We start from the raw sequence: 144,179 nt of genomic DNA, 5'->3' as shown, positions 1-144,179 counted from the left end.
GTCTTTGTACTTTTTGAAGTTTGCATTCAAATTGCATCTGATTGAATGCAGAAATAAAAGCAAACAAACAAACAAACAAGTCTATTATATTGAGTACGAACAGAGTGTTTCCAAGTTTTGTTGTAGTTACGGAATGTTGTATCATAATGATGATAGAACGTCATGAAATTGACCTTATGAAAATATTGTCATGTGGCTAGGAGACTGAGTGACTCCTACAAATCCGTGAGTGCTTAATATTTATATGGTATGCTACTTTACAACATATTCAGTATTAGTGCCCAGCCATGCATTGCTCAGCAACTGTGGATATCATAATTATGTACAAGATAATGATAAGCATATTTCAAGGTCCAAAAGGCTGTCGAAAGCGGTTTATGGATGCAACAACATTTTCCTCGGGACATTGGACGCAAAATATAAATGATTAACTTAGGACAGGCGGGCTGCTCCCTGTATTGTTGTTTTTCTTAGTTTTTGTCATGCTCAAAGCAGACTATACCCTACTGCAAAAAGTTCAGTGTTAAATATGAAACACTGAGCTGATGTTAAATTTCCCGTGCTCAATTATGATGTTAGATTAACACCTCCAGGTGTCATTTCAAAATACAAAATATTTTTGAATAGCTTCTTAGTTACTGTTCTACTTGTTGATTTTGAACTTCGACAAGACGATCAAGAATTTTCAGATAAAGTTCTTAATTTTTGAAAGAAAATGGTGTGGACACATTTACACCGCATCAGTAGCACCAGCTCGTGTGGTCTCCTATTGAAGCTGGACGGGTGCTATACCATTGACATTAACACCCATATCAAATCAACACCATTCGGTGTCCCTGTTGAATTAACACCAGCGCACTGTCAAAAATATCACCAGCTACAGTACACAACAGTATAAAATTAACATCACGAAGTGCCAGGTGAACACTTTTCAACACCATCACAACATACTTTCTACACCTGTGAGTGTGGTCCTTTATTTCCACTTGATCGGTGTTAGATTTAATACCCATGGTGTTAATCTAACACCGATGTTTTGCGGTGTACTGGTAGCTAAGTGAGCAATACTTGGTCCTGTATTCTATTTGTCCTGTCAGACGATTAGTGTATATCTCTCTCTTAAAGACCTAATAAAATGGTTTAGGCATTTTTTTCTCAATGATGTAATAATATTAAATGTTAAATTCTAAGTAATTCTATGGTTGTGCGAGGTTTTTTACTGTTCTGAATTTTGTTCTATATTTGTTAGCATAATGGATGCGATTTCCTCGGTTTTGGAAAACTTTCTATACTTTCGCCGCATGCGGCGCACTATCACTTCTAAATTGTGATGACGTCTAAGAACGGAGTCGTCGATATTGATTGTCCGACCAGTCTAGCCGTAGCCAGCGAGCTGGCAAGGCTATGCTAGCGCAGCGCAGCGTTAACGACAGCCGGCCGGCGGCTGCACTGGCTAGCGCTGGCGGGGGAGCGAGCTAGCGAGCGCATAGCAGGTGCTGCGCTGCACTATTGTCATTGGCTAAGCCTTTAGACAAAAAAATATTTAATGAATTGTATCGGATTTAATACTGCCAATAATACAGATTACAACTGTGGTACGCTTGGATATCCATTATTTTCGGCAAACTCGTGAAATAGGCCCCACCACTGCGTGTCTGTACTTATTATAGTAATACTACGGCGACTCGCCTGTTTAAATACTCATGAATTCAGCCCCACCGTGTGGCGTTCATCGGTAGGTATGCACGGCGGTGGGGCTGCCTTCCACAGTCAATACTCGTGAATGCGGCGAAAATGACTTCATAATATGGCCCTCGACTAATTTAACGGCCAATTTAACCATAAATACAACCCTACCTAACCCTAAACCCTAGGAGGACCTACCCTTGCTTGCTATAAACGCACGGGTACGGTGCACGCGCACTGCGGTGGGGCCTATTTCACGATAGCCGGCCCCACCACCACTGCGTGTCTGTACTAATAATACTGCGGCGACTCGCCTGCTTTATAGGCCTAGACCTACTCGTGAATCCAGCCCCACCGTGGCGTTCATTCGTAGATAAACACGGCGTTTGGGCTCCCTTCCACAGTATGATTTTTACCACAAAACAAAAACTACTCGACCAAAATTGACGATCATTCTTGGTATCGTTTTTCTTAGAAAATGGCGCATCTAGATTACTGATAACAAATATTGCAGAAACTGACTATGGGAAACTGGTTAGGCCTTTTTTTTTTTTTTTGAGCCACGACCCACCATGTAACAACATATCAACCTAACCGTCAGGCGTTAGAGTGTAGCCTCTGTACTACTAGGCCTACCAAAGATTCTGCTATTACTACTTACTAGTCTACTAGACCTAGTGCCGTAGTGGTAATAGTACTACTACTAGTAGACTACTATAACTACTAGTAGACTGCTACTAGATCTACTACTAGACTACTACTAGTAGTTTAACTTGTAAGCGCCGGCCGACGGGCCAGCTAGGCCACGGCCGGGACGCTCCCGCTTGCTTGCTGCGGCCAGAGTAGCCTCTCACTTTTGTGAGCGAGCTGGGTCTGTTCTTCTAATCTCGGTACTTACTAGACAAACAGTTACAACTTACAATGTCAATCATGTAGAATACAGTATATTTCTAACGTTAAACTATATGGGGGCATACCAGACATACCACTCTGTATTTCCCAGGCGATCGTTTCCGTGAGGTCTATTCTCGGGCTTGGTGCCATGTTCATACGCTCTTGCATTGGCAGCGGGGGAGATGCAGCTGGTTCATATCGGTAAGGTGCAACCCTGCGATAACGTTCTGGTTCATCCATCGGCTGCCTCTCCCTCCCCATCTTCCCCTTCAACTTCATGTGCCTCCTCTTCTTCTCCGCTATCGTCAGAGCTGCAGTCTTCATCATCATCATCAATGTCGAAGTTTACCCATATAGGGGAAGACATTATGCTCGAGGTACCAGGTATCTGAGCAAGCTAACTTAGTGATAATGTACGTGGTAAATGCGTACATGTCGACAGTCAGTGGGTCGACCGGGAGCGCACATCCCGCGGGGCCCGGGCCTGGCCGGGCTAGCTATCGTGTACGCGCGTGTACCAAGCTAGTAATCTGAGTGCTTGTGCTGAGCGGCGTCTGCTAACTGAGCACAACTCCTTGCTTATACGTCATCAATCGGTTCAGGGGTGTTGGTCACGTGACTATCTTTTTCGCAAAAGCTGCAACGGGGTCCTCCAAAAATGTGATATTTGGGGGAGTTTCTAGAAGCGATAAAAACCGGAACGACACTGACAACATATTTACACTGATAATCATGACATATACTTCACATTTCTTTTGTATATCAAAACATTTTGCAAGCATTTTATTAGGTCTTTAAAGAATATATAGATATATATATATATTTCGCTGCCAAGAAGTGTATAATTTGCAGGAATTGTGGCACTCACTGGCAAGTGGTCGACTCACTTAACTTAAAAGTATAGACTAAATGGCACGTACTTCGAAAAGAAGCCATCATTGGTAGAGAACAGTCAGTATGGACAAACAGACGTTGAATTACGTTCATGAGGAATATGTAAATCCAAAAGTCTAAAAGGTTATCGCGGTACGCGGGTACAGTCATAAGTGGCGGCACGTAAGTGATTAGATATTTATAATGATGTGCGCATGCTGAAAAAAAATATTAACTCTGCTCTGAAACAATACCCCCCCCCCCCCCCCCCCCCGTCTCCGGTTGTTAGCGTATCATAGCGAAAAATCTCCTCCTACCACATCAGTTCTTGTTGAGGTCTGAACAGTCCACTTCCAGTTCTGGAGAGTACTGAAAGAAGCTAACATCAAAATGGCGAGGATTTTCAGAGCCTTCCTAGTCTTGATCGTCGTAGGAGCAGTGCAGGCCGAACTAGGTGAGTCAGACAATTTTGTTAGTCTTCTTTTGTAGGCCACTGAACATATCGGGCATTTCCTTGCTTTTCGCAAGCAGGACAGTTTTGACAGGCTTTCGTGTCCATATGGGAGAGTGACTTTTTAGATGAAGTAGATCAAGCACATGTACAGACAAACATCATATACAAGGGAAATCAGTAGAAGACTCTTTCACTCTGTGATGTTTCGTTCCCTTATCCCTAATTACTATTACTTTTTTTTTGTGCAGAGAGAATAGTATTTTATATTTCATGCATAATATGCACAAACAAATATATAGAGATAGATATTAAAGATATACAATGCTCGACAATAGCTTCGAACCGGGACCACCATTATTTAAAAGATTATGTTTTGATGTCCGATCGAATCACCAATATGTATCGAGTATATATACGTTATTTTCATTTGTGTGTGTGTGTGTGTGTGTGTGTGTGTGTGTGTGTTTTCTCGTCATGCATGTCATGTAAAGGGAAGAAATGCTTTCCGTTCAGAAGAGCATTAAGCAGGATGCCGCAAGAGGGTTTAAAAGCCGTCATCATGGCCAAACTCTGTCTATTTTGCAGCCAGATTCGGCAAACGCTTTTTTTTTCTAACGGCAAATTCGTAAATCTATCTAATCATAAAATATAAGAAGCCAAAGTCATAGAAATTGTTCGTAGCATGATAGCTGAATTCAATGTTTGACATGTTTAACTTCATGAAAATGCATTGCATATCAAAAAAGGTAATCCAACTTTGGAGCGCTACCATTTCTTAATTGTCAGATATGAAGAGAACATTATTGGTTGTGAGGAAAGAAGAACTCTTCCTCTTTCTCTTTCCATTGGTACCTGATTATATTGACAAATGTAACGCATGACTGAGCACATAAACTGTAAAGACAACAATGACAAAAGCTTTGTTTTCAAGTCTGAGTGTTACATGAAGGACCAATCAATGTCTCATTGAACTGCTGAATGGATGAGATTTGTCGATGAAAGTGTCCAAATAAACAGGCCAGCCTGTACGAATGCACGTTTGTGTTTAGGTTTGTATTCAGGGTTTGTTCTAACATTATATGGTTCAAGTTAAAACTGTAACATGGCGACCTGTCCGATAACTTGCCACTCCCACAAGGCAACCCACACAGCCCATTTTCTCTATTCATATTCAACACATATAACTCGTAGCGACAAACCATGTTTTGAATAAGAAGGGAGAAAGCGGATAATGGGTTAGCCTTTGTGGGAGTGACCAAGTTATCGACAACATGGCCACGTTGGAGATTATGGACCTTGAGAGGTTAGAGGAAACCCTAAACACAAACATGCAGTCCTTTATGGTGTGATTCCACGGAGCACGCGAACGATTTGCGATGGACGCGAATGACAAAATCGAAGTTCTCACGACGTATGTGTGATTATGATATTATCGTAATTATCATCACAGACATATGGAAATTGGAACTGCTGCTAATCATAAAGAATTAATTGGCGTGAATGGGAGTGTGTGATCAACACCCACACAATGGTCCTGAACAATGGCTATAGGGTTTGAATGCTCAATTACGTATACATGACAAATTCCAGTAACAAAACTAGTCTTTTGCTCATCCTGAAATGTAGTGTAGGCAAGCACGTGAAAACATGTGCTTACTTTTTTTATGTGCATGCATTTTTACCCTTTACCATGGATTCAGACTAGCAGTGTCCAGGGCAATCCATCATGAATTATAAATAAAGCATCCATGTGCCCTGGAGCAAGACCACAGAAGCCTATTCAGCAGAGCTCTGAAAAGGTCTATTGTTCAGGGTCATTGTGAGCACACATTCACATACACATCATTGGTTCCTGTGTAAAGTTCAATTTTGTACAGAGGGTTCAAATTTGACCGAAATCTGGAACTTACTTAAAATTGATCATGGATTTAATGAGACTGATTCATATGCATTCATATTCAAATCACCCCCAACAACATTGTACACTATTCAGCTTTTGCTCATATTAATGTCAGTGATATCTGATATGTATAATTTTCGAACTATTAGTGATTAGAAGTGGAAAATGTTGTGTGTTTTTTTTTTGGTAACACCAGGTATAATCAATGATGATAATATCGCAATTGTTAGCAGAGACAGGTTATGGAAACTGTAATAGTGATGAATGCTGTAATATTGTCGCCATCGTATCATCGATGATTTTTTTTATGTCCTTTATATGACAGAGGGCAGTATTCGTCTAGTGGATGGTAGTAAGGACAACGAAGGAAGGGTCGAGATTTTTCACAATTCCGTGTGGGGCACCGTCTGTGACGACGAATGGGGTATGAATGACGCGCTGGTGGTTTGTCGGCAGCTAGGCTATGAAGAGGCTGAAGCAGCCACCACTTATGCGAGTTTCGGCGGCGGAGAGGACGACCAGCCCATCTTCATGGACGACGTGGGCTGTAGCGGTAGCGAAATAGAACTGGCCGACTGCGATTTCGAGGGGTGGGGCGATCATAACTGCGATCATTCTGAAGATGCGGGAGTAAGATGTTCAGATCCTGGTGAGTACTCTGCAACTTGGTTTGGGCTCATTTCCAGTGGCGGACCCAGAGGGGCGCACCGGGGGCGCGTCCCCTCTTTATCTGTGGTAAAAAAAGAAAAGAAAAAAAGAAAAATGAGATGAAACCCCGAACTAGCACCAGAAATATTGTTTGCGCCCCCCTTCCTTTCTGGAAGTCCTGGATCCGCCCCTGATTTCTATTTTTCACTTTATTTCAATGAAATAAAATGTTATGTATTGCATAACACACACACACATACGCATACACACACATAAACACACACACATTATATACATGCATATATATATATATATATATATACATATATATATATATATATATATATATATATATGTATATGTATATAATATGCATATACATGCGAATACACACGAACGATAAATACATGGGTGCCTGGTATGACACATGAAGAGAGATAATTCGTTGATAATGAAAATTATAGAAATTTCACTTTTGTTTTGCATTCTAATGTTTACGAGGTCTTTTTAGCATTTGTCAAGTTCAAAAAATTCCCAAATACAGTAATGATTATCACAATAATTAACGAAAACGCAGTGCAACGTGAAACACAAGAAATACGTGAAACATTATTTTGTCAATCATTTGCAATGAAAACATCTCGACGGAAGAATTTCATGAATTTGAATAATTACGCAGTACCCGCTGCATGCTATAAGGATTAGAACCAAGACCTGCTGTCGGGCTAAAGCTCGGTAATCTGGTGGAGATGACGCCTGTCCGGTGATGAGGAGGTCGTAGGTTCGAATCCTGTTCGAGTATATACTCCCATGATTTTTTATCATGGCTAATACCAAAACACCGATCAATTCAATGCTTATTTACGTCGATGTAGGGCAATTTGTCAATCAGTTGCAATGAAAACATCTCGCCTGAAGAATCTCATGAATTTGAATGAATAATCTTTCTTGAAGCGTATTGCAGGATTGTTTTTATGATGCCGTCCATTTCCGGTATTAAGACACTGTATAACGGAAAGGGTTCTCTTGGAAAACCAGCAACGATTTACTAAAAGAATGGATTTTAACGATTGAAAAAGAATTTGATGCAAATTCCGTATGTGAATTTTCCCGTACATGTGAGTGTGTGTGTGTGTGTGTGTGTGTGCGTGACTGGGGCGTGTGTGTGTGTGTTCGTGTTTTTATTATCAACTTTGTATGTCTCAGGTTCGGCCGATTACTCTTTATCTGGCTGCTGTACTTTCTTATTTCTCGGCCTCCATCTCTCTCATCCTCCCCCTCCCTCCTCTCATTCACCCGCTTTATCCGCATATACCCCAGAGGAGGGGCGAGTGCGTTTGGTAAACGGCAAGGGCAACCACCAGGGGCGGGTCGAGATCTTCCATGATGGCGTGTGGGGGTCGTGTGCGACGACTTCTGGAGTATTTGGGACGCCCAGGTTGTTTGCAGACAACTTGGATACCAAGATGCCGTCAGCGCTGAGTCAAGTGCCTACTTCGGACAAGCGTCCGAGGCTACGCCCATTCTTCTCGATGAGGTTCACTGTATGGGAGACGAGGACAGACTGACCGACTGCGATAGCAACTCGTGGGGGTCCCACGACTGCAGCTACAGCGAAGACGCAGGAGTCATATGCACTCACGATGGTAATAGAAAGTAAACGTTCAAAGGCTTGGTTGTAAGCCAATCTTTCCCATACAACTTTAATACTGAGATCTGAGCGACTTTGATTCCTCGCTTAGAGAGGAGGGGAGAGACCAAAAAAAAAAAAAAAACCCTCCACGAAATATAATTGTACACATGTCTATGTTTTGTGTTATGCGTTATTCAAGATCAAGAAAAGTCAGCAAAAAATAAATAATAATAATAACAATACACATCAAATACTGCGTAGCTCTGTCACTTCTTTTGGCCGTAACGTTTATCCATATGCTCTATCGCGCCATCAGGGCCAATATTCTAGTGGACGTTATTTGCTCGGGTAAATTGAATTTTTAACATTTTCTCAAACTGTTGCTAAGCCAAAGTAAGCTCAATCATGTCAGTGGCGGAATTGTGAAATCCTCTGAAAATAAGATGTGAAATGGCACTGAAATATCGACATATCTGTGATGTACAGCCTCTGAAGGGGAGATTCGTCTGGCAGACGGATGGAAGGCTAACTTGGGAAGAGTTGAAATCTACCATGGCTCTCAGTGGGGCACCATCTGCAACTATGGATGGGACAGCACAGAGGAGGAAGTCACTTGCCGCCAGCTCGGCTATCAGGGCGTCTTCAAGAGCTACGCCAACGTCCAAGATGGAGATGGGCCTATTCACCTGTCCTACCTAGGCTGCTGGGGGTCCGAGGAGGAGCTCACAGACTGCCCTAGCACTGGGTGGGGCAACATTTACGATTGCACACACAACCAGGATGCCGATATCACGTGCGAGGAATACGTTATTCCAACTCCCGACTTGTTCGGTACGTTTCTAACCAATCACTTTCGGTGTGATAACACTTCATAGAATAGCCGACTTCTTTAACCTACGTCAGTTTGTCATATCCCCCCCTTGCGAATCCCCCTCCATAACCTCTACATAAACAAACAATGTATAGAATAGGAGCAGCATTAACCCTGTGCATATGCATTGGAGCCGCATATAATCACCTTATTTCTTAGTCAAAGAGGTGACAAAGTGCATACCTAGTGGGATGTAGGAAAGATGGCGAACAAATAAGGGATATGGAGAATATTGATACAATACAACTGATTCATCAGCTTCATTTACAATAATTTTTACAATTTCTACTCTCATGCTCGATGACAACCATACCTGGGTATAACAGTAACGGAATTTTGGTTTGAATACAGATAATTTAGTTTAGCATTGAAAAAAAAAAATGTTATATGATATTTTCTGCATGTTACTGTTCTTGTGGGATGGAATTGTAGAACACGCGTAACATGTACGCATGGGTTAGAAACAACGTAAAGATAAGCAACTCTCAGCGGATCAATAACTACTACACCCATTACAGCATACGTTACCGGTATATTGCTAATCGCGTAACGTCGGTTTGCCGTCGCTTTGTATTACGTCTGATCAGCTAGCGAAGGAGACGTGCGTCTGGTTGACGGCGCAGCGTCGGGATCGGGTCGAGTCGAAATCTACCACAGATACCAATGGGGCACCGTTTGCGACGAGTCTTGGGGCTACAACGATGCGCAAGTCGTCTGCCGGCAGCTTGGGTATTACTCCGTCAGCTCTTATAAGGTGACAACTTCGCCAGGTTTCGGACCCATCCACTTGAGCGACGTCGGTTGCTATGGGTACGAGTCGCAGCTGTCATCCTGTGTGAGTGACTCCGAGTGGAATATCAATGCGTGCGATCATAGTCAGGACGTTGGAGTGGAGTGCAGTTATGAAGGTACGGAGCTTGGCCTTCTTTGTCATTCTCCGATCTGACTGTACGTAATATAATACAGGGCAACATAATAAAAAATGTAAAAATTCGGTAACAGCAAAGAAGAGATTTTAACGATGAAACAACCTATAATAATTATTATTTTAAAAAATACACCTTTGCCTTTTCACACGTAACAGATTATTAGATGAGGACGGTTCAAACTTAACCCATATCCGCCTACTACGTTTAATACTTTGTAAACGCCATTTGTACCGAGCCACTACATACAAATATTTGCACTTAAAGCATTTTCAGCTTCACATCTCTTTCAAAGGCACTAAAAGATAAAGGAGAGTTGACAAATTATGCATCAAAAGAAAGAGCATAAAATTTCCTTTATTATGATATAAATTTTCATGCATTTTGACCGATCAGAAGAATTTACCACCTGACAGAAGTCAGACATGATTTATAAAAGTATGAATAATAAATATTATATTTCATATTTATTCATAAATCAAACAAAAATTCTTCCTTTTCATGTAAATTTGAATATCATTTTCAGAATATTCAAGGCAAGAGCTTTACAGTGATATATGATACATGCATATTGTGATCTTTTAAGTAGGAATAATTGGAGAAGTAAAAACGTAATGCAATCGCTCTGTTTACATGACAAATGGGTATTTTCCATGTAAAACTATCATTGACTGATGTAAAGAGACTGTTCTTTACAACCTTCTCTGAAATGAGGTACCACATCCATCCCAATCAATGCAAATCACTTCAGGAGAAATAATATCATTTTGTGACCAAAATATCACACAAATACATGTAAACAAATGACATAATTACAAATGCAAAATGACGTCGAAATGACGTTAAAAATGACGTTAAAAATGACGTCATTTCAGCGGCAAGCCCGACTACCGAATTTTCCGTACTTCGGTGATTGCAGCGTTCGCGGCTTCTACGGGATATCCCGTAGATCGACAGATATGGGTTAAGTAAAAATGAGCAGAACTCCTTTGGCAATGTACGAAATACATTTTACACCGTTTGTCAAACACATGAGAGACTACATCTACTGGCCTTTGTTCTTGCACGTGACCTGTGCGATAGTATACGAATAATTTATGAGTTGTGAGTGCATAGGGCACGAATATCGCACGAGGCGCGAGATGAACCACTGGTCTATTCAACAAGGCGCGTAGCGCCGCGTTGAATAGACCAGTGGCGAATCTCGCGCCGAGTGCGGTATTACGTGCCCCAATGCACGAACAAAATCATAAATTATTCGTTTTATACAACACCTTGTCCACAATCACAATACAAAATTAGTGACCGCCAACTCAGGAAGGCCCAAAAATAAATGTAACAATTAGGCAGAGAATTGTAAACCACCTTGCGTGTACTGCTTTCAAACACTCGTCATGATTCGACCACACAGTCACAGGAATCACGAACTCCGCAGGGTCTATACCCATTCTACGCTAACGTTAGATCGAGTTAGGCCTGACTGTTAGGTCGATCTGAGATGTCGGTAGATCTAGTAGTAGGTCTAGACTTTGTCTATTTCCGAAAATGATTTTGTATAAAAACACAGAAAAATAATCAAATTACGGTTTCTCAACTTGAAATGAAATCTTGATGTTGGGATCACTGTGGTCCACGTAGCAGATCAGAGTCAAAAGTAAAAACACAGCAGTACCGCTAGGTGTAAAGGCCGCGATACATGCAACTAGCTATTAGGTAAAGTAACTGCGCGTACACGTTAACGTTGCAGTACTCCGCCGGCGCCGCGCCTGGTCTGTGAGACTTACCGGCAGCGCAGCGCAGCCGGCCAGCACGTACACTGTACAATGTAGTTTGCTGGCGCTTTGCTACGGGTGTGAGCCACAGAACTCTGTGAGCGGCCATGCATTAGTAGCCCCCCGCGAAGCCGTGCTATAGTACCTTCGAGCCGTGCTATAGGCCCATGCCAGGGGCCTATTGTATGGCTGTCACTCTCAATGAGTTTGATAGGTATTTTCTATTGAATGTCATGTGACATGTTCTTGGCCAATCACAATTCGACATCATTCTGAGGTGTTGTATAAAACACAATGGCAGAGTGTATAGACCGATTCTGTGATGCGCTATGTGTATTTTTGGCATGGGCAGCGCCATTAACGAGGTGTCTTAGCCGACCCCCCTCCTCTCTCCCCCACCCCCTTCCGCGCGCGGAATGAAAAAACTGATGCATGGTTGCTTCAGCCAATGGGCGTCTCGTACTGAGTGCGCGAATGCTTGCTTTACAGTGCGCGAACCTTTGTTACATGTGCGCGATAAACATGTTGCCCGGGGTGGGGGGAGAGCAGGGGGGGGGGGGGGGGGGGGGTTGGTCGGCTAAGACACCCACTATGGCTGCGCCCAGTGCCATGAAATGTCTGCTGCCTCAACGAACCCGAATCGGTCTATATTCATGACTGAAAGTGTTACAGTTGGAAAAGAATATCAAGGAGCAGAATCATTGAAGCACTGGAAGACCACGATCTGCCATGTTTATGAGTTATTTTTTTTTCTTTTTGCTGCTAGATTCAGGGTTTTGCTCTTTCAATTTGCCTTTTATTATGAAAACGATTTTATTTTATATTTCCAGAAGGTATGCAGGGATGGTTGATTGCTATCATCGTGGTGAGCTCGCTCGTTGCCTTTAGTTTCATCCTGATCCTAATATCAGCTGTCTGCTCTTCGAAGAAGAGGAAAGTGAGGAGGACAGGCCGCCAAACTGTTGCCGCCATTAGCGGAAATGTGAACACCACCACTACCACTTCCACGTCAGCCACCCAGCAGGGTGCAGGGGGCTACCCGACTCAGCCCACTGCTACCAACATGGCGCCACCACCCAGCTACACCGCCGTCGTCTACGCTGCAGGCAGCAGTGGGGTTCAGGTTCCTCACATGACCCAGTATGCCCCCTATCCATCGGCAGTACAACAGAATACCATGGTGGCGCCACAGGCATCTGCCACCACCGTCCCTACCGTTGTTGACGCAAACTCGAAGGGGGCGGTGCCGATTCAGTAAACTTCTCTGATGGCAAATCACTGGCAAATGTGTTTCATGAGAAACATTACCCATAATGACGTGTCGATTGCCCTGCTACAGACAAACTGATGAAACATGAACTATGGACTAAAGACGATACACTCACTTAACGGAGCTTCTTGTTTACTTTGTAACATATACGTACCGAACTCGTGTGGTTAATTGTTTATGAGGTATAGTTGTCAAGGAGTGAAAATCAAACAAACACCAAAGCTGGAAAATTTGACATTTTGTTTTGACACGTTTACCATTTACGGGCTTTTTACACTTGTGTTTCTTAACCCCGGACTTTCTCTGACCCAGGACTATCGTTAGTCCCGTACCAATTTTTTCAGTTTTTTACACTCGCCAATTAGTCCCGTACTATCTCTTGTCCGGGGCTAAGGAGAAAACTAACCTTTTTACACTCATATTTCTTAGCCCCGGACTTTCCAAACCACATGAATATTCATAATTACGCTGTGTACTGTATGCGTACACGCACGCACCGGCAGCACTTGATAACCTCGTTTCTGATTGGTCAGTGAGGGTCGCACTTCGTCTCCGTCGCTTAGCCCAGGATTATTTTTTCGTTCTGTTTACACTCACTTGCTTGGCACCGCAATTGCGGTGCTAACCCCTGCTATTTTGCAGGGCCAGATAGTACCGTACTATCGGTGGGGCTAGCCCACTTTGGCAAAAACGAGTGTAAACAGAAAGTGGGCTAAGGATAGTCCCGTACCAACGGTGGGGCTAAGGCCCCCCCTTAGCCCCACCGTTGGTCCGGGGCTAAGCAAAAATTTACAAGTGTAAAAAGCCCTTTAGTGAAGTTTGAAATAACATTTATATCATCTGTACCATCGGCGTATGGTATGTCGCAGGTACCATGGATGAGGTGAAGTAATCGAGAAATAGAAAGAGAAAAAAGAAAGAAAGAAAGAGAGTGACAGTAAAAGAGACTAATAAATTGATGGTAGATAGATAGATGAGAAAGATAGATAGGGAGAGAGAGAGAGAGAGAGAGAGGGGGGGGGGGGGAGAAGGAGGGGGAAAGATAATGATGGAATCAGTAGGAGTTGTTTCGAGCGAATAGGCGGAGAGGTTGAAGCCAGAATAGGCGGAGACAAGCAACGCTTCAGATTGCTGAAGAGGTCGTTTGCAGACCTGATCATTGCAGCATATTGTGCGTCTTTCAGCAGACCAGCGTTTCGTTAATAGCAATAACCATTTTGCGCGGCAATAACATCCACTGTATACCTATAATTATTATAATATACATATATATTATAAATATATATATGTATATACATATGCACACTGTATATATATATATATAATAATAATAGTGTATGTGTGTGTGTGTGTGTGTGTGTGTGTGTATTTGGTTTCTTAATCTTTATTTCACTAGGAAATTTACACTTCCAATAATTAATAACTATTGGAAGTGTACTATTGGAAGTGTATTACAATTAACTTCCAATAATAAAATATTATCATAGAAGTAGTATAATAAGTTATAGACCTCCAAATGCAAACATTAAATCATTTTTAGATTAGCCTATCTTTCGGATTTGGTGAAGAACCCAATTCTTATTCACAAAAAAGGTTTCATAATGGGAGATTTTTATATATATTTATTAAAACAAAATAATATGTCACAAGATTTTTTGGAAATGTTTTTATCTGCTTCTTTTTTGCCTTTGATATCTACGCCTACACGAATAGTTAATGAATCCGCCTCCCTTATTAATAATATTTTTTGTAATATTCTTCCTCCTCCCGATTCCCTTATACTACTTTCAGATATTACAGACCATTTCCCCATCTCTACTAGTTTCTCTTTAAATGATGCTATTGATAATAAATGTGGTTGTTTATTAAGACGAAGAATCACACATGAAAATATAGCCAGTCTAGGTGCTAGTTTAGACATGACAGACTGGTCTTGTGTCTTTGATACAAATGATGTTAATTTGTCTTTTGAATACTTTATGCAGATTTTTCTTCGACTCTTGGATATCCATATTCCAAAACGTAGACAAAAACCATCTGATTATAAAAAAAAATACCCAGACTCCCATGGATCTGTAAATCACTCATGCGTTCAATAAACAGAAAGAATAATATATATCATGAATTCAAAATGAAACCTACTGAGCAATCAAAACTTACATAATACTAGTTATATAAATACGTTGACGAAAATTATACGTGTAGAAAAGACAAATATTATACCGAGCACTTTTTATAGGCATGATATGAAAAACACATGGAAAGTTTTAAAGCAAGCAATGAATATACCAAAATTAGGTTTGAAGATGAAATCATTGGAGATTCTCATCAAATTTGTAACATTTTGAATAATTATTTTTCTTCAATCGGGGAAAATCTTGCAAGCAATATTCTTCCTTCAACGAAACATTTTTCTGAATTTTTGGGTCCACCAAATTTTAGTTCAATGTTCCTTAGTCCAACATATAAGCAGGAGATAATTGATATCGTTTCTGATTTTAGTTCTAAAAAAAGTGCTGGACACGATGACATCAGTAATTTTCTTTTGACGGGGGTAATATCTTCAATTGTGGATCCTTTGAAGTTTAGCTATACATATTCAATTTATCTCTTTCTAATGGTATTGTCCCCGAAAGTATGAAAATAGCAAAACTCATCCCCTTGTTTAAAAAAGGCCACAAATTAGAGGTCAATAATTACCGACCGATTTCTTTGTTATGTACATTGTCCAAAATTCTTGAAAAAATTGTTTATAAAAGAACTATTACTTTTTTAAAATTCAAAACATTCTTAGATAAATTTCTTTTATTACAAAAGAAATCACTCCGTATTATATGTCATACTGCATTTCTGTCTCATACTGACCCGTTATTTTTTGAAAACAAAATATTGAAAATTAAGGATTTGTATTTGTATAATCTAGGACAATTTATGTTTAACTATGACACAAAAAAATCTTCCAAATATACTTGAAACAATGTTTCAAAGAAATCAGACCGTTCACAATTACCCGACAAGGCGTTCGAATGAGTTTCATTTGCCCTTTTTCAGAACTCTGCTGGCTCAGAACACCTTTATTTACGATGGGCCAAAGTATTGAAACTCACTTCCTAATGATATTGTAACAACACGAACTTTGAATTCTTTCAAGAAATCTTATAACATACTGCCGGATTAGGTTTGTTTCATTAACTCAATTAAGTTATCATTTTTCTTTCTTTTATATATACATTAATCATTACATATCAACTATTTTCTATTAAAGTAAAATAATCTGTTGAATATAAGTCCTCCTCATATGTTACAGTTACTGAACAAGGTATCATTGTGTCTATTCTTTCCTTTTAATATGTCCGCTCTTTTGTATTTTTTCTGGTATGATATACCCAATTCTTATATTCCCAATATCATTCAAGGGTGGGTCTTATTACTCCTACATCCTGCAATTCAGTTTGCTTGTGTCCACGATGGCGTGTGTTGCAGTTTCTTTTTCTTTTTCTTTCTTTTTTCGTTCTTTCCTGTTATTTCATTTCATGTCAGTTGACATTGGTTTCTTTGATTTTGTTTCATATAATTATTTGTCTGTAGTTTCATGAAATCATTATTCGTCTTTTATGTATTTCTGAGGGTTCCATATCGTACAAGCTTGGCTTTTTAGTGGGACCCTCCATTTCCATTCCCATCCGTGTAAAATGCTTTATATACCTTATAAATGCAATGACGTTGTTACTCATCATCACATGTATTTTGTTAACGTACGTTTTTTGAAATTACTACAAATTTGTTTTATTTATGCATCATAATATAATTTCTCCTGTTTATTTAATGGAAATGAAAAATAAAGTTGAAAGTTGAAAGTTGAAATAATGACTTCCCTTTTCAGCTGTGGAAAACAGGAGAAATCAACATGTGGAATATTACAGGAATGACGACAAACTATCAGATAGGATGTTGCTTTACAAAAAAAAAGAGAGAAAAGGGACAACCTAAGCATGATAAAAACTTTCCACATTGTCAGTGTATATGTGTAATCACTGAAAACTAGATTGAAGCTCAGACTGAGATTTATTGTTTACATGACCATTACATGGAAAATTTTCCATTGACTGAAGAAGATCACAATATTCGAGTAAGCGTGGATAGAATACGATTGTCATCCTTACATACAATACATATACAGTTGCACGAACGACCAGGCGATACAATGCTTGTAGTAACTGATATCTATATATATACGCTTGTTACTTTTGTACCTACAGTAGAATGAATTACGCTATTGAGTGAAGTTAAAGTTGTAGGGCCTACCTTATATAGGGCCTTACCTTGTTGTTGTTGTTTTTTTGTAATGCGGCAAGTAGTAACAGCAATTGAACATGATGTGTATTGTACATATAAGATACACACACAAACACAGATACATGTATACATATATATACATATACATATATAATACACCTGGTATTTTTCCCGTTTTTTGCACACACTAAGAAAAAAAGGTTCAATAAGGGAGCTAGAAGGGTTCGAAGTCGCGAAAATGGGTGCAAACTACACGATTTGAGAAAATGGTGGAACTTTGCTTCTTATATGGTTCATTTTGGGTTCGATCTTGCCACGGTCATTGACGGTGCAATATTACGCCCCAAACTAGTCTCAAAACAAAGGCCATCCTATGGTGTTGCTCGGTACTAAAATGCAATATTACATATCCTTGTGCTGATATTATGAACATATATTTTTTGATATCAGGAAACTTAAATTTCTTTCATATTCTTTAATCATTCATCGAGAGTATATTTTCAAATTAAGTTGACTCCATGATGAAAGGGGTCTACTAAAAAAACAAAAGTAGAATACCTGATTGCTTGTCTGGTATTGACCAATCACATTGTACACATAACCTAGGAGGTTTAACAGATGAAGTTCCAACTGGATGTAATTATTCAAATAGTCGTCAGATTTCTATTGCTGTACAAAACAATTCCACAGGTGCATTTGTGCCTTCGCTGATCGGGATTCGATGCCGCCGTCTCACTGAGCAATCTGAAGATTCATTTTGGATGTTTACATAATTTTGGCTATATTTTGCTTCAAATGAAATCCTATACTTTAAGATAAAAGCATTTAAAACAAAAGTCAATTCTGAACAGAAATATTATTGTGCAAAAGTGTTAATCAGAGCTGTTTCATGTGAAAGTGTTTAAACTGTACCCTGGATAGCCGGTTTATTTTATCACTTTTCCTCATGATTCTGACAAAGCAAACTGATATGAATCTTCAAATAGAATTCTCTATCAATAGAAACATCAGATTATTGCCCAGGCATGCCTATTAGAATAATGTTCGTTTTATTTCATTTTTTTTGGAGCAATTTCTATTCGTGTATCCCCGTGTCTTTAACATTCACCTAACCTATCTATTATTGGTTGGGATGTCGAAACGTAATTACCATTACAAAGACATATCTTCCTGTTTGTGGTTCATTCTTGCTAAGGTGCAATATTGAGCCCATAAAAAGTCTCAAAGAAAGACCCATATGGTGTTGATTGACACTTGAATACAATATTGCATACCGTCGTGGTGCTACTATGTACATGATTTTTTAAAGACATCATAAAACTTGATGTTCTCCCATAATTTTATAATCATTCATCGGAGCATTTTTAAATGAAGTTGAGTCTTTGATGAAAGGGTCTGCGAACAAGCTAACGAAAAATACTTGACTGCTCGTCTGGTATTGACCAATGGAAATGGAATATGTCACAGCATTCCCTGCATGCTTACTGTGCGATGATGGAATCAAACCCTACTACACACTAAAGGTTTTCGTTGCGACTCGATCTCGGGACAGCAAAAAAAAGTCAATATTTTTTCAAGGCCCTCAAATCTGGAATTCCATCCACTCTGATGTGAAATGTAAAAAAACGGTACAAAGTTTTAAGGAAGCTTTCAAACGTATTTTACTTGAAAGGTTTTCTGGAAGCTACCAATATCATTTTACGAATTTATAAGAGACTAGCAAGATAGGGTGTGTTTGTGAAAATGAAAGCTTGTGTATTGCTAATATGCGCTGGTCCATGTTTTTGTCTGTGTATGCATGTGTGTGTATGTGTGAGTGTGTGTGTGTTTGTGTGTGTGTGTGTGTGCCAATGTTTTTCTCTGTATATACAATGTATTTACTTTTACGGGATTAGTTTTAAATAAGGCCAATTGCCTTCTCACTCACCCCTTCACTTGATATTTTTTGCTGTTTGTTTGCTTTGTTTGTTTGTTTGTCACATTGTCATTTTATTCATACCATTGTCACATTTTATATATGCATATTTCATTAAGTGAACGTAAAGGAAATGATAAACTAAAATCATTTGGAGAGCAAACTCGCGGATTATAAGGGTGCAAACTACACGATTTATTTGTAAGGGTTGATTTTTCCCCCTTTTTTTTCATGGATTCATGCACGGTAAAGCCTAAGGGTAAAATGCATTCACATGAAAAATGTAAGCACATGTTTCCGTGTCCTTGCAAACACCACATTTTAGAATGAATAAAGACTAGCTGTGATAGTGGAATTTCTCATGAATAAATAATAAAGCATTAAAACCCTGACTATTGTTCAACACCATTGTCAGGGTGTTAACCACATACTCCCATACACACCTATTGACCCCTGTGCAAAGTGAAAATTTTGTACAGAGGGTTGGAAATAGAGCAAAATCTGTAACCTAACTGTGAAATTGATCATGGATTTCATGAAACTGATTTGTGTTTTAAACCACCTCCAACGAAATTGTACACTATACAACTATCTCCCATATCAATGATAGTGTTATCTGATATATAGTTACTGAATTATTAAGAATCAAAAGTGGATTTTTTTTTAAACGCCTATTAATCCATAGAATACATTCGATGCAAAATAATGACATGGATGTTTCCTAGAGTGTCAATTCACGGACCCAGTAGTTTGGTCACCTGGTGTGGGCATGTTCATTCTTTTCTTGAACATGATTTATGAATTCAATGAATTGTTGAGTCGTGCGAACTTATGTGCACATAAGTTGATTCCCAGATGGCTCATTGTACAGCTCGTTCATGCGTGTTTGAGCTGAGCATCTAGCGCAAATTCCATTTCCATAGCAGATCAGCTCTTCTGAGGCTTTTCGTAGCGGCTTACTGCAACTCTGACTTCAAAATTATTTTGTCCACTTCATAATATCAAGACCCCGCAGATTCCTACCACGTGGAAAATGGTGAGTTAAAACATCATCGTAAAGCATGATTTGAAATATCCACAATGTTCTCGACCAAGGCCTTACTCTCGATATTACCCTTCATTAAATTTCTTGTATCTGCTTTGTTTTTGGTTGTATAGCCATGTCTTATAATGTAGGTTTGCAGGCAGTAATTTTAAAATGTTCATTTTAGAGTTCTGTTAAAACTGGCTAGTTTTATGCGTGCTGTTTTCTGTTCTATTTTGTTTTGTTTCGTAACCATTCTGTGGAATTAGAGCAGCTTTAGCGATAAAATGTCTTGCTAAAGACGTCATGGCATTCCGATTTCAGATTTCAGATTCATTTATTGTTCATTTAGGAAATTCTTTTTGTTGGTACATGGGCGTGCACATAGGAATATCTACATACATGCATAAACTCACATATATTCATGTACATGTACACATTATAAATGTTACAATTTTCACTACATACACAATTATACAAGCATAATTTATACTCACAATACAGTGAACACATACATAATCACAAATTTCAAGTAATTCTTTATATTCACCGATCAACAACAAAACAAAATAGTTAAGAAAACGTGGAATCGGATATTCCTATAGGAAGTGTATCCTTAACATAACCTTTACGCCACCTCCCCCCCCCCACACACACAAACACACATCCCCAAGGATAATACATCGCGTCGTGCCATACCACATTTGATTAATAACGAATAAAAGGAACGGAACTGAAGTTGATGAATAATTGTTGATAAACTTATGGATAAATAGACTAGTGTACTAACTAAACTTATAATGGCAAACATTGCACGCTCATTTTTATGCTGGGATAATTCTCTGTAGTCAGGTAGTGTTAGTGGTGGACTTGGGTATACCCTGTATGCAGCAAGGCAGCGCATAAGAATTGAACTATACATTAAGCTGCCATGGAGAGAGTTATGTAGTCACATTTACATAAGTTAGCTCTTCTGCAAAATTATTACACACGCATGAACAGTGGCCTTGAACTCATGACACTTGATTTTCCTTTTCAGGTATTCAAGCAAGATACAATAATTTGCGCGCATTGTCCTGATCACGTAAACTGATATGCAATTCTGAAGGACAGAGTGATTCCTCAACAGAATATGTAAGTTTCATCAATGGATTAATCCGTAATACATGTACACTTGTATATGTATTTTCAGGTTATTGATTCATCTAGATTTTCAGCATGTGATATCCGTGAAGTATATTATATTAAATCGTATTATTACACATGAACGCAGTTTTATCAGTTACTATAACGTAGCCACCGTTTAGTGGGTTGCGGAAAATTTGATAAGACTATAGTGCAATTTTTGATACCATCTATAATCGAGAGATATGTTACTCAAGTGGACCACTGCGATCATTCATTCTTGCCTTTTCCGTTCTACGTCTTCTCAGTTTTTTTGGACTTTTTCCTGAAAACTCCATGATGGATTGTAACTCATACAGGCAGCATCTCTACCCCGCAAGAATCTTCATTTTTTTTTCATTTTTTATTTATTTATTTATTTATATATTATTCATTTTATTTTAATCTATTTATCATTATTATTATTTATTTATTTATTTATTATTATTATTATTATTATTATTTTTTTTTTTGGGGGGGGGGTAATCTTCTTTTCTGTAACCAGTATTATCAAAGTAGATCAAATCAATGTTATGAATAAGTAGAGGGGGCTATATTTTCACTTTTGTGTGTGTGTGTGGTAGCAGGATTAGAGGTGTCAACCATAATGGGCATCATTACACCCATTGCCATGGCCAGCACCCGGACCATCATCTGTGGCAAGCTCAGCAACGGCTGAATGGCTGAGGTCTATAAGTCTTACTCCTTTCCTAACTGTGTAAAATATACAGCAAACTGATGTTAAATTGGCATGTAATTTGATGTTGTCTTACTTTGTTATTTTATGTTATGAAGACTTTGAGTTGGTCAGGAAAAATGTGGGAATATTATGAATATGCCCTATGTCATAAATGTATGCAGGCCTACATAAAAGGTGTGTATTTTCATCTCAGTCCAAATTCGCCACATTTTTCTTTTCAACATGACTTTACTCAGGCTATTCCACATTTATTCTTTTTTTTTCAGCTCTAACTTAGTGATGTCGGCATGCTGTCCCCCGTCTGCCTGGAGAGGACATGCTGTATGTCTGTGACAAAGTAAGTGCTGCACTTTTATTTTTTTATGGGAGACGGGAATTCCATCTGCTTTGTGACTAGAAATATAAGAGGAATATTTCTTTGCAACATTATCATGTTTTACTTATATGACAAAGAGCTGAAATAAATCTATCCGACCGGATTTGTTTAGAAACCAATATCAAAGCTTAAAGGGATGGTATAGTATTGGTGGAGGTGAGGATTTGGGCTTTTAACTTTTTGTGATATACCAAGAACCTACTTATGAAATAATAGAGAGTATGCCATTCTAAGAGGAATTCTAAAGATTATTTGATGAAAATTGGTTTTGAAATGGATGAACCATCCAAAAACAAAATAAAACGCAGCGATCGTGATAAAAAGTGAGTCCTATATTATATTTTTATTGCTCTGTTTTGGATATCGCAGCTATTTCAAAACCATTTCTCATTATTTCAGCAAAAGACGTTAGAAACCTGAAGTAGATCTATGCAATCAATTTAATTTTCCATTTTCTGGTCAATGGTAATAGTTGCAACCTGTTAGTTTATGTAAGCAACAAAACCGCCTATAGTGTAAACGACCTATTTCCTTCGAAATTTTATTCAGTCAGTATTTATTCATGCCAAAATCTCTTTCAGAACCTGGCAGGACTAAATCCCACAATCTTCACTGTGAATGCTGCGCACTATTTGGCTGGATGGTTGTGAAATCTGCCCGAATTCCTGTATACAATCGTGTCTTCCTTCGCTACAATGTTTCCGGCCTTCTGTTCTCTGTGGCTTTCAGTATCCCAGACAAGGCAGAAACACCCGATGCATACTTCAGCAGTACATTGCAAGCCTTGATCTGAACAGGCAACTATCACGAAGAAAAATCTACGGCATTTCATTAACAATATTGTTCAATAATTGGCTTGATATAGTTTACCAGCCTAAAGTTTTCATGGTGTATACTTTTACAAGGAATTGTCACCAGAGAAATGATGTTGTTCAGCTTGTCCCTCCGTTCGTACATTAGTCTGTTATCGATTATGGCAACGTTGTATCACGAAGGGAAATGAAACGAAAAGTACAAGTGGACAAGTTAATGCAGGGAGATTACTTTAGCAGTTGAACACATCGTCACAAATTGAGGAATATCGGAAAATCCGTTGAAGAGCTATATATACACATATATTTAGAGTTTCAGTGCCGCCATTACGAGATGAGAAAGCTACATCTTTGACGTCAACCATGGAAAATTATATAAAGAAATGTAAAGAAAATAGGCATAGTTTCACGTTTCTAGCATTACAAACGGAGCACTTGATTTACTTCTTCCAGAAGGGGGTGGGGGTAATATTACCCTTAACATTATGGCAACGACAAATAAGTGGAGGCAATTTGTACTTTTCATTTAGAATCAGATTTTATGGAATTCCCTTGATATTTTCTTCATATACGTTTCCATACATGAAAGTGACACTGAAACTTAAAAAAATGCATAACTTCCACTGGATCATACGATTTTCCATGTTCACTTATGTGTTCTTATGATATTGCTCCAAACCACCGGTACATTTGGGTTTCATTCCCCTTTAAGTACTGTTTGAGGTATCCAAATGAAACTTTGCATATGTATGTACGATTGGATGAAGTTACTTCTACCACCTTGTGGGTGCCAGCGTTCAAGGTCAAATATTGTAGGTCATTGCCAAATTCTACAATGTCATTTCGTGCTCTTTCTTTGTATATCACCTTGTAAGCACTGTCGACATAGTATTGTGGTGTTCTTTTAATAACTTTCCACACTTTTGAGCTATATGACCACCAAATTCACTCCCCAGAACATCTAAAGATGGCTGTCAAGTGTTGATATTGGTGAAGTCCGACTCCGTCAACAGTCAAAAAGTCAATGAGCTTACATTTGAAAATCAGTGTAATCACAAATTCGATATGTGGGCAAGACATCACTTCGCTTTTACCTTGTTAGATGGTGAATATTTGTGAAGCTTCCGTTTCTAATTCATACAGCATCAGCATACCTTATGTCTGAGAATAGTGGTAAAGAAGATTAGATACTTTGGCAACAGCGTGTAAAATTCGCAAAATTTTATTTTGTGCCTTATTTGCTGAACAAACGTCGTAGGAGGACTACAACCTGCCTGGCAGTATGGCGGAACAATTACTCTATTATTAGCGTCATAGAATAAATGACAATGATGTAGTTCTGAAGCATGCTATTCATTAGATACTTTTGCAATGACTCCATGTATACTTTTAATCGAACTAGGTATATAATCATCAATGTCTTGTACTTGAATAACGACAGAATGATTTCGGTGAGGAAAGTTTTCTGTCACGTCATTTAGGAATAAGGGAACGTGTCAATATTATGCTATTTGTTCCATAGTTATTTCTGAAGTGGTTAAATGTATTTTCCTTTAAAAAAAAAATCATTTTATATATACCTACGTTGCATCCAGATGCCTATTCGTTGAAAAATATGGGCAATGTATTCAAAGGACAAAGATCATACACTAATGGGCCTAGGGTATACAACATTTCACTCGTTGTTGTTGTTTTGCTTTGTTTTGTTTTGTGTGTTTGTTTGTTTGTTTGTTTTTTTTTTTTGGGGGGGGGGGGGGGGACACGGTTCAAAGTGTCCTGACACCTTGTATAATACACGCATTTAGTCATGTATGATGCCAAACTGTTCCCGCTCATACAAATGCAGCCGTTTCAAGGAAATAACATAAGATTATTCTTATACTCCATGATGTGGTAATGCTTAAGTGGTTCATAAGAGTCCAGTGAAACTGTGCACAGAACAAAATGTGGATTTGACAATGGTATACGATATCCGCAATTTACTCTCTGACGGGGTCTATCATCCGATTAATATGTATAAGCACGGTAGTCTCCTATTCGGAAACTACAAGTTAAATAAGCTGCAATCATTTTGCACGCGACCATGGCGTTATAGCCAAAGGTGATCTGCAAATCCCTGTGTGCCTACAGAGGATTAGAAAACGTAACAACATTCTATGTATAGAACAACGAAACAGAAACTGGTGCATGTATTATTCTCAGTCACTTTGTTAGTCATTATGATGATTTGCTCATTGCAGTTCCGGAATCTCAGCTCGAGGGACTCGAATTGATCACCCAAAACAAAATCTGAATACATAACCATGATAACTTCGATTCTACCTAGTCTCCATTGGTAGCCCATAAGGGCTGGTATCAAGTTCGATTTTCATATTATAATTATACCTTGTATTTAGATGTTTTCATCGAAATGCCCGTATACCTGAATATAGTATGCGTATGTCAGTTAAGTATCTAAACCATAATAAATTGTAGTCGTAATCTAAGTGCCAAGAATCTCATGATTTGAATAAGTGTGAACACCAAGACATGTCGTGATAAGGACTTTAAGACAATTGGCATCGTCATTATAAAACAAACTCCTAACTGTAAGACATGTTTTAAATTTTAGATAAATTCATGTCTATGCTGGAAACATATCTTTTTGATGATTCATGATGACGTCACTGTTACATTAATATTGTACGCATGGAAATATGTAGGCCTATTCGTTTAAAAGCATACAAACAACTTGTTAAATCCTCTTACATTTTTTTTTAAGATATGGTGCATACTTTAGAAATGTACGTAGCATGCTTTTGTTTTTTTGAGGCTTTGTGTACTGGCAAAAAACATATCTTATTCTTATAGAATATGTAATTAGTATGTATTCAAGTACGTTTTGAATAAAACGTATCCAGACAAATGTATATCATATTTTTACCTCTTCCTTCATGCAGATGTATGCTCTTGCCTAGAGGGTTTGTTTGATAGATAGTGATAGTGCTCACCTCACTGGAAAGGTAATTGGGTAAATATTTGGTTTTAGTATGTCATTCAAACACAACTATAAGTTAACTTCTACATTAACATTTCAAAACTCACAAATTCCACGCACACATTTCATGATTCACAGGATCCAAATTACACCAATCTTATTTACTTTGCAGAGTGCAACAGCAGCATAAGTTTGATATACTGAGAAAACAGGCTTGCATTAGTTCGCACTATTCAAGGTTTAAAGTAGTTAAGTAACCAAATTGTACCTTGTTATGTGATGCTAAGTATATTTACCTTATAGGTATAATGTTGCAAATATGTGGTGCTTATTTCATCCATAACTGCTGCAAAATTGCTTCTTTAAAGGAGCCAATCAGTGTCACTGCCTGTTCCTCTAGAGACGCAATATTGCCCAGTAATCTCAAGGTTCACTTGAGGTTATACTGGGCAACATTGCGCCTCTAAAGGCGTAGACAGTGACACTGACTGGCTCCTTTAAAGAAGCAATTTTGCTGCAGTCATGGATCAAATAAGCACCACATAGGTGCAACATTATACCTATATATATGGCACAAAATCGCACCCTCAAAAGAGGCTACAATCTTGGAACTTAGGGTGCTTCTTTGCACCCTCACGAAAGGTGTAAAGTTGCACCAAAAGTAGAGGCAAGAGAGGGTGCAAAATTGCGCCGAAAATTAAAGGGAGAAAGATCGCACCCTCAAGAAAGGTGCATCTCAGCACCAATTAGTGTGGGTGGAAAGATGCACCCTCAAGAAAAGGGTGCAACTTAGCACCACTTAGTGTGGGTGGAAATATGCACCCAAGGGAACCACTTCGCACCCTCAATAAAGGGTGCAATGTTGCACCTTCTTTGGCGGTGCAAAGGTGCACCCACAGGTTGCAAAGTTATACCCTTGCGCAAGGTACCACTTTTGCACCCATTTCTCGAGGGTGCAAGATAACACCCATAGGGAGCCACCAGTGTGACATCACTTTGCACCCTTAAAAGGTGCAAGAATGAATCGTTTTTTCTTAGTGTGCACTTCCTTCTGTGTCGCTTATAAATTATGAATATTCTGAGAAATTTAGGCTTTATAAAAGTTTTATCGTCATTTATCGGCAACTTTCTAAATGCGATAAGAGTATTTCTTTCCTATATACCTTTTTGTTCTTTCCTCTGCATGGTATTTTTCCCGATTTTTTTTTTTTACTTCCTTCTGTGTCGTATGTGAATTATTAATTTTCTGAGAAGTGCAGGCTTTATAAAAAGTTTTATCGTCTTTTTTCGGCATTTGCCTGAATGCAAGAAAAGTATTTCTTTCCTATATACCTTTCTGTTCTGGCCTCTCGTATTTTTCCCAGCTTTTTTTACTTCCTACTGTGTCATTTGTAAACTATCAATGTTCTGACAAGTGCAGGCTTTATACTAGTTTTATTGTCTGTGTTGTAATATCAATTAAAGAAAAGCTATTACTGCTCTGGCAATTGCATACTTTGTACTGTATTTTGCTGGCAGTGGAAATAGAAATTTAAAATGAACTAAAGTGGACTGAATGCAATCTTCATAAACTTTTTTCATGTACACGATTGATTTTCTGCTCTAGAAATCATAATTTATATCAAGTGTTTTCTAACATTACATGCTCATGATGACTTTAAAAACAAAGTCAAACTGAAGAAACAGAATATGGAGATATAAAACTATACATTGGTCCACTATGAAAACCATGCATCATTAGTTTCTTTTTAAAGGAAATGTAGATTAGATGAGATGCGATCTCCTATTGTCATATTCTCAATCAATAATCAATCAATTAATCAATATTTAGTAGCAATCTTTTTTTAGCAACTACAACCTTATCCCATTGAACGTTGTCATTTTCAAGTTGTGCATGCAGCAACCCTTCAGATTGTGATGTGAAGATCAATAGTATTTATGCCTTTAAATTATCTATGGAGGAAATCTATAACCAATCTATGTTCAAGTCAATCTAAAACATGAGGCGAATACGTCATCAACTCCTTGTGACCGACATTGTTTCCTGAAAACAAGTAAAGCTTGTATAATGCCAACTGTCGAAAAGGAAAATTGGCCAATAAAATGACAGACAATTATTCCAATATAAGTGCACATCCACACAGAACCATACACACACACACACACACACATACAAACACACTCATATATATGTATATATATGTATTTACATATATATGTATATACATATATTAACATATACATACAACAAAATAACAATGTATAAACCACTGATAAGGCTGCCCTGTGTAAAGAATACTGAATGACGTTCTATATTAAGAGACGATGGAATTCATTAGATCGTCGGGTGGGATATTTGTCGGCTTATGTATTTCCATGAAATGAATCAGAAGAATATAAAAGCTAGAAATGATTCTGAGCGCCATCTTTTGCAATAAAAGGAAGTTCATCTAAACATATTGCCAAAAGCAAGGATTCCATAATTCACATACGATAACATCAAGTTTTAATAAACTGTTATTAATGCAGAATCAGTAAGACGATATTTTAAACTATTCATTTCACCTATATTAGGCGAAATAATTTTTGTAGTTTTTGTGGATTAATGGTACATTAGTAATCTGACCAATGCATAGTAAATGTGCACAGATAACTCAAACATACCAAAAAATATGAAATTCATTCATGAAGTTTTGCAATCATTGCTTTGCACGGGTATACAGATATATAATAATAGTTGTGTTCTTAGAGTGAGGAACTAGATTGTCATTTTAGATTGTTAGGATATACGGACTCTCATTCATTTATCATAAACTGCTTATACTAGTACTTCCAAATCCGAGTATGTTACATCTATGTATACCTCTCTCTCTCTCTCTCTCTGTATATATATATATATATATATATATATATATATGTGTGTGTGTGTGTGTGTGTGTGTGTGTGTGTGTGTGTGTGTGTATGTTGTCCGCGTGTTGGTTCCAAAATAGAAGATTATGAAAAAGTAATGCATTTTCAATTCCAACAGTGATTATCAATACCAAATTTTGATGCAGGCTTGCGTTTTCTTCAGGGTTTACAAGACTTGTAATTTTCCAGATGTATTTGATTTGGTGGCCAACATAAATAAAGCCATGTCCGGGATATCTGTGCTTTAACGTCGAAACAAAACAAGGCTATTTCAAAACATGTATCTGAGGTTTATCAGTATTGTCTGGAAACTAAGTAATATAATACTTCCCATCTGGGTGGATCCGAATTCAAAGTAAAAACGTATGAGTGTGTTCCTCACTGCCGCCATTGTGTACGTCTTAATACTCTGTACTTGTATGACTAAGATCATTGTGTCATACACGTGTATGAGATAATCCATAACGGCGACATTTTTTCCCACGTTCCCAATGAGTCTTCGTACGAAGATTCGAAATAACGCAATATACATATTGAATCAACGAGCTTTTTTTTTTTTTTCATTTTTGGAGTACCGAATATAATACATACGTATACAAAGTTTGTGTGTTTCAGAAAAACGAACTTCCGGAATAACGAATCTATATCTTTTCTATACCTTTTCCTTAAACCCATTCCTTGCCAGGTTTTTTTTTTCTTTCTTTCTTTCTTTCTTTCTTTCTTTCTCTCTTTCTCTCTCTCTCTCTCTCTCTCTCTCTCTCGAAATCTCTGTCTTGTTAGTCGATCTTATTTATATTTTTACTCGCTCAAATGAAATCATTTTCCACATTCTGCTATGAAATTTAGTGACAGACTTTTATTCATTTGAGATACAGGCCTTTCCATAAGAAATATGTTGCCCTGTTGCCAATTTGACGAAGTATCACTGATAAACTTATTAGGCTATGAATAATTCTGGTCCTTAAAAGGTTAAGAATGTAGCAAACTGCCCCCAGAAAAAACAAAAAACAAACAAACAACAACCTTGAAGTAGAGGAGAACAAGACGGAAGTGTTGGATATCGATTCTGTGTCTGCCTGAATTATAAAGTTGCAACATGCCCACTTTACCTTGGGACTTTTAATGCGATCATATAGGCCTTATGCATGGTTGTATATCATACTTTAATCACAATGTTACATTTGCAGTGAGGTGTGTTAAAGTATGGTGAACGAGACATTAAAATCAAGAAAATCATATAAAAGAAGGTGTCAAAGCAGAGGGAAATGTCTCATAAAACAGATTTTTAATATGACTTATTAAAAGATATTCGCGCCACTGAGAAATCGCGAGTTAAAACTGACTGATTTGCCTCACCAATATTCGCTCCGGAACAGTCGTCTTTGTCGAGCCCTAAAATATGACGTCACGAAATGAACAAAACCCTTTACGAGTGCAGCGGGACATCGAGGCTGCCATTCATAAAGCACGTATTTCTTGGTGAGCGGATGCAATATCTGGCCTGTCTTAAGTCGCCTCTGCTTTCTCGGCTGAGACATTAAAACGTCCAATTATCACCTTATATTGTGCGGAAAGACTTTGAGTTTGACATCGAGAGTGAATTGAGTGATTACAGTGACAATGACACTGATAGTGACAGTGGCAAAGTCGGAGTGGTAGAAGAAGCGAGGGAGAGGCGACGGATATGGAAGGCCGCTGCGGACACAACTCTTTTGGGGCATATTTGGAAACGGGTACACTGCCTCTCCATACACGTATGCCCAAAACGAACCACATCCGCAATGGCCCTTCATAGACGGAGCCCACTGTGGCGATGGAGTGGTAGCACAACGCACATTGGTTTTTTCGTGACATTAAAATTTTGGTCACCAAAATTTCGCCGTCATATCGGGTTCTGGTGGTCTAAAAAGGGTCTCAAAGCACCACCTCTCCATCGTTCTGGAGACGTTTTTACCTTCTGAAAGTTAATTATTCATATTACTTGAGACTTTAGCTTTCCAGAAATGTATAAATCACTTTGTTTATGAATATCGTCCTTTTTTCTCGTTCATCATACTTACACGTTTTGCTCGAAAATCCCAACATGACATGTACATAATCATGATTGCATTCATCAAAATCCCAATTGCTCAACAACAGCATATATATGATGTCGATTGCATACATTATTAAGAAGTTGAAGGGAGGCAGACCTGAGGATTTTCATTGTATGATGATTAAGAAGAGTAAAAAATACAACCTTTCACCAATTTATACACGTGGAAAGCAAACACTGTCTCTGTACGTGATTTAAAAAAAAAACAATTCCTGCAAGCGGAGGCATAAGAACCTGCAAAAAGGTGCAACGTCATTGATGCTCAACTCACTAAGTTGACCGCCGTGCCTCAGAAAACCAATTTAAGTGTTCAAAATGATCATATCTGATTTTGTCATAAAATGTGAAAATATGTGGTTTTATATACTACCTTGTACAGACATACCGGCAGAGGTTTCCGCATTTGTTTCTTTTCCACAGCTGTCATAGATAGTGTTTTGAAAGTCTAGCATATTGAGTAAGAACAGAACGTTTCTAAGTTTTGTCGTAGTTATGGAATATTGTATCATAATGAATATTTTATATAAGGTCATGACATTGACCTTATGAAAATATTGTCATGTGGCTGCGAGACTGAGTGCCAAACCGTGAGTTTAGTATAATGTATATGGCATGCTACTTAACGACATATTCAGTATTAGTGCCCAGCCATGCGTTGCTCAGCAACTTTGGATATTAAGATTATGACAAACATATTCCAAGGTCCAAAAGGTTGTCGATAGTGGTTTATGGATGCAGCGGCATTTTCATCGGGACATTGGACGCGAAATATAAATGATTAACTTGGGACAGGCGGGCTGCTCCATATTCTGTTGTTTTTATTCTTTTCTTTTCTTTTTTTTGTGTGTGTGTCACGCACAAAGCAGACTATTGGTACCTAAGCGAGCAATATTTGGTCATGTATATTGCATTTGTTTTGCTAGATTATTAGTATATATATATATATATATATATATATATATATATATCTTTAAAAAAACTTTATTTCGATGCCAAGCAGTCTATAATTTGCAGAAAGTGTGGCACTCACTGGCAAGCAGGTTTTACTCACTGTAACTTGCAAGTATAAGCGAAATGGTATGAAAATCGAAAAAAAAAGCCATTATTGCTGGAGGCCAATCAGTATAGACAAACAGACGTTGAATTACGTTCATGAGGAGTACGTAAATCCAAAAGTCTAAAAGGTTATCGCGGTAAGCAGGTACAATCACAGGGAGCGGCACGTAAGTGATTAGATATTTATAGTGATGTGCGCATACTGAAAAAAAAAAATTATCAACTCTGTTCTAAATCATTACCCCCCCCCCCCCATCTCGGGTTGATAGCGTATCATAGCGAAACATCTCCTCCTATACCACATCAGTTCTTGCTGAGGTCTGAACAGTTAGTCCACTGCCAGTTCTGGAGAGTACTGAAAGAAGCTAACATCAAAATGGCGAGGATTTTCAGAGCCTTTCTAGTCTTGATCGTCGTAGGAGCAGTGCAGGCCGAACTAGGTGAGCTCGATACTCTTGTTGGTGTAATTGTAGGCTTCCAAACTTATCGGGCATTTTCTTGCATTTCGCGAGCAGGACAGGCTTTCGCAACCATATGCGAGAGTGACTTTTAGATGAAGTGGATATGGTACATGTACTATTAAACAGACAAGCATCATATACGAGGAAAATCATCAGGAGACTCTCTCACTCGGGGACGTTTCTTTCATTTATCTCTAATTATTATTATTCTATGTGCAGAGAGTAGAGTATTTTATATTTGTTACATAACAATCACCAAAAAAAAAAAATAAAGAATGTGGAGATAGATGGTAAAAATATACAATGCTCGACAATTTTTTTTTGGAAATATTTTTGTTAATTTCAGTTTTTATTTTGAGCGTATATTATGTTATGAAAACACCCGATGAGTTCATTTTGTGCCTCTGTGTTTAAGTTTAAAAAACAAAAATGGTTTTTATGATATCTGAAATGAAGTATTAACACAAATATATATTTTTTATTTGTTATGGAAATATCCTGTGATCCCTCACAGTATATCGGAAAAAACATAGTTGATTCATAATGATGTAAATGTGTATATGGATTTCTTTTTTTTCTTTTTTTGTATGTTAATGTGCAATAGTTGTTTGATTGTGCACATCAAGCATGTCAAGGCATCACTGAAAGGAAGCAGATTTTAGCTGTGTGCATGGGGATGGGGGGGGGGGAGTATATAATATGTGCAATATGTGTTACAATTTATGGATTATGATGTTGGGATGGATTGTATAAAGTAAAGCGTTTTAGAACTTGTGGTTATATATACCTCTTGCAGCAACTGACTCTTCCATAGTTTTCTGTGTATGTACTAGTAAACAAATATATTTATTTTTCCCCTCTTTGCACGTTCAACACATTACGCTATTCAGTCTCTGTCGTGATGTATGTTTTAATAGTTCCCTGAATCTTTTGAGTATTCATTTGATGTTTCATATGTAATGTAATTTGTTATTTATCTGTTGTCAATATGTGTTATGAATGTGTGACAAAATCAAATTTCCATGTCATGTTTTTATACATAATTTGGACAATAAAGAAATGAAATGAAATGAAATGATATAGCTTCGACCCGGGAACACCATTTCTATATTTAAAAGATATTATGTTTTGGTGCCCGATAGAATCACAAATATGAATCGAGTAAGTACATTATTTTTGTATGTGCGATTGTGTGTTCTTTTCGTCCTGAAGGAGAAAATACAATGCTTTCCCCGCAGAATAGCATTGATTATATCTAAGCAAGATACCATATAAGACGGTGTAAAAGTCGTCATCACTGCCAACCTCTGCCTATTTTGCACTCAAATTTGGCAAGCGCTTTTATTTTTTCCAACGGTCAAATTCGTGAATCTATCTAATAATAAGATATAAATGGCCAGAGTCATAGAAAACAATGTTGTCCTTAGCTGAATGCAATGTTTAATACGTTAAAGGGATCGTATAGTTTTTTAATTTCAGGTTTTTATCATTTTTTGGTGAGATAGTGAGAAACCTCTTATGAAATATGAAAGAGCATGTAATTCCAAGAGGGATTCAATGTTTATTTGATGAAAATTGGTTTTGAAATGGCCGAGATATCCAAAACAGAGCGATCCTACATAAGTGTGGGACCCACATTTTATTACGATCATTTTGTTTTACTTTGTTTTTTTATGTTTCAGCTATTCCAAATCCGATTTTTATCAAATAAACTTTGAATTCCTCTTAAAATGGTATGATATGTACTATTTCATGAGTGTTTTCATGGTATCTCGCAAAAAAGTAAAAGCCCAATTTTCATCTCCACCAATACTGTACCATCCCTTTAAACTTAATTAACATAGTCGCAGTTTACATGGTATTTGAAGAATTTTAGTTTCTAGGTTTACTAGTATATTTTGAATAAAATGGTCGCTAAACGTAGAGATCCTTGTTTATACGCAAAATCATAATCACTAATGATAATCACAAAGAAAAGATCAATGATCAATGATGATTTTGATGGTTATGAACTGATTATAACAGCAATGGATAAAGTCGATGATGATTAACATCGTAATCATTATCACAGACGGAATATGGAAATTAAAATTGCCGCTAATCGTAAAGATCCTCCGCACACATAATCATCATTTCTAGTACACATAAACTAATAATAATCACCACGAAAAAATCAGAATCAATGATATGGCTACGTAATGGTTACGATTACGATAAATAAAAAAATCCTACTTTTGACCCGTAATAGTTCAAAAACTATATATTTGATTACACTGACATTGATTTGAGCAATAGCTGAGTAGTTTACAATTTGATAGGAGGTAATTTGTAAATGAAAGAAAATCAGTTTCATTTAATCATGATTAGCTTTTTTTAAGTAAGGGTTCAAAATTTGCTCTATTTTCAACCCTCTGTACAAGACTTTAAATTTGCACAGGGGTTCATTGGCGTGCATAGGAGTGTGGTTTACACCCGTGACAATGGTCCTGAGCAGTGGTCATAGGGTTTGAATACTCTATTACAATTTCATAAGAAATTCCAGTGACAAAACTAGTCTTTATTCATCCTGAAATGTAGTGTATGCAAGCACATGAAAACATATGCTTACTTTTTCATGTGCATGCATCTTACCCTTTACCATGAATTCAGACAAGTATTGCCCAGAGCAATCCATCATGAGTTATTGATATTAGACAAGTGGGAATTCATATGCCATGGAGCAAGAGACCAGAAGCCTAGTCAGCAGAGCTCTGAAAAGTGGTGTTCATGTCTATTGTTTAGAGTCAATGTAATACAAAGCACACATTCGCATACATATGATGATATGATGACAGTTTAATGTTATTTTGTGCAGAGGGTTCGAATTTGACCGAAATCTGGTACTTACTTAAAATTGATCATAGATTTAATAGGCATTCATTTTCAAATTACCTCTGATTCATATGCCTTCATATTCAAACCACCCCTGATTTATATGCTTTTATATTCAAATCACCCCAACTACATTGTACACTATAGGAAGCTACTGCTCATAATATTGTCAGTGTTATCTGATATATAGTTTTCGAACTATTAGGTATCAAAAGTGGGAAATGTATTTCAATCAATTATGATAATATCTTCGCAAATGTTAGCAAAGACAGGTTATGGACACTGTAATAAGGGGGTTCATGGTTGTGATTTGCACATGTGCAAAACAAAGGTCAAGTGAGAATGTCTGTGTATTTGCCACCGACTTTAAAACGAAAAGAATCCTCGGGCAACCAAGAGAATCTGAATTATGTCAGTACAATGTATGTGTTTAACATTAATTTAGAACATTCAGGTGTAAGCCACTCATCTACACTGTTTCGCAAAATCTCTCCATGCATTTTATCAACTTTGATTTAAAACAAGATGCCATGCTTCAACAAGGAATTCTTGATCACAACACATGTCCATGTTATTTGAAATTCTGTGGTGTAGGGGTCAAATGAGACATGCGCTAACCATGAACTCCCTTTTCGTGATGAATGCTGTAATATTTTCGTCATCGTGTCACCGATGATTATGTTATATACTTTATATGACAGAGGGCAGTATTCGTCTAGTGGACGGTAGTAAGGCCAACGAAGGAAGGGTCGAGATTTTTCACAATTCCGTGTGGGGCACGGTCTGCGACGACGCATGGGGTATAAGTGACGCGCGGGTGGTTTGTCGGCAGCTAGGCTATGAAGAGGCCGAAGCAGCCACCACTTATGCGCATTTCGGCGGCGGAGAAAACGACCAGCCCATCTTCATGGACGAAGTGGGCTGTAGCGGTAGCGAAGTAGAACTGGTCGACTGCGATTTCGAGGGGTGGGGCGATCATAACTGCTATCATTCTGAAGATGCGGGAGTGAGGTGTTCAGATCCTGGTGAGTACTCTGCAAATTGGTTTGAGCTCATTTCTGTCCTTTACTTTCATTTCAATTAAATATGATTTTATGTATTGCACGAACACACGCACACACACACATACACACACGCACACACACACACACACACACACACACACACATATATATATATATATATATATATAGATATAGATAGATATTTTATTTATCTATTTATTTATTGCAATTCTTTATCCAGAGTAGCCTGATCAGCATGAGATATATAAACAGGATAAAATATTACATTTCAAAACAGTATAAAGTAATCACACACATCAAGTATATAAATAAAATAATATCATACAATCATACAGATTTGAATAGACTAACTGCCGGTCTTCCTCAGGGCTCTGTTTTCGTAAAAATCCATGAAACATGAACAACAACATCCACAACGGTAACAACACCAACAATAAGAAAACAATTTGTTTAAAAATAGATAATTGTGGCAGATCAGCACGGGACACGTAATACAGTCAAATATAAAAATGAAGTGAACGCACATGTACAAACACCTGGAAATACGATAAAACAAAATAACATCTAGAAAAAGGAAAGGAAATGATTCAGTATTTCCTATTAGGCGGCTGCAACTCATCCCGCTGTTCTACCGCGAGGTAATGTGTGTTATAAACAGGGGTCCCATTGATTATCAGTACAAGGTTTTTAATTGCCCTCAACACACTTTAAAATCAGTTCATTCAATCATGCAACATCTGCTCCTCACAGGGATAAAATATTTGCTTCCTTTCAATATTGTGGCCGAAGCGCATGTACGTTATAGAAAAGATGGGAGAAGAGAGGTGATGAGATGCTCCAAGAATGGGTGCTCAACAATTGATCGGGGACAGGGATTAGGCACCCCTTTTATGTGTGTTTAAGGTGGTATTTAAATGATGCTATGCTATTTGTGAAGCGGGCAGGTTCGGGGAGTCTATTCCAATTTTCTGAGCCTGCATAAACAAAAGATTTTTGATAAAAGGCTATACGACATTTTGGGAGTCTTAAAAGGAGTTTATCTGTACTACGGGTTACTCTTGACGACACATCGTCGACAAATGAGAATTTCTCATACAGTATAGCAGGAGATAGTTTCTATACACATTTGTACATCAAACAGCAGGAGGACCTATGAAAAATTTGATGTAACTGGGGCCAATTCAGTTTTCTGAAGACCTCCTCAGAGCGGGTTTCCCATGAACAATTCGCTATCATGTATGCTGCTCTCTTATGCAGCCTGTTTAAAATACCATAATTAGATTCTGATCTGCCAGACCATACATTGCAGCAATATAATATGTGGGGTATTATGTAACCCCAGTATAATTTCATCAATTGAGAATCATTAAGGCAGTGTTTGATTCTCCCGATAAGCCCTAATTTTTGTTTCATTGTTGCTGCTACAAACTCAATATGTTTCTTAAAATCTAAATAATGATCAATTATTACACCGAGACATTTTACTTCATTCAGGCATTCCAATACATGCCCATTCATATCAATTGATAGATATTGATCAGGGATAGAATTCAATCTTTGTCTGACCCAAGTAACATTACTTTCGTTTTCTTTAAATTCAAAATTAGCCTGTTTCTTCTTATCCATACTTGGGTTTCATTTAATGCCTGGGTGAGTTTACTCTCTACTTCTTCTTTAGATTTTCCTGGTACTGACACGGTTGTGTCAGTACAGATATATAATGTGAGAGATAGTTCCCTGGGTCCCGAACGTGCGCGGTGCCGCATTGTTGGTTGCATATATTATATTGAAAGAAATTGGACTGAGGCGGGACGTTGCTCTCGATCTTAGTCTCCCTTTTATTTGTCAAGATTTCGGCCCGTCATTAGGCCTTCGTCAGAACCTACCAACAGAGTAATTATTATATGAATAACCTGATGTGCCATATAATACATAATGCAATTTCATATATTACCAATCTTCTATATCATTTCCTTTATATACACAAATCAATCATTCAATTCAATACAAATATCCAATCTAACCTCAAATCATCATCAGAATAACATCATATGTCCAAAAAATATATAAATAGATTCTTATATCATAATGCTGCCATATAATAATCATATTGTCTTATAATTCTTAGCGTGACGATCACAAACAGAATCATATACATATATATCATATTCATATGTCTCTTTGCATTGCTAATATGAACATACATCCACAGACGCACACACACACCCAAATACATACGCACATATACATATTCACATACACACACACACGCATACACAACTCCGGTTGATATAATTCTATCTAAATGAACATAATATCCTATATATTTCTTATATTACCGAAATACAATAACCTTAACCCTGCTAAAAATATATCAACTCTTAGATCAGATGTATAAACAACAACAGTTTCTATAAATTACGTGCGTGGGACTCGTATCGTTATCGTGCATCCCAGCACCGTGTGCTCATCTTCTGTTCAAAAAATACAATAATTAACATTCAATCATTCATAATACCTCTTATTTTGCAGATATAATCAAACATAATCATATTAAAACATCATAAGATCATATTCACAAATCCATCATACACTATTTTCCATATCATTTATATCCAATCAGATCAACTCGTGACGCTCAACAGTAATCATGAATCGTGTGATCATACAATAAATATCAACAGAATTTCACAATCATAATATTCAATCATAAAATCTATTATGTTACATATAAATATACAGTCAGAAATAATCATATCAGAAATCGCAAATTCATACATTTTCCCAAATTCATCATTATACACCATTATACATTTCATTCATATCAAATCACATAAACTTATTATACTCAACTTTATTCCTACATCTTGTGATCATACATTATATTAGTACATACAAATGAAATCTCAATAATCACGATATATCTAACCTGAAATCTATTAGGGTGTTTTACCTTTATGTTGGGCTATAGTTGGGATCCCGCGTTGGTTGCATACCGACGCCCCCGCACCCTCCGCGACGTACTAACATACTCTGGCGACCCCAAAAATGACCAGCTGAATGAGAACAACACAAACGGCTTTACCAAATGCGAAGCCAAACGGTGCATGCTTCACAACTTTGTTAAAGAAGGCAAAAAGTTCAAAAGCAATGTCACGAGGGAAGAATTCCCAATCACATCCAAAATACAATGCCAGTCAGACTGGCTCATTCATTTGATATCGTGTACGAAATGTAACAAACAATACGTGGGAAAGACAGAAACATCCTTGTACATCAGATTCAGCAACACTAAATCGGAATTACTGAACTACAATACACCCAACAAGCGAAAAACCCTTCCCTACACAACACACTTTAACCAGCCCGACTACTCAGTTGACAATGTAAAGATCACAGGCATCGAAAGAATCAGAACAAAATCCAAGTAATCCTCCATAGAGAATCCTTCTGGATAAAGAAATTGAAAACACTGACCCCCGATGGCAGTAACGTTGACCAATGAAGCCTACATAGCTCTTATCCCGAACCCCCTCACTCTAACTTCAGACTCACAGTAAAACACCCATAGCAGAAAACTCGGCCATGACCATGCGAAGACATTATTTTTCACGCAGTCAAACATACATATATTGTGAACGATCAAAACATGGGAGACGGGTATGGCAATAAGACATGAATTAAGAGAGATAATTTTTTGATAAAGAAAATGATAGAAATTTCAGTTTTATTTTGCTTTTATTATTTACGGGGTCTTTTTAGCATTTGTCAAGTTCAAAAAATTCCCTAATACAGTATACAAATATTGACTGCTCATGAGGATAATTTCCTCCACCATCCGAATACAGAGCAGTTAATATTTGTTTTATATACCTCATCGTTTAAGACTTAACCAAGATCTAGGGCTAGACAAATACGAAGTAGTTGTAAATTAGGCCTAAACGTTAGCCCTAAAATCAGGCCACAGCCTGCGCTTGCTTGCATGGTTTTCGTGCATTTCGTAGACTACCCAGTACGCACGGTACATTGTACTCACTCACACGGCCTTCGGCGAGCTCCTGCATAAAATCGTGGCAGTAGATTATAGTATACAATACATCCAGTTTCCCGTCGCTCGTGTTTCAATTTGATATTTCCAACATGCTGAGATTTGTCTCTGCTTCGGGATCCTAAGAAATCTTAATTGCAAAGTGTACGATCTTTGATCCAGCTCACTTCAAATCACGGAGGAGCGCTCGATCACCATGCCAAGTTGAAACATGCCTGCTGTGCGATGATTTTGCATGTGTTTACAGTATACGATGCGCGTAGTGAACGTCTTTGGGTGGAGGGGTTGCGGACACCGCGCGCGAAGTCTAGTGTACTTAATTATGTGTACAAAAGTCGCGGAGGGTTTACAAATTCTATCACGAGGGTTTTGCCTTTCTATCACGAGGGTTTTGCCTTTCTATCACTTACATGAAAACCCTAAGGCAAGATAGACGGGACTACACCTTGTCACGTGATATACTTTTGACCAATCAGAGATACGAATCTCACTTATGAGGTATATAATAATGATTATCACAATAATTAACGAAAACGCATTGCAACGTGAACGACGAGAAATACGTGATGGAACATGACGAATCTTTGTTTAGTGCGTTGCAGGGATTGTTATTATGATACCGTCAATTTCTGGTATTCAGACACTGTATAATGAAAAGGGTTCTCTAGGAAAACCAGTAAAGGGGGTATCTCACTGAGCGGCGAACATTTGCGAACGTAGCGAATTTGGGATTTCGCCAGGGTTCGTAAAGGGTTGCAAAAGGGTTGCAAAAGTAATAGCAACATGGTTTTGTATATTCTGCCAGTATTTTACTCTTTTCTTTTTTCCCTCTTCATCCTGCTTTGATTGTGCACCATTTATGTTCTATATATTGTAAGTTGAGAAAGTCTTGTATTTACTTTGGGGCCTATTCCCAACAAGCCTTAAAGGCTTTAATTGGTCCCCCACAATGAATATGTCTATACTATGACTTGAAATGTAATGATTGTTGTTTTTAATGTGGAAATAAATGAAATGAAATGAAAGGTTCGTTAACAGTTGCAAGAGAGTTCGCAAACGGTTTTAATTTTCGCAAACAGTTTTTCTCGTCGCAAAGAACTTTAGAACTTTGCAACTGATTGACAAATTGCCCTACATCGACGTAAATAAGCACTGAATTGATCAGTGTTTTAGTAGTAGGCCTAGCCATGATAAAAAAATCATGGGCGTACATACATTGCATCAGTTGCAATGAAACATCACGACGGAAGAACTTCATAAATTTGAATAAAAAAAGCAGTACCCGCTGCATGCTATAAGGATTAGAACCAACACTTGCTGTCGGGCGAAAGCTCGGTGGTCTAGTGGAGATGACGCCTGTCCGGTGATCAGGAGGTCGTGGGTTCGAATCCTGCTCGAGTATGTACGCCCATGATTTTTTTATCATGGCTACTACTAAAACACTGATCAATTCAGTGCTTATTTACGTCGATGTAGGGCAATTTGTCAATCAGTTGCAATGAAACATCACGACGGAAGAACTTCATAAATTTGAATAAAAAAAAAGCAGTACCCGCTGCATGCTATAAGGATTAGAACCAACACTTGCTGTCGGGCGAAAGCTCGGTGGTCTAGTGGAGATGACGCCTGTCCGGTGATCAGGAGGTCGTGGGTTCGAATCCTGCTCGAGTATGTACGCCCATGATTTTTTTATCATGGCTACTACTAAAACACTGATCAATTCAGTGCTTATTTACGTCGATGTAGGGCAATTTGTCAATCAGTTGCAATGAAACATCACGACGGAAGAACTTCATAAATTTGAATAAAAAACTTTAGAACTTGTTCAAAATTTCTTTGCGAACCTTTGCGAATTTGTATTTTCGCTAACAGTTGCAAATATTCGCAAAACACTCGTAAGAATTCGCAAACGGTCGTAATACGGTGTCGCTAACATTTTTATTTGATTCGCCACTGCTAGCGAATATGTAAACATATTATGGTCTCTACTAGTATATAAAAGCTCCTGAAACAGGCAAGGTTCCACTCTAAGAAAGTTCTTGAAGCTCTTGACACCTCCATCATATTGCTGCAAAAACTTTTCATATTGACCAAAGTCTGTCCTCAACAACCACTCTTTGACCCAAACAGTCTTTCTTTTCTTCTTCCTTTCTTGTTTTTCTTTATCTTCTTTCTCTTATGCTGCACGATAGCTGTAGCAGCAGCCTGACAAAGCAGCTCTTCAAGGATAGCAGCACGTTGAGGCTCTTCTTGGCAGAAATCTATTTCCATAATACTGGAAATCCATCTTGAACGGTTGTCACAATAGATTCTGAATTTAGTGGAAGGTTGTACGTTCGTTTTATGAGTCTGACTACACATGATCGTCTAGTACTTTTCTAGGTCCCAGAACATTCGCAAATTGTCGCAAAGGATTTGTAAACAGTTGCTAACATTTGCAAAATTGTCGCTAACGTTTGCTAACAGTCGCTAATAGTCGCCACCTGTGTCTCGCAAACAATTTCGCAAGCATTCGCTGAAGTGTTGCTAATTGTCGCTAAACATCGCTAAAAGTCGCTAACTGTCGCTAATGGCAGAAGCGAACCTTGATTTTTCGCAAACATTCGTCAGAAAAGTTGGCAAATCTCAAATTCGCTACGTTCGCAAACGTTCGCCGCTCAGTGAGATACCAGCTTTACACTGAAAGAATGGATTTTAACGATTGACAAAGCATTCTATGCAAATTCCGCATGTGTCTTTTTCTTGTACAATTATGTGTGTGTGTGTGTGTGTGTGTGTGTGTGTGTGTCCGTGTATGTCATTGTCGACTTTGTATGTGTGAAGTGTATTCCTAAAATGCCTTGGAGAGGAAGATGTTCAAATCGGGTTCGGCCGATTTCTATCTATCTGGCTGCTGTACTTTCTTATTTCTCCGCCTCCCTCTCTCTCATCCTCCCCCCTCCCTCTCATTCACCCGCTTTATCCGCATTACCTCAGAGGAGGGGCGAGTGCGTTTGGTAAACAGCAAGGGCAACCACCAGGGGCGGGTCGAGATCTTCCATGATGGCGTGTGGGGGGTCGTGTGCGACGACTTGTGGGATATTGAGGACGCCCAGGTTGCTTGCAGACAGCTAGGATACCAAGATGCCGTCAGCGCTAAGTCAAGTGCTTACTTCGGACCAGCGTCCGGGGCTACGCCCATTCTTCTCGATAACGTTCAGTGTACGGGAGACGAGGACAGACTGACCGACTGCAATAGCAACTCGTGGGGGTCCAACGACTGCAGCCACAGCGAAGACGCAGGAGTCATATGCACTCATGAAGGTAATAGAAAGTAAACGTTCAAAGGCTTGGTCATAACCCATTTTTTCCCATGCAACTTTAATACTGAGATCTGAGCGACTTTGACTTCTCGCGTATATCCCCACCTCACTAGACGGCGATTCCGCTATGATCATCAAAAAACGATAAAGCGCGGCAGATCGTGGCTTAATCGTTTTAAATCTTTTCCATCGTATCTTAAGCGGTTTAGAAGCGCGGAGGGTTGCCACCATCGCCATGGGTGACGTCCCTGGCTGTCAATCAGCTATGGAAGATTTGAACATGTCCAAAACTTCCGTAGCGAGGTCGCCGTTGTTTTAGAGCGTATCACAAGCGCCTCACGAACGCATAAAAAGTGCCACATTCGTAACTCTGACGGGGTAGCAACGCGTTAGGCGTAACTCAAACGCATCGAAAGCGGCCCCCATCGCCCGTGAAAATTACTAATTTTACAGTGCTGTGTAACTGGAACCAACAAAGCGCATACAATTCATCTTCCACGTACACTCAGTACCAATCTACTCTGTTTGTTGAATTGTTTGTTTGTCATATACCATTGCAAGTCAATGAAAATAAATTTAGTTGTAATCTTTTCAAAGATATGTTCTTAAAATTGTCTCATTGTAGGATACAATGTGTAGTTTGCTCGTAAGCCGGTTCTTTGATATTATCTATAATTATTATATCATTAAAACTCGAAATTTCAGACGAATTCAACGAAACTTTCACGATCAGTTACGAATCTCTAATCGTGGCATTAGTAATAGATCGTACGATAGTGGGAACCCCGCTTAAGCGTACGAACATTTGTTAGATTTGTTAAATCGTCACAAATCGCCATGGTCACCATCGTCGCCTTCCTAGTTAGATGGGGTCTTGGGCACCCATCTCACTATGAAGACGACCATGGCGATCATGGCGACCTGTGACGACTAAAAATTAACAAATCGTGGCGAGATCGCCGTCCGTCTCCACTTTTGGCCTCCGAGGCGATTACACTACGGTTTCTCTACGCTCAACCTGCGCTGTAGGCGATAGTGCAACGATAATGCTACGACGCTGTCACGTTTTTGCCGCTTTTCCAAGCCCAAGACGCGTTGCTTCAGCAATCAAAGCGATGGTATTGCGATATTCGTACGCTTGTCAAGACCTCGCTACAACAGTGATACAATCGGAGCGACAGTAATATGTTTACACCGGGCCCATGCTACGATCTCAAGCGATCAGGGTATGAAATGGGATTCATGATTGAATTTCTTCAGTCAGATGTCAGTGTCAAACCAACATTGATATGCAGAATATGGTTTCACCCCTACATCTTAGAATTCTAGAACACATCAGTTAGAACCTAATGTAATATTGCACAATTAGTTAAGTCATCCATTCAATTAAAAGGATAAAATGTATATATAATATTGAATAACCGGCTTACGAGAAAACTACTAATCTAATCATACAATGAGCCAATTTTATGAAGATATATTTGAAAAGATCACAACTTAACTTACTTTTATTGACTTGCAATAGTATACGACAAACAAGCAAATAGTAGATTCGCACTGAGTGTACGTGGAAAAAAAGGAATTTTTACGCTTTTCTCCATGTCCATCTCCCTGGTCTGGTGCATCACTTTTTTTCGTTCCTTGTCAATTCCTCTTACGTAGTGCTGTAAAAGTGGTAATTTTCATAGGCGATGGGAGCCGCTTTCGATGCGCTTGAGTTACACTTTACGCGTTGCTGCCAAGTCAGAGCTACGAATGTGGCGCTTTTAATGCGCTCGTGGGGCGCATTAAGATAACCTCTAAAACCACGGAGACCTCGTTACGGAAGATTTGGACATGTTCAAAACTTCCGGAGCGAGGTTCCGGAGCGAGGTCGCCGGCCATGGCGATGGTGGCGACGGTCTGCGCTTCTGAACCGCTCAAGATACGACGGAGAAGATTTAAAGCGATCAAGCCAAGTTCCGCCGCGCTTTGTCAATTTTTGATGATCATACGGAATCGTCGTCTAGTGAGATGGGGATATTAGAGAAGAGAGGAGAGAGAGAGATAGAAAAAAACCCCTCGAAAACACGAAATATCATTGTACACATGTCTATAATGTTTATTCATATGTGTTATTCAAGATCAAGAAAAGTCAATAGAATAATAATAATACACATCAAATACTGGGTAGCACTATCACTTCTTTTGGCCGTAACGTTTATGCAAATGCCCTATCGCGCTATCTGGGCCAATATTCTAGTGGACGTTATTTGTTCGGGTGAATTAAGTTTTTCAACATTTTCTCGAAATGCTTTTAAGCCAAAGTTAGCTCAATTATGTCAGTGGCGGAATTATGAAATTCTCTGAAAATAAGATATGATATGGCACTGAAATATCGACATATCTGTGACGTACAGCCTCCGAAGGGGAGATTCGTGTGGAAGACGGCTCGAAGGCTTACAAAGGAAGAGTCGAAATCTACCATGGCTCTCAGTGGGGCACCATCTGCAACTATGGATGGGACAGCACAGAGGAGGAAGTCACTTGCCGCCAGCTCGGCTACCAGGGCGTCTCCTATATCTACAACACCGTCCAAGATGGAGATGGGCCAATCCACCTGTCCTACCTAGGCTGCTTAGGGTCCGAGGAGGAGCTCACAGACTGCCCTAGCACTGGGTGGGGCAACGTTTACGATTGCACACACTACCAGGATGTCGATGTCGAGTGCGAGGAATACGTTGTTCCAGCTCCCGACTTATTCGGTACGTTTCTTAGAGTTCGCTTACCAATCACTTTTAGTGTGATATCACTTCATTAAATATCCGACTTCTTAAACATACGTCAGTTTGTCATATTTTTTTTTTCTGGCGATCTACCTCCATAATCTCTACATAAACAAACAATGCATAGAATAGTATCAGCATTAACTCTGTGCTTATGGTAACCGCGTATAATCAGCTTATTTCTTTAATTAGCCAGTTCGGAGATAGCTCATGTGCACATGGGTACAAATGACCTTTCATTTTTCTCAGTTGGTTAGGCACTTCATTCAATTCAAAGTGACATCTAGCAGCAGCTTGCCCAACAAAGCAATTCATGGAACTCGTATTGTAACAAAAAATGAACCTGTGTAGATGAAGTAACCAGAATGGTCCGTTGATCAACACTTTGGGAAACATCTATTTCATTGTCTGTTTTGTCAGGTGGATGTACTGGCAGGCATCATTTATAAGGATTCCATGAATAATCATAGCATTACAGATGCTTATCTCAGTGAAATTAAAAACCAACCTGTTTCTCAGTACAAATGACCTTTTTCTGCTCATGCTCAAACTGGAACCCCGAACTGGCTTATTGTCAAAGAGTTGACAATGTGCAGACGTAGAGGGATTTAGGAAAGATGGCGAACAAGTAAGGGATATGAAAATACTTACGCACTACAGGTGCTTCATCAGCTTCGTTTACAATCGTTTTTTACATTTTCTGCTCGCATGCTCAATGACAACCATACTTGGGCAGAACGGTAACGTAATTTCGGCTTGAATACAAATAATCATGCTAGTTTAGCATTGAAAAAATGCTTCATGATATTTTCTGCATGTTACTGTTTTACTTGTAAAATGGAATTGTAGAACACACGTACCATGCATGCATGGGTTAGAAACAAAGTGTTACCGTTAAGATAAGCAACTACTGATCATTAGCTACTACACCCATTACAGTATACTCTACTGGTATATTGCTAATCGCTTAACGTCTGTTTTCCGTCGCTTTATATTACGTCTGATCAGCTAGCGAAGGAGACGTGCGTCTGGTTGGCGGTGTAACGTCGAGATCGGGTCGAGTTGAAATCTATCACAGATACCAATGGGGCACCGTTTGCGACGAGTCTTGGAGCTACAACGATGCGGAAGTCGTCTGCCGGCAGCTTGGGTATGAATCCGTCAGCTCTTATAAGGTGACAACTTCGCCAGGTTTCGGACCCATCCACTTGAGCGACCCTGGTTGCTATGGGTACGAGTCGCAGTTGTCATCCTGCGTGAGGGACTCCGAGTGGAATATCAACACGTGTGATCATAGTCAGGACGTTGGAGTGGAGTGCAGTTACTATGAAGGTAAGGAGCTTCGCCATCTAGTAAGTAGTCATTATTTGATCCAACTATACTAATGTAGCACAGGGCAACATTTTAATGAATAAAATGTTATAACAACAACGAAGCGGTTTAAACAATGATGTTGACAACTGTTCAGTAACAACTGATAACATCTTACTTCAAAAAGTACCCATTTGCTTTCCAAATGTAGCGAATTGTTAGATGAGGACGGTTCAAATCTACGTAAACGTGAGTAGAGTATAGACCGTTTCGTATCCCAAGACTCGTTCTGAGTATTGACAATGAGAGTGATGAGCGGAAGTCCTTTGACAATGTGTAACGAAAATTTATTTCTCCTGTTTGTCACAAAAAAAGACAATGAGAAACTACAACTATGGTCTTTGTTCTTACACGTGGCCTGTGGAACACCATGATATCGATGGCAGGGTGTGAACATAATATTGATTGAAGTGTAACATTCGGGGAAAATATCATTTAGAAGAATCATGTAAACACTGGAAAACCAACGGCCATAACATGGTTCTTACGGGTTTTTTTTTTTTTTTGGTTAATTGTTGTTTTTTAACTCGAGTTTTGGCTCTTTCCGTTTGCTTCTTATTTCGAGAAAGATTTTATTTATATTTCCAGTGGAAGAAAGTATGGAGGGATGGTTGATTGCTGTCATCGTGGTGAGCTCGCTCGTTGCCTTTAGTTTCATCCTGATCCTAATATCAGCTGTCTGCTCTTCGAAGAAAAGAAAAGTGAGGACAGGCCGCCAAACTGTTGCCGCCATTAGCGGAAATGTCAACACCACCACTTCCACTTCCACGTCAGCCACTCAACAGGGTGCAGGGGGCTACCCGACTCAGCCCACTGCTACCAACATGGCGCCACCACCCAGCTACACCGCCGTCGTCTACGCTACGGGCAGCAGTGGGGTTCAGGTTCCTCACATGACCCAGTATGCCCCCTATCCATCGGCAGTACAGCAGAATACCATGATGGCGCCACAGGCATCTGCCACTACCGTCCCTACCGTTGTTGACGCAAACTCGAAGGGGGCGGTGCCGATTCAGTAAATTTCTCTGATGGCAAATCACTGTCAAATGTGTCTCATGAGGAGCATTACCCACAATGACGTGTCGATTGCCCTGCTACAGACAAACTGATGAAACATGAACAATGAACTATGGACTATATAACGACACTCGGTTAACGGAGCTTCTTGTTTAGTCTTTTAACATACCGAACTCGTGTGGTTAATTGTCTATGAGGTGTAGTAATCAAGGAGTGAAAAACAAACAAACACCAAAGCTGGAAAATTTGACATTTTGTATTGACACGTTTGCCTTTTGGTGCAGTTTGATATAACACGTATATCATCTGTACAATTTTTTTACCCTTATTTAAGGGTATGTCGCAGGTATCATGGATGAGGTAAAGTAAACGAGAAAAAGAAAGAAAAAAGAAAGAGAGAGAAAGTGACAGCTAAAGAGATAGATATGCATAAATAGATAGGTAGATAGATAGATAGATACAGAGAGGGGGTGGGGAAAGATATGATGGAACCAGTAGGAGTTGTAGCGAGCGAATAGGCGGAGAGGTTGAAGCCACAATAGGCGGAGACAAGTTACGTTTCGGATTGCTGAAGAGGTCGTTTACAGACCTTATCATAGCAGCATATTGCGCGTCTTTCAGCAAACCAGCGTTCCGTTAATAGCAATAACCATTTTGCGTGGCATTAACATTCGCTGTATATACCTGTATGATATGATATACTGTATATACGTGGTTTATTAATCTTTACGTACAATATCACTAAGAAATCTACACTTCCCTTTTCAGCCGTAGACAGAAAAAAATCAACTTCTGGAATATCACAGGAATAACGATAAACTATCAGATAGGCTGTTGCCTTAAAAAAAAAAAAAAAAAAAAAAAAAGAAAAGAAGAAGAGAGAGAGAGAGGAAAGGGACAACCGGTGCTGATTTCAATGTTCTATGTTTTGATCCACATAAGCATGATAAAATATTTCCACATTGTCAGTGTATATGTGTAATCACTGAAAACTAGATTGAAACTCAGACTGAGATTTGTTGTTTACATGGCCATTACATGGAACACTTTTCCATTGACTTAACAAGATCACAATATGTTAGCAAGTGTGGATCGGATACGATTGTCATCCTCACATACATAATTATACAGTAGCACGAACGCCCACGCGATACGATGCTAGTAGTAATTGATATCTACGCGTGTTACTTCTGTATCTAAAGTAGAATAAATTACGTTATATTCCACATACTAAGAATGTTGGAATAGGATTGGTCTAGAGCTGATCATGTGATGAAGCGTAGTTTTGCCCATCACATCACCTGAGAAGAAAAGTTCGTTACACTCCATGTTGATAGTCCCTTTTGTTTCGCTGATCTCCACACAGTCAACACAGTCCTAACGCAAGATGAGTACGCGCGAAATAAAAGTGCGTTACACTGTGGACTATCTTGTTACCTAGGTCACATGATAGTACACAGTGCAACGCTGTTTCACTTCGGTGCCGCGCGGTGCGCGCAGCAAATTCATTGTTTTGTCATCTACGCGCACACGTAGCCTAAGCCCCAAGGATACCTAAAGACAGCTAAAACGGTTTCAGATGTGGAATAAAATGGGAATTTCTAGGACCCTAGATGTGGAATATAAAGCAAATAATCAACTTTTAGTTTCAGGCAATGAGACAAACTATCACTTCCTCGGCGATCTGAATGTGTACGCTATCTTTCCGAAGCGCAGCTACATCCAGATCGCCTCGGAAGTGATAGTTTGTCCCATCACCTTCACCAACGTTGAATATTTGCTTATTATATTTTGGATCAAAAAATTGTCTTCCATTGATTGGTTAAAAGAGCTTCACGTGATTATAGGTATTTTGAACTATTTTAGAATGTTGGTGTGTTTGACAGTCCATGAAGTACTATTTGCAAAATGACGTCACTTTTATGACGACATTTTGCAAATAGTATACTATTTGCAAAATTATGTCACAATCACCCTTCTGTACAATCCAGTGTACCCGTCCGGACGGGTCCCGAATTCAGTGTTCAGGTTTGCAGCGGCCATACGATCGCTTGGTTACATGCGACGGGCAACTCTAACGGTGTCACGGCTACTACGTTTTTCAATTTCCGATCTCTCGCACTGTTGCGTATTGAAGGCGCTGCGCTGCCGCCGCAGTGCGGCTAAGCCTATAATAATTTTCACTTTTTATTTAAATTTTTGATCCAAAATATAAAACAAATATACTTTGCCTAGTTTCGAGTTTCTTGTTAAAACTACGGGCCTCGGTGACTCCAGAATAGTACTATTCACTGAGGGGCTGCGCCCCTCAGTGAATAGGACTATTTTGGAGTCACCTCTGCCCATAGTTTTAACAAGAAACTCTCAAGGCCAAGTATATTTGAATACTATTAAGTAAAGTAAAAGTTGCATCTTATTACAAGTTGTTGTTTTTTGTTAATACGGCAAGTAGTAACAGCAATCAGGGAGGTGATCACCTCCCTGCGGCATTTGAACAGCATGTGTATTGTACATCTTAGATACACACACACACACACACACACACACATACATACACCAATAAATAAATAAATATATATACATGTACATATATATACTTCTTCCTGTGTCGTTTGTAAACTATGATTATTTTGAGAATTGTAGACTTTATAAAAGTTTTATTGTCCGTGTTGTAATATCAATTAAAGAAAATCTATTACTGCTCTGGCAATTGCATAATTTGTACTGTATTATGCTGCCAGTGGAAATAGAAATTTAAAATGAACTAAAGTGGACTGAATGCAATCTTCATAAACTTTTTTCATGTACACGATTGATTTTCTGCTCTACAAATCATAATTTATATCAAATGTTTTCTAACATTCTATGCTCATGATTACTTTAATAAACAAAGTCAAACTGAAGTAACAAAATATGGAGATATTAGAATAAAAGCATATATTGGTCCTATATGAAAATCATGCATCATTAGTTGCTTTTTGAAGGCAATGTAGATTAGATGAGATGCGATCTCCTATTTTGTCATATTCCCAATCAATAATCAATCAATTAATCAATATTTAATAGCAATCTTTTTTTTAGCAACTACAACCTTATCCCATTGAACCCTTCAGATTGTGATGCGAAGATCGATAGTATTCATGCCTTTAAATTATTTATGGAGGAAATCTATAACCAATCTATGTTCAAGTCAATCTAAAACATGAGGCGAATACGTCATCAACTCCTTGTGACCGACATTGTTTCCTGAAAACAAGTAAAGCTTGTAATATAATGTCAACTGTCGAAAAAGAAATTTGGCCAATAAAATGTTGACAGACAATTATTCCAATATAAGTGCACAACCACACACAACCACACACACACACACACACACACACACACACACAAACACACTCATATATGTATATGTATGTATATATATATTTATATATATATATGTATATATACACACGTGTATATATATATATATATATATATCCACATATACAACACAATAACTATGTATAAATCACTGATAGGGCTGCCCTGGGTAAATGAATGGTAGTGGTTTATACATAGTTATTCTGTTGTATATGTGGATATATATTGCAATGCAATGTTATGTTCCTACAGAAGTGAATCAGCCTGTTGGCTCATCTTAATTTTTTCCGAAGAATTATGATTACCAATAATATACTCTCACATATTCTCTCGTCCCTGTTGTCCTGAGACTCTTACTGAGTAGATTCAATTCTACTTGTAATACCTCCGCATCTATTTTTCTCTATTTTTCCATATTTATGTATCCCTTCTTCGCATCCCAATATTTTTTCGACATAGTTCTGTCGAGGATCGCTGGATCTGTTTTTTTCCTTTCTGTCCGCTGTATTGTCTTCCTATATGTCAACCTTGTCTCGTTCTGTCTTGCATTGAAGTCCCCTTTCATAAGTTTTGTCGTCTGAGTCTCGTTTAATGTTCATTCGCCTGTGTATGTGTGTCTGTCCGTTACTCTGTCTTCTTATTGGGCTTCCAGACCTTTTTTTTAAATCTGACTTTATTCCCGATCTTTTTTCCCCTTTTTGCCGTCAGTTCGTTTTCTACTGACATTCTGTACCTGAGGGGCCCACATTCTACAAGCATTGCCTTTTTAGTGGGTCCCTCCATTTTTCGATATTTTGTGTAATGTTATATCGTCTATATCACTTCAGTCAATTTTCATTACAACATTATTTGTTACTTCAAGGTTCCACAATCATGTTCTCTTTTCAATTTTACTTTGTTTTGATTATGTAACCTTATTCTCTGTTACCAATGAAAGTGAAATGTTTTTTTTCGAAAAATGAAATAAAGTTTGAATTGAATTGAATTGAATTGAATATACATATGAGATTAATGCCATTTAAGGTTTTAATCTCATATGTATATATATATATATAGATATATATATCCACATATACAACAGAATAACTATGTATAAACCACTGATAGGGCTGTCCTGGGTAAAGAATACTGAATGACATATGTTAAGAGACGATGGAATTCATTAGGTCGTCGCGTGGGATATTTGTCGGCTTATCTATTTCCATGAAATGAATCGTAAGCTATTTTGAGTAGATTATTGCAGTTATATTTGAACACAAAATAGCCAAGCTGGTATATATACAAGTCTTTTATTTTCAACATTTTGTGTTTAGAAAACAAAACACCGTTATGTGCTCTGGTATAGGAGCTGGAAATAATTCTGAGCGCCATCTTTTGCAATAAGGAAGTTCATCTAAACAAATCTGATAATATGAATTGCCAAGAGCAAGGATTTCATAATTCACATACGATAACATCAAGCTTGAATAAACTGCTATTAATGCAGAATAAGTAAGATGATATTTTAGCCAATTCATTTCACCTATATTAGGCGAAATAATTTTTGCAGTTTTTAAAGATTAATGGTACATTAGTAATCTGACCCATGCAAGCAAAATGTGCACAGATAACTCATACATACGGAAATACATGAAATTCTTGAAAATTTGCAGACATTGCTTTGTATACAGAAATAAGATAATACTTGTGTTCTTAGAGTGAGGAACTAGATTATTATTTCAGAGTTTGAGGATAAACGGGCTCTCATTCACTTACAGTATCAATACGTGCATATACTTCCAAATCCGAGTATGTTATATCTATATATATCTATAGCTACATCTATATATATATGTATATATGTATATAAAAATGTATATGTATATATGTATACATATATATGCATACATATATATATATAAATATATATATATATATATATATATATATATATACTCAGCAAAAAAAGTAAGTTCCCCCCTAGCATTTGTGGATATATCTCAAAAAGTATTCAACCGATTTTCATAATTCAAACGGAAATGGATAAAGAATTTTATTACTCATAACATGAGTGGAAAATCATTGCCACCAGATATCATTATTGGTGTGAAAAAAATGCATTTGAAGTTAAATAATATGCATTATTAGTAAACAAAGATTAAATGATTGAGTAGGTTAGTGCTGCAGTCTTCTTAGTTCTATCTTCCTCTTTTCGACGAGTTTCCTGTTTGCTAGGCTAGTTATACGTGGGTAGGTAGGGTAAAGGCGCCCGTCCCCAGGAAAGGCCAAGACTTCACCGGTGTTAACGGGAGGGTTTTCACCCTCTTGTTGACGGGAAAGGCGTAACCCTGTACTGCGGTACAGGAGCAGGCAGGTTAACTCTTCATTCTTCTATTCCTTCCACTCTCTTGTTTGATTTTTTTTTCTTGTCTTTTCTTTCTGTCCGGATTCTTACACGTTTCTGTTCAGTTTTAGGCCTATTGGATAAGTACTTTGAACGTCACGCTCAACGATACTAAGTAGAAAATAAATTAAAATATGCTGAATAGATATGCACACATTTCTACGCAACGAATGCAGTCTATTGTGAAATTTTAACATAGATCTCAACTACAAATAATCGCTGGTTAGCTGCAGCAGGCGCCATGTATTGCTTAATATGCTCACGACGTCACACACATAATAAGTTGCTCCTCATTTGGTACGGTAATGTAGTACAAACTTTGTACTAAGCAATAATTTCAAGTCTGGCTGTGTATAATTGGTAAGTCGACATACGTAATGCTAAAGCCTCTGCCTCCACTGGTATCAGAATAGTCCTTCACTAGAGTGGAGACTTCAGTACCCTCTGTCCTACAGCTGTCTCGCTTCTTTTCTATTCATCATTCTCTATTCAACAAAACTATAAGAAATTCAGGCTGTGAAGTGTAATACAAAATGGAATGTATTATACTGTACAAGTATAAAATCACCGAGTAAAGTTTATACGGTGCCAAATGAAATTGTTTCTCTTTTGACTTTTATCTTCCTCTATATTATTTGTTATCTGTCTCCTTGGTCAATTATCTGCTTGGTTAATTATGGGCGGATGAGCTGCCAGGCAGTCAACGGCCATATATAATGGAAGAGACCAAGTCGGACTCAACGACCAATAGTTGTTAGACTCTTCAGGGCGCGCCACTTCATATTCCGTGGACAGCGGTCGAAGGCTACAGCTATAATTCACATATCAGGGGTTGGCGACAGACAAGAACTTGTTCTTGAATACTGGGATGGCATCCAGCGTCATACCTGTGCCCCTCCCATGAGTGCTGGGGGTCTTCTGGGTCATGTTCGGCTGCCCTAAGGTTATAGTTCGTGTGAATCATGTTCCGGCTGGGGTGAAGATCCCTCAAACTGCTGGAGAACAGAACAACTGAAGGGCTAGGCGGGCTGATTCTTGGTGACTGTCTAGTGCTCAATGGGAATCAATGGAGTGGGGCCCCTTAGGCGGTTGGCTGACATACTTGTTACCTTCCGGCAGCTCCTGCATCCTGTCTCGCCTCCAGCCGTCTCGACTTCGTCTTGCCACTGGACCCGGCGTCTCAGGACGAGAGAGTGAGGCTGATCCTGCGCAAGTCTCCTTCACTTTAATCAAAGTTTAGCGCAAGTCATGACATCGCCAATGTGGCAACCTTCAAGTCCTGTGGCGATAGGGGAGCGGTGAAGCAGCAGGTGCGGATACACTGGGAGCTGTAGTCGTAAACCTACACACAGGCGGCTCAGGACATGTGGTCGCTCTTCACTGGACAGAGGCGGCAGTGAAGTTCGGCCGCCTTCTGAGCGACCGAGCAGCCCTCTTGAGGATTGCTCTGCTTGCCTCCTCAGCAAGAGGACGGGGCTAGAAAAGGTGCCTTAAAATAGTGTGCCTCATCTTACCCTGGCCAGCATACCGCGGCTGGCGAGGATCCCCCTCTAGTGGTCGAAACACAAGAAAAATGAAAACAAAAGCGCTCACCCTAGCATCATGGAATGTGAGAACTCTACTTGATGACACGAAAGCAAACAGGCCAGAGAGACGCACTACGCTGGTCGCCAGAGAACTGGCTCGCTACAATGTTGACATAGCTGCTCTTAGCGAAACACGGTTAGCAGAGAGAGGTCAGCTAACTGAAATTGGTGGTGGCTACACATTCTTCTGGAGTGGACGTAGCAGTAAAGAGAGAAGAGAGGCTGGTGTTGGATTTGCTGTCAAATCCATCCACGTGCAGAAACTAGCAAGCATCCCTTTGGGACTCAATGACCGTCTGATGTCCATGCATCTCCCACTTGGAAAGAAGAGAAGTGCAACCGTCATTAGTGCCTACGCTCCAACCATGACAAATCCTGATGAGGTCAAGGACAAATTTTATGAGGAACTTGATTCTCTCATCGCTTCTTCAAAGTCTGAAAAGCTCATTATCCTTGGTGATTTCAATGCTCGAGTAGGGGCCGACTATCATGCCTGGCACAATGTAGTAGGAAAACATGGCATTGGAAACTGTAACAGCAACGGGCACCTCCTCCTCAGATTTTGCTCCTCTCATAACCTAGTAATCACCAACACCATGTTTCGACTACCGACTCGGAACAAGACCTCATGGATGCACCCTCGTTCGAAGCATTGGCATCTTATTGACTATGTGATCGTCAGGGCGAGGGACAGGCAGGACGTGAGAGTGACTAAGGCCATGTGTGGTGCTGACTGCTGGACGGATCATCGCCTGATCATTTCAAAGATGAAACTCCTTTCAACTTTCAACTTTCAACTTTATTTTCACCTCCATCAAAATTAACAAAGAAATTATGTACATTGCATATACACGGGATATTTGTGATACAGAACAAAATTTGAAAAGGTACATAAGAGAATTATGAAAATGAAAAGTAGATGCGATTACATCTTTGTTAAATACATAAAGCGTATAATACAAGTCAACTAAGGATGAGGATGGAAGTGGAGGGTCCCACTAAGAAGCCCTAATCCTAAGAAGCCCTAAGAAGCCCTAAGAAGCCCTAAGAAGCCCTAATCCAGCCCAAGAGAAGGCCACAGGGCCATAAAGTAAAAAAGAGACTGAATGTCAACAATCTCAAAGACCCCAAGAAGCTGCAAGAACACATGCATAACCACCTAGCAGACCTTCAGCTAAACCAATCTAGCATCGAAGATCAGTGGGCAACCTTTAGGGATGCTGTTCACTCTGTCGCCCTTGAATGCCTTGGTCCAGCCACTAGGCACCATCAAGACTGGTTTGATGAAAACGACGCAGAAATTCAGGAGCTCTTAGATACTAAACACAACCTTCTACGTCTACATCAGAATGATCCCTCCAGCATGGCAAAGAAAGCTGCATTTACCAAGGCCCGCAGCAAGGTCCAAGCAAAACTACGCCACATGAAAGACTCTTGGCTTAGTGCCAAGGCCGATGAGATCCAAAGCTTTACCGACAGAAACGACATGAAGAACTTCTATGATGCCCTGAAAGCAGTCTATGGGCCCAAACCGTCCGGATCATCCCCAATTCTCAGTGCTGATGGTTCTACGCTGCTCACAGAGAAGAAGCTGATTCTAGAAAGATGGGCTGAACACTTCAACAGCGTACTAAATCAACCAGCCCAGATCAACAATGAAGCCATCAATCGCCTCCCCCAGGTGCCCACAAGCTTGATGTGCCCCCTTCAAAGAAGGAAATCGACACAGCCATCACACAGCTGTCTAGTGGGAAAGCCCCAGGCTCTGATTCCATCCCTGCTGAAGTGTACAAAAAGGGTGGCCCAATCACCCTCATTAAAGGGACTGGGGAGGAGTGTTGGAACCCAAAATGCAAAAGTGTTATTTCATGAAGTGAAACAGGCAAAAACAAGGACCAATGCCTAAGAAAGGACTAAGCAATGAAAAAGAATAGGTGAAAAATACGGCATTATGAAGATATCTATGATTTTGTGAAGAGCGTTACATGTAACGCTTGTCAAAATCACGGGGGGTCGGCTTAGAGGCTCTCCGTTCAAGTGTTGTTTTTGCCTCCCTCTTTTGTCCGATTTTGGCACAGCGTTGATGTATTCTTGCGGTCGGCTACACGTCACTTCCGGTTGACTGGAGTGAAAACAAACAGCTTGCATGCGCTCTAAGCCTGCATATAAATGCGCATACTGCATGCTGTGCATGTGCGACGCGACGCGTATAACTTATATGTGCAACTCTACGCAGACATGGGGACTGTTTTTCATTATTCATTTTGTCATTTGTGCCATCATTCATGAGATACACGCATCATGTCTTACCAGCAATATTCTAATAATCTGGATCCTGTCGATCGATCAGTCCCGGTATTTTGCCAAGTTGAAGGCAGTCGGACTGGACCTGTGCCCGTATGAAATCGCGGCAGGACTCTGGATCAACGACCCGACAAAATGGCCAGATGTGCGGTAGAACCTCTTTGAGTAGGCCCTACCCCGATATCTACGCATACTTAGTACCTCATAGAAACTTCAGGTAGGTCTATAGGCCTAACGTTAGTACTGTAGTAGGTTAGGGTAGGACCTAATTTAGGGTAGGCCTAGGGCCTAATCCTGCCGCCCGCACAGCTACAGTAGTACAGCTTGCGCTAGCGCTATGCTCGCGGGGCGCCCCGGCAGAAAACACGTACAGCGTTACCACTCCAGGCTCACGCTACTGTTTGTTTTCACTCCACCGCTATCCATGACCCCGTGACACGCAAAATACCCGGATGTCCGACCATGAGAATTGCCTTCTCCTCCAAGAAAAGCAAGCCCAAGATACATCGCCGCGATCGCGAGGCAAAACGCGTGTGCCTGTTCACTGGCTAGCGAGCGTTATCGGTGCATTTCCCGGGATCCGTCCGGCAGCTAGCCAGCACGGGTCCGCTCGAACTCTCAGCTGGCTGCCTACTAACTGCGACCAGCAGCCCCAACGTACAACGTACAGAGCGGCGGGTCTCCGGGGCTAGCTGCCTACTTACCGTACCACTCCATCCACACAACAATGGAGCCGCAGGAGGAGAGCGAGAGATCTGTCTCCAAGAAGAGGAAGACCATGAAAACCAGTGTGGCAGTGACAGGGTATGGAGATGGCGACAGAAAAATAAAATGAAGTCAGTCCCAATCCCCCTCAAGACACTAGAAGATAAGGGGCTGCACGACAGAGATGTCATTTCACTTCTGCAGCTGGATCGGTAATAAATTTGTGAAGCTCGGAAGACTTCATTCAGTTCAGTGACAGTGTGAGTAGGACCTGCTGTTGGTGTAACATTGCTGATAGAGATGTCACTTAGAGGATCTACACACACTTTACTATTATTAGTAGGCCTAACGTTAGATTAGTAGTTTAGGTGTCCTAGGCTATAGATATGCCACACCCTAACATTTAAATTTTCTATTACGGTAAACTAAAAAGATATATCAAAATTTGCCTGAGATTTTACTCACATGTGAAGAAAGGCTACGACATGCAGATTCACAAAGGTGTACCAGTATTCACAATGCGATTGAGGTATAGACCTACATTTTTATGGTAGGTATCCTAGACCTATGTTCTACCACTCCCAGTCCGAGGCCCTTTTTCTCTGCCAATATTAGATAACTGGAAATTTTTTTGCCTAATGACATCCCAAATTTGGCTCAACATTTCTCCTTTTTGAAATGTGCTTCTGGCAATTGCACATAAATCGCTGTTCACATTAAGATATGGCACGCTAGCCCGACCAGATGCTGTTACTGCGCTGTCGCTACGTATCTACGTACAGCGACTGGGCTGTGTATAGTTAATGGCACGCTAAAGTGTTTTGCATGTAAATACGCGAATTCCTATTTTACCATATTCTGGATTATGTTGCCCTATTCTACCTTCATGTCAAATTATGGGTCTCAAAATGTAGAAATAAGAAAATTACGACACTCATCAGAGCTGATGTTTGTTACAAATCGGCGATACGGGAGAAATCCAATTTTACGAAACGACACTGAATGAGTGAAAGTGTCAGCGAAGAGCTGCGTAGAGTGATCATCTGGGGGGCGTTTCATCAACGAGTTCGTCGGAGTTTTCACCGACAAATTTGCTATCAGCCAATCAGACCAAGGATTTCATTAGCTTTTAACAGTTGTCAGTGTAAATCCTTGCGTCTGATTGGCTGATAGCAAATTCGTCGGTGAAAACTCCGACGAACTCGTTGATGAAACGCCCCCCAGGTCACTCTCGGTTTTTACAAATAGTTTGTGGAGAGTCAGCAGTGTCTATGTTGTCACCGCAGCTACGATTGGACCAAAAACGTGAATGCACATGTTTGGTAAGGTACCTAATTATTGTCTCCGGTACACATGGCATTGCAAAAATGTTGATTGAAGTGTATCTATTGTGCGTATACATAAGTGGCTAATGGCGTATATTATGCATTGTAGCGCAGTTCACTCAGTCCCTAGTGTAGTGGTTAATGGTGTATGCTTTGTAACACAGTACCGGTAGGTGCTATAGTTGTTGAGAAAGGTCTGTCAGATATTATTGTGGGTATCTTTTGTAGGGCAGCAGCCAGCATTACATTCAAGGACCATCCTGACTAGGCAGCTCAGTGAAGCCAGTGACATCCCCTCTCGTCAGTTGAGGTCAGCCCTCCCAGCTACCCAGCTTGATGAAGCCAGTGAAATTCCCTCCCGTCAGTTTCGACCGGATACCCAGCTCGGTGAAGCCAGTGACATCCCCTCTCATCAATTGAGACCAGCCCTCCTAGCTAACCAGCTTGATGAAGCCAGTGACATTCCCTCTCGTCAGTTTCGACCAGCTATACCCAGCTTGGTGAAGCCAGTGATGTCCCCTCTCATCAGTCGAGACCAGCCCTCCCAGCTACCCAGCTTGATGAAGCCAGTGACATCCCCTCTTGCCCATTGAAACCAGCTCTTGCACTGGTACAAAAGGTTTGTACAAACTAACTTTAATTACCTGGTACATTGTACTATATTTGTTTTAATACACCTAGATCCAACAACTGTTTTGAACCTACAAATGAAAATTAATGTTGATATTTAGTACATGTACTGGTAAACAAAACATCAATAAATTGTTCGATTTAACTCTGTGTTCTCAAACGATGCTGTTATTATTCTTGCTGTAATAATTGATAACATTTTTTTTTTTTTAACCTATAGCTGTGGTAGTAGTTAATAAGATTATGGTTGTCTTTATCATTACTTTTAGGGTTACAAGTTACATACATTAGTTTGTACATTGCAGCCACGTATAGGCCTACTGTATGATTGTATGTGGAATTACAGACCCCCAAATCCCATGCATGTGGCTGGATATAAAGACATAGGCCCTATATGAGTTTGTATACACAACATATAAATAGGGCCTACTTTGTATGTAGATGCACAATGAGAGGCATGAGGTCATCCCGACGTCATGTGCAGTGTCAACTCATCAAAAATTTGGCTAGGGTCTGAAGGTCTTATTTTCCTTTTTGCTATTTAACTTCTACAGTAGACAGTCTATTTCTAACATATTTCATGGAGTTTTCTCTGTTGCATATATGTGAGCACTACAAGATATAGCTACCTGGTAGACTCTACACTGAAATAAATGGGATAGCAAGTTCTGTGACTAAATTTACAGATTGGTGAAGAACTAATGGGACTATCCTAATTGTAAGTCAGTGTTAATGCCTTTCATTGTGTCTGATATACAGATGAACTCGGAACAGTCCAGATGCCCCTGTGAAATGGAAAAAGGACAAGTTCGTGAATGCCGTTGCCTTCTCCAATTAGTTGTGGAGGAAAATGCTACTTTGAGCAAAGGACTTGGGTCAGATTGAAGTGGATCAAAACCTGGTGAGAGTGCCGACAGATATTGATTTTATCAGAGCCTGGGCAGATGTTAGAAGATAACGGGTTAGATGATGAAGAAGTCCCTTTGGCATGCATATTTGGGAATTTTTATGTAAATATCATAAATAAAGTGGGCTTTTTTCATTGGACTTTCAGCATCTAACATAATTACTTTCATTAGTACTGAAATTGTCATTGCTTGAATGATAGTCATTAAAGAGAATATTTACTATGTGTAATACTGAATAGTTAATTGAGTCTATATGAGTAGTAAAGTAATTTTTCATTGTAAATGTGTAATAGTTAGTATATTACCAACAGTCAGTCATTAGGTGAGAGATCAATAGAATGTGCTTGTTGGCCTCTATTGCAGTGGAACAGCTAGCATCACATCCAAGTGCCATCCCAGATATTCAGGTTGTTGAAGCCAGTGACACCCCCTCTCGCCAAATAGGCTACGCAGCTCGGTGAGACCTGTGACATCCATCTCGCCAGTGGAGACCAGCCCTCTCTGCCACCAAGCTCAGTGAAACCAGTGACATCCTCTCTCATCAATCAGAACCAGCACTCCCAGCTACTTAGCTCCATGAAGCCAGTGACATCCCCTCTCATGTTCTTCTTTGTGGCTGGCAAATGTTTGAAAACTTAACTTGGATGACTTCAGTATCATAATTATGTTGAGTGCATCCAAGTGATGGCAATGATAATACGTGTAGCTCTGACACCAGCTCTTCCTGTATAGGCCTACTGTCAATTTATGCCTTCATTGTGTATAATAGCAAAAGACATGTTAGTAATGAAAAAGCTGCACCTTTGTACCAGGATTGTTGGGGATTCTGATAAATGCACATTGAACATGAATAACATCAATTCCAATCATAGACTACATTCACGTGATGGCAATGATAACTGATTTGACACTACATTTATATCTCTGAACTCTCTATTTCTGTCTTTTCTGTGAGGTAACAACAAACATGTTAGTACTCAAATGTGTGAATCAGAATGAAACAGTGAATTGATTGCATAGAAAATTTGTTCTTGCCCCATGTGGCAAGTAGGGAATATAAATCCTGTAAACTCCTAAATTGCATGTGCTTAAACTGTTACTGGAAACTGAAAGGGCTGCAATATCCAGGCACAAAGTGTTTTGTCCTTTTTTTATGCCTCCGCCAACGAAGTGGCCGGAGGCGTTATGTTTTCGGGTTGTCCGTCCGTCCATCCGTACGACCGTCCCGTTTTGTTTTTGTCGATATCTCAAGAACCGTGTGGTGGTTTTACATCAAACTTGGTATGAGGGTATATCCTGGGGTGATTATACTTTGTTTGGATTTTAGGGTCACGGGGTTAAAGGTCAAAGGTCACAGGTTATTTTGTGAAAAAATAGGTTGAAATTTCATGTTTTTCTCCATATCTCGAAAATGGTTCAAGGTATCTTCATGGAACTTAGTAGAAATTATATGCATGTACCGATGGGCAGTGATTATCTAGGGAAGTTGGGGATTATGGGTCAAAGGTCAGGGGTGAAAGGTCAAGGTCAACTCCTCAAAATATCACTACTTTCCTTATATTTATGCAGTGCCTGAAGGATTTTTTTTTTTTTAACTTGATGTATGCATGTATTACCCAATATATATTCTGTGGGAAGTTTCTTGCCAAAAGGTCAAAGGTCAAGTGGAAGTGCTAAATTGCACTTTTTCCTCCATATCTCGAAAGTAACTCAAGGTATCATCATGAAACTTACATATTTATGCATGTTCTACCTAACAGTGATTCTCTTTGGAACTGTGAGGTCAAAGGTCAAAGGCCAGGTTTAGATAATACTATTTTACCATTAATTTTGATACTGAAATTATGCTTTTTCTCAATACCTTGAAAATTACTCAATGCATAAACTTATAAAAGGGTCAAAAGTCAAGTAAAAATCATCAGTTCCCCAAATACCTGCACTCTGATGTTTTAATCATTCATCCAATTGAACCTAGTTCTAGGAAAGTGAACATTCAGCACATTTGTGGCAAACCTGTCATTTTAATATTTTGCCAATTGTGTGAAACTGTCATCACACATTGTCCAGACATTGTACTATAGACCTATTAGGAGAACCATGCATTATGGCGGAAGCATACCAGTCGCCGTAGCGACATTTCTAGTTTTTTCATTTGGTCTTTTTTCCCCCTGTGTTTCCCAGGTGTTTCAGTGGTGAAAAGCTACAATTACTCCGTTACGATAGAATATTGCATCAGTGTTTTAAAGTGAAACACAAATGGCACAGCAGTGTACATCACTGGAAGGGCCTTTCACACATTTCATTATTGCTCTAATTGTTATTATTATTATTATTATTATTATTACTATTGTTGTTGCTGATGTTTTTATTACTATCATCATCTTCATAATCATTATTATCCTCATCATCATTTATGTGATCACTGATATCATGCCATGTGTTACATTCAAGTAGCACAGCAGGTCCTACACAGTAGCATTGTCCATCAGCATTTTGGGAGACACTTTTTCAGCACATAATTTTGTGATAACTCTATCGAATCACATTATTATGAGGACAATATTTTTGTGGTAAATGGAGTTTGTGCCCTTGTAATATTCATTGCATCTATATTTCATAGCAAAAAAAAAAAAAGTATGAATTTTGATGTGTTGGAAGTACTTCAAACAAGATGTTCAGTTTTCATTCGCATAGATATAAAAATACATTGTAATATACATTTTGGTAAGTCCCTACACGATTTTCTACTGATATGGCCCGAATTCACGAAGGTGGTACAAATGAAACCATGGTTTAAACCATGGACAAAAACCATGGAGCGCCAAGTGTCGCACGGAATATTTTGTTACGAAATTGGTCATTTCGTCAACAAAATGACCGTTTCGTTAACGAAATTATCATATCTTGGACGAAATGTTCATTTAATTACAAAATGTCATTTCATTACAAAATAATCATTTCATCAACCAAATGACTGATTTCGTAACGAAATATTCCATGCAACACTTGGTGCTCCATGGTTTTTGTTCATGGTTTAAACCATGGTTTCATTTGTACCACCTTCGTGAATTGGGGCCAATGTGTTTTGGCAATGCAATAATATGTAGAAGGTCTCCACACTGAAATATTATAGTGTTCTTTGTACTTGAAGTCATTAACCACGTGACATTGATTCTTGGACTTTCACTTCAATATTTCTTCCCTGCAAATGTGCAAGTTATTTGAAAGTGGTTGCATTTGTTAGGTTTTTTTTTAATTTACATGTTATAGTATTAGTATCATAATTGTTCAATATGATAGGAGTATAATGTGTAGATGCCAAAATTGACTAATGACAGAATGCTGAGCAGTTTCTTATTTTTTTCAAATGATTACCTTACCTGTGTAAATTGGAAATCTTTGCTATACAACTATTTTTATTATGACATTTCATATTTAAAAGATATAGGCCTACATGCAAGTCTTCAGCACAGATTTGTTATCTCTACATTGTATATCACATCACATTACTGTGAGAGCAGTTTCTAAATTCATGTAGCACATTTGCAATTAGAACCTGTGCTCACGATGCAACACCAAATGCAGATATACATGCAAAAATAAAAGAAAATGTAAGGTCAGTGTACCCTGGTACACATAACTTTTAATGTAGGTCCCATGTACACATGCAATTTACATGTACACATGAAATTTGTATGTATGCATGGTAGTATAACGTAAGTGTAGAGATTTATTTTGAACCATTTATTATAAGTGTATCCCCCTTCTGTTATAACAGGTACCACCCCTCTACACATAAATACGTCAACCCACACATACACACATCCACATGCATCCACGCACCCCACCTATCACAGACGCACCACATATCACATGACATTTTCCACTCTTTCACTTCTCACCCATTGTTCCCTATAATATTGAAATCATGCCTAAATCACCAAAGCTTACACATCATTTACATATTATGAATATTTAGTTTTAACCTTTGTTTCCTTATTTGCATGTTTTGTTATGTTGATTTTGTGTATGAATATCAAACCCATGCGAAATTATGTGAAGAATAAATTGGCTACAAGTTAGTTAGCCAGGGGACTCCTTCCAAGTAACACATGTGTGCTGCCCAAGTTTGCTTTTAGTGTGATGAGTGCTAGAGAGCTAAGCGAACCCGAGCCCTACATAAGTAATGTGTTTGATTTTTATTCACTGAAATATCAGAACAAGATATTACCTGTGTAGGCCTAATTGTTAAGCATCAATTTACCACTGAGAAAAAAAAAAATGTGTTCTATTGATAGAAACCTAATCAGGGTTCTAGATAAAACTGAGTGAATGTTGTTGGCCTATGTGGAAATAATTGACTTTAACAGATTATTCCTTGTGTCTTTTCTCCTTGTAGGTGAACAAGACATTGCATCATGCATGGTGCACTGTATATGATAAATAAGAAAATGTATAAGATAGCCTCAGAAATTGTTGGATTATAGTTATTAGACTATTACAGGTGTCACATTATCCAGTCTAGAAGACTGAAAATGATGTGATTCCCAACATTTTGTGTGTATCTGTGAAATAATTCCAATTAACCCTATTCATACAGAAAATAGGTAGGCCTAAGCCATACCAATGAAATGACCAACTTTCTAACCTATTAGTATTCAGTGCATCTGCATGTGTCTGTTGTGAAGAAAATCATCCACAATAAATGTTACAACCAAGTCACATTTGAAATTACGAATGCATGACAAGTCAGTGGCGGATCTACAGGGGGGGGGGGGGGGTTTAGGGGGTTTAAACCCCCCTCTTGGGCTGCCAAGTAAAAAAAAAAAATAAGAACATACAAACAAACAACAACTAATTAGTCAATTATTTGAAGACCAAAATCAACAATAAAGGCACTTTTCTTGCGTAAAAGCTGTCAATTTTAAAACTGAATATGCAAAATTTTCGCCCCTAACGGGGCGAAAATTATAATACACTATCAATATACATTATCATATCTTTATACACTAATATTTACTTTATGAGTAAATTTAGTGTATAGATGGTAACCTCGCGTCCTCGAGTGTGCCCGTGGAACATACCTTTAGTAAAGCCTACTTTTTTTCTTCTCTTCTATGCTTTCTTGTAATACAAGAATAATTTTTATTGCTCAAACAATGCGATTACGTTTTAGCTTTTAATGAATACATTTCAGACGAATGGCAAAGTGAGAGTGGCTCGCTCGCTCTGTCCATACTTATAATAGAATGAATAGTTTGCATAATTTATGATCATAGTCCTTCGCGGGGATTTTTTTAAACTGTGTTTAGTTCCCTAGGAATTTGATTTAAATGCCCTAGAAACGCGACTTTTATACTCTGTTTTTACAAAAAGTCCCTATGCGTGGGACATGGGAAGAGGTATATCCCCCTCCCACACCCTCCCCCGCTCTGTCGCTTCGCTCTCGCCGCGGATCTCACACCGTCTCATGAAATAATGTTATACCCCCGTATAATCATAGTCATTTGCAAATGATTCTATCCACTTTTTAATTTCCTAGAAATTTGCTTTTAAATGCTCTATAAACGCGACTTTTGTACTCCCTCTCCCCCCGCTCGGTCGCTTCGCTCCCTCGCCGAGGATCTCAAACCATCACGTCAATGTGCCCATCCCCGTTGAAATTTTGTCCCCCCCCCCAAACCAGACATGTTCCACCGCGCTTGGGGCGCGGGTGGGGCTGCACCAACCCCCCCTCCCCCCTCCCAAAAAAAAAAATATATATAATATATACATTGTACATTGTATATATGTTTGGCAAAAAGAGAGAGAGAGAGAGAGAAAATAGAGCATGCGAAGTAATTAATATGCTTAAAATTGCAAGCTGGCAATCCTAAAAATTGAAAATCTCCCTACTGCGGGAGGGGGGATACCCCCCTCCCACACCCTCCCCCCCCCCCCCCCCCCCCACTCGCTTTGCTCTCACTCACTTTGCAATACCCAGCTCAACCTTTAAACCCCCTCCTTGGATAAAAGCTAGATCCGCCCCTGCAAGTTGTACCGGTATGGTACCGGGTACTAAAAATGAACTATTGGTTAGATCCAATGCAAGTTTAGATATAACATGGTACTTCTCTATCCAAAGCCTATTTCTTGTGTTTCAAGCTAGTCTTTGAAGACCTTGCTATTTAGTATCAGTATTAAAAAAAAAAAAAAAAAAAAAAAATGGGTTTGCCATGAAGATTGCATTTCTTGACAATGACATGTGCATGAAAAGTTTAAGATATGTAAATAACATGTACATGTAATAACACAACCCGTTTGTGTTTCATGTAATTGTAATCAATAATTGAGATTTTTTTGATTTTTTTTTTTGCTACGTAGCCCGACCAGACGCCATGCGAAGCACGGTACTGTAGCTACTGCGTACTGGGCTGTGTCCTTACCCGGAAAAGTACGTACAATGTACATTGTACACGAACAGCAAAGTCGCTGTATAAATAGCCAGGCGTCTGGTCGGGCTACGTAGTACCGTACCACGCGTTCACCTATCCCGCTTTCGGTACTTCTCAATGAAGAATCTTGTATTCTAAATGGAGTTTGATGGCTTTTAGGATACGTAGCCTACCGAATCTTCCGACGATAGAACTAGCTCTCATAGTATCTTGGAAGAAGGACATGTGAATCAGAATCGGGTGGAGTCCTTTGATTTTAGGTTAGCGCTCTCATCAAATGAAAACACAACGCGAACTCTGTACACTAACGTTGTGTACGTGTACACATGTAGTCACAGCATGCAAGATCGTACATGTAGTTACAGCATGCGAGATATGGCAAGTGAAGTGCGGCCAGCGCTCGCCGCGACCATAGGCACAGCCAGAGCCGTAAAGCTAGCTTGCTCTACTAGTACAGCTGTAGTTTCGCAGCTCACTCGGCATTTTGGCTTGATTTCGCTGTAAGTTCGGCTTGATGTTCGCAGTCAACAAAGCAGTGCTCCGCAATTGAAAATACGTATCGCCATCGTATCGAAGGATCTGTTTCCAGAAAAGTATGTTTTGTTTTTCGCTTTTTAAAACATTTGAGAAGATTCCGATTTCCAAGATATTTTGACACATGTTAAGTTACATATCTACCTTTCATTTTATACCCAAAAACACCTTCTCTTTCGCATGTTTTGCACAACCGAACACTCATCCCCAGTCCCTTTAAGCTCACCAAGCTGTACCAGTCCATGTGGAGCAAAGAACAGTTACCACAAGAATTCAGAGATGCTACAGTTGTTCACATCTACAAACGGAAAGGAAATCGCCAGGCTTGTGACAACCATCGAGGCATCTCCCTCCTGTCTATAGCAGGCAAGATCCTGGCCCGAGTCCTCCTCAATCGCTTACTGGAACATCTGGAGCAGGGTCATCTCCCTGAAAGTCAATGCGGCTTCCGTGCAGGTCGAGGGACCTCTGACAGGATATTTGCTGCCCGCCAGCTTCAGGAGAAGTGCATTGAGCAGCATCGTGACTTATACACAACCTTTGTCGATCTGACCAAGGCCTTCGACACGCTTAGTCGTGAGGGACTCTGGAAAATTATGGGAAAGTTTGGCTGCCCCCCCCCCCCCGAAGTTCATCACAATTGTCCGCCAGTTTCACGATGGGATGACTGCCAAAGTTCTTGATAATGGTGAACCCTCCAATGCCTTTCCAGTGACGAATGGAGTCAAGCAGGGCTGTGTCCTGGCCCCGACACTATTCAGCATGACGTTCTCGGCAATGCTCTCAGACGTCTTCAAAGACTGCGAACCTGATGGCATCAACATTAGGTACAGGTCGGATGGAAAGCTCTTTAATCTTAGGCGCTTGAAGGTCATCACGAAGGTGAAGGAGACCGTCATCAGAGACTTCTCGTTTGCTGACGACTGCGCACTCAATGCCAATGGTGAGGACGAGATGCAGTTGCAGATGGACAGATTCTCCTCAGACTGTGACAACTTCGGCCTCACCATCAGCACCAAGAAGACTGAGGTGATGTTCCAACCAGCTCCAGGGAGTCAGTACCACGAACCACAAATCCAGGTGAACGGACAGACTCTCCAGGCAGCAAAGACCTTCACCTATCTGGGCAGTACCCTCTCCAACTGTGTCACAATTGATGCTGAGCTCAACAACAGGATTTCTAAAGCCAGCAGTGCTTTTGGGAGACTCAGAAAAAAATGTTTGGGAGAGGAGAGGGATCAGCCTTTCAACAAAGCTGAAAGTCTACTGTGCAGTTGTTCTCACCACACTTCTCTATGGCTGCGAAACTTGGACTTTGTACCGGAGACATGAGAGGCAAATCAACCACTTCCATATGCGATGCCTCCGCAACCTCCTTCGCATCCGCTGGGAGGTTAAAGGGAAGCAGTCCTGAGATTTTCACTGTACTGATAATTAAGAAGAGTAAAAAATATAAACTTTCACCAATTTATACGCTTGGACATCAAAAATTGTCTCCGTACGCGATTTTTGAAAAATAATTCCTGCAAGCGATCGTGAAAGAGCCGGCAAAAAGATGCTACGTAGTGCATGCCCTATTCACCAAGTTGACAGCCGTGCCTCTAAAAACCAATTTAAGTGTTCAAATGATTAGTTGCAATTTTATCATATAATGTGAAAGTTTGTGGTTTTATAATTTTAAACAAAATATTTTAAGCTTAGATATATGTAATTTACGAAAAATCAATATTGTAAACATAAATTTATATGTATTTTTAAACCAAATATACCATGAACTTGACATCAAATAGGCACGGTCGTTTTCTAGCTTCCGTCCGTGTTGCATACTTCTTAGCGTAGAACCACTCTCGCGCGCAAATCCTTACCATACCAATGTATACATACACAGTACACTCGACTCCGTCCAGTCGATTTTGGCATTCAAACCGAAGATAACCTGTGCATGAGAGAGTCGAATTCTTCAAAGAAAATATTGTTTGTATCTCAATATTTCTGTAAGTAGTCAGATAATCGCCTTTCCTCGAAAAAAAAAATATGACGTGAGCCGGGAAGGGTAAACACAGGGGTCGTAGGGATATGATTTCGCTCCACTTTGCCGTGCATGTCCAGTCGGCACTGGCAGCAGCTAGCTCAGTGGCACTGTACTGCAGTCCAACGCCGGCTGCAGGCCCACGGTAAATTAAACATAGCTAGCCACTTTCCTTACCTCTCTACGCTTTTTTCCCTCGGTTCTCTTCGAAGTCGATGCTCGAGGTGTTTCTGTTTCATAACTCATGTGAGCAAATGGTCAGGATTGCATCTGGTTTCAGGAGTTTTCTCGGTTTATAACCGAGGGCCACAGCCTGCCGGTCCACGTAAAAACATCGCTTCACAAATTGTCCACGCACAGGTAGGTCACAACACGATTTCGAGATTTTGTAGGCCCTAAGTTTCTTATGTTCGGCATCGTTGTACCGATATTTCCCAGCCATACAGCTCACCTTTCACGATACTTTTGTTGGTCTGGGACGGAAAAAAGGATTTTCCTGGGAAATTTTCTGCACGATTCGAGCAAAACTACTGATGTAAGATAGCCTGACCAGACGACGCTGAATGCGGTCGCCCCTGTAGTGTACTAGCAGGCCTGTGTAGAATCGTTTCTACCTACAAATATGTACACTGTGTACGTACTATAGAACATGCATGAGCGGCGACAGGTAGGGCTGCAGCTGCGCTAGAGACTGGAAAAGTGCGAAGGGCAAACCGCGTACGGGGTGCGTACGCGTATCTACCGTAGATCTATCATCTAGTTGTACCGTCCACACGTGCGAATATAATACACAATACATACACACACACACAAACACACACACACACAACGTAGAAACAATGTCAAATACGAGTCGGAGTAGCCACCGACGGATAACGAGCAGAACACGGCTGGGAAGAGTTGTGCATCGACGACGTATGACTCTCCGCCAAGACTTGCTCATTAGCATATTCACCATGCAGAGTCACACTTTTTCAACCAAAATGTACGAGCTTATTTGGTGATTTTAAAGTTTGTTTTTGGTGAAAGTAGTTCATTGGAGGTACCAACAACAACATATTTTTTTTTTTAAATTTCGTGAGGACTGTGTCCCTTTAAAGTTCCGGACACAGAGGAACTGACGCGGACAGGCATCCCTAGCATCATTACCAAAATCCGCAAGGCCCAGGTGAGATGGGCAGGCCACGTCACCCGCATGTCTGACGACCGCATCCCGAAAAAGCTTTTCTATGGGGAACTCGCTGATGGGAATAAGCGTAAGGTGGGAGGACAAAAGAAGCGCTTCAAAGACAACCTGAAGTTCTACCTAAAAGACTTCTCCATCAACACCGCGTCCTGGGAGACACTTGCCGCAGATCGCCCTTCCTGGCGCCACGCTATTGCTGTAGGGGCCCGTAGAGCAGAGGAGCAGCGCGTCAAGCAGGCAGAGCACAAACGCCAGATGCGAAAAGCAAGAGCAGCCAATCCCAGCAGTGTAGCCCCTACCCACTTCTGCCCTACCTGTGGGAGAGGCTTTCTTGCCCAGATTGGCCTCATCAGCCACCTCCGAACCCATCGAGCCAATTGATGTTATTGGTCATCCTCGAGAACGAGGGACGAACACACACACATACAATACAATTCCCTATCCATTCCCGTTTGAATTATGAAAATCGGTAAAATACTTTTTTAGATATATCCAAAAATGCTAGGGGGTGCTTACTTTTTTGGTTGAGTGTATATATATTTGTCATATATATATATATATATATATATATATATATTTAAACATTTATTATTAGATATATGGTTACTTGTTTGTCATGGGCAAGTTTGGATTATTTTAATACCAACTCCGGTTTAGACCGATGATACATGCCGAATTATAGTAACCATGTACAAGAGATACTGTTAAAACGTATAGTCATTGTACGAATTTTGTAACCACACCAACATTATAAATAATTTAAATGACTACTATGGGTATTACTCGCATCGCTTACGGCCGTGCGGGATTGCCTCCTTTATCTGCGATAGGAGGGGAGGCATATAAAGTGGCCGTTGTGTGACATAGTCCGCAACAAGTAGCCCGTACATGATAAACTCAAATGTGTTGTTCATGTTCACTTCTATGTGTATTAAACTGTACATATGTTCCTGAACTGATGACTCCACTCTGTCTTCTTGAGAGTTCTATCACCAAGCAGCGGTGTGCAGAGTGGTGGTACATGTTCCTGAGTTGGAGCACCGTTCCTGAGAAGACCAACTAGCAAGCCGTTGGATTTCGGGTATATTGGTAATGTGACTTGTCGCATAGTCCGTGCCCAATCCGAGTTCCAGTCGTCGCGTCGCCGTTGGATTTCGGGAATAGTGGTAATGTGACTTGTCGCATATGCCCCGTGCCCAATCCAAGTTCCAGTCGTCGCCTGAGGAAGTTGGTAATGGTGCGATACAGCACTTTACCCCGTGCCATCAACGATACCTGTGCCCACCATATGGTTGTGAAGGTATTCCACGTTAGCGTGACTGAATTGGTAACAAAACTTGGTAGCAGAACTTGGTAGCAAAAGTCGGTAACATGAGTTGGTAGCAGAACTTGGTAGCAAGAGTTGGTAGCAGAACTTGGTAGCAAGAGTTGGTAGCAAAAGTTGGTAACAAAATAAGTATACCAATTTAACATCCTCTACAAGTGACGTTTGGGAGTGACATACTTTAAGTGATGCTGAACTTGGCATGTGTGCCGCTTGTGTTGGTGAGCTGCTTCTGACACAACATAATACATGGTAGCGTACAGACTAAGTTTTGATAATTTAAAGGGATCGTTGTAAACTGCAACAAAACGAACCCCGCCTACTCGGCCATCCTGACACGGCTCGCGGAGACATTTGTACAAACAATATGTATATGTATATATACACCGGTATATATGGGCAATTCCAGTGTTACGGACTTAACAAAGAGACAATTTTTTCAACATGTAAGCCAAGGTATAAGGTATAGATAAGGTATACTGGTACTTGATTCATTGTTATTCAACCATCAGTGAAATACATGCTAATTTTCATGACAACCCTCTGGATATTTATTGTCATGACAATGGGTCCTGGGTTATTGCTGAGAAAATTGATGCTTTGTCTTACACTACACATACGTGTAATGTCCGTAATGAAAACAAAGCGTCAATTTTCTCAGCAATAACCCAGGACCCATTGTCATGACAATAAATGTGTGTTTCAATGATGGTCAAATGACAATGAATCAACTAAATGTACCAAATCATTATCTCAGTTTTGCTGAAACTTGACTTAAATGATGAAAAATATGTCTTGTTGTACTGTCTGTAATGCTGGAATCGCCCATATACATAAATATAAACTAGTAGGGGCCAAGCAGCAACAAAATATCAAAATTTCTAAGTGCAAATTTTCAGAGGGAAATAAGTTATATTTTTCTATAGGCAATAAAACACATTTACTAAGTGAAAAACTGGGGGTGATTGAACACACCATCCTCCCACCTTGAATTCTGGGGGGGGGGGGGGACGTGCATCCCCCTTATCTACACCCCTGCTCTCAACGTGAGAGAAGCCCTCTCCCCCGGTTGTCTCGAAAGGGTGCGGCCATCCCCCTTCCCTCCCGGCTCTGCTCACCCACCCTTGTGAACTTAGCCCATGTTCCTCGACCGATCTTTTTTATCCCAATCCCAGACAAACATTACTTGGCTGCTTTTTTCACCCCAGACAAACACTTAATTTCAACCAAGACAAACACTGCGGTAAAAAGAGCAGTCTAGGAATCTAGACTATTTCAAAGTAAGCTCTCTTTCCAGTAGCTCCCCCCCCCTCCGCATTCAGTCATACTACAAAAACACAAACGCAAATACACATGCATACTCACACTTAAATACACAAAAGCACACGCCCAAACTCTTGCATTCTATAAATATGTTTCATTTTCGTTAAACATAGATAACAAATTCAAGAGACTATATTTTACGCGTGCTGTACTAAACGAGTCAATGTATCTCATCGCAGTTCAATCATGATCTTGGCATCATAACTATGGGTTTTAACTAACCCCGCGGACCGTCCCGAGGAATGTTGCACTAACCCCCCCCCCCCCCCCCCCCCCACAGCGCCTCCGGCGCGACCGCCCCAAATGACACGGTCCCTCGGGGTTAGGTTTTGTCATAAAGTGTGGATCTAATTATTTTTATTGAGCCCGTCCATGTAATGACGTGGCATGTAGGGACGGAACAAACTATCGTCTTCGTGTCAATTCTATTTTGATGTTTCAACGACCCGTTTCAGTATGAAACTTTAATCTTTTCTGAATACACATAATTTATATAATCTTCAATTCCCATCTAAGTCTTATATGTAATCATATCGATCTCAAATTTATGTGCTATATCCTGAATAAGTTAATATATGCAAAGTAACTATAATACATTGGAATAGCATATATGGAAATAGCTGCATTTATTAACCCAATCATGACCAAAGTTCACATCGGTGGTTTGGCCCGATAAATGATGGAGAGCAATTAACACACACCACATAATATATGAGCAGAAAGAAGAAGAAAAAAAAATCAGCATATACTGTGCGCATTATGAATGTGTCAGTATTTGTTGTTTGATGTTAATTTTTTAAAAAGCAATGTAAGTATTACAATGCTTGAAATGGCCAACAAAAATTGGCAACTTTTTAACTTCTCGACAAAATTTTCATTAATTTATATTCATTTGAGATACAGGCCTTTCCATAAGATATATGTTGCCCTGTTGCCAATTTGAAAAAGAATCGCTGATAAACTTATTAGGCTATGAATAATTCTGGTCCTTAAAAGGTTAAGAATGTAGCAAACTGCCGCCCCTCCCCCCGGAAAAAAAACCACACACCAACAACCTTGAAGTAGAGGAGAACTAGACGGAAGTGTTGGATAACGATTCTGTATATGCCTAAACTATAAAGTTGCAACATGCCCACTTACATGACTTATGACTTTTAATGTGGTCCTATGGGCCCTATGCATGGTTGTATATACTTTAATCACAATGCTACATTTGCAGTGAGGTGTGTTTACGTTTTGTTCGAAAATCCCAACATGACATGTACATAATCATGACTGCATCCATCAAAATCTCAAATGCTCAACAACAACAAATATACGATGTCCATTGCATACTTTATTAAGAAGTTAAGATAAGATCTGTTTTGAAGCTGAAGCCAAGTAGGCATAAGCATGGCATTTACATCGAAGCGTAATTGTGTTTCATTAACCTGTGGGTTAGGAAGATTTTTAGAGATGTCTGGAAAAACGTATTAGACTGTATAAAAATTAAGATTAGATAGAGAATGGAGCTTTACTTTGGCTTGGACGGATAATTCTTGGAATAATCCTTGTGTAGTATGATATTGTTTAAATGGTAAGATGCGTAGAAATAAGAAAACATTTCTGCAAAATTTGAGCCCATTTTTCAGTATATTCAACATACAGATTTGAAACAGGATTTTTAGATGAAAAATTATCTGTCATCGTTGCAATGATAACATTTTGTTTTAGTTTTTCTTTGATGTTTGTTCATGAATTAATAATGTATAACATTATTCTTTACAAGCATCAAAGAACTAATATCAGAATAGAAAATATAATGGTAACGATTTTGAGAAGAAATAAGTCGGATTTGCTTTAAAAAAATATCTGAATATATATATATATATATATATATATATATATATATATATATATACATACTGGGTCCTCTGGCATCAATGGGGTAAAGATGTTTAATCATGCAATGATCAAAGTAAACAGTGAAATACATGAAGAGTGGATAATACTTTCACTTGATTATTTTGGGGGATAATTAGTTGAAATTCATGTTCTAACATGAACCCATGAAGGATTTTTTTTTTCTCTCGGAAATATATTTCCACAAATCTCTATACAAAAGGTCACGTAAAGTGCGATACAGTTGCACACCTTCTTGTGGATTGGATGGGAGATGAAGGTTTCTTTCAGTTACATACAGACCGTAAAGCTCAAAGACGGTTGATTTCTTGCATGACTGACCATCTTTGAAGACACCATATTAAGACAAACATCAAGTTCAAGCGCATCCACCGTTACCAGTTTGTCATATGTATTGCATAACTCTCGTATCTGGAGAACTGTACATTATAGTAGGTTTCCCAGCCATTGTGTACGTCTTATTACTCTGTACTTGTATGTATAAGATCATTAAGTCATACACGTGTTTGAGATGAATAAGTAGTACGTACGAGATACATACGAGATAATAAGCAGCATGTATACGAGATAGCGGCGACATTTTTTTTTTTTTTGTTTTTGTTTTTACCCATGTCCCCAATGGGTCTTCGCAAGGTTCGTAATTGTGAAAATGAAATCAACCGTGTATTGTTCGTTATTCTGAAGGTTTGTTAATCCGAAAATGAAAAGAAGGTGCGTAATAACAAATCTTAATTCGGAATTACGAACCATATTTCTTTATAGGATTTACGAACATTCGGAAAAACGAGCCATCGTTACATAATATCAATTTTAATAACATCGCTGTCTTTAAAGGTAGTCTGCATTTCTTTGTACTTCACTTTCTGTTAGCGATTCATCAACTTCCTTATTCATCGGATAAGAAAAGAGGTATAGATATGGTATACGCTATTATGGTAATGCGTACTTGTTTACTTACGTTAGGAAAAGGGTGGACATCGTCGAATTTTATTCCAATTTATATTGGTTAGGTCAAGTGGTTCCTCAAATTTTTAGTCTTAGATGGAATATTTGTAATATACATTTCCAATTGTAGCTCCAGGCGACTTTACGTAAATGATCATTTTATACTGTATACATATATGAATAATACGTGTTCATGTGTAGCAAAGAAATCTCGACGAACGTAACGATTATTTGAGTGCAATATGTTTAACTTGCAACGTCACAGCACCTCATTAAGATAAATAAGGTTATTCTGTTGGCTAAAATACTACCTTGTACTGATATACCAGCAGAAGTTTCCGCATTTGTTTCTTTTCCACAATTATCATAGATAGTGTGTTAAAAGTCTATAGTATCATATCGAGTAAGAATAGAATGTTTCCAAGTTTTGTCGTAGTTATAGAATATTGTATCATAATGGATAATTTATATAAGGTCATGAAATTGACCTCATGAAAATATTGTCATGTGGCTGCGAGACTGAGTGACTCCTACAAAACCGTGAGTTCAGTATAATGTATATGGCATGCTACTTTACGACATATTCAGCATTAATACAGCCATGTGTTGCTCAGCAACTTAGGATATCATGATTATGTATAAGATAATGATAAGCATATTCCAAGGTCCAAAAGGCTGTCGATAGCGGTTTATGGATGCAGCGACATTTTCATCGGGACATTGAACGCGAAATATAAATGATTAACTTAGAACAGGCGGACTGCTCCCTATATTCTGTTGTTTTTCTTCTTGTTGTTGTTCTTCTTCCTTTTTTGTTACGTACAAAGCAGATTATTGGCATCTAAGCGAGTAATATTTGGTCCTGTATATTCCATTTGTCTTGTTAGACGATTAGTGTATCTCTCTCTCTCTTTTAAAAACTTTATTTCGATGCCAAGAAGTGTATAATTTGCAGAAATTGTGGCACTCACTGGCAAGCGGTTTTACTCACTGTCACTTGCAAGTATGAACGAAATGGTACGAAAATCGAAAGAAAAGCCATCATTGCTAGAGGCCAATCAGTACGGACAAACAGACGTTGAATTACGCTCATGAGGAATACGTAAATCCAAAAGCAAAGGTTATCGCGGTACGCGGGTATCATCATAAGTAGCGGTACGTAAGTGATTAGATATTTGTAGTGATGTGCGCATGCTGAAAAAAAAAAAAGTAATTCTGAAACAATACCCCCCACCCGCCTCCGGTTGTTAGCGTATCATAGCGAAAAATCTCCTCCTATACCACATCAGTTCTTGTTGAGGTCTGAACAGTCCACAGCCAGTTCTGGAGAGTACTGAATAAAGCTAACATCAAAATGGCGAGGATTTTTAGAGCCCTCCTAGTCTTGATCGTCGTAGGAGCAGTGCAGGCCGAACTAGGTGAGCTCGACACTATTGTTGGTGTTTTATTGTAGGCTACTAAACTTATCGGGCATTTTCTTGCGTTTCGCGAGCAGGACAGGCTTTCACAACCATATGGGAGAGTGACTTTTTAGATGAAGTGGATCAAGTACATGTACTATTAAACAGACAAGCATCATACACGAGGAAACTCATCAGGACACTCTCTCACTCTGTGATATTTCTTTCTTTTGTCCCTGATTATTATCACTTTTTTGTGCAGAGAGAAGAGTATTTTATATTTCTTACATAATATGGACACACAGAAAAAATGTAGAGATAGATAGTCAAGATACACAATGCTCGACAATAGCATCGAGCCGGGACCACCATTATTTAAAAGATTATACATTGTATATATGTTTTGGTGGCCCGATCGCATCTCCAATATGTATCGAGTAAGTACATTATTTTTGTATGTGCTATTGTGTGTTCTTCTTGTCCGGAAGGAGAAAATACAATGCTTTCCGCTCAGAATAACATAATATATCTAAGCAAGATGCCGTATAAGACGATATAAAAGTCGTCATCATTGCCAAACTATGTCTATTTTGAAGCCAAATTTGGCCAGCGCTTTTGTTTTTTTTTAACGGCCAAATTCGTGAATCAATCTAATAATAAGATATAAGTGGCCAAAGTCATAGAAAATAATGTTGTCCTTAGCTGAATTCAATGCTTAATAATTATGTTTAACTTAATGAACATAGTCGTAGTTTACATGGTATTTGAAGAACTTTAGTTTCTGTTTATATTTTGAATAACATGGTCGCTAATCGTGAAGATCCTTATTACGCAAAATCATAATCACTAATGATAATAACAAAGAAAAGATTAAAATCAATGATAACTTTTATGGTCATGTACTGATTATAATAGCGATGGATATAGTCGATAATGATTACCATCGTAATCATTATCACAGACGGAATATGGAAAATGTGACTGCTGCTAACCATAAAGATCCTCCTTACACATAATCATCATTAAAAGTACAAATAAACTAATGATAATCAAAACGGAAAGATCAGAATCAATGATGATCTCCATGGCTACGTATTGGTTATAATAACGATAAATACTGTAGGTGTTACAAAAATAAATCCCACTTATGATTCTTGATAGTTCAAAAAATATATGTCAGAATGATAACACTGACATTGATATGAGCAATAGCTGAAAAGGTTATTGCAGGTTATTTAAAAATGACAGCGTAATTTAGATTCATTAAATTCAATATTTATTTTTTAAGTGGGGTTCAGATATTGCTCTATTTTCAACCCTCAGTGGAAAATTTTAATTTTGCAAAGGGGTTAATTGGCGTGCATGGGAGTGTGTGGTTAACATCCAGGCGATGGTCCTGCACAATGGTCAGGGTTTGAATGTTCCGATACATATTCATGAGAATTTCCAGTGACACAACTAGTCTTTATTCATCCTGAAATGTAGTGTATGCAAGCACATGAAAACATGTGCTTACTTTTTTCATGTGCATGCAATTTACCCTTTACCATGAATCCAGATTATCAGTACCCAGGGCAATCCATTCTGAACTATTGATAAATTATTCACCATGTTCACGTACCTTAGAGCAAGCCTAGTCAGCAGAGCTCTGAAAAGGTGGTGTTCATGTCCATTGTTCGGGGTCATTGTAAGCACACACTTACATACACATCATTGGTTCCTGTGTTAAATTCAATTTTGTACAGAGGGTTCAAATTTGACCAAAATTTGGAACTTTTTAAAATTGATCATTGATATAATCAAACTGATTCATGCTCTCACATTCGAATCACCTGCAACTACATTTTACACTATTCAGCTATTGCTATGTTTTATTTGATAGTTTTCGAACTAAGGATCAAGAGTGGGAAATGTTTTTATTTTTAACACCTAGTATAATCAGTGATGATATCATCTCAATTGTTAGCACAGACAGGTTATGAAATTGAAATTGTGATGAATTCTGTACTATTTTCGTCATCGTATCATCGTCATTATCAATAATTACTTTATCTACTTTGTATGACAGAGGGCAGTATTCGTCTTGTGGACGGTAGTAAGGCCAACGAAGGAAGGGTCGAGATTTTTCACAATTCCGTGTGGGGCACGGTCTGCGACGACGCATGGGGTATAAATGACGCGCGGGTGGTTTGTCGGCAGCTAGGCTATGAAGAGGCCGAAGCAGCCACCACTTATGCGCATTTCGGCAGCGGAGAGGACGACCAGCCCATCTTCATGGACGAAGTGGGCTGTAGCGGTAGCGAAGTAGAACTGGCCGACTGCGATTTCGAGGGGTGGGGCGATCATAACTGCCAACATTCTGAAGATGCGGGAGTGAGATGTTCAGATCCTGGTGAGTACTCTCCAACTTGGTTTGGGCTCATTTCCAGTGGCGGGCCCAGAGGGGGCGCACCGGGGGCGCGCCCCCTCTTTATCTGTTGTAAAAAAAAAAAATGAGATGAAACCCCGAAATAGCACCAGAAATATTGTTTGCGCCCCCCCCCCTTTCTGAAAGTCCTGGATCCGCCCCTGATTTCTATTCTTCACTTTATTTCAATGAAATAAAATTCTATGTATTGCATAACACACACACACAAACACACACACACACATATATACATGTATGTGAGTGTGTGTGTATGTGTGTGTGTGTGTGTGTGTGTGTATGTGTGTGTAAAATGCATATACATGCTAATACATACATTATTTCTCGCGCAATCAAACATACACACGAACGATAAAAATATGGGTGCCTGGTATGGCAATGAGACATGAAAAGAGAGAATTCGTTAATAATGAAAATTATTGAAATTTCACTTTTGTTTTGCATTTTACTGTTTACGAGGTCTTTTTAGCATTCGTCAAATCAAAAATAATTCAGTAATGATTATCACAATAATTAGCGAAAAACGCAGTGCAACGTGAAGTACAAGAAAATACGCGAAAACATTATTTTTGTCAATCATTTGCAATGAAAAACATCTCGACGGAAGAATTTCATGAATTTGAATAATTACGCAGTACCCGCTGCATGCTATAAGGATTAGAACCAAGACATGCTCTCGGGCTAAAGCTCGGTGATCTAGTGGAGATGACGCCCTGTCCGATGATTAAGGAGGTCGTAGGTTCGAATCCTATTCGAGAATGTACTCCCATGATTTTTTATCATGGCTGCTACCAAAACACTGATCAATTCAATGCTTATTTTACGTCGATGTAGGGCAATTTGTCAATCAGTTGCAATGAAAAACATCTCGCCTGAAGAATTTCATGAATTTGAATGAATAATCTTTCTTGGAGCGCATTGCAGGATTGTTATTATGATACCGTCCATTTCCGGTATTAAGACACTGTATAACGGAAAGGGTTCTCTTGGAAAAACCAGCAACGATTTACTAAAAGAATGGATTTTAAACGATTGACAAAGAATTTGGTGCAAAATTCCGTATGTGAAATTTTTCCCGTACACGTGAGTGTGTGTGTGTGTGTGTGTGTGCGTGACTGGTGTGTGTTTGTGTTCGGGTTTTTTATTATCAACTTTGTATGTCTTGGGTTCGACCGATTACTATTTATCTGGCTGCTGTACTTTCTTATTTCTCCGCCCCCATCTCTCTCATCCTCCCCCCTCTCTCCTCTCATTCACCCGCTTTATCCGAATTACCCCAGAGGAGGGGCGAGTGCGTTTGGTAAACGGCAAGGGCAACCACCAGGGGCGGGTCGAGATCTTCCATGAGGGCGTGTGGGGGGGTCGTGTGCGACGACTATTGGGATATTGATGACGCCCAGGTTGTTTGCAGACAGATAGGATACCAAGATGCCGTCAGCGCTGAGTCAAGTGCTTACTTCGGACAAGCGTCCGGGGCTACGCCCATTCTTCTCGATAAACGTTCAGTGTACGGGAGACGAGGACAGACTGACCGACTGCGATAGCAACTCGTGGGGGGACCAAACGACTGCAGCCACACCGAAGACGCAGGAGTCATATGCACTCATGAAGGTAATAGAAAGTAAAACGTTCAAAGGCTTGGTTATAACCCATTTTTTTCCCACACAACATTAATACTGAGATCTGAGCGACTTTGACGCCTCGCTTAGAGACGAAAATATCATTGTACACATGTCTATGTTTATTTATATTCGTTATTCAAGATCAAGAAAAGTCAGCACAAGAATAACAATACATGTACACATCAAATACTGGGTAGCACTGTCACTTCTTTTGGCCGTAACGTTTATCCAAATGCCATATCGCGCTATCAGGGCCAATATTTTAGTGGACGTTATTTTCCTCGGGTAAATAAAATTTTTAACATATTTTTCGAAATGTTGCTAAGCCAAAGTTAGCTCAGTTATGTCAGTGGCGGAATTATAAAATCTCTGAAAATAAGATGTGAAAATGGCACTGAAAATATCGACATATCTGTGATGTACAGCCTCTGAAGGGGAGATTCGTCTGGCAGACGGATCGAAGGCTAACAAGGGAAGAGTCGAAATCTACCATGGCTCTCAGTGGGGCACCATCTGCAACTATGGATGGGATAGCACAGAGGAGGAAGTCACTTGCCGCCAGCTTAGCTACCAGGGCGTCTCCGATAGCTACGCCAACAGCCAAGATGGAGATGGACCAATCCACCTGGTCCTACCTAGGCTTGCTGGGGGTCCGAGGAGGAGCTCACAGACTGCCCTAGCACTGGGTGGGGCAAACGTTTTACGATTGCACACACTACCAGGATGTCGATGTCGCGTGCGAGGAATACGTTGTTCCAGCTCCCGACTTATTCGGTACGTTTTCTAGAGTTTTGCTAACCAATCACTGTCGGCGTGATAACACGTCATAAAAATAGCCCCACTTCTTAAACCTACGTCAGTTTTGTCATATTTTTCCCCAGCGAATCCCCATCCCCTTCTACAAAAAAACAAATAATGCATAGAATAGTATCAGCATTAACTCTGTGCTTATGGTTTACCGCGTATAATCAGCTTATTTCTTTAATAGTCAAAGAGTTGACAAAGGGCAGACCTAGAGGGATTTAGGAAGTAAGGGATATGAAAAAATACTTACACACTACAACTGCTTCATCAGCTTCATTTACAATCGTTTTTACATTTTTCTGCTCGCATGCTAGATGACAACCATACTTAGGCAGAACGGTAACGTAATTTTGGTTTTGAATACAGATAATTCAGTTTAGCATTGAAAAAAAAAAAATGTTATATGATATTCTGCATGTTACTGTTCTTTTGAAATGGAATTGTAGAAACTCGCGTACATGCATGCATGGGTTAGAAAACAAAAGTATTACAGTAAAGATAAGCAACTACGGATTCATTAACTACTACACCCATTACAGTAGACGTTACCGGTATATTGCCAATCGCGTAAACGTCGGTTTGCCGTTGCTTTGTATTACGTCTGGTCAGCTAGCGAAGGAGACGTGCGTCTGGTTGACGGCGCAACGTGGGAATCGGGTCGAGTCGAAATCTACCACAGATACCAATGGGGCACAGTTTTGCGACGAGTCTTGGAGCTACAGCGATGCGCAAGTCGTCTGCCGGCAGCTTGGGTATGACTACGTCAGCTCTTATAAGGTGACAACTTCGCCCGGTTTTCGGACCCATCCACTTAAGCGACGTCGGTTTGCTCTGGGTACGAGTCGCAGCTGTCATCATGCGTGTGGGACTCCGAGTGGAATATCAACACGTGCGATCATAGTCAGGACGTTGGAGTGGAGTGCGGTTATGAAGGTACGGAAACTTGGTCTTCTTAGTCATTCTCCGATCGGACTGTACATAATATAATACAGGGCAAACATATATGTAAAAATTAGGTAACAGCAAAGAAGTGGTTTTAACAATGAGGTTGACAACAGTTCAAGAACAACCTATAACAATTATTCTAAAAAAATACACCTTTTGCCTTTTCACACGTAACAGATTATTAGATGAAGACGGTTTCAAACTTAAGTAAAAATGAGCAGAAACTCCTTTGGTAATGTACGAAATACATTTCATACCGTTTTGTCACACACACAAAATGAGAGACTACATCTACTGGTCTTTGTTCTTGCACGTGACCTGTGCGATAAGACACCATGATATCCATGGCAGAGTGTATAGTCATGACTGACAGTGTTTACATTCGGGAAAGAATATCAAGGAGCAGAATCATTGAAGCACTGGAAGACCAACAACTGTCATACTTATGAGGTGTTTTTTGTTTTTGTTTTTGTTTTTTTTTTTTTGCTGCTCAATTCAGGGTTTTTGCTCTTTCAATTTGCCTTTTTATTATGAGAAATATTGTATTTTCTATTTCCAGAAGGTATGCAGGGATGGTTGATAGCTATCAATCGTGATGAGCTCGCTCGTTGCCTTTAGTTTCATCCTGATCCTAATATCAGCTGTCTGCTCTTCGAAGAAGAGGAAAAGTGAGGAGGACAGGCCGCCAAAACTGTTTGCCGCCATTAGCGGAAATGTGAACACCACCACTACCACTTTCCACGTCAGCCACCCAGCAGGGTGCAGGGGGCTACCCGACTCAGCCCACTGCTACCAACATGGCGCCACCACCAAGCTACACCGCCGTCGTCTACGCTGCAGGCAGCAGTGGGGTTCAGGTTCCTCACATGACGCAGTATGCCCCCTATCCATCGGCAGTACAGCAGAATACCATGATGGCGCCACAGGCATCTGCCACCACCGTCCCTACCGTTGTTGACGCAAACTCGAAGGGGGCGGTGCCGATTCAGTAAACTTCTCTGATGGCAAATCACTGGCAGATGTGTTTCATGAGGAACATTTACCCATAATGACGTGTCGATTGCCCTGCTACAGACAAAACTGATGAAACATGAAACTATGGACTAAAGGCGATACACTCGGTTAACGGAGCTTCTTGTTTACTTTGTAACATATACGTACCGAAACTCGTGTGGTTAATTGTTTATGAGGTATAGTTTGTCAAGGAGTGAAAAATCAAAACAAACACCAAAAGCTGGAAAATTTGACATTTTGTTTTGACACGTTTTACCGTTTAGTGAAGTTTTGATATAACATTTATATCATCGGAACCATCGGCTTATGGTATATCGAAGGTACCATGGATGAGGTGAAGTAAACGAGAAAATAGAAAGAGAAAAAAAAAAGGAAAGAAAGAGAGAGAGAGAGACAGTAAAAGAGATTGATTAATAGATAGGTAGATAGATAGATGAGGACAGATAGATAGAAAGAGGGGGAGGAGGGGGAAAGATATAGTGGAAACCAGTAGGAGTTGTAGCGAGCGAATAGGCGGAGAGGATGAAGCCACAATAGGCGCAGAGAAGTTACGTTTCGGATTGCTGAAGAGGTCGTTTGGAGACCTGTTCATAGCAAACATTGTGGATCTTTATCAATAAACAAGCGTTTTCGTTAATAGCAATACCATTTTTGCGTGGCATTAACATCCATCACTGTTTTACCTATAATAGAATGTAATATAATATGATATGATACAGTATAATATAATGTAATATAATATGATATAATACAGTATAATGTAATGTTATATAATATAATATAATATGATATAATATGATACAATATAATATGATATAATGTAAAAGTGATACATACACATAGATATTCATATATAGATGTATATGTATTTGGTTTGTTAATCTTTACGTACAATATCACTAAGAAATCTACTCTTCCCTTTTCAGTCGTAGAAAACATGAGAAATCAACATGTGGGATATTACAGGAATGACGATAAACTATCAGATAGGCTGTTGCTGACAAAAAAAAAAGAAAAGAAAAAGAAAAAAGGGTCCACCGGTGCTGATTTCAATGTTCGATGTTTTGATACACATAAGCATATAGAAACCTTCCACCTTGTCAGTGTAAATGTGCAATTACTGAGAAATATATTGAAGCTCAGACTGAGATTTATTGTTTACATGGCCATTACATGGAACACTTTTCCGCTGACTTAACAAGATCACAATATGTTAGCAAGCGTGAATGGAATACATTGACATCCTTACATAATACATGAGCACGAACGACCAGTCGATACGATTCTGGTACATGTATACATATTGTAGTAGTTGATATCTACCCTATACTTCTGTGTCTAAAAGCAGAATGAAATACGCTGTTGAGTCAAGTAAACGTTGTATCTTATTACAAGTTGTTGTTTTTTTGTAAAACGGCAAGCAGTAACAACAATTGAACATCATGTGTATTGTGCATCTAAGATACACACACACAAAAAAACCACACACACCCTAACATATACTGTAGATAAAATTCACTAACATATCTGTAAATTGTTGGCAGTTGTCTACATGCGATAAAATATTTCTTACCTGCAGTGTATATACCTTTCTGCCTTTCCTGTGGTATTTTCCCGTTTTTTTACGACTTTTTTCTGTGTCGTTTGTAAATTATGATTATTCTGAGAAGTGTAGGCCTTATAAATGTTTTATTGTCTGTTGTGATATCAATTAAAGAAAGTCTATTACTACTCTGGTAATTGCATACGTTGTACTGTATCAATTGCTGGCAGTGGAAATAGAAATTTGAAATGAATGAAAGCGGATGGAATTCAGTGTTAATTCTCAATAGATAAACTTTTTATGTACACGAACGATTTTCTGCTCTAAAAATATCAAATATTATATCAAATGTTTCCGAACACTCCATGTTCACGATGACTTTGATAAACAAAGTCACACTGAAGAAACAAGATACGGAGAAAGTGGAATCAAACCATACATTGGTTCAATATGACAAAACAGTGATTAGTTGCTTTTTGAAGGCAATGTAGATTAGGTGTGGTGCGATTTCCTATTGTCGTATTCTTGATCAGCGTATTTAATAGTAATCATACTTTAGCAACTACAACCTTGTCCCATTGAATGTTGTCATTTTCAAGTCACACAGCTACCCGTTAAATTTTAATGCGAAGGTCAATATTTGAGGGCGTATCTATAGTCTATATGAGATGAATCTTAACATACTTGGAGAAAATTATTGCAGCAGCTATATGTAATTATAAACTAGCCAAGCTGGTATATTGATATATATACGTTGACAACAAAAGACTTATATATATATATATATATATATATATATATATATATATATATATAAATTGTACTCTTTTCAGTATGTTATATCTATATACATATATACATATATATATATATATATATAGAGAGAGATAGATATATATGTGTATGTGTGTGTATGTGTGTGTGTGTGTGTGTTTCAGTCTTGCAATTTCACAATCTTGTCAATCGAAATTGCAGATAGAAGGATTCAAATTGAAATTCCGTGCAAACATTATTCAAACTCGTTCAAATTCATACGTTATCCGTTTATCTAATTGAGACTTTAAAAAATTGCAATAATGATGTGATGACCATCATGATAACAGGAAATTGTTGAAATCGACATGTATAGTTTAGGAAAAATAGACGTGAATGAGAATGATCTCTATGAATGCTGATAAAATAACAAACAAGCAGGACAGGGGAAAAATTAATAAGTAAAAAATGGAAATTTGCATTTTTGAAAACGGCATTGAACATTGTTTCTACGACCAATGACGACCTTTTCATAGGCCTCCTGCTGCCGTAAACTGAACCAACGGAACTGAATGGAAATATTGTGCCCTGAAATAAAACGAATCTTTCACAAATTTGAATAGCAGAAAATAGAAAAGGATTTTGTTTGAGAGAGTGAAATATGAAAAAGAGCGAACAAGAAAGAGATTTCAGGAGAGAGGGAGAAAAAAAAAACCCAAAATAAAATGATAAGCAAGGAATGGTTTTACACCAAAACGTGGGAGGGAGAAGTAGATCTTTAGCTTGTTGCTGTTGCCATTGAGTAATTTCTAATCAAAATAAGCTGGCTATGCTAATGGGCAAAACTCTTCTTAAAACAATCACAAAATGAACTAATGAAAACAAAGACATCTTTGCCCTTGAGTACAAATTCTCCAAGCTAACACCCAATAACCCTCCGACGCTTTTCTAATAATCTTAATTTAAAAAATGTTTACCAATGTTAACCGAAAAGTCTGCAACCTGCCAAAAATGTTGGGAGATTGTCATTGGCATGTTACCTTGCATTCATTGCAATGGCGAGTTCGCTGATGGTGGTTGTAGATTGTGTCGTTGTTTCGTTTGTGGTAGAATGTCTATAATGTATCAGACCTACACTGTCAAGGTCACGAGTTATCGTGTATGACGCCACGGTTTGTGTTCTATGCCGTCATTGTCAGTTCTGCAATACTCTTGAAATGATAAGCCCTTATCACTGTATTTAAGTTGAAGCCATATCCAAATGCCAAGTTATTCTCAAGTCGTAGTGAGCCAATGAATTGCATATCTTGCAATGAATAACTGTTAGTTCATCGATGAACATTTGCATGTCGGTTGAACGGCATACATACTTTCATACGTTGGCTTTTAGCTTGTTACGTTAGCTTGTTGACACATTAATGAATACTTCCACTTAGAATACATGTATTTCTTTCTCGTTTATTGCTATTGGAAACACATTTTTCTTTGTCATCATTTCCGTGACGTTAACGTGACATTGATTCCGGTAACTATAACGGCACAAATTAACAAGCTGTTTGTCTCTTATCAGAAAATACTATCACTCTGAGTGAGGAGAGGCCATTCGTCACCTGCATGGCGTGATACACACGCGTATTTCTTTCTCCTTCCCTCTCCCCTCTGCACTAGGTTTATTTGGTGACAGTAACCGTATTTCAATACAGTCGACCCTTATTTCCCCGCTTTACAAATGCGAGTTATGTACTTTGCTGTTGTTACTAATCTTGCCTCGGGGCAATCAGGGAGGTGCACCTCCCTGGGGCAATCAATTTTCATATCTTTCAATTTGTTTATGTTCGTTTTTACTATATTATGTTTGTTGGTTTTTATTGTTCCATATTCCACATTTCAACAAAAATACATAAACTATAACCAAAAATAACAATACAAAAGCATGGATGAATTGTCAAGTACAGCTTATAAGGCAATTTACAGTACTGGTTGAGGTGGGGGTTCATGGTTTTAACATTCCTAAGTGAGATAATGAGAAACCTCTTATGAAATATGAAAGAGCATATAATTTTAAGAAGGATTCAACGTTTATATGATGAAAATTGGTTTTCAAATGGCTGAAATATCCAAAAAAGTGATAATAATAAAAGACTACATGCCCCAACTTTATTAGGATCTCTTTGTTTCACCTTGTTTTTGGATATCTCGGCCACTTCAAAACTGATTTTCATCAAATAAACTTTTGATACCCCTTAGAATTGCTTGCTCTGTGACATCTCATAGAGTGGTTTCTGAATATCTCGCAAAATGTTAAAAGCTAAATCCTCACCTCGACCAGAACTGTACACACCCTTTAACATGTGAAATATAAGGAATCTACATAGAAGCATTGCTTCATAGGGTGTAGATTCCGAGATGCGAATGTGAGATTAATTCTTACTTGATATATGCAATATGTGATTTACTACATTGTGATCCTATTACTATACAAAAAAAAAAATGGGTAATACACAGTGATGAAACGCAAGATGCCTTGTGCTGTGATTACAGATGAAGGAGAAAATGAAAGTATATATGTTAAAGTTCGTTTGTTAGGCTTCATTGTGAAAACCTTCTTCGCTAGTTTCTTCTTTTTCGATCTCTGAATATGAACAATGCGTAGGCCCTATATGTGCATTCCTCTTTGAGTAATTTAATGATTGAAAAGTACGTGTGAAAATACTTTAGCAAAACGTTTCATGCGAGTATAAAGAGTTTGCACACAAAACACCCACGTATACACAAACACGTTTTACCCTTTAGAAGTCCCTAGCAGTCCCATCCATTTCCAACAACTTTCTGTCTGTATTTGTCTTAAATTTTGCAACATTGTGTCACACTAACATACAGCGATTTGTGTCTTTATTTTATTGCTCATTACTTGATAGGCGGAACATCAGCGATAGCGATAGCAGGTGAAATAAACATGGAATTCAATATCGGCAGACCACTGAAATCATGGTAATTTTTCATACAATGTTTTACTGTTTAAGTTCATGTTTACCTTTCGAAGGGCATACATTTCATTTTAGCTTATTAGATTTTCAGTAGTTTTTTTTCCCTCTGAAATCAGTGAAATCTGCTAAAATGAATACGCATCTTAATTTCTCTTTCGTTCCCCCGAATTTTGAAATCTATTCAACGTCATATACACTGCAATTGCATCTATCCTATAGTATTTGCTTATTTTAAAAGTAGGAATTTGTACCTCTTATTATTTTGTTTAAAAAAGGTTCATGAGTAAATCATTACCAGATGTTCCAAACTTTCATTTTATTTATTTTCTTCATGTTCATAAGTGAAAGTGGAAAATAGCAATTCAACTTAATTCAACATAATAATGGTATCAGTAAAACTTACTCATTGCTCTGTGGTTGCTTGAAAAGAAGTTTTGTAAATGATCCGTTTCTCTTCAGCAAGAATTTGAAAAAAAAGTTCTGAAAACTACAGAGAGAGCATAAGAGGAGGGAAGGAGGAGGCGGCAAATAAACAGGGAGGAAGTCTACAACTATGTTTGAACAATACGCTACATCATAGCCCCATGGTTTGGCTACGTTACTGTGGTTGTCTTTCCTTGACGTTTCTGTTCCTCTTATCCTGTGGCAAAGTGGTGTGAACATGTCTACGTTGTCATCACAGTCATGAAAGCAAACATCGTAGACGTTTTCTGTTCAGAAGCTATGGAATCAGAAAGTGTGAAGTGTGTATCAACTGAACCCAAATAGATTTTACTTCACCGACAGTCACCGTTTGTTGAGGTATATACAGCAATCTATCTTATCTAACATGTCTAAAGTTCCCTGCAAATTAGAGCAAAGCCATATGAAAGTTATATTGACATTTGTATTCTTGTGTATAAAACACACACGCACACATACACACCCTAAAGTACACGCAAGTAAATATGTTGATGCACAAAGCGTTACATAGATATGGTGATATATCGCAGTTTAATATTAACAGGTGATATGCTTATGGTAGTGACTGACCAGTGCTACTGACGTATGGTGCTCTGGTCCAAAGTTTGTTTTATTAATACACACCACCTTTGCTTGCAATTTTTGAACGTCAAATATTCAAAGGAGACCACAACGACAGTATAGGCCGTTTCAGTTGCCTGTAAGCCTGAGACTATTCTTGATCTCTATAAGGTACGGTGACGACCGAAGTCATAAAAACAAAAATTCGTTCTCCAGGCATTCAACGGAACCGTGTACTGTCATGGCAAACTGCCCAGCTGTTACCGTACATATGATGAGAGTTTGTGTATTTTTCATCGTCTTAAGAAATGCAGCCGCCCAGTTAGGTGAGTACAGTGGGGGAAAGACTATACTGAATTTTGCACGGTCTGTTACGGCACATTTTGGTAAATCGGCACATTTTGGTAAATTACCAAAATGTGCCGATAGCGCACCGATACCTGACGGGATCAACTGTTACCAAAATGTGCAGTTAAAAGTGGATTTGCCCGCACATTTTGGACAATCTGTACATTTTGGTAACTGAACTAAAAACCCATGGATGGGCTTGAGATTTATAATACGGTCAAGGAGCTAAGGTGATATGGTCCTGCAATAAAGTACAAGCAAAACACTGAGTATTTAGCTCGCTGAAGGCTCGAGTAAGCTATTGCGATTGCTTTTTATGCGGGTATGCTGTATGACCTGCGTGCCAGGTGCGTGGGGCTGAAAACTCAGTGAAGGAATTCCTCTGAAGGAATGGCAGAAGTACCACAGAATTGCGTGGGAGTTGCCTGCGAGGTGCTGGCGCTAAGGGCCTCCTACTGGCGTTCTGCGTGTACCTCTGCGGGCAATTCCAACGACTCACGAAAAAGATTTGGTCATGCTGTAAACTTAGCTGCGGATAAATCGGACTTGCGTGCGCACATTCGGGCAAATACAGGCGAGATACGCGCTAGGTACTGTCAGGTGCAGATCAACTGCGGAGAGCTCCGGGTAGCAAATTTGCTTCCCCGCAAGTCAAACTTCCCCAGATACGGTGTGACGGTGCCTTGAGCATGTTCAAAATATGTTCCGAGTGAGTTGCGGGGGTACACGCAGAACACCAGTAGGAGACCCTTACCGGCAGCACCTTGCAGACAACTTTAACGCCGGTACTTTCCGGTACCTGTAAGTCGTTCCTAACAGAAAACGGATCGGTTTCAAAGTTCAAACGGAAAGGTCAAACGGAATACACGCAAGTAGAAGGTAAGTAGCACCCGTCTATAAAATAAGACACACGTGCGAAACTCGTAAACATTCTTGTCCGCCCGCAGAAAACTTTTCCTGCATGCTGAAAAATCCCTATACTCGCAAGAAGCCCGCGTAGCTTGCCCGGAAAGGTGTGACATGGACTGTCTTTCCGGACAAGACTTGCGTGCGACTTGCGAAGAACAATTTTTTGCTACCCGGAGGTCCCCGCAGATGACCTGCACGTAACAGTACCTATCACGTATCTCACCCGTTGTCGCCTGGAGGTGCGCACGCAAATCCTTTTTACCCGTAACCATGTTAAGGCCTAAACGCCGTGTCACACCTTTCCGGGCAAGCCTTGCGTGCGACTTGCAAAGAACAATTTTGACTACCCGGAGGTCCCCGTAGATGATCCTCACATGACAGTACCTAGCACGTATCTCAACCGTAGTCGCCCGGAGGTGCGCACGCATATATATATATATATATATATATATATATATTAAATTTATTTATTATTATTTTTTTTTTACCCCGCAACCGTGTTTAGGCCCTGTCACACCTTTCCAGGCAAGCTTTCGGGCTTGTTACGTGTAGGGATTTTCTGGCACACCGGGCATTCCTGAGGGCGGAAAAGGATTTGAGCGAGTCAACGCATGTGTCCTACTTGCTGGACGCGTTCTACTTAAATTATACTTGCGAGTATACTGTGTGACCTTTGTACCAGTCGCGTGGGAGTGACAACTCAGTGAAGGAATTCCTCTGATGGAATGGCTGAAATCCCACAGAATTTCATTATCTTGGCTGCATACGGGACTGCGAAGTACCTGCGTGGGAGTTGCCTGGGAAGTGCTGCCGCTACGGGCCTCCTACTGGCGTTCTGCTTGGACCTCTTCGGGCATTCCCGCGACTCACTCGGAAAAAGTTTTGGTCATGCTCAAAACTTGGCTGCGGTTAAATCGGACTTGCGTGAGCACCTCCGGGCAACTACAGGCGAGATACGCGCTAGATACTGTCAGGTGCGGACTAACTGCGGAGAGCTCCGGGGAGTAAATTTGTTTCCCCGCAAGTCAAGCCCCAAAACTTCCCCAGATATATGACAAGGCATGAATGAAAATTGCAAACATTCTTGTTCGCCCGCTGAAAATCTTCTACGTGCTGGAAACTACCTCCTCGCCACAAGCCCGCGTAGCTTGCCCGGAACGGTGTGACGCGGCCTTTACACACCTTTCCGGGCAATCTACCCGGCTTGTTGCGTGTGAGGATTTTCCAGCATACGGGACAATTTCTGAGGGCGGGCAAGGATTTGAGTGAGTTGTGCATGTGTCTTACTTGCTGGATGCGCGCTACTTATGTTCTTCTTGCCGGTATTCTGTGTGACCTGCGTGCCAGGCGCGTGGGGGCTGACAACTCAGAAATTCATCTGAAGGAATGGCCTAAGTCCAACAGAAATGACAGAATGTCACTATCTTGGCCGCGCTGACCTCATACGGGAACTGCGGAATACATGCGTGGGAGTTGTCTGCGAGGTGCTGCTCAAAACTTGGCTGCAGGTAAATCGGACTTGCGTGCTCAGCTCCAGGCAACTACGGGCGAGATAATTTTCCTACGTGCTGGCAAAACCTTACTCGCAGCAAGCCCGCGTAGCTTGCCCGGAAAGGTTCCGAACTCATTTGATGGGGACAAAAACCAACTGCACTTACAATTTGTTTTTGTGATGATTGTGGAGGAGCAGAAAGTTACTAAAATATGCCGTCAATGTCCTGCACATTTTGGTAAATTTACCAAAATGTGCAGTTACCAAAATGTGCCGTAACACGGTCTTCTTCTTTGTTCGCAGGTTAAACCACCTCGATATGCTCGTTATCTATAAATAGGGTCTTTTCCTTTGTTCGACTATTAATCTATTAAAACGTGTTAGGCTACGGTCACAAGCCCAAATTCAGCCTGCTCGGCGACCGCTCGGCGAGTTTTTAGCCACTTTCGTTCGGACGCCGACCAGTGAACGACCGATGACCGACCGGCCACCACTAATTTTCGGGTGGCAGTTGCCGCTGCCTGTCACACGGATAAGGCAAACGCATGAAAACCAGTGTCGTGTCGAAAATGCAACAAGCCCATGAACGTGATTATTGTTGTGTTTTGTGTGATGAGATCAGATGGAAGTAGGGTCATAGATTGAAGAAAACAACCCACGAATTTCGTTCGGTTAATTGAATCTTATATCAACATTTTTCTGGTAAAGAGAGTTTTACGCGACTCAAACTGCCTTGACGCACTGACTGCATACCCATTAACAGTACCCCCAAATGGGATAAGGAAAACACGCCTGGGATAAATGTACATACTTTTACCGATTTCTAAGAATTAATATTTTCTCAGAGTTTTGTGGCTTCCGCGCCTTTTTGAACAAAAAATAACACTGTGACGCCTGTGCAACACGTACGTAGATGTTGATTTTAGTGGCTAATTTCTATGACATGGTCTTATAACTTTTCAGGATGATTTATTATATCTGCATATTCTCCTCCTGTTTCCTCCAGCTCTTCAAAGAATGTGCACGCACAGCCAATTATCAAGTAATTTTTTCATCTTGTGGAAAGCTGCACAGGCATGGAAATACCAGGCTTTACCCTATAGGCTCAAAGTGCGGCTAAGCATACACATGGGCTTCTCATTCACTCTGAAAACATCCGAGTCAGAACTGACCCGGAACTGGGTCCGCTGGGGTCATACACCGTTCCGGGTCAAAAATGACTCGGACTTTGGTTATGAAGACCCCGAATGGGGTCACCCTGACCCAATTCATTTCTCTGAATGGGTCATATGTGACCCCATTCCTTGTCATTTCTGACCCGGAACGGTGTATGACCCCAACGGACCCAGTTCCGGGTCAGTTCTCACTCGGATGTTTTAAGAGTGTTGGATCGTACTAGAGTTAACATTTTTGGGAGACAAAATATAGAAAGATATGCACCTCTCGGAACAAAACTGAATTTCGATTGTGGATTTTTTTCATTTTCTCATAAGGATTTTTTTTTAAAGAGTTTACTGTATGGTACTACTAAAAATGAGGACATTCCTGTCAAAAAGTCCAATTCAATGAAAAAATGAACTTAGCATCTTTAGGAAAGAAAAATTTTCACATACATAAAAGGACTCGACACAGATATTTTGCCTGTAGTATGGCTCATTCGAGCCTCTAGATAAAATAGCTAAGCCCCCCCCCCCAAAAAAAAAAAAAAGAGATACTAGTATATATAGTGAACTGCAAAGTAAAAGCAAAGCAACAATCCCTTCGAATCCATCCGAATCTTGGTAACCTGATACGACACCAATAAATTAATCTGGTGGCCCGACACCAGTTTGTAGTGGCTCGGGGTCACTGTACCACCGCTAATCTGGAACCCGGTATATAACATTCATTTAGATGGTGTGAACTGTTTGTTACATACACAGAAAATACAGTCCGTCTGGTCGGCGGAACCAACATCTTCGAAGGACGAGTCGAGATCCTTCGCGGCTCCCAATGGGGTACTGTGTGCGATGACAACTGGGACTTGGACGATGCACTCGTGGTTTGTAGACAGCTCGGCTACGGGGACGCCATAGCTGCAAAGACAAATGCCTACTTCGGCCGTGGGGGTGACAGCCAACCCATTCTCATGGACGGCGTGGCGTGCAGTGGGTCTGAGAGAATGTTGGCTGACTGTTACTTCTTCGGATGGGGGAACCACGATTGCAGACATAGCGAGGACGCAGGGGTGATCTGTTCTTACGCTGGTAATTTTCACTGAAAAAAAAAAACGACTACCGGTAAACGATTGTATATTCAAGGCAGGTTTTAGGGTACCTGTATGTTCAAATTAAGCTTCACCAATTCATTGAAATTATACAAATATAGTGCTAGAAGTGCCATCATTGTTGCAACTAAGGTAAGAAGTATTATTGTAATTTTTTCTCGGACTGTCTTGGGGAATGGGGGAAGTGTTCTTTAATTATGAATGACAAAGAAAGGAATAAAAGCAATCAAACCGGTATTACTGACATTAGGGTAAACAGTGTTACTATTACTATTGTGATATATATATGTATGTATATGGTAACTGTATAATGGTAACACTGTATATATATATATATATATATATATATATATATATATATATGTATATATATGTATATACAGAATAAATAAAAGATATATACACAATAAACACAAGTGTACATCTTTACGTTGAGAACGAAAAGAGTAGGCCTATTGGAATCTCCATAGTTAGGGACGAATTGAGGTTACATTTTGCAACAATATCCAAAGCAAATTACCGAGTAGAGTATTTATTGTGGAGTCATTAGAAAATTTCAATATTAACACTAGCGGAGGTGTGTGTAGAGGATTTAATCATTTCAACGTGAATCCTGACAAATAGGGTAATGATATGTACGAAGAGGTATATGAGCATTATTACCTCTTTTATTTCGACCAAAGTCCAGGGTACGTTGTGTGAGGTACGAAAAGGGGTTTATAACCATTACAGATAAATCGTAGTCGACAGGCTCTCTAGCTACAAGAAGGTGTAGTGGTTAAAGGACCCCTCAAGGTGATTTTCAGGCTTTTACATTTGAACAACTATGAATTATTTGGACAAAGTACAGAGTTTCAGAATTTATAATGATTGTGATGAAGAATAAGAATATTTTCAAAATTAATAAGAAAATGCAAGGGAGCCTCACCATACGGATGCATGAGTTGGAACTCAAGGAAGCAGAACAAAATTAGAATGCGTGCGGCATAGATTATACACAGATGAACTTGCAAGCAAGCGGTATTGTAATGCAGGGGCGGATCCAGCTTTTTTTTTTTTCCAAGGAGGAGGTATCAGGAGCTGAGCTGGGTATTGCGAGGGAGCGAAGCGAGCGATGGGGCGAGGTTGTGGGAGGGGGTATATCCCCCTCCCACAGTAGGGAGATTTTTCATATTTATGGTTGCCAACATGCGATTTTAAGCATAATTACGTGTTTTTTCTTCTCTCTTGTTTCCCCAAATAATTGGGGGGGGGGGGTGCACGCCAGAACACTTTTTTTTTTTTTTTTTGGGGGGGGGGGGGGCAAAATCTCTTGGAGGGCACACTCATATAACGGTGGGAGATCCTCGGGAGCGAAGCGACCGAGCGGGGGAGGGGGAGGTGTGGGAGGGGGTATCCCCCTCCCACGTACCCCCTCCCACGGTAGTTACTTTTTGTAAAAACGGAGTACAAAAGTCGCCTTTAGAGAGCATCTTAAGAAACCTTAAGATCTTAAGAATACCTTTGTACATTCTGTTGAAGGAAGTGAAAATAAAACCCTTGAATAGAATTGAATTGAAACAAATTTCTAGGGAATCAAACAGTGGAAAGAATCATTGCGAAAGACTATGATTAAAATATACGGGGGTACATTATTTCATGTGGCGGTGTGAGATCATCGGCGAGGGTGTAGGAGGGGAATACCTCTTCCCACGGTAGGTATTTTTTTTTTTCAAAAAGAGTATAAAAGTCGCATCTATAGAGCATTTAAATCAAAATAGGAAATTGAACATATTAAAAAAATCACTCTGAAGGACTATGATCATAATTTGAAAAAACTAATCATTTTACTATACGTACGGACAGAGCGAGCGAGCCATTCTCACTTTGCCGTTCGTCTGAAATATATTCATTAACAGATAAAACGTAATCGAATTGTTTGACCAATAAAAATTATTCTTATATTACTAGAAAGCATAAGAGAAAAGGAGAAGATGTAGGGTTTACTAAAGTTATGTTCTACGGGGCACACTCGAGGACACGAGGCTACCCTCTTGATATACACTAAATTTACTCATTAATAAATATTAGTGTATAGATAATTATCATAATGTATATTGTAAGTGTATTATACTTTTCGCCCCTTTAGAGGCGAAATTTTGCATTATCAGTTAAATGAAATTTACAACTTTTAGACAAGAAAAGTGCCATTATGCTTATTTTGGTCTTAAAATAACTGATTAATTATTTTTTGTTTGTTTTTGTGTTCTTTCTGTTTTTGTTTCTTACCTGGCAGCCCAAGGGGGTCTAAACCCCCCAAACCCCCTGTAGATCCGCCACTGTAATGGAATTACGCTGCTTCATTTCTGAAATAAATAAGTGAACCTCCTATGTCACCATTATTGTCAGTTTAATTTGTTTAAAGGGGATGGCTAGTAACTGATCAGTGGGAATCAATATGAATGCTGGGGGTGATTGTTCCAATCTTTGTGGGATTCATTTAAGACTAGGCTACATGTTATATCAATTGTTGCGCGAAAAATATTTGCTTCAGAACGGTCTCATATTCAAGTAATGAGCAGTTCAATGTTTCAAGGTTAGCATGCCTGTACAATGTGAGGGGGGGGGGGGGGGGGAGTAGTTAATGCCCCGTTAACGAGTGTCAGCTAAGTGGGTAAGGAGAGTTTGACTGTATTCTGAAACAGACATATCGAGAATATACTTTTTATACGAACCTGAGGAGATTTCAGTGTACCAATGTTCAATTCTCGCTTTTGTTTTATTTATTCATTTTTCTCAGGGTATTGTGCGTGTGTGTGTGTGTGTGTGTGTGTGTGTGTGTGTGGTTGATGTTGTTGTTACTATTATTGTCAGTGGAATTGTCATATTTCAGAGGATGGAGCAGTCCGCCTTGTTGATGGGTCCGGTGGTCACGAAGGGCGTGTGGAGATCTTCCACGATTCGGAATGGGGTACTGTTTGCGATGACTCGTGGGACATGACTGACGCAAATGTCGTGTGCAGACAGCTCGGCTACGAGAGCGCCCTCAGTTCAGAGACTGTTGCATACTTCGGCAGAGGTCGAAACGACCAGACGATCTTTCTCGATGATGTAAACTGCTATGGGTATGAAGAGGAGCTAAGTGAGTGCAGCAGTAATGGCTGGGGAAATCACGACTGCGGCCATGGCGAGGATGCAGGGGTGATATGCAGGCATGACGGTAAGCCAAATGGATGATTATCACTCTTCTCCCTTTTCTTTTCAGCAACTTAAATTACGGACGTTTAGATCTTAAGTGAAAAGTGTGAAAACAATTTGTGCTGTGAACAATATCATCGACGCCCGAATGTTCCATTGTCCTTTGTATACGGCGTTTTTGTGTGTTTCAAATCTATATAGGGTCGACTTGAATATGACTTGGGCCCACTTTTATTTATCATAATTCTATATCATCAACGGTCTTCAAAAATCATCGCAAATTTTATCATTCATTTGTTTTACCAATGGCACAAGTTTGTTTTGTTTACATCGAGACCCTAATGAACACGATAAATACTGAGATCAGGTCTGTGCAATCCTGGATTTATGTGAAAAAATTATCCCTGAACATAGAAAAAAAAAACTCATTTTATGGTATTCAGTAATTCTTTGAACGTTGTCCCACATGAGATCAAAATAAATGTTATATGCTTAATGCAGGTTAATACAATTTTTTTGGTGCTTTGGATTGACTGAGAATTATACTGGGAAGCTCATTTTAATTTTTTAAGTAAAATTTTGTCCAGAAATATCAGAATTTTAAATAAGCTTAAACATTTTCCCTGTTTATATTTTGCAGAGCATATAATTCTTCGTTAATATCACCACACTTTAATTGTGGAATTTTGCCGTGGAATGAATAATGAATAATGAAATTCATTCATTATTAGATTCCCTTCTTCGTATTCAAAAGCGTGCAATAAGAATCATAAACTATGACGGATATTTTGCTCATACCAACTGCTTTTTTTTGTCATCCAAACAGAATTCTGAAAATTCCAGACCTATTTTATTATAATCTCGGAATTTTCATGTACAATTACAACTAATTGATTACCATCTCTTTTTATCCATATGTTCAAAAGAAATCGTTTTAGTCACTATTATTCCACTCGTAATAGCGACGCCTCTCACCTTCCCCATACTCGCACTATTTTTGCAAAGGAAACAATTATGTTTACTGGACCCTGATACTGGAATGACCTCCCTCAAGATATTACTTCTTCCTTATCCCTATTCACCTTCGAACGCAAATTAAAACAGCTATCACATAGTGGATACACTCTACCAGGCTTTTAGCATTTTTTTTTTTATACTCCCAGTCTTTTGTCTTTGTCCGCAGCACCAAGTTATTTAATGATACCGTTATGTTATACCTATAGAATTCTTTATCAAAAGCGGCGAGATCTGTACAGTCTGGTTTGAGCGATATTCATGTGGTTCATTAGGTCATTCTTTATATTGATTTGTGCACTGGTATAATTTTAGTCGGTCCATTCTTCGTATAATTTCATGCCTATGAAATCGGGAACCTACAGTTTCGCGAGCGTCATTGCTTTTATGTGGACCCATCATATTGTGACATCCTCGGATGACATGACCATATATATTTGTGTTTGTGTTTATGTTTTTATTTTTCTTTCTTTCTTCTCCAAGAAAAAGTGTAACTTCAGTATTAAATAGTAAATTGTAAGCATCTTCACTTGGCCTTTGACCGCTGATCTTTGACCCTAAGACCTTAGAATTCCCAAGAGAATCACTGTCATGCAGAACATGCATAAATATTAGTTTCTTGATGATACCTTGAGCCATTTCCAAGAAATAGAGGATGAAGCGAAATTTAGCACTTTCATTTGTCTTGTGACCTTTTGACCTTTGACCTTTTTGGCCAAAAAATTTCCAAGAGAATTTCTATTGACTAATACATGTATTCACTAAGTTTTCAGAAAAGTCCTGCAGGCATTGCTTCAATATTATGGAAAAAGTGAAATTTCCATTTCAAGTGAGTTGACTTTGAACCCCTGATTGTTGACCTCGTGACCCCAAAGTTTCCTAGATAAGCACTGCCTGTCTGTACATGCAATCGTACTATGTTCCATGAAGATACCTTAAACCATTCCTTGATATGGAGAGAAAAGTGAAAATTTAACACTTTCACTTGACCTTTGAACTTTGACCCGATGACCCGAAACTCTCACTAGAGAATCTTTATTGGGGAATTACATCTATATACTAGGTTTCATTAAAATACCTTCAGGCATTGCATAGATATGGGGGAAATAGTGACATTTTGAACATCTGACTTTGACCTTTGACCTTGCGCATCTGCACCCAAAAGTTGAAAGGCAAAACTTCACCTCCTCATACATACACCTGCCAAATTTCATTAGGATGCCTTAAACAGTTATTTAGTTATGCTGTCCACAAAATTGATTACGGACGGACGGATGGACGGAAGGACGAAAGGACGGACAACCCGAAAACATAATGCCTCCGGCGACACTTCGTGGCGGACGATTTCTTTTGCGCCACCACTCACTTCGCCGACAGTAATACAATATGTGCCTTCTTTTTGCGGGGGGGGGGGGGGGGGGGAGTGGGGTTGCTATGTCAGTAATTTGTTTTAATGTTCATTTGAAAGCTCCTTCATAGGAGTCAAAGTCTTTGAAGTCATCTTCAATTCTCTCGTCTGATGAATATCAATTTGATTCTTTTGTTCCGTACACTATACGGGGTATATACACTTTACCTTCCCCGACACAAACGGCGCGGCGTCTGGTCGGGCTAACTTTTGTCTTAATAAACGTTCTACGCGACAAGGAACTGGTCTCATGATAAAATGTCTTTGTGTGTGTCTGATGGAATAGCTTCAATGTTGTCACAAGACTTCCATTCATCAAAATATATTTTGACTTTTAGACCCCATGATTTTTTCAACATTGCCTTCGATGCTTCTAATTTGCAGTTTGTTATATTATGTGATGTAAACTTGAGATGTAGAGCGTTACACAACACAAACAGTTACAATCAGTAGACCTATATGCAATCAGTACAACCATGGAGCTACTAACAGAGTAGCTCCATGGTACAACTAATTACAATCAGTGCAATCATAACTGTCATGAGCATATACGTACCTGTAAAGTGATGAAAAAGGTAATGATCCTCTTTTCTTCCGTCAGGATCCCATATAGGCCCTTGACTTTGTCATATTTCAAACGTAAAAGTAGGCCATATCTGGAACATTGGGGTAATAATCGAAATATACTTAACGATGTCTGAAAGCCTCTAAGACAGAGAGAGAGAGAGAGAGAGAGAGAGAGAGACCGAGATTAACACAAAATATGTGTTTGACAGTGTGTTCGTATGTTTGTGTGTATGTATGTGTGTGGTTTTTTTTTCTCTCTCTGAACCCCCCCCCCCCAAATCTTTGACCCTCTTTATTCCTTGTTCTCTGTCAAGGCGCAATACAAATTTGAGTAAACACATGAAAGTAGTGGCTAGGATTTCAGTTTGGAGTAACTCATTTCCTCAGTTGCAATATTATTTTATATACCACTCTGAGATGATGTCGTAGACATTTTTCTCTATGTTGTTCATTCACATAAACCGTCGTGACCGTGATCCAGCTGAAGAAGGGGAACTCCGAATTGTTGAAGGAACGAAGTCGTCCAAAGGGGTATTGGAAATCTACAACGGAAACTCTTGGGGTAATATATGTTACGATGAATGGACCTTCGACGATTCAAAGGTCGCATGTCGCCAACTTAGGTATCAGGAAGTGGATTTATCTCACGGGAACACATTCGGCTATACTGGATTGGGACCGTTCTACTTATGGAATGTAGGCTGCTCCGGCAACGAAGATGAGCTTTCGGACTGCAGCAATGTCGTGTGGGGTAATTACAACCACTGCTCATATGAAGTGGGTATAGCATGCTCCTATACTGAAGTCGAGTCTACAACAGTTCAACCCTCCACTACCACCATCTCCAACGGTAAGCGAGCAATAACATCCAACAGACTATAATTGCATTCTTTAAAAGCAGATTTAGACTGAGGTGTACTCTTGCCTACTTCAATTATAGCTGAGACGCATTTGACATGTATTTTCCGTCAGAGATAAGATAAGTAAAAAGCAGTTACAACACCATAGAAAATCGGAGAAAAGGTTGGCTTGGTGGATGAGGAGCCATATATTTAAAGCAACAGGCTTTGAGTATTTTGCTCGTAGTGTCCTAAATTATATGCGCAGATAGGCAAATCTCTAGTTGTTGAAACTAGATATTGTATTTTGTAGATTATCATGGCCAATTTCATTGTTTTGTCATTGAATTTCATATTAGAAGCATTCTTTTCCGTCCAATTTGCTCAAGCATTAAAATGCGGTCATTGAAAATCGTTTTTCTTCTTTCAAATTGACTATTTTGGCAACCGATTTCACGTTTGCGCTTTCTATTTCATTGAATGCGCATACATTTTTCGGCAATGGTCATTCATCTTCGTCTTTACCTGTCGCCAGCTCTTTCCGAAAATTCAAATTCGGATATGACCAAACAGGTTCATTAAAGGAGCATTTAAAGTAAACCTGTACAATTTCCATCTGTCCAGTGAAAAAAAAAGTCCATTACTGGCGCCGCGTTTAAAATTGAATGTTAAAGTCGACTTCGTGTGGATCACACACGATGACGCATATTAAATATACAAAACATGTAAGATGGAGATTTGGAATATTGTATGATGATCAAAGATGTCAAATGAAGAGTTGTATACACATTAGTTGTGATGCTCTTAATGAAAATCAGATGTAACTTGAATTAGATAAAAAGACAGCCATGAGATGATATTATGAAATGAGGATTTCATATAAAAGCCAACATAACGTGTTCAGTATAAGAAAACAATCTGGATGTTCAAACAAATATAAATACTGATCATGCCGATAAAATACTGTATAAGATGAAAATTAAAAATCTCATTAAATGACTAGATGGACATAATCACTCTTGCCTATTCGTAAGCATACGTTTATTACGAAATTGAATGCTCAGTTGTGAAAATCGCGTGCTCAAAAACGGATATTTAATATTGCCCCAGAAATTACAAGTGGTTATCATATTTTATCCCAACATCAAACAGCGGAAGAAGGCGATCTTCGTCTTGCTGGCAGCAGTTCGCCTGGCCGCGGACGAGTTGAAATCTACCACAACAACGAATGGGGTACTGTGTGCGACGACGGATGGGGCCAGGATGAGGCAGAAGTTGTTTGTAGACAACTCGGCTATGAAGGTGTTTCCCACTCCAGCGAGACATTCGAAGCCGGAACAGGCCCTATCCATTTAGATGATGTCAGCTGTGTGGGCACTGAATCTCGTCTGTCGTACTGTTCCCACCGTGAGCCCTGGGGTTCGAATAACTGTCAGCACAGCGAGGATGTCGGTGTGCGTTGCAACACATACGAATCTGGTGAGTGGCGTGAGGGCCACTTGTTAGAACTGTCTTACAAGTGTGTTATTGGACAAGAAGGGGTGAAAAGTTAACGTTTTAAAACTCACCCCGGCACCATGTTAAGGACAAGAAGGTAAGAAGGTATCTTCTTATGAATCGCCTAGAAGAGGTATTATTCAAGCAGGAAAGAAACCTTGGCCCAGTGATAAATTTTCATGAGTCTCCTAAGTCGATTTTTGAGAACCCGTCTCCTTTCTTCAAGCATTCAAACTATCAAAACAAATGAAAAATTAGTGCATGCATGAGTGTGTACACAGTACACACGTGTTTGTGTGAGGGATACTGGCTATTTTCATTCACGCATTTTGGTGCTTATTTTATAATACCAAGGGACTTTTTTATGATATATTTTCCTAACACTTCTCTGTCTTACTTTGTATTCATGGCCTACCTGTGGGAGCCAATAAAACTAAAAAGTAATTCTTTATTTCAGATAAAGTGTTTTGGTACTGTTTATCAATATTGAATGAATGAATAAACAAACAAGTGATAATACATGTATGGTTCCAACATTATCCCTTCTAAAATATTTCGGTACTGTTTTATCAATACTAAATGAATGAATAAACAAGCAAATGATATTTTGAATGCATGTATGGTTCCAACATTATCCCTTCTAAAATATTTCGGTACCGTTTTATCAATACTAAATAAATGAATAAACAAGCAAATGATAATGCATGCATATCTTTTGAATATTAACTCTCCCGCGCCATCTTCATGGTTTTTTTAAGTATTAGATAGGTGCTTTACTGTATCTTGAGCCCGTCCCTCATCGATTCCGAAAAAAGGAAGAAATGGCGCGGTGTTGAAATGTCAGAGTTACAGCGCCAATGCCATTTAAACTTTGTCATTCATTCTTATAATCATCTTTGCCATTCCTGTTTCTACCCCCAGGGAGTTTTACCGTGACATTGCGCCTGTAATATTTCGCTCCTGTTTTGTGTGGTAAGATTAGCTTTAAATTTTACTTCTGGTCACAACTTGCATTTTCCCTACGAACAATATCATCACCATAGCCTACGAAGGCGATGTCCGTCTCGTTGATGGAAGTTCACGGGACCGTGGTCGAGTGGAGATCTATCATAACAGTGAGTGGGGCACTGTGTGCGATGACGGCTGGGGTGGACAGGAGGCAGAGGTCGTCTGTCGCCAGCTTGGTTTCTCTAGCGTCGTCTTTGCTGTCCAGTACTTCGAACAAGGGAGAGGGCCTATCCACCTTGACGATGTGTCTTGCAACGGATACGAGTGGTCACTGTCGTCGTGTTACCACAGGCCTTGGGGTGAAAACAACTGCGACCACAGTGAGGACATCGGAGTCCATTGCTCGTACGCTATTGGTAAGATCCTCTTGCTTGCAGGCATCGTTCAGGGTTCTTTTTATGGCACAGGTGCGTGGTAGCCTTTGTATGTCTTTTTGTTGTTTGCAAAATGATTAATTATTATCACATTTCTTAGCAGTTGAATGTAGAGTCTTCTTACATCCCTAAGCGCAATTTTCCACAAATTCAAAGCAATTACAAATGCATTCATTCATTTTTTTTTTCATGAGGGATATCAAATGAAAGCGTAATTAAAAAGAATTAAAAGCGCAAATGACTTTCTCGGTATTAGTTCAAATGTTTTCATTTTCGAGTATCACTTTCTTTATCATTATTTGTACTTTTGCACTGTGATTGTGATCTTCATAAGTTTTAATATGTTCAAGTAAGATAATTTGTTTTTCTGTTTTACCACTGACATGTTTAGATCCACCTTACGAAGAAGGAGGCATGGCTGGATGGCTGATTGGGGTTATCGTCGTGTGTTCAGTCTTTGGCTTCACGATCATCCTCACTATCATCGGAACTGTGTGCTCGGCATCCAGCCAGAAGCGACGACGTCCGTCACCAACCGTGTTTTCCGTCAGCGGGAATCCCACCCCTGCAACCGACACGGCAGCGGCCCGCGATGGCGTTGGAAACTACCCGAGGCAAGACGCACCTCCCTACTCGGCACCGCCACCCAGTTATGCCGCAGTCATGTCCGCGCCGAGCAGCAACGGCGTGGAGGGTCCTCAGAGGTTCCTGTACGGTCAACCGGGGTCGCAGCCAGTGGCAGGCCCTCCAGTTGGTGGTTCTGGTCCCACTAGCAATGCAGCTACTGCTCCATCCATTGTTACTGTCAGTTCACCGACCAGTCCTAAGGGCAATGCTCCATAATAATGCCTGAGACATTTCAATTTGGGGCGAATGCGAATGACCAACGACATCAACATTCAAGAACATAAAACAGATATTCCATTGAAGAATATAGTCTTGCAATCGCATTGTGAATGGGAAGTGTTCTAACCAAAACCTGAAACCTGATAGCTTTTCAGCTGTCCTCTTCATATTATCCAACAGCTCCTTTTATTGCACTAAAATCACAGTATATAAGTTAATTTCCTTTTAATAATTTCTTTTATTATGAGAAATGTCCTGTAACTATTGTATACACAAATGAATGAATAGTCATTGATTGGAATGGATAGGATATTAAAAAAGGATCATTTTTTAAATGAGTTCAGAATAAATAAGAGCAAACTAAACCATTGTAAATGTTGCAAAAACAAGAAAAAGGGGGAAAAGGCAGATTTCTAGAGAGAAAGAAAAGAATGGAAACGCCTGGTAGGGATTGGGTGCACGAAAACAAGTAAATGTGATTCCAATTTAAAGGGGAAGCAAACATTCAACTCGTTGCTATTCTCATCCAGTAGTTTCTCATGTTTTTAACAAGCTTGTTATGTTACTGATTAAAATGATACAAAATTACTCTGTAAAGTTTGCCCTTGAGAACAACTGGGCAAACATTAAATCATTTTCCGACACATTTTGGGGATAATTTAAGTTTTTTTCAAATGTTAATCAATGTCAATCGCAAAGACTACAATTTGCTAAATACTCACTAAATATTCTGCTAAATAATGCAGAGATCGTCTCTTGCAACCTTACAATCTCGTACCTTACAGTCATTGCAAAGTTGTTGGTGAGTTTGCTAGTGGGGGTTGACGATTGTGTCGTTGTTCTGTTGTTGGTAAAATATCTGCAATATAATGTACTGTAAAGGTCATGGGTTATCGCGTCTAACGTCACCGTTTATCTCGTTTATCTCGTCATAGTTGTCAGCCCCGTTCTCTGGAAATGATAAGCCTTGTCAATTTGCATTCAAATTCCAAGTCATTCTAAAGCAATGAGGCAATAAATACTACAGCACCTTGCAGCGAATGACGTTGTTAAACAATCAACATAGTACGTTTGTTAATTTAACTTCTTACATACGTTTGTACTGATGTGACTTTTGCTTGTGACGTGATTTTTTTATTTCTAAGAGTAGTTTTTGTTGCTTATTTCATCCTTTGGCTTGTTGCGTGCATTTCTCCCTCATTTCTTTCCACCATTCAAGAATCTATAGAAAAATGATTAGAATAAGATATTACGCGTATGAATAACGAGACATCAGTGTGTCACCTACATTTTTTATCAAGATTTATGACTACATGAAGTTGTATTTCTTTCTCTTTCCCTCTCTTCTGTACTTGGTTGAGTTCATGACAATGACGTGTTTTATCACAATCCGCCCTTACTCCCCATTGTACAAAATGCTGATTTTCTTCTTTTTTTTTTTTGCTTTTTTCTCTGATTCTGAATGTATCTTTATATATTTTATATTACATTAATACATAATAATTTCTATGAAGAATTGTAATATTGGAAATAAAATTTGACTTGAAATGTGTTGGGTTGAATTTGCTTCTCTACATAGTTATTTTTTCTTTTCTTCATGACGATCTTATTTTGATAGAAAATAAAATAATGCGCTATAATTAAATGTTTCCGTGTAATGACAGTAATGTGCATTTTTTTTTTTTTGGTTGGAGTACTGATTTAGAAGAACGTATACTCTAGCATAACATTAAATGTGAGCACAAAAAAGTTTGTAATATACACACATAAAACACACACGCACAAACACATACACATTCAAAGCCGTCGATTCTGCTGTACAGTTGTCGAGTTTGGAAATTTGCACACACACACACACACACACACACATACCCTTTCCGTGATGTTTTTTTTTTTATTTGAATTTCGTTCGATAACAGCATCATTATTCACAATGAAACAAATTATAATTCTAGATAATTCAAATTGCTTTAATTCATGCTTGAGCTTTCACCTGTCCTGATGTCGCAGCACTTGGCGTGTTCTGTATGCAGACCTCTCTTCTTTCTTCTCTCCTCGTCCTTTCCTGTCTTTTGTTCTTCGTAGACTTGTATTGTTACCGTCTTCTCTCCTCTCGGTACTGTCTCGCGTCTTATGTGCGAGTGAGTAATTGAATGTGTGTACGAGTGTGTTGTCCTTGTCATATTTCCCGGTACACGTGGCTCAGTTAACAGTGTCCGGGCATTAGCATTGATACTCCATTTATATTTGTTATTTTTCCCGACCTGCGAATCTCAAAATAACTACATGTATATTTTTACAAATGATTTAAATAATCTATATCAAATACAATAGCTATAGACAAAAAAACTCGAATAATATATTATTTACTCGTTATTTATCGTGCGATCCACGTCCCACAAGCTTTGCTTTTTAGTGGATCAGTATATTCCATAATCGAATTTATTTTCCGCACGCCCACGAAGTATATATGCATTGTTCCTCCTATTATTGTATATACATATATATATATATATATATGTTGTTATATAATTTATCTCGTATATTACATTATTAACAATATTATTTCATGACATGTATACTTTGTACTATGTTTTGATTTTCGTTGATAGGAAATAAACTATGATTGAATTGAATTGAAATTGAATTGAAGTATCAACAAAACTAGGCAGCTGTATTCTTCAAACTTATGCCTCTAAATCTCTTTTTTTTATCATGTGGAAAATCATATTATTGATGCAAATTCATATCATGTATACAAAAGTAATTGAGAATTCTACGCAGGCCTAATGATACTAAAATCTACCTTGATAAACCTGATTAAACTCATCAATATCTGCTTAACTGCACAGAATACACACATGAAAAGACAGCATCTCTTAATACCCTGCTGTACACTAAGATTTCACAAACCATAATTCAATTAACAGAACAAAATTTGTATTTCAATCTATCACCCGACATCTGACTTTATCATACCAAACAAAACAATAATCACATGTAAGGTGCGATCACACATTGCCGGTTTAGATTGCGGTTCATGGCGGAATGCCAAATCGCCGTGCTCCGCCAAAGACCGTGTTCACACCGTACACAAACCTTGGTCATCCGTCACTCATCCGCCATAAACCCCGAGAACCGCGGAGAACCCAGAAAAATTAAACATGTTTAATTTTTCGTGGCGGTCTTGGCGGTTTGAAATGGACCGCGTTCAAAACGCCGTCCACCGTGTAAAGAACGGCTCCTCCGTGTTTGCTCTGCAAGATCCGTGATAATACCGTGTCAACACTGCCATAACTTTTCATGCAAACACAAATGTAGAACTTAAAAGAGAATAATGCCTCCGGCGATACTTCGTGGCGGAGCAATAAAAAAATGGGGAAAAAAAGCAAAGATGAACCCATAATACTAGATCGAGTAAATATTGTAGTGAATGCTAAAGTTCCATTACTTTTTTCATTTTAACACATGAGTAAAACAGAAAATTTAATATCCAAAAGTTGGTAGGTTTGTTGAATAGTAGCCTACATCAGTAAAGCCCCCGTTCCACTATGCCGTTCTCGCTACGATTTGACAATTTTCTCAGGTCGGGAAGGATCGGGTAAAACCTGAGCCGATCTGGACACAGTACGATGTTAGAACGCTCTAAGTACGCTGCAGTTACGACTATCACGTGCTTGCTACGCTCTTACTACGATGATCGGGAATGAGGTATTACGGTCTCTGCCGCTGCAGCTACGCTTTAGAACGATGTAGCTACGCTGTCAGTGCGATGTTGCCGATGTTATCCGATCGATGCACGCTGTATCTACGCTCTGAACGATCTATACGATCTTATCACGCTTTCACCCCGTTCAGAGAGCTGAAAAGTGCCCGATGTGCCTCGATGTACCCCGATTCGACTGTCGATCTGCAGTCAGTCAACTTATTAGCATGCAGAACCGACGAAGAAATATACTGTGGACCTCGAAGAGGCTCCTCTTCTCACGGTTCTTTTGCAGCAATGCATTGTTATAAACAAAGACGTGCTGATTTTTCCAAGGCTTTTTCTTGATGTCCTTGCTTTTATAGTCCGTCTTCCTCCAGTTGTAGATGATTTCATGTTCTTCAAAATTCTGCTATGTCCTCTTCCTCCTCTTTCAGCATCACGTGCAGTCTCTCTTTCTTCGCCTTTTGGGTAGCTGCTTTGCTGCTTTCTTCTCTTCTTTTTCTTCATCTCTTCTTCTTCTTCGAAAATTACAGCCAAAATTACTTCCCGTCCTTGTGCCGATGTTACTACGTTCAGAAAGACCTTGTTACGCTCATCCCGCTGCGTTTACGCCGTCACTACGCTCTCTCCGCTGCGTTTACGCTGTCATTGCGCTCCCCCCGCTTGCCGTACGATTAAAAATATGTCAATTTTGATCGGGGAGATTGGGAATAAATTTTGGACCGGTTCAAAATTTCTTCTCGATCTGAAAAAATGCCCGCTCCAACCCCGACTTCCACACGCTGCTGCTACGATGCTTCCGATCCCCGTACGCTTTTGCCGCTCTCTCCCGATCTGCTAGATCGGGACAGATCGGGGTCTAAATCGTGATAGTGGAACGGGGGCTTTACTTTAAAAGGCGTGTGCGTAATTTTGTTAAAGCTTAAGTTTTGTTAAAGATTGATAGCTTTATGGCCAGCTACGTGAACCTGTAAGTTATACACAAAAGACTTATGTAAATATGTTGGGTTCTGCTTTCGTGACTATGTACGCCTTTTTGTAAGAGTACATGTTGATACAGACATGTTGAAACTTAAGAGAGTAGAGGGAAAAGCGATGTTGAAACTTGAAAAAAAACCCACCATTATTATGTTACGTGAACCTGTAAATAAACAGGAAACTATGTAGATATACTATATTCTTCTTAGATATGTATGTCTTTTTATTGACTGTTGTTGGAGATATGTGGAAACTTAATTAAGAAAGGGAAAAAAAAGAGATGTTGAAACAAGCAAGTACTTCTACATCACTTGATAGATATAAACCTGTAAATGAACAGGAAATTTGTAAACTATGTTGGATTCTGCTTTGACATGTATGTCTTTTAATAAAAGTTAATACAGATATCTTAAAAGTTAACAGAGAGAGAAAAAAAGCATGTTGAAACCTGAAGACAATTGCTTATTGCATCACTTAATATGTCAATCTGTAAATACACAGGGTGTTGCAACGTTTCGCAATTTCTTTTGAAATTTTCTTTTTGTACCTGACAAAGCAATACCTCCTTGTTGTAACCCATTGAAGACGAGTGAAAGGGCTCTGATTGCATCCAACTACAAGGGCTTGGTATGGACTCCTCCACCTTTTGGGGAGATCCGTGTTACTACCGCGCCTATCCGCGTTAGCGCCGTGTTCAAAACGTGTTGAGAACGTAGTCATATCGCGTTTAAATGCTTTCCGCCATCGTTGGGACACGGTTCACGGCGGTTTGAGAACCGCCATGAACCGCCATCTAAACCGGCGATGTATGATCGCCCCTTTAGGTCACGAACAAACCATGTCCCTACTTGAGCACTACAACTTACCAGCTTTCAACTAGAGCTGCCTATCTAACAATTCATTACCCTACTTTACCATCCTGACTACGTAACTTTATAGATGGGAGACCCCAAAAAGACCATCGGGATATAATACTATTGTATCCAAGCGTTTGAGTGGATTTGTGTCTTCACTTGGTTGTTCACTTCAGATGAAAAAAAAAATCAAATTTAGAGACAGTAAAAAAAAAAAACGTGCAAACTACACGGACGACTGTAAAAATGTTTGATCGTATCATGTTTACACAATATCGATGAAAGTAACACGCTGCTCTCTGCTTCCTAATGGTAAATATTTTATGGAAATGATCTGATTGTTACAAAGGGAGGATTTGAAACACTTCTGAGAATGACAAAGCGAGAAAAGGAAGGAGGGTGTGTCTGGTGATTAAACTCGGAAGTGGCATGTACCAGAAAAATGTGGTTAAAAGTCAGCTGATTAAATCCGGAATTCGACACCAGCAGTACGTCATTTAAAATTTGTTTCTTCCTCCATCCTCAAAATGAATCGACGTCCCTGTTCCCATAAACTGGGCCTTTCATTCTTAAAAACACAGCACTAGCTGACATACACTAGCCTTGACATCGATGCTGTGCTGTGGTGATCTTGGCCTGAGTTTTCTATTAGTCTTATTTTGCACGACTGTGGTGTGAACATGTTTGCTGTCATCTCAGCATTGGAAGCACAGTAAACAGCATAGACGTTTGCTCTTCAGACGCTACGAAACCAGAAAGTGTGTAGGCCTATATGTCTTAGTCACCGACAATTAGGTCTTGAAAGGACACTGAGGGCGGACGTCCACTTGGGCGCGGACAAGCCCCGGAAGGGTTGCGGAAGCAAATTTTGTCACTTCGGCATCCTGTCCGCGACAGACGCGGAATAACTTTGTGAATCGGCTTGTCCTTGAAAATTCCTAGGACTGTCCGCGGACTGTCCGCGGACTGACTGCGGAAATTCTTAGGAATCACTCCGGAAGAGCGCGAAATACCTCGGAATATGCTAATCGTACCCGGGCAGCGCGGAAACATCTAGGATTACACCAGGAATGAACGCGGACAGTCAGGATGCCTTCCGGACAACACAAGTTAGGCATGCGGACAAACTGCGGACAATACCAGGAAAATGGAAAGGTATAAATTTGGTACTGACTTTGACTTTTCCTCATTTGACTGCTAGCCGTCATTGATGCTTCTTGTTGTGCTTCCGCAGTAGCTGCTGATATTATATTGATATGATATGTCAATATTATTTTATAAATGTGACCACCGAAAGTCGAAGAATAGGATTGTCTGCATGTCGGCTGACGACTCATTTTTTTTTTTGTATTTGTCTCATCTGGGAGAACAATCTTTTCTCTGCCTACAGTCACATGGATGATATTCGCAAAATTTTTGAACCATATATATATAATATACATAAAGATGTAAATTTATATACATATATATGTGTGTATATATAAATGTTGATAAGGTAGTCCACGTGTTGCAAGATAAAAAGATAAGTAACAAAACTGCAACAAAGTTCATGCTGTATTCACCAACGGTTAATTTCTTTTCACAAGAAATAAACCGTTGGTGAATACAGCATGAACTTTGTTGCAGTTTTGTTACTTATATATATTATTTATTATATATTATATACATATATATATATATATATATATATTCTTTATTCCCTTTTTTAGACATGTGCTTTATCCATCGTGAAGTATATACATGTTTTGTCTGATACATCTGCAGAGCATGCCAAAATGATCCTAATCATTAAATTTGTTTTTCTTTCTCTCATTTTTACCCTTGTGCATCTCTAACTCTCTCTTATTTGATCACTTTTGAACATTTTGCAATGATTCAAGTCCGAGAAGTTTTTTTTTTTCATGCTTAGAGCTTACTAGCCTATTGTCAATAAAGTGTAAAAATGGGGAAATATTCTTAACCTACTTTAATTTACTTTTTTTTTTGGGGGGGGTTCAGCTGGGCTGTAAAATTGGACAATCGAGTTTATTTGCAACTAAAACAAAAAGAGAAGATAAAATTATTAGGTAATAATAACTACGAAAATCATTTAGATAAAGAATATTTCTGAAATGATTTGTGATTCTTAATAATTATGTACTTAAATATATACACTCAGCAAAAAACAAAAACAAAAGAAAGACAGAAATTTAACACTTTTTCGAGTTCATTATGTATTGCTTTTTCTCTCATTTCACTTGAATTTTGGTTTGATAGAAAATTCTTCATTTTCCTCCATTATCTTTGGCTTTCATTGTTATTTTGGGCTTCAAAGATATTACATTTTAATGAGACCACAAGTATATCTTTGCAATTGAATTCATGCTTTTTAGTGTGATGAATTTGTCTTTTGTTCTAATATGTTGTATCATTAGAAAGCATTTACGTATGAATAACAACTTGTTCATGTTTGTATAATACATTAACATTTAGCCAAAAATTCTATGCTTTTTTTTTCTGAGTGTACTTCCATCTACTTTTGTGATTTTTCGGCTGGGCTAGTTTGTTTGCAAATAAAATACGAAAACAACATAAAGGAAAATGTACCATAGTAAGTAATAGGAACCAGGAAAGTCACTCAGATGAAAAATAATTTCTGAAAAGATTTAATCAACATAAACTTACTAGGAAGTTAGGGGGCTGATTTTACTTCTTTCTGGTTGCTTTTGGCACAGTCTCTACTACCTTCTTCTTTGCCTTCTGGGACCGGAAATTCTTTAGATTTACCTGTTCCTCATCACTAGACGAAAGGTGTGCCTGTGATGGGGATATTTGCATGGGGGCCTCGCCTCCCTTCTTGCTCATTTTGCGTTTCATTGTCATGACGCTCGCGGAAAGTGTCGACATTTTCGTGTCTGGATCACAAAATTTCCGCATCGGTTCCGGACACTTGCATATATAGATCCGCATCGGCTCCGCGCTGTCCTGAAACATTCCTGGTGTCTTCCGCTTTCATTCGCGAAGCTTCCCCACACCGCGGAATTCTTTCCGGAGCGTGTGCGGAAGGAGCGGAAGGGTTCCGGACAAGCGGGACATCGTCAGGACATCGTCAGGACAAGTCGCCGAAGGTGTCAGGAAGTTCATTTCCGCGTCCAAATTTTGGTCTCGATCAAAATTTGGACGCGGAAATTTTTCTCTCTCCCGAAGGTGCGGAAACGCCCGGACATGTTTAGGACAGTGAGCGGACACGTTCAGGAACGTGCGGACAGGTTGCCGAAGGAGTGCGGAATACCAAATTTGCATTCCGCGTCTTGTCCGCATCTTGTCCGCGCCCTAGTGGACGCCTGGTCTGATATGTAAGCAACGGCAGAGATATATTGACCTTCATATTGTGTAGAACACACACACGTACACATGCACATACACGCACAAAATACATACAAGTATGTGTATAGATTTTACATAATATTCACATACGTATGTATACACGTAATATGCACACGAGTAAATTCTAAGGCCTATAGTGATTCAAGAGAGATTTTGCAATGGAAGAATTTAAGCAAGTTAACATTAACATTAACATTAACAGGTTAATGATTATTGGCAAGGCGGAAAACGGCCCAGTGCTATGATATGATGTCGCTTTATTGGAGTTCAAAGTTTGTTTACTTACCACCTTTGTTTGCATTTTTTGTTGACTGCACGTCAGTCACCCAAGGGCGATCATAGCGACAGTACTTGCCTTCGGTCGATCATTTCAATGATAAGTGAGGCTGAGACAACGATCGCTTTTTCTTGGGGACAGTGACAACACATAGGGCAACACTTAATATTCGTTCTTCAGGCCAATTCTACGTGAGTTTGAGAGAGGTTTCTACCCCGGTGGTTACCGTGTGCTGCCATGGCGCCTTGGGCAACTGATACAGGACGTGTCGTGACAGTTTTCGCATTTTTCATGGTCTTAGGAAATGCAGCAGCCCAGTTGGGTGAGTGCGATGGGAACGATTGCTGAATTTGTGCCATCCTTTGTCATGTGACACTGTAGTGACTTAATGCTTTAGGAAACATAGCATTACAATTACACATTATTCTAATGCAATGAGTGGACTTAGGTAAGAATATCACGGATCCTTGTAATGATGAGGTCTGTTTTAGAATACACAATTCGGAGAAAATATTTCTTTTTTTCAGGGAGCTAGCATATTTGACATTTTTCTGGTACCTTCCTGAATGTGAGTCTGTCTTCTTCCTTATTCGCAAGGATAAGCCACCCTGATATCCTCTGATCTTTTTGTTTTGTTCAACCGTCAATCTACAAGGCGTTCCTTCATTCCTTCATTATTCCTTCCTTCCTTCCTTTATTCATTAATTGATTTGCTTTCTATTATTAATACAATTTCAAACAAACAACAAACAACAACAACAAACCAAACAAATAAAAGAAGAGAAGAGAACGGATTGATATAGTTTACCAAACTATTTGGTCTATGAAAAAATTTGAGAATTTATTACGTTTTCGCCTGTAAATGTTTTCTACAAATACTTCCTTCATGTCCTCCAAGTATAGCACAGTGTGATCTTTAACATTTTTAGCAATCAATTAAATTTTAAACAAACAAACAACAACAAACAACCAAAGAAAAGAAAAGAAAAGAACTGATTAATAGCTTGTCATGCAACTAATTGGTCTATGAAAAAAAATACTTTCTTCATGTCCCCCAAGTATGGCACAGTGTGATCTTTAATGTTTTGCAACAAAATTGTCCAACAAAATACCAGTACGACTGCCGACTGTTTTTTATAGTGTGGCTCCAGAATTCGAGATACAATAATAAGACGGCCATGGTTGTTTGTATTACTTGTGTATTACATATATATATATATATATATATATATATATATATATATTTATTTATATGTATGTATATACACTCAGCGAAGAAAGTAAGTTCCCCCCTGACATTTTTGGATATATCTCAGAAAGTATTTTACGGAATTTCATAATTCAAACGGGAATGGATAGGCAATTTCATTACTCATAACATGAATGGCATATCATTGCCACCAGATATCATTATTGGTGTAAAAAATCGCATTTTATGTCCAAAATCTCCGAGTGATCCTTGAGGTCACTCCAAAATGAGTGAAAATGGACATTTTTCACTCATAATTCACTCCAATTTCACTCCAAATTCACTCTTTTTTGTATTCACTCTTTTAAGAGTGAATATTTTCACTCGATTTTTTTTAGAGAGCGATGCGTGTGTGTGTGTGTGGTGTGTGTGTGTATATGTACATTTGTGACCCTGCATCACAAAACCAACAAAAAGTCGCCAGATATCGATTTTTAGTTAGGGGCAGGTTCTGAAAGAGCAGACTCTAAGCTTCAAAATGATGTATAATTCTATTCAAATGGACTCCCCTAACCTACCTAAATACTAGAAAGAAAGCACACACTCTGGAAAAAATGTGAACCAAGAAAAGAGGTTCTGAAGTACAGGGTATATTCAAGCTCTTAATCTTTCACTAAGCCGCGCTAGCTGTGCGATGAAAGGGACAAAAAAAAAAAAAAAACTCGATGTCAACCACCAGAGCAATGAAGGGATTATCAAATTAAGGTGAAATTGATCAAGTTTTATCAACACATTTTGTCCATGATTAATGCTGACTTTCAACACAGTAGCGTTATCCTTAGAATAGTTTTTAGACTTAAAAGTGAAGAGTGTACAAACGATTTCAAGAAATGAAAAGGGGCCTCTAATACATACCTGATTATTCTATACTCTATACCCCAAAAGGGCTGTAGAAAAACTGTTGTAAGCACACTTTCCCATTTGTATTATGATCCCAAACTAAAGAATATTGTAGAAGAAAGATAGCTCTTTCAGGAAATATGAACAACTCAAGATTGACTTGTTTGATCAATTTTCCATGTTTTGAGTGCTTACGTAAAATCAAGGGGTGCAACCTTTTGTTTGTATTGTGGTGCACGGTCACACACACACACACACACACACACATATATATATATATATATATATATATTATATATATAGTGCATGAGGCTGAATGCACTATAACAATATAAGCACCGACAAATTCTGAATTTGGAGGTGCTTGGTACTTGTTATAGTGCAATAAGATGTCATGCACTATGTGTTATATAAAATAGCATACATACCCAGGCAAGATAAATTGAAAAAATACGAAAGCCTAGATCATTTAAGACTCTACACGTGTCTAGTCAAGCAATAATACCAGTTTCTTTGAACCTGTGTAGACAAAATCCTGACGTGTTAGGGTCTACGTGGTTATACGTGTTAGGCCCTACGATAGATTAGGTCTAGGGGCCCTGGCCTAACGTTGTACTACTAGATCTACGTCACTTACGAGCGACAGAGCTACAATAGGTCTACCACGGATCTAACAGTAACACGTTAGATGCCCTAAGTTTACATACTGCACTTTGGGTCCAGGACCAGGACTAGATGATGTTTTGTAGGATTATGGATCTACTGGATTTAAACACAAGGCTCGTGCCAGGCATCATTTAAGTCACCATTGCTGCACAAGTGGATTCCGAGAGTGTGTTGTAAATGTCGTAGTAAAAGTTCATAGCGTAGCGTAGCGTGATCAAAGAGCGCTTAGCGTACTAAGTATACCGTACACACGCTACCCATTTCCACGGCGCACTTCCGCGCAGAATGTACGGAGAAAGCGGCACAAATCTTGGGTTGACTTGCTCAATATCCCTCGGATTGATTCCTTTTCAGAACAGTAGGAGTCCAAAATTCGTAGGGCGTATTTGATGGCATCCTTTGTGTCCTTATTGTCTAAGATACTGTTTATATAGATCAGTCTCTGTAAAAGTAGCGAACCTGTTCATTTCAGCTTCCATGTTTAAATCTACTGCTGATAGTCTAGTCCCACACAGATAAGTTGCTGGCATAGCCAGCGAGAATCGAGAATAACGATGATATCGAGCAAAGCATATCGCGATTGTGGCGCAATCGCGTCGATGAGGTGCGGGATTCAGTACTCGATGATTAAAATGAGGGAGCAAAAACCGATATCAAATCGATAGTGGGTTATCGTCTGCAATCGTTATATTTTACGTGCACTATAACTTTTGTCATGCACTGCCGGCCTGTATCATAAGTATGTATGCTATTATATATATATATATATATATATATATATATATATATATATAATTATATATATGTGTATATAAGATATGCTGACATAAACAAAACAAAACCCTGTGCTCGAAGATAAATCATATGCAAATAATAGAGTCGATAAACAGTGGCATTCTTCTTCATAATGGTTATGAAAAAAAAATTCATTCAAGTTTTCAGGACACTTACCCCTGAATGGTCCCAATTTCGGACTTGAAGTTGAGACTTGTTGTTGTTGTTGTTGTTTCAGTGAAGATTATACAGTAAGGCTGGCTTGTTGGGAAAAAAAAAAGCATCATGGCGGTTTCTTCAGCTATTACAATCTTACATTTATTATGTTGTAAAATCTTAAACGATTTTGGAATTATTTCATTATTTGTCAACACTTGTATCTTATTGTCTAAATGTGATAGCTATAAATAACGACTATCAATATAGGGTAAGATGAGCATAAGACACAATATGTCATGCTATTATCGAAGGTTTTTATTCATACACAGAAGATACAGTCCGTCTGGTCGGCGGAACCAGCAGGTTCGAAGGACGCGTCGAGATCCTTCGCGGCTCCCAATGGGGTACAGTGTGCGATGATTACTGGAGCTCGCACGACGCGCAGGTGGTTTGCAGACAGCTCGGCTACGGGGACGTCATCGCTGCAAAGATAAGCGCCTATTTCGGTCCTGGGAGTGACAGCCAACCCATTCTCATGGACGACGTGGGGTGCAGCGGGTCTGAAAGAATGTTGGCAGACTGTTACTTCCGCGGATGGGGGAACCACAATTGCCACCATAGCGAGGACGCAGGGGTGGTGTGTTCGGCTCCTGGTAAGCTATTTGAAAAAGAATAAAAGCAGTAAAGGAGAAATGGTGGAAAGGACAGGCTTAAAAGTGATACTTCTATTCAATGTTCAATTCAGGTTCAACGAACTTAGTGAAATTAAACAAACATGAATATCAGAAGACTAGTGTCAATATTTTTTTTTTTCCGACAAGAAGTATTATTTCTTGGTTATGGGGGATGCGTTTTTTGTTTCTTTTATTGAAAAGTAAAAATGGGAAAGGGGGAAGTAGGCCTATATATATAAATATATATATATATATATATATATATATATATATATATATTGTATTATATGTATCAACAAAAAGTCGCCAGACAAAGATTTTTAGTTAAGGGCAGATTCTGAAAGATAAGGCTCTAAGCTTGAAGATGACGTAAAGCTCAATTCAAATGGACTCTCCCCGTGCCGTATATTAATATACGGCACTGGACTCTCCTTACCTATCTAAACACTGGAAAGAAAGCACACTCTGTTGAAAAGTGTGAACTGAGAAAAGAGGTCCTGAAGTACAGGGTCTATTCTTTAATAAGCCACGCTAGCAAAACACAGGATTCAAACCACGGGAGCAACGACAATGAAGGGATTATCAGATTAAGCCGAAATTGAGCAAGTTCTGTTAACACATTCTGTCCATGATTAATGATCCGACAAGCTGCAGAGACTCGCACCATGCCTAACGGAGGTGATACCAATGTCAGAAGAGCCATCGGACCAATACTAAAATTTGAATAACCTGTCCGATTTACTGTTTGATCGTCTGGCACTCAACAGACTATTATGGGACACCGGTTGGAATACCGGTGACTCCACAACACTTGTATTTCTACAAATTGCACAATGTGATATACCGTAAACTTTATATTCTTGATTCGTAGAGCCCATACAATCTATGATACGATAACTACCTCAATTATACTTACCGTAATCATCACAAAATCTGCTGAAATAGTTTTCTACGAATCCTAATTACAGAAAAGAAAGTTCCACACCCTTATAGTAAAATGTAACAATTTTTTCTCAATTTCATAAGGGAATTAAAACTGAAAACTAAAAAAAAAAAAAAAATCATTTACCAGGATGTGTTGTGATTAAAGATGTCATGTAAATCACTCACATATAGCTCATTTCTTTTTCTTTGGGTTTTCTTTTTTATGGGTAACCTAATCGTTTTTATAGGTAACCAAATCGTTTGGAAAACCAGTGAAGTTTTTCTGAAAGATTCACACTAGGGCTTTGGATCATTAAAAAATGACTTATGAAAATAACGATTGCCATATGCAAAGATTGTGCGTGTATGGATTCTTTCCAAGCTGGGGTCACATCACCAATCCTGCTATTAAAGCTACTGGGATACAACGAAGTCCATGACTTGTGCTTAACCCATTCTAGTCAAGAAGAATTCATCATGACACTATCATTCTAATTATCAACTTTTCGCTTTTTTTTTTGGGGGGGGGGGATATGCGTAAAGACTTCTACGTTGCCTGTCCTCAAGGTATATAGCGTTTACATAATTTGCACTTTCTCCCTTTCGCACCTCGTGACTGGACTGCATTTTGCATATAAAAATATTCAAATATACATATGAATAATATACTGTAACGAACCTGAGCTGATTTTAGTCCATTGTACCGACCTTCAATATTGAAGGTTTGCTTTGTTTGTTTTTGATTTGTTCAAACTTTATTTTAGAGGTTTGTCTGTGTGGTTATTGCTGTTATCATTGTTCCTGTTATATTTTAGATGATGGAGCAGTCCGCCTTGTTGATGGATCCGGCAGTCACGAAGGGCGTGTGGAAATCTTCCACGATTCGGAATGGGGTACCATTTGCGACGACTCGTGGGACATGGCTGACGCAAATGTCGTGTGCAGACAGCTCGGCTACGAGAGCGCCCTCAGCACACAGAGTTCGACATACTTTGACAGAGGTCAAGACAACCAGGAGATCTTTCTCGATGATGTGAACTGCTACGGGGATGAAGAGGAGCTAAGTGAGTGCAGCAGTAATGGCTGGGGAAATCACAACTGTGGCCATAACGAGGATGTAGGAGTGATATGCACGCATGACGGTAAGCTTTTATTTGTGGAGGATAAAAACTTCCTTATTCTTTTTTCTTTTTAGTAACCTCAATCACGGGCATTTGACCATGCTCTAGAAGTAGTGAAAATCTAATTTATGCTATTAATATACGAACAGTTTGCTGGCAGAGCGAGTTAACTCCAAATTCTGGATATTTGCGATTAAAGCGGCTATAAAAAGAACAAGATAAAGAAAGTGTGAGTCTTTTTTATCGTAACTTCAAGAATATTCCTTGATATGTTACAAGTGACCTTTCACAGGTAAAGCCGGACTTACCTAAGATTCACTGGCTTTACATTAAAACTTTTCATATCATCATGGACATTGTCATCTATGTTTCAACAAAAATGTAAGTCATTGTCCATTATAATAATTCTGTATCTGTGTTTCTGATCTGTGATGGAATGACCAGACTATAAGTCGAACAAGTGAGTCCTTTTCAGGACCACAGAAGATTTTCATTCAAATCATTAAGTGGTATACACGTCACGTGCTGACAGTGTGGTTCATTCTTCATATTTGTTATCTATTCCAATTAGTTCATTTTTTTCAAATACTTGGAGATTAATAAATTGTATTTATGGATTTCATTTTTATTAAGTCGAACACATGATTTTGTGTCCATTCATATCATGACCATAATCTTTTATTATGATTTCAAAGAAATTTCAATAAATTTTATGGAAATGAATGTGTTATGAAAATGTCCATGCTAATTTTGGACTTAAATATATATATATATATATATATATATATATATATATATATATATCTATATATGTATATATATATATATATATATATATATATATGTATATATATATATATATATATATATATATATATATATATATATATTATATACCGGTAAACACATTACGTATAAAATTGGCCATTCCTGCAAAGGCGGGAAAGCCTTAAATGCAGGAATTGTAACCGATTTGTTCAATTTGTCAAGAATCCAAGTACATCTAACTTTATCAATCATGCATGACACAGAAGAAAAGGACTCAACATTCCAGCAAAGTGACTAAAGCTCACACGTGTAAAGGTTAATGTGCAAGTTCGCGAAGGTTGAAAAAAAAAATCTGTAACCCCTTAATTTGTTAGTTTCTGTCAAGGCGAATTCCACATTTGAGTAATTACCTGAAAGTATAGTGGTAAGGATTTTGGCATGAAGTAACTTAATCATTTTCTTAAATAATAATGCATTTACTACTAAGAGATGATGTGGCCATTTCTCTCTAATATGTTATTCATACACATGCTGTGATCCAGCTGAAGAAGGGGAACTCCGACTTGTTCAAGGAACGTCGTCGAGTGGAGTACTGGAAATCTACCACGAGAACTCCTGGGGTAGCATCTGTGACATCGGTTGGACCTTCAACAACGCAAAGGTCGCATGCCGCCAACTTCGGTTTCAAGAGGTGGGCGTAACTCAAGTGTACTACGGGTTTGTGGTACCAGTCCACCTGTCGAACATAAGCTGCTCCGGTAACGAAGATGACCTTTCGGACTGCGCCAACGTAGTGTGGGGTGATTACAACTGCGGGTATTATGATCATGTGGGTGTCACTTGCTCCTATACTGTCGTCGAGTCTACGACATTTCCACCCTCCAATGGTAAGCGAGCAATGACGTATGACAAATTTTGTTTCTAAGAGGAAATTGAGATTGAGTCGATAGATGCTTTTTGGGTTTACTCTGGCTTACTTTGACTAATTGAGTCACATTCGACCTCATAAAACGAAACATGCATTTCCCAATTCAAAAGAGCAAATTCCAAGAAAGAGAAAGAGATAGAGGCGAGAGATGGAGAGAGAGAGAGAGAGAGAGAGAGGGGTGGGGACGAAGAAGAAGAGCAGGACAGAAATAAGAATATGTAAATTTAGGTAATTGTCTTCTGTTCTATCTAATTGCCAGCTTTCTCCACAAATTATTACATGTGGTCATAAATTCATGTTCTTCTCCAACATTACACAGAGGAAGAAGGCGACGTTCGTCTCGCTGGCAGCAGTTGGTCTGGCCGCGGACGAGTTGAGATCTACCACAACAACGAATGGGGTACTGTGTGCGACGACGGATGGGGCCAAGAAGAGGCAGAAGTAGTTTGTAGACAACTCGGTTTAGGAGATGTTATCTACTTCAGCGAGTCTTTCGGGGCCGGAACAGCCCAATCCATTTAGATGACGTCAGCTGTGTGGGCACTGAATCTCGTCTGTCGTACTGTTCACACGAGCCCTGGGGTTCGAACAACTGTGGGCACAGCGAGGATGTCGGTGTGCGATGCAACACATACGAGTATGGTGAGTATAGGCGTGAAGGCGGGACTGTGATAGGAGTAACAATACAAAGAAGAATCAACTAGGAGACAAGACAAGATGAGACAAAAATAAATAACTCCCCCCTACAAAAAGACAAATCGGGCCACACCAATGTTCATGGAGCTTGAGTGAATTGCATGCAGATTCTACACACACACACACACACACACACACACACATATATATATATATATATATATATATATATATATATATAACTCGTTATCCCTGCGAATCGCGTCAGCCAGACAAGTTTCTTAGTACTTTTCCAATATATTGCAAGCAAATTCGAATTGGTAAAAGATTAATCTAGAGCCCCTAGGAGTACTATGCTTTAGCTTTCAGTACCTTGTTTTGGCAAGAAGGGGTGAGAAGATGACTTGTCAAAACTTTCCTCTCAACCATGTTACAGACGAGAGGGTGAAAAGGTGGTTTCTTTTAAAGATAAAATGGAGTTCCTGTTAAGGTGCATTTCACCGAGTGAAACCATGATTCAAAGTATCAGGATATAACTGCTAGTCAGTATGATGCTTAGGGAGCATTATAACTCATGTTTGATTACTAGAACGTCAATTTAGATGAGAACTGCAGTAGTGACTCTCGCAAAATAACGGCTCGTTTAAAACGGAAGGATTTGGTCTCGAGCGCATGATTCACAACGCCCCCTTGCGGTCCCGAGAAGAAAGTCGGTTTTCGGATACTACTGATACTATACTACTTACAGAAGTCTTGAGAGAGCTCTGTGATATACTACTGAAGTGTACTGTACACAAGCGCGACCGCATCCCAGAGGCTACGATCCGCGATCCGTTTATAGCAGAGCAAGCTGTCGACAACTGCGTACATTGTGTGTATAGCCACTGTGTGCGTTTTATGTCCGACGTCCAGTAGTGTACGATCGAACGATACCCCTGTGCGGTGTATGTTGTGTGTACGTATCATGGGGGCATGGATGGGCCAACCGGTACCGTATACTGTGCACGTGGGTGGCCATGAGCATGCTATCTAGTACCCATATTGTACACATGCCCCACGCGCTTTCCCCACTCTTTGCCTTCCACCAGGGAGGTGAGACCTCCCTGCTTCCACCAAAAAGTCGATACTCTTTGCTAGTCATGCTTCCACCAAAGAGTGGATTCAGTCCACTGAACAATGTAGTCCGTGGCGATATCGTACTGGCTTCCGTTCGCTATGACAATGCCAATCACTGTACTAGTGGATGGTACATGCGTGGCCATGGCAAGCGAGCTGGCTTCGTTCGTTCGCCCCGTTGCAAGCTACTAACGTATTACACGTATTATGTACTTGGGTACTGTTAGTATTCATACGACCAGCTGCGTTGGACTGTTCTGCAGATCTATATAGAGGCGGTCCGAAATGCATGTTCAATTGCCATGTTTTCATGCTATAATAAACAATAAGATTCTCTCGCCATATTATGTGTTGACAAGAACAGATAAAATAACTGAAACAAACAATCAAAGGTAGCCCTCCCATTTTTCTTGTTTTTGTTATTCTGTCGATAAATGAGCTTCCAAGTAAAAAAAAAAAAAAAGAGTAAACAATAGTGGGCCTGTACGTTTTGTGAAGGACATGTTTGTTGTCCCCGCCGAACGAGTTCGAGCAGGGGACTATGAAACGGGCTCCGTACGTGTGTGTGTCCGTGTGTCCGTCCGTGTGTCCGTCCGTCCGTCCGTCCGTCCGTCCGTGTGTCCGTGTGTGCGTCCGTGTGTGATCAAAATCTTCAATTTGCTACTTCTCTGTCATTTATGAGCCAATTTTGATTCTGTTTGCTTTATATGATAGCACTACATGGGAGCTTTGAAACTTCTACACAGAATTTCAGTCGTGACCTTTGACCTTGACCTTTGACCTATATTGTACATTTTGCTACAAAATGCTACTCCTTCGCCATTTCTAACCCGATTTCGATTCCGTTTGCTTTATGTGATGGCACTAGGTGAGGGCTTCAAAACTTCTACACAGAATTTTGACCTTTGACTTCTTTGACCTTTGACCTTGATTTTTGACCCATATTGTACATTTTGCTACGAAATGCTACTCCTTCGCCATTTTTAACCCGATTTCGATTCCGTTTGCTTTATATGATGGCACTAGTTGAGGGCTTCAAAACTTCTACACAGAATTTTGACCTTTGATCTCTTTGACCTTTGACCTTGATTTTTGACCCATATTGTACATTTTGCTACGAAATGCTACTCCTTCGCCATTTTTAACCCGATTTCGATTCCGTTTGCTTTATATGATGGCACTAGTTGAGGGCTTCAAAACTTCTACACAGAATTTTGACCTTTGACCTCTTTGACCTTTGACCTTGATTTTCGACCTATATTGCACATTTTGCTACAGAATGCTACTCCTTCGCCATTTCTAACCCGATTTCGATTCCGTTTGCTTTATGTGATAGCACTAGGTGAGGGCTTCAAAACTTCTGCGCAGAATTTTGACCTTTGTCTTCTTTGACCTTTGACCTTGATTTTTGACCTATATTGTACATTGGCTACAAAATGCTACTCCTTCGCCATATCTAACCCAATTTCGATTCCATTTGCTTTATGTGATGGCACTAGGTGAGGGCTTCAAAACTTCTACACAGAATTTTGACCTTTGACTTCTTTGACCTTTGACCTTGATTTTTTACCTATATTGCACATTTTGTTACAAAATGCTACTTCCGGCGGGGACATATGTTACGCACCGCGTAATTTCTACTTTTCCTTGTTGTTCGTCGGGTGATTTGTTGACAGGCCATGGACCTAATATAGGCCTACTAGTACAAGGACATTCATCGTACACATTTTTGCACACGCATAATACCTTCCCTACAGGATATACCTGTCCTCTACGAATACCGATCCCTTTTTTTTTTCCTTCTTTTTTTTTGTGCTCTGGAATATGCTACGGAAAAGTGAAATATTGAGATCACAAGTGACAATCATTCTTCCATCATTTCTTTTAAAAACTGCCTGCTTTTCCCTAGCGAAAGTGTTTGCTTTGAGGTATGATTTCCTAACATACACCTCAAGACTGCACATTCACTTCATTTGATTTTTCTGCGTTATTTTCTTCTGCGCATATAGTTTTAGATTTATCGAATCTCCATCTTGTTCTTCTCCCGGCTTGCTTGCGGTGACAATCATGGGATCAAAGCAGTACCCTAAAGCATGCTAAAACTGTCTTTGAGACGCTTTTGAGATGTAGGCCTACAGGTGGCCGTGCATGATTGACACAAAATTTCTCATGATCTCAGGTATTGCTGCTCCTCATCATCTGTATCTATTCAAAGACATTTCTGTCTGAAAAAGGCACATCTGCAAAACAAGACTGAAATGAGGGAAACGATCCTTTTGTTAGTGACGATACATGATCACACAATCAAGTAAAGAAAAAATGCCAAGTAAACCTAAGAAAGAACAACAGCTCTCATGTATTTATTACTGATGATCATCTACACAGCCAAAGTTGCCATGCAGTCGGTAGATGTTGACGCTTCCGCACGTACCACATGCTGTTCATTTCTAATCTTAATTTTTTTATTTAATTTTTTTAGTTGCATAGGCCTGATTGTCAGAGAAAGACATAATCCGAAATCGAAAGGATTTTTGTTTTGCCTTTTTTTCTGTTTTTTTTTTTTTTTTTACTGATTGTTTGTAATTTTCAAATTAGTGGGGCCTATTGAGATACGTTTTGCGATTGTAGGACATGTTTGTTGTTGGTCAGGTGATTTGTCGAGAGAACTGACAACCAAATTTGCTAATCCTGTTTGTGTTATTGTCGTTTTAGGGTTTTCTTGTTTTTTTTTTTTTTTGATTTGTTTGTCCAGCATGGTAGGGCCTACCTGTGTTCTGTGCGTAGTTACTGCGGCCGGCGTGTAATGGCGACAGGGTCTTGTTCAATTTGCCATGGTTTTTACACTATATCATTTATGATGAAAGAAAAGCAATTCTCTCGCCGTAAGTGCTGACAAGCCAAATCAAAAAATCAATAACAATCTTTGCATCGTTTTTGCCAACTCTGTCCATAGCCTAAATGAGCAGTCCAATAAAAAAAAAATGCACTAAATATCGTCAACTAAACCTACAGAAGTAAAAACAGCTTGATGATCTACACACGGTCAACGTTGCCATAGTTGACGCTTCAGCCTGTATATGCTGAGCATTTCTTTCTTAATTTCATTCCTTTTCTTCTTTTTTTCTCAGCGTACTTTTACTGATTGTTTTTCAAATTAGTTGGGCCTATATGCGTTTTATGGAAGACGTGTTTAATTGTGTTTTCGTTTTGTTTTGTTTTGTTTTGTCAGGCGATCTGTTGACAGAATAATATTGATGACCACTAATCCTGTTTTGATTACTATTAATATTATTTTGGGTTTTGTTGTTTGAAATCAAAAATTGTCTGCACTTTTTTTTCCTTTTTTTGGCCGATTATGTCGATAAATCAGCTGTCAAGTAAAAAAAGAAAACAATCGCCGACTAAACCTAACTAAAACATCAACAACAAACCAACAACAACAAAAACAAACCCAGCTCAGTTGTTACTGATGATCGTCTATACACTATACGTTGCCAGAGTTAGTGCAGTACATGACGCTTGGCACGAAGCATTAATTTTATTCAAATTCATGAAATTCTTCCGTCGAGATGTTTTCATTGCAGCTGATTGACAAATTGCCCTACATCGACGTATATAAGTTGCAACGTAGCATTTATGCTTGACATTTTTCCATATTGTCCATTTTTTCTTAGCGTAAATAGCATAGGTCTGAGTGTCAAAGAATTATATGGATTCCGAAAGGTTCGGGTTATTTATTTTGTTGTTGTTGTTTTACAGATTTAGTAGGGACTATATGCGTTTTGTGCAGAACGCGACAATGTTTTTTGTTTGAGCAGATGATTTGTCGACAGATTGTACAGAAATGCTAATCCTGTTTAGATTATTATTGTTTTCGGGTTTTTGTTTTCGTTTTTGTTTGTTTTTGCTTCATTGCTCCATTCACGTGGTACCTGTGTACTGTGTGCAGTCAAAGAGTGTGTAATGGAACTGTGCTGCAAGATGGTATACATGTAGCGTTCTTCTAGAATAATGTTCAATTGCCATGTTTATATGCTTATCGAAGAAAAACACTTCTCTCGACATATGTGCTGTCAGGTCAAGATTTAAACAAAAAAATGAAAGAAATTATTTTTAAAAAAAGTCTTCACAGCCTTTTTTTTTTTTTTTTTTTTGCTCATTCTGACAATGAATGGGCTGTCTAGTCAAAAAGAAAAAAAAATCGCTAACTAACATAATATAGAAAATCCGATTGTTAATGACGATTATCTACATGGTCAACGTTGCCATCAGAGTAGGCATAGGCCTATCATGGATATTGACGCTTGGCATGTAGCATTTTATGCCGGACATTTTTTTCTTATTTTTTTTTTCGTAGCGTAGTGTGCGCAGGCCTGATTGACCAAGAAAGACGTATTCCGAAATGTTATGTTTTCTAGTTGTTTTACTGACTGTTTGTTTTTACAATTAGTAGGGCCTAATATGCGTTTCATGTATAACATGTTTGCTTGTTGTTTGGGCAGGTGATTTGATGGAATTGATTACCACAGTCATGTGCTGGTTCTGTTTGTATTATTTTTTGTTGTTGTTTTTGCTTAGCGGCCAATTTTGTGGAGAGAATTGGCAGAAAAAAATTAATGTGAAGAGGACTGGTTTGTTTGCTTATCAGGTGATTCTGTGAGACAATTTTGTCAACAACAACAACAAAGCAAATCAAAGACCTCTTCCATCTGTGATTGTGCGACCGTCTTTTCCCTTTTTTCATGATGACAAATGTCATGACAAGAGCATAATCTTATGCAATCTCTTTCACATAACACAATCCCAATGGAGATCGAGGGGGCTTCGTGTTATAGTAAGCTATAATCAGTAGTGATCGAGGTGGCTTCGTTATCGACCGGTATAACAAGCAACGGTGGACAGCTCTACACGTATGCCATCAGGTATGTATCACACGTATATATATATATATATATATACAAGATATATATATATTGCATCCTTTCTTTTTTATTTCTTTCTGGTGCCCCACTCGGGATTAATCGGCTGAATAGGAAAAAAAGGCTCCCCCATGCATTTTTTCCCCTTCAGTTTCTCGTGCCACCAATGCCCCCTCGTTACGGGGTTGTTTCCTTCCTAAAAACAAATATCAAAAAATAATATACCCGTGGTCACTGCAGAACCTTGATGATATACATTTTAAAAGAAAAGAGAACTAACTATACCCTATAGGGGGCATGGGGGCAGTTTTCTTTCGTTATAACGAAGTTTCGTTATAACCGAACAAATACAATATTACACGAAAACAAGGAAACCACGCATATAAATTATGATGTTCTGTTTGCTGAATACACTGGAAAGCTATGTAAAATGGAATGGGACCTTTTAAATTTCGTTTGAATATTACAATTAAAAGAGAGCATAAAGTTGTTTGTAATGTCCGAAGGTTCGTCGATCGGAAATTAAAATGATCAGGTTCGTCATTCCAAAGGTTTGTAATTTACTAACTGAGAAAGGATCACTATTCCGAAGGTTCGTTGTTGCGAAGGTTTTTTAATCCGAAAATGTAATAAAGTTTGTCATTCCGTGGAAGGTTTGTTAATTTAAAAAAAAAAATGACACAGGTTACGTATTTCGAAGGTTCAGTTTTCTTATAAGACGATTATAAGGTTTGCAATTCCTAAGATTTGTTAGTGGACTTACCTTTTCTTTTCTGGATTAACGAAACGTTTTTTGTTTGTTTGTTTGTTTTTGGGTTTTTTTTTTGTTTTGTTGTTGTTTTAGGTTGTTGTTTTTTTAATGTTCCAATTAATGAATGTTTGGAATTCCTATCATTTTCGGACAAACGCACCGTCGTAATAAGAACCATATTTTTATTTTTTTTTTCGGAATAACGAATCTTTGGAATAACGCCAAAATGTTCGTGAACAAACACTGTTTCATTTCCGAACTAACGGACATTTAGGTGTATCAGAATCTTTGTGTTTTGTAATAAGGAACCTTACTCAATTTCAGATTATTGTCAGATTGTTTAACAATAATGCAAGTTCTCCTCGAAAACTTGTGCGTGACACACGGATCGAAAACGCAGTATTGTGAAGCATTCGCCCACGCAGAGACGCTATAAATGCTTGTTCCGCTACGTATTTTCGGAAGCGATCCGCATTTCGTTATAACAGAGCACATTTCTTTTGTTTTTCTTTGTCAGTGGCGCTCGGAAAAGACTTCGTTATAACGAAAATTTCGCTATAAACGTGTTCGTTATAAGCGAATCTTTTTAACACAGACTTTAATGGCGAACATTTTGGGAACAGAAGTTTTGCTTCGTTATTACCGTGTTCGTTGTAACGGGAGTGCAATGTATTGCAAATAAGCCATAGACATCACATCTCATTATTATTGTCATAAATTATCAGAGGATTGTAATTTCCTGTGCACATATCGTTATGTATGTTTTTTATATTGTTTTTAACAGATTGAACAACGCTCCGTAAAAACATGACATGCTGTCCCTATATAGCACCAGTAAATGAACGTCACTGGAAACACGTCCTGATGAACTTCAAGATGATGTCAAGTCAAGTCGCATCAATGATCATCGATGTAGGCCCTACCGCAAAAAATATGAATAACACATTATCCCTTCCCACACATTGTCATAATAGGAAATTAATCATGGTGACGTTATTTTGTTTTTCTTTAATCCGGAACAACAGAGAAAACGTAAACTTTTCACCTTTGTCACGCTGAGTGAAATAGGTCAGCTTCTAATTATTTTCAGCATCCAGAAATGTACGGTATGACATTAATTTTGGTGAATGTATGTTACTAAAATTTGTAGATTCTTTGCAAAATGGTAACATCAAGGCGATGGAAATGTCCGACCACTATACCCTTTATACCATTGGCTAATGTTTCTTTTGTGTCCATGAGTATACGTATGTATCAAAGAGAGATCAGTCTTTATGCTCCACTGACATTAATTCGCTCCGCGAGAATGTGCTCCACAACATCACCCCAACGACATCTGCTCCGTCGACAATGATTGCTCCGCCGACGACTGAACCACCAACACTTGCTCCGGTGATGTTTCCTTCGAAGACACCACAATGAATTGTCCCGCGCCCCGGCGACATTTTACTCCAAGGATACGGCAATAACATTGATCTACCATTAGTTCCAGTGGAAATGGCTGCATTTCATTTACCCAAATTCTGCTGGCATGTCCTCATGAACGAGATCCGAAGATATTTTATGACATCTGCTGAACTCAGCTCAATATTGAAATTGTTCTTATAACTCACAATCTCATGTTCGCATTATATCTTGCCACATTCAAAAAATATGCAGGAATTGTTTTGCACAAGACATATAGTTGTTTCTTGAAATACTTGAGGGGTGCTGCCGATTATTTATAGGCAATTATTAATTCGTTTAAATGTTTTACTGGTTATTTAGAAGGCCTAGCTAGTATACATATGCTACGATTGTTTTGGTTTATAGGTAATGTTTAGGCACTAATCTTCAACATATATCCGAAGAGTGTTCTTCGTAAAATAGCATTGCGTAAGCTTGTGATTCTAATTCATCGGAGTATCAAGCCTTTGTACTTCATTGTCGGATATCACCTTCGGAATAAACATTCTACATCCGGCACTGGTGGATGTTTCAGAAAATTATTGTCAGACGGGAGGGGAAATCTTAAAAGCAAAAATGAATGTCATTCTTAGTTTGATATGTTTCCCCTTGGGCAGTGGGAGATATTTGATTGTCTGTTAATAAATGATTCACCGTAAAGTCCCAAGGTAACAATGATACATTTCAACTATAATAACATGGTATTATAACCAAAGGTAAACGTATGGATTGCCCTGCTCGCAACTCGGCATTCATGGTCGTGATGGTCTTCCGAGGAATCCAATTTGACATGAATAATAAAATTGATTGAAACTCCATTTAAAATGAAACTCTTATTATACGCACATAATCTACACATAACGAAATCATAATTATACAAAACAGTATTCGAATACCACCCACGAACAGCCCTCTTCATGTAACATAATCATTTACATTACGTCGGGATACCAGATCACATACATTTTCATAACATCCAGTGCAAAACATAATTATTAATTGCTTTCTTATATAGGAATTACACGATGGTGAGGGTGAGGATATCATCCAAGGTAACAGTATTGCATAGATGCCCCACGATAGGCGAACATGCGTTTATTCTGTTCTTGTTTATTTTGACGTTGTTCATTTCTTTTTCTTTTTCTTTATCGAGCAACGAGAGACAGACCTATACTTCCGAAGTAGGAGCCTTAGTATTGACGGAAGGGGGAATTGACGGGAAACTAATCTCCCTTTTTGACATCGTTAATTTCTTTGCACGGTATCCATTACTTTGGGGGATAAGTACACGTCATGTATAAGGTTCGTCAATCCGGGTCCCCAAATTCCTGTTCCAGATCCATTTGTTGCTCCGAATATGAAGGCGTTAGTTATAATCCGAACATTTTTATTCTGAAAACGAATTAGGTCCTATACGTGGTACGAAATTTATTTCGTTTCAGGATGAACGAACACCCGTGTTCGAATCAAGGAACCATAAAAATAACGAAAGTGTTTCTCTCTCAGAACAACGAACTTGCAGAGTGACGAACAGTAACATGATTTTCCCTTTTTATAATCAAGCACCTCTGAGTCACCGTCAGAAAAGAAAGAATAATGATAGAGAATCTTCCCCCTTTGGAGGGCAGTGGGATATATTTCAGGAAAGATATAAAGAAAATAGAAAAAATGACATTATTTTACGTCAATTGATTGAAAGAAATGTAGAATCAGGTAACGATTGCAATCCTGCCAGTGGTCTTCCCCGGAGTCTTCGACTTGAGCTCGCTTCGAAACATCCTTTTCATTCCCGCAGGCCCCAGACTGTTTATGACCTCAGCAGGAATGCGCCACCGCGCGGATTTGTGGTTTACCCCCCGCCCTCCCCCCTCCCCCTCCCCCTCCCCCTCCCCCCCCCCTCTTTGCCAAGTCTGTGGCACCTTGCTATCGTGGGATTTTGCTCTTTTCTCTTTTCTCCGCCAACGAAGTGGCCGGAGGCATTGTTTTCGGGGCGTCCGTCCGTCCGTACGTCCGTCCGTACGTCCGTCCCGTTTTGTTTTTGTCAATATCTCAAGAACCGTGAGGTGGTTTTGCATCAAACTTGGTATGAGGGTATATCCTGGGGGATAATACTTTGTTTGGATTTTAGGGTCACGGGGTCAAAGGTCAAGTTCAAGGTCAACTCCTCAAAATATCACTACTTTTCTTATATTTATGCAATGCCTGGAGGATTTTTTTAACTTGATGTATGCATGTATAACCCAATATATATTCTGCGGGAAGTTTCGTGCCAAAAGGTCAAAGGTCAAGTGAAAGTGCTAAATTGGACTTCTTCCTCCATATCTCAAAAGTAACTCAAGGTATTATCATGAAACTTACATATTTATGCATGTTCTACCTAACAGTGATTCTCTTTGGAACTGTGAGGTCAAAGGTCAAAGGCCAGGTTTAGATAATAATATTTTACCATTTGATACTGAATTTATATTTTTTCTCAATACCTTGAAAATTACTCAATGCATAAACTTATAAAAGGGTCAAAAGTCCAGTAAAAATCATCAGTTCCCCCAAATACCTGCACTCTGACGTTTTAATCATTCATCCAATTGATAGTTCTAGGAAAGTGAACATTCAGCACATTTGTGGCAAACCTGTCATTTTAATATCTTGCCAATTGTGTGAAACTGTCATCACACATGGTCAAGACATTGTACTATAGACCTGCATTATTGCGGAGGCATACACCTGTCGCCGTAGCGACATTTTTTATTTTTATTTTTTTTAATTTTTTTTTTTTATGAAGATGTTCGCACGCAGTGTCTTTTCCCCGTACCACTGCGCGTTCTGTTTCAATTCGTTTGGGTTGTAGGTTTTTTTTTTTTCCTTGAATTTTCACTATGCCCTATAAACACGTGGAACACGCACCAGCCATACACCACAGGTAGCTCACCGCAATTTTTGCAGCCAAATACTCGACTTTGTCAACACGAAACCCCCTAAAACAATAAAGAGATGATGGAGTACCTTGTATCGATGCATAAACGAAATACCATTGATGGAGAATAAAATATTCTTTAAAAAAAAAATGAAATAGGGTTCAGCCAACATATGAGTTTGTCGTCCCACAAGTTTTACACGTGTTTTTCACAAATTTGATAACACTTATATAGTTAGAACATGCATGTCGCCAATTCTCGAGGATGTCGCACACAATGTTGCGGGCTTCTGTTGTGTCGCACAATATTATTACAGCGACATGCTCATACCCGTGGCTACACTGGCGTCGTAAATAGGTAGTTCATAACTACAATCAAACTGAAGCTTACTAAAGTACTAGTATACCACCCACAAGATCTTGCGATATTCCTCTGAAACTCACAGAACTTGGATTTACTTATGTTACCTCAACCTCGGTATGCGCAGCTTGATTTTCCTCCCTTTGGAGTTGAATGTGGAGGTTTTGTGTTTCTCTGAAGGAAGAAGAGCGTGTTCGAAAAAAAAATAATCCGGTAAGTCCATTTTCCTTGAAAATCAATCGATTAATGATTTACACTGTCAATCTGAATATAATCTGTATGTAAAAATAAAAAATAAAAAAACAAACACGTAACTCGGATTATTTTCAGTCTAAAATCATGTTTTGGGGCCAATAGGCCACTTATCATAGGCCTACTATAATGCACCATCTGCATAATGAAAACACCAACGTAACTTTGAAATACAAAAAAAAAATAAAATAAAATAAATAAATGAATAAATTAGTGCAGGCCGAACTAAAGGCCAAAGAGTGACCTACATATCCTAAGCCCGCCGCACACTATTGGAATACGACTCACGACTATGACTGACCGACTTTGGATTTGAAAAAACAAAACAAAACAAAAAACAACTCGTTTATGCTGAAGCTGCTGTGACTTGTTCAGGATCCAAACTCTGTCAGTCCTATAGTCGTGAGTATGGGATGGGCTTTATTCCATCAAGGAGCTTCAAGCTCTGATTCCATCCTCGACTGTATCATCAGGGAGGTGGACGTAACCACCTCCCTGGTATCATGGAGCTACTGGCACTGTTCTCCACGATTGCGTCATAACGAGGCAGGTTTGTGAAAATGTGTCTTTCCCTCTTCCTCTCTCTCTCTCTCTCTCTCTCTCCCTGCAATCTGATCACTCCATCTCTGGCGTGGTTTCTTCTTCCTCTTTTTTTGTGAGTCTGACCCGACTCAAGGTCAATAAACGTTCGATCTATTTCTGTACCCGTGTCAAGACAGGTGGACTGGAACACTCCCTGGTGTCAGTGTGCTTGTGAGTATGTGTGTGTGTGTGTGTGTACTGTGTGTGTATGTGAGTGTGTGTATGTGAGTGTGTGTGTGTGTGTGTGTGTGTGTGTGTGTGTGTGTGTTGCTGTTCCAAACGTAAACCAGCGCGAGCGGGTATTGCATTCATGCATGCATCTGGTCGGGCTGGGAGCTGGCTGAGGTAATGTCTTCCTTCATGTACAGTACTGAATGAATAGAGAGTTCCCGTCTCCCCGGTAAACCACCTCCCTGGTAAAACGATCGACTGCTGAACAGGGCATGCTAAGGCTGCTTACAAGGTAGATGTCATCTATCTCATAGCAAGTCCGCGTGATAGTCTAGCATTGTGGTGGAGCCTCTAAAATCACGAGAGTTTACCAACATATGAATTCAGACAATATTAAAAATATCTAACTACATTAAAATATCATGTAGGAATTACTGTCTTATTTGGCAGCACAGCAAGTCACTTCTCACCACCGCAGTGTTGTCAAGTTGTGTGCGCGTACAATCTGTATGTATAATCCGTGCTTCGCTGCATAACGAGCCTCGATCTAACCAGGGTGGCCGGTGGTGAGTAAAACGCAGCGCCTAGTAGTATACAAAGTACACTGATGCATATCTGATCGCCTCAAAGTTGCCGCAGCTATACTCGTCTTTTTTTCCCCTCCGGCAGGATTGACCACTGTTTATGGTCTTCGTATTTGTTTTTGTTTCCCTCCTGCAATGGCTGTTCTATGTCAAACCCGTCTTCGTGTACCATACTACTAGTCCTAGTCGTACATCCTCGCCTCATGTACCATAATCTGTGATCACGCATTGTCGGCACTGTACATACCGCTCGCATGCATGCACGCATTACCGCATCGCACAAACAGCTTCAGAGGAGTGTTAGCGCTGCGGCACTGCCCGGATAACTGGCGGTCACAGAACTCTACACAAGTTCTGTGCTGGCGATCCGGTTCTCACGAGTTACACGCAGAATGATCGTTGAGGGAGCTATATAAAGATTCGAACGATTCGAACGAGCCGTTAGTATTTATTGACGTTGTACAGCGTCGATAATATCCGAAACCATTATTGCATGATTACTAAGATATGAGAGCACTTTGGGGCGAGTAAGTCTCACTGTGTTGGTTATATGAAAGGTACTTTAACCTGAAACACAAACTAAGACAAGGCAATCTCAGGGAAACTTTGTAAAGGTACCAAAACTTCATATTATCTTTAAATCGCCTAGGGGTCTTCTTTCAGAAGAAAGGGTACTTTGGCTCCGTGATGAATTTTCACGAGTCTCCTCTCGTCTTCTCTTTTGAAGCAATAGCCGATTTTCGAGAAGCCGTCTCCATGCATCAGCATTCAAACTAGAAAAATAAATGGAAAGTCAATGCGTGAATGTGTGTGCATTTATGTGCTTGTGTGAGGGGTACTGGCCGTTTTCATTCATTCATTGGTATTTCTTTTATAATATACCAAAAAACTACCCCCCTTTCGATGATACCTTCACTTTCTGTCACCGTTTGTAATACCTTCTGGGCCCAATAAGAAGATTAAAACTAAAGATTTATAATCAATCATCGGTATAACCGACGCAATGTTCCTTAACTCTTTTATGAATACAACGTTAATGAATAAACAAACAAAATAGAATATCTCTTCGAAAATTGACTCTTCCTCGCTCTCTTTATGTTTAAAAGTGTTATAGGTACTTTTCCTATTTCTTGAATCCGTTATGATATTGAAATGCTACGGAGTAGAAATGGCAGAGGTACATGCGCCGGTGCCATTTGTTTCTGTCATTCTTTCTTATATTACCTTTACCGTTCACATTTCTACCTCAGAGAGTTTTGCCTCCGACATTTCATCTCTGACATTTCGCTCTTGTTTTAGAGTGTAGGCTTGTTTTGAATTTCACTTCCATTCCCAACTTGCATTTTACCCAAACATCACTCCCCTAGTCTCCGAGGGCGACGTCCGTCTCGTTGACGGAAGTTCCTCAGACCGTGGTCGAGTGGAGATATATCATAACAGTGAGTGGGGCACTGTGTGCGATGATGGCTGGGGTGGAAACGAGGCAGAGGTCGTCTGTCGCCAGCTTGGTTTCTCTAGCGTCGTCTTTGCTGTCCAGTACTTCGAACAAGGGAGAGGGCCTATCCACCTTGACGATGTGTCTTGCGACGGGTACGAGTGGTTACTGTCGTCGTGTTACCATAGGCCTTGGGGAGAAAACAACTGCGACCACAGCCAAGACGTCGGAGTCCATTGCTCGTACGATATTGGTAAGAACCCCTTGCTTGCAGGCATCGTTCAGGGTTGCTCTAATGGCACAGGTGCATGGTAGCCTTTGTATGTTTTTTTTTTGTCTTCAAAATAATTATTATCACATTTCTGTGTAAGTTGAATGTATAGTCTTTCTTTCATCCTTAAGCGTAATCATCCACAAATTTAAAGTAATTACAATTACATTCACTTTTTTATGAGGGATATCAAATAAAAGCGTAATTAAAAAGAATTAAAAGCGCAAATGACTTTCTCGGTATTAGTGCAAGTGTTTTCATTTTCGAGTATCACTTTCTTCATCATTTGCGCTTTTGCACTGTGATTGTAATCTTCATAAGTTCTGATTTATTCAAGTAAAGATTTTTTTAAAAAGTTTTTTTGTTAAGTTTTTTTTTGCTAAGTTTTTTTTGTTTTACCGCTGACACGTGCAGATCCACCTTACGAAGAAGGAGGCATGGCTGGATGGCTGATTGGGGTTATCGTCGTGTGTTCAGTATTTGGCTTCACGATCATCCTCACTATCATCGGAACTGTGTGCTCGGCATCCAGCCAGAAGCAACGACGTCAGTCACCAACCGTGTTTTCCGTCAGCGGGAATCCCACCGTCGCCACCGACACTGCAGCGGCCCGCGGCGGCGTTGGAAACTACCCAAGGCAAGACGCACCTCCCTACTGTGCACCGCCACCCAGTTATGCCGCAGTCATGTCCGCGCCGAGCAGCAACGGTGTGGAAGGTCCTCAGAGGTACCTGTACGTGCCGTATCCACACGGTCAATCATCTCCGCCGGCAGTTACAGGTCTTCCCGTGGTAGATTGTGGTCCCACTAACACTGCAGCTGCTGCTGCATTCAGTGTTAGTTCACCAACTGGTTCTACGGGTGATATTTCAGTCAGTGCCTCCGGCATTGAATGTGGGGCGAATACGAATGACCAACAACATTAGAATTCAAAAACATAAAAACAGGCATTTTTTAATGTTGAAATATGGTTTTGCGATTTCAGTGAATTCTAGAACTTTAAATCTTTAGAAGCCTGCAATTACAATTATAACAAACTCGAAACCACATTCGTATTCCACACGTTCTTGTCATTTGTTCGGAAAATATTTATTTTTTAAGTGTTATTACTATTACTATGACTATGACTATTACTATTACGTCTACTACTACTATGACTATGACTATGACTATTACTATTACCAATACTATTACAGCTTGGTAGGGCAATCAGGATATTGATATTGATAAAGCCCAAACTGTTTGTTTTATACATTTGTTTAGATGTAATATGTTGCCATGTTCTTTTGATTTTGATTTTGTAAAGAACAATGAGGTTAATAGCTATTTTACAAGACAGGCGAAAGATTATAGATAACCTAACATCCACAATAGGATATTTCGGCCCTAAGATGTGGAATAGTCTTCCAGCCGACATTAAGCAGCGTGTTTCTATGTCTTCATTCAAGAGAAATTCATTATAAAGAGTATATCAGATGCAATACTAGCATGACTAGGGCCTTCCTGGAATAGACTCCTTATCATTGATGCTAGTATATATACATAATATGTTGTTCTGTATCGTTCATTTTTTTCTTTTTTTTTTACTAGTTGAGCAAGTTGTAGAAATGAAATGAAATGAAATTTTGAATTCTAATAATGAATGCTGGCAAACTGTTCTTATCCAGGATTCAAATACATTAAGAGGGAATATTTGTAATGAGGTACTGAATGTCGTTTCCAGCCTAGTGCAACAATTTTGTTTGGTTTAAACACTCCAAGACTTGTCTCTTCCCCCCTCCCCATAAGAAGAAAAGACGGACGGAGAGACTCTGCAGATAAAAAAAAAGTTAAACAAGAAGCAAATTATTCAACTGTGTATCCCGACCCCACACCCACTCTAACAGGACTATTAAGTAAGTGTAAAAGTATCCAAGTGTCTCACACATATGTGAATTATATAATACCGATTTAACAAAAATTGAGACCTGCGACATATCTTAACAGTATAGAAACTGCTTTGATTTGTTCATGAAATATGAATGAGAGAGATCCCGAAAATATTGATTAAAAGCACTCAGCAGAATTGGAACAGAAAATAAATGAACGAAATAGAAACTTGTGTTTATGACGTTCTCATTTACTAAAAACGACTGATGATATTGGATGTAATTATTGTTCCGTAGGAATAGTTATTGATTACGCAAGATGATCATGAAAATGATCATCTTTAGTAAGTTCAAGATGATTAAAAGTAAATTAAACTTTGCAAAACAAACATATGGAGGAAAGAGAGAACAAAGAACCGGACAGATATCTGGAGAGAAAGAAAAGAATGGAAATGCCTGGCAGGGATTATGTACACGAAGGCTAGTAAAAGTTATAACAACTTAAAGGAGGAACAGATATTGGGCTTATCTGTTATCTGCGAGTAGTTTCTCTATCTATAGAAAGTAGGCTCGTTAAACTGATGAGAATAACTCTCGTTAAAACAAGAAATATATTTTAAAAATGGATCTGTAGTGTAAACAAAGACATATTTTCCCCCGAGGAGAACCGTGCTAACATCGAAAATTCCTCCTACGCTCTTTGTCTGTAATTTAAAGGGAACCCAAACCCAAAGAGCAATGTGGATTGAGTGAAAACAGCAACATTAGTAGCACACATCAGTGAAAGTTTGAGGAAAATCGGACAATCGATGCAAAAGTTATGAATTTTGAAAGTTATGAAAATTTTCGTGTCAGAACCGCTGGATGAGGAGTCTACAAGAGGTTATGACGTATGTGTGGACAACAATATAAAGAAAATATAAAGAAAATTCCACAAAGATTCACTTTTCCAGAAAGAGCACAAGACTTGTATACCGCTTTCAAAAAGCAGGGGAAATAATTGCTTCACTTAACATATGTCAGTATCGAGTTTAAGGAATGTGTAATGTCCACGAAAGATAAATTTTTGTGGAATTCAACATACACTCGGCAAAAAAGAAAGTAAACTCGTTTTCAAGTTCATATTTCTCATACAATCTTTGGCTAAAAATTGATGTATTGTATACCATAAGAAAAGTAATTTAATCAACATAGTAGGTCAATAAAAAGGGATACTTTACGCATGAGTGAACACCTTTGTTTTTCTCTTCCAAGGCATAAAAGAAAAAAAAAAGAAAAATGAACTTGTTATTCATGCGTAAGTGCTCTTTCATAAAACGAAAAGAACAAAAG

At 39.2% G+C, this 144,179-nt stretch overlaps 3 protein-coding genes and 1 pseudogene across 3 annotated transcripts; all 4 read left to right on the top strand.

Moving 5' to 3' along the window:
* Nucleotides 1-32,628: 32,628 nt before the first annotated feature.
* On the top strand, nt 32,629-49,114 carry LOC139741914 (scavenger receptor cysteine-rich domain superfamily protein-like). The gene is made up of 6 exons (XM_071652485.1): nt 32,629-32,692; nt 36,286-36,609; nt 43,634-43,960; nt 46,359-46,703; nt 47,733-48,056; nt 48,684-49,114. The coding sequence occupies exons 1-6, from the start codon at nt 32,629-32,631 to the stop codon at nt 49,112-49,114; spliced, it is 1,815 nt and encodes a 604-aa protein (XP_071508586.1).
* A 6,810-nt stretch (nt 49,115-55,924) lies between these two features.
* On the top strand, nt 55,925-72,880 carry LOC139741913 (uncharacterized). The gene is made up of 6 exons (XM_071652484.1): nt 55,925-56,051; nt 56,382-57,170; nt 57,569-58,142; nt 69,496-69,860; nt 69,997-70,476; nt 72,414-72,880. Exons 1-6 carry the CDS (start codon nt 55,925-55,927, stop codon nt 72,878-72,880), a joined length of 2,802 nt encoding a protein of 933 aa, XP_071508585.1.
* A 10,366-nt stretch (nt 72,881-83,246) lies between these two features.
* On the top strand, nt 83,247-108,251 carry LOC139741912 (scavenger receptor cysteine-rich domain-containing protein DMBT1-like). The gene is made up of 10 exons (XM_071652483.1): nt 83,247-83,439; nt 83,866-84,126; nt 85,061-85,177; nt 85,937-86,177; nt 92,816-92,835; nt 97,181-97,504; nt 100,397-100,723; nt 105,682-106,008; nt 107,070-107,390; nt 107,800-108,251. The coding sequence occupies exons 1-10, from the start codon at nt 83,247-83,249 to the stop codon at nt 108,249-108,251; spliced, it is 2,583 nt and encodes an 860-aa protein (XP_071508584.1).
* Nucleotides 108,252-117,559: 9,308 nt separating this feature from the next.
* LOC139741898 (scavenger receptor cysteine-rich domain-containing group B protein-like) lies at nt 117,560-142,028 on the top strand (annotated as a pseudogene).
* Nucleotides 142,029-144,179: the final 2,151 nt, after the last annotated feature.

This window comes from Diadema antillarum, unplaced genomic scaffold (assembly GCF_040938485.1).
Source record: "Diadema antillarum isolate AM-2024a unplaced genomic scaffold, OU_Dant_1.0 seq00000962_RagTag, whole genome shotgun sequence".
NCBI classification, from domain to species: Eukaryota; Metazoa; Echinodermata; class Echinoidea; order Diadematoida; family Diadematidae; genus Diadema; species Diadema antillarum.
The sequence above is the reverse complement of the archived record's forward strand: the minus strand, read 5'-3'. Positions and strand labels throughout refer to the sequence as shown.

Bases quoted from the DNA above. Each gene is read 5' to 3' on its own strand.
- LOC139741914 (XM_071652485.1), top strand. From the start codon at position 32,629: ATGGCGAGGATTTTCAGAGCCTTTCTAGTCTTGATCGTCGTAGGAGCA. The intron at 32,693-36,285 runs GTGAGCTCGATA...TTTATATGACAG, and splicing joins AGCAGTGCAGGCCGAACTAG to AGGGCAGTATTCGTCTAGTG. The intron at 36,610-43,633 runs GTGAGTACTCTG...GCATTACCTCAG, and splicing joins AGTGAGGTGTTCAGATCCTG to AGGAGGGGCGAGTGCGTTTG.
- LOC139741913 (XM_071652484.1), top strand. From the start codon at position 55,925: ATGGAGTGGGGCCCCTTAGGCGGTTGGCTGACATACTTGTTACCTTCC. The intron at 57,171-57,568 runs GTGCTGACTGCT...ACAATCTCAAAG, and splicing joins AGTGACTAAGGCCATGTGTG to ACCCCAAGAAGCTGCAAGAA. The intron at 69,861-69,996 runs GTGAGGGACTCT...ATGCCTTTCCAG, and splicing joins GGCCTTCGACACGCTTAGTC to TGACGAATGGAGTCAAGCAG.
- LOC139741912 (XM_071652483.1), top strand. From the start codon at position 83,247: ATGCCGTCAGCGCTGAGTCAAGTGCTTACTTCGGACAAGCGTCCGGGG. The intron at 97,505-100,396 runs GTAATTTTCACT...GTCATATTTCAG, and splicing joins GGTGATCTGTTCTTACGCTG to AGGATGGAGCAGTCCGCCTT. The intron at 100,724-105,681 runs GTAAGCCAAATG...AACATCAAACAG, and splicing joins GGTGATATGCAGGCATGACG to CGGAAGAAGGCGATCTTCGT.